This window comes from Hemiscyllium ocellatum, chromosome 16 (assembly GCF_020745735.1).
Source record: "Hemiscyllium ocellatum isolate sHemOce1 chromosome 16, sHemOce1.pat.X.cur, whole genome shotgun sequence".
Classification (NCBI taxonomy): Eukaryota; Metazoa; Chordata; class Chondrichthyes; order Orectolobiformes; family Hemiscylliidae; genus Hemiscyllium; species Hemiscyllium ocellatum.
Genome location: NC_083416.1, coordinates 61,930,873 through 62,075,051, shown reverse-complemented (window position 1 = coordinate 62,075,051; position 144,179 = coordinate 61,930,873). Strand labels below are relative to the sequence as shown.

The following is a 144,179-nucleotide window of genomic DNA, read 5'->3' as shown; positions in this document are numbered from 1 at the left end:
TTGCCCACCAGCAACCACAACTGTTTTCCTATACACCAGATATGACTCCAACTACCAAAGAGTTTTTCCCCAGATTCCTATTTACTTCAGCTTTGTTAGGGCTCCTTGATGCTACATCTGATCAAATGAGACCTTGATGTCAATGGCAGTCACTCTCTCACCTCAGCCCTGAATTCCATTCTTCTGTCCATGTTTGAATCAAGGATGTAATGCGGCCAAATGCTGATTTGGCCTTGGCAGAACCCAAACTGGGTATTGTTGAGCAGGTATTTATTGATAGCACTGTGGATGATGCCTTTCATCAATTAATCCATTGTGTACCCTGGTTTTTGTGCTTTAGAGAAGCTAATAAACAGCACGTTCGATGTCAGAAATGTTTAGAATATGGCCATTGGACCTATGAGTGCACTGGAAAACGGAAGTATCTGCACAGACCCTCAAGAACAGTGCAATTAAAGAAGACTTTGAAAGAAAAACAAAACAAACTCGCCTTGCCACCAAGGTAAGTGTGATTCCATACTAAAATCTGGTTTGAATGGCTTAGTGGACAAATAGTGTGTGGAGGCCTGAGCATGTGAACCAGAAAGATCCTACTTTGATCCCTAGTCTGCTGCATAAGAAATTCGAGTAGGGGAAGACTGTACGTCCTGTCAAGTATGCTCCGTCATTGATTGTCTCCACATCCTTAAACTGTATCCCTGCTTTCTAGACTATCTATTAAGGAGAAACAGCATCTTGACATCTGTTCTGCCCCTTGATAAGCTTCAATGTTTCTTCTAAATTTAATAGGGTATAGATCCAATCTAGTAATTCTTTACTGCACTGTGTTCAATGCAATAGCCTGCCTTCAATATGGAGACCAAAATTGCACACTTTGTCTAGGTATAATTTCATCAAACACCTATACAATTGTAGCGATACATCTTTGTTCTTGTATTCCAATTCCCCTGTAATAAAGGCTGTTATTAATTACCTTAATTTCCTCACTGTCTTTGCTTCTAAGTTACCCCCACCTTTATGGAGGTGTAACCTGTTCTTTGTATTGCAAAGGCAGTCACAAAATATTTGTTCGACCACCATGATACATGGAACAATTCAGTGGGGAGAGAAATGAGAAATATAGTCGTAATTGAGGATAGTATTGGTAAGGCTTGGACATTTGTTCTCTGTGGTTAGGATTGAGGATCTGAAGGCTATTTTGCCTAACTGGTGCCAGGGTTCAGGATATCTCATCTGGAACTTGGAGTGCGAGGGGAAAAAAAAATCTAGTTGTTGTGAACCACGTGGGTAGCAACAATATAGGTAAATGAGGAACATGTTTTGCTGAGGGAATAAAAGCAGTTAGGGGCTAAATTGTAAAGCAGAACCAAAAGGTAGTCATCTCTAAATTACTACACGAGCCATTCACTAATTGACACAGGGTCAATGAGATTTAAGAGGTGAATGCAACAGTCAAAGATTGGTGTGGGAGAAATGGGTTTGAATTTATGGGATATTGACATCACTACTGGAAGAGAGAGCTGTTCCAGTGAAACAGGTTGCATTGGAATCATCGAGTAAAAAGTGAGGTCTGCAGATGCTGGAGATCAGAGCTGAAAATGTGTTGCTGGTTAAAGCACAGCAGATTAGGCAGCATCCAAGGAACAGGAAATTCGATGTTTCGGGCCAGAGCCCTTCATCAGGAATGAGGAGAGGTTGCCAGGCAGGCTAAGATAAAAGGTAGGGAGGAGGGACTTGGGGGAGGGGCGATGGAGATGTGATAGATGGAAGGAGGTCAAGGTGAGGGTGATAGGCCGGAGTGGGGTGGGGGCGGAGAGGTCAGGAAGAGGATTGCAGGTTAGGAGGGCGGTGCTGAGTTCAAGGGAATCGACAGACAAGGTGGGGGGAGGGGAAATGAGGAAACTGGAGAAATCTGAGTTCATCCCTTGTGGCTGGAGGGTTCCCAGGCGGAAGATGAGGCGCTCTTCCTCCAACCGTCGTGTTGTTATGTTCTGGCGATGGAGAAGGGAATCGACTGAGATTCCCATCATCTCCCAGACCATCCATAACCTCATCACCTCAGATGATCTCCCATCCACCCCCTCCAACCTCATAGTCCCACAACCCCTCACCGCCCGTTTCTACCTCCTGCCCAAAATCCACAAACCTGACTGCCCCGGCCGACCCATTGTCTCAGCCTGCTCCTGCCCCACCGAACTCATCTTCGCGTACCTCGACACGGTTCTGTCCCCTTTAGTCCAAGAACTCCACACCTACGTTCGCGACACCACCCACGCCCTCCATCTCCTCCATGATTTTCGCTTCCCCGGTCCCTGACTCCTTATCTTCACGATGGACATCCAGTCCCTGTACACTTCCATCCCCCATCACAAAGGACTCAAAAGCCCTCCGCTTCTTCCTTTCCCGCTGCACCAACCAGTACCCTTCCACTGATACCCTCCTTCGACTGACTGAACTGGTCCTCACCCTGAATAACTTCTCTTTCCAATCCTCCCACTTCCTCCAAACTAAAGGAGTTGCCATGGGCACCCACATGAGCCCCAGCTATGCCTGTCTCTTTGTAGGATATGTGGAACAGTCCATCTTCCGCAACTACACTGGCACCACCCCCCCCACCTTTTCCTCCGCTACATCGATGACTGTATCGGCGCTGCCTCGTGCTCCCACGAGGAGGTTGAACAGTTCATCAACTTTACCAACACCTTCCATCCCAACCTCAAATTCACCTGGACTGTCTCAGACTCTTCCCTCCCCTTCCTAGACCTTTCCATTTCTATCTCGGGCGACCGACTCAACACAGACATCTACTATAAACCGACTGACTCCCATAGCTACCTGGACTACACCTCCTCCCACCCTGCCCTCTGTAAAAACTCCATCCCATATTCCCTATTCCTTCGTCTCCGCCGCATCTGCTCCCAGGAGGACCAGTTCCAATACCGTACAGCCCAGACGGCCTCCTTCTTCAAGGACCGCAGATTCCCCCCAGACGTGATCGACGATGCCCTCCATCGCATCTCCTCCACTTCCCGCTCCTCTGCCCTTGAGCCCCGCCCCTCCCACCACCACCAAGACAGAACCCCACTGGTTCTCACCTACCACCCCACCAACCTCCGTATACAGCATATCATCCGCCGTCATTTCCGCCAACTCCAAACGGACCCCACCACCAGGGATATATTTCCCTCCCCTCCCTATCAGCGTTCCGCAAAGACCACTCCTTTCGTGACTCCCTCGTCAGGTCCACACCCCACCAACCCAACCTCCACTCCCGACACCTTCCCCTGCAACCGCAGGAAATGCACAACTTGCGCCCACACCTCCTCCCTTACTTCTCTCCAAGGCCCCAAGGGATCCTTCCATATCCGCCACAAATTCACCTGCACCTCCATACACATCATCTATTGCACCCGCTGCACCCGATGTGGCCTCCTCTATATTGGGGAGACAGGCCGCCTACTTTGCAGAACGCTTCAGGGAACACCTCTGGGACGCCCGGACCAACCAACCCAACCACCCCGTGGCTCAACACTTTAACTTTCCCTCCCACTCCACCGAAGACATGCAGGTCCTTGGACTCCTCCATCGCCAGAACATAACAACACGACGGTTGGAGGAAGAGCGCCTCATCTTCCGCCTGGGAACCCTCCAACCACAAGGTATGAATTCAGATTTCTCCAGTTTCCTCATTTCCCCTCCCCCCACCTTGTCTCAGTCGATTCCCTTGAACTCAGCACTGCCCTCCTAACCTGCAATCCTCTTCCTGACCCCTCCGCCCCCACCCCACTCAGGCCTATCACCCTCACCTTGACCTCCTTCCACCTATCACATCTCCATCGCCCCTCCCCCAAGTCCCTCCTCCCTACCTTTTATCTTAGCCTGCCTGGCACCCTCTCCTCATTCTTGATGAAGGGCTCTGGTCCGAAACGTCGAATTTCCTGTTCCTTGGATGCTGCCTAACCTGCTGTGCTTTGACCAGCAACACATTTTCTGCATTGGAATCATGCTGAGACCAGGTTTTGGAATTACATATTGAAGTGTAATCCTCCTTTTTGTTTCAGAATGGTAAGTAGGAAGGAAAATGAGATGGTGTAGCTTTGTGGAATTAATTAAGAATCTCATGGTAAAGGACCCTCAAGTGAAGAGTGATCTTAGAATGTGAGAATTTCAAATTTAGTTTGAGGACAAGAAATTGGAGTTCAACACTAGTATTCTCTAGTTAAACAAAGGTTATGACGTAGTCATATGGACAAGTTTGGATAATCAGCATTAAAGTCAGAATAAGTGGTTCTTTTATTGATTGGGAGGATGTCATTAGTAGAATGCCATTGAGTTCAATTCTCCATCTCCAGCTGTTTACAATCTATTTAAATGGCCTGGCTGCAGGGATAGAAACTATTATAGCCAGATTTGCAGACGACACTAAAATAGGTGGGATTGTAAAAGTAAGTTGCAATAAAGAAATAATAAATTTTACAAGTGCATATGGATAGGTTATGCGAATGGGCCAAAATTTGTCAAATGGAGTTTAAAGTGGATAAGTGAGAGGTTATCAGCTGTGCAATCATGTTCAGTGGTGGAAATAGCCTCTTTATTGAGCATCCAGAGTGGCAAAGTTCAAGGCAGCAATGAAATCCAAAGTAAAGTTTTACAGTCACCTCTTTTATACACTGTTTTTATATACATTGAACTTTTAGCACTATGATGTATCTATTTTACACAGGTTTGCGTGACATCTGCCCTGGAGAAGCAAGAGATTGTTTACACACTTTCTAAATGCTGGCTGTTACTCCAAATGGGATTAGAATGTGTGACCAGTCTGAGCTTGCATAATTAAGAGGTGTTAGCCCTTTTGTCTTTTAAAGTTAGTAATCTTAGTAGAAATGAAATTAAATCAATGGTAAGAAATGCAGTAGTCAGATTGTGTAGAATGTGTGTGGATGGAATTGAGGAACTACAGTGGGTAAAAAGCCCATACTTGGAGTTATGTGCAGGCCTCAAAACAGTAGTCAGGAGCTGGGGCAAGAGATACACCAGGAGAAAGAAAAGGTGTGCAAGAGAGGCAACATTACAGTGATGATGGGGGATTTCAATATGCAGGTGGACTGGGAAAGTCAGGTTAGTAATGGATTGCAAGAGAAGGCCATTTGTGTAATGTCTATGAGATGGCTTTTTAGAGCAGCTTGTGGTGATGCCCACTAGGAAATTGACAATGTTGGATTTAGTGTTGTGCAATGGGGCAGACTTGATAAGAGAGGTGAAGGAACCCTTAGGAGGTAGTGATCATAATAAGATTGAATTTACTCTGCAATTTGAGAGGGAGAAAATAGTCAGAAATAACAATATTACAGTAGAATAAAGACAACAACAGAGACATCAGGATGGAGCTGAACAGAATTGACTGGGAGAGGAGGCTATCAGGAAAGACAGCGGAACAGCAATGGCAGGAGTTTCTGGGAGTAATTCAGGAGACATAGCAAAAATTCATCCTGAGAAAATAAGAAACATGGTGCATGGAGGATGAGACGATCATAGCTGACGAGGGAAATGAGGGACAGCATAAAAGCAAAAAGGAAAGCATATATTGTGGTGAAGGACAGTGGGAAATGAGAGGATTGGGAAGTTTACAAACACCAACAAAAAAAAGGAGGGAGAAAATAAATATGAGGGTAACCTAGCCAGTGATATAAAAGAAGACTATAAAAGTTTCTTTAGATATATAAAGAGCAAAAATGGACATTGGGCCACTGAAAAGATGGCACTTAGGGTATAGTAGTGTGGAACAAGGAAATAGCTGAGGAACTGAATAATTGCTTTGCATCAGCATTCATGGTGGAAGGCACAAATAATATTCCAAAATTTCAAGAGTGAGGGGGCCAGAACGGAGTATGGTGGCCATCACCAAGAAGGGGCAGCATGGTGGTTCAGTGGTTAGCACTGCTGCCTCTCAACACCAGGGACCTGGGTTCAGTTCCCACCTCGGGCAACTGTCTGTGTGGAATTTGCACAATCTCTGTGTGGAATTCCTCCGGGCGCTCCGGTTTCCTCCCACAGTCTAAAGATGTGCAGATTAGGTGAATTGGCCATGCTAAATTGCCCGTAGTGTTAGGTGCATTAGTCTGGGGTGAATGTAGGAGGGTGGGTTGTACTTCGGAGGGTCAGTGTGGGGTTGTTGGGCCGAAGGACCTTGTCCACATTGTAGGTAATCTAATCTAGTCTTAAAAACTGAATGACCTGAAGGTGGATAAATCATCTGAGCCGAGAGGTCGAAAGAAGATAGCTGAAACAACAGTGGAGGTGTTAGTGGTGATCTTTCAGGAATAACTAGAGGACTGGAAAATCATTAACATGACACGACTGTTTAAAAAGAGAGTAAGGCAAAAGATGAAAAATTACAGTTTAATTAGCTTAACCTCGGTCATTTCTGAATACGTGGAAGTGTATGGTAAAATAGGGCAAAGTCAGCATAGTTCCATCAAGGGAGGTCATTCCTGACAAATCTGCTAGTTTCCTTGAGGACGTAATGCACAGGTTAGACCAAGGAGAGCCACTGGTTGTTATCTACCTGGACTTGAAGAAGGCCTTTGACAAGGTACTGCACAGGAGGCTACTTCTGTGCAAGGTAAGGGCCCATGTTATTAGAGGCAAGGTGTGAGGTGGATAGAACATTGGCTGTCTAGCAGAAAGCTGAGAGTAGGGATAATAGAGTTTTTCTCAGGATGTTAGCCGGTGACTAGTGGTGTTCTGCAAGGATCAGTGTTGGGACCACGACGTTTCACTTTGTACATTAACAATCTAGATGAAGAAACTGAGGGCATTCTGGCTAGGTTTGCAGGCGGTACAAAGAGAGGGAGCAGGACAGGTCGTATTGAGGAGGCAGGAGGCTGCAGAAGGATTTGACAAGGTTGGGAGAGTGGACAAAGATGTAAAAGATAGAGTACAACATGGGATAGTGTGAGGTCATGCACTTTGATAGGAAGAATGAAAGGGTGAACTGTTTTCTACATTGGGACAAAACTCAGAAGTCTGAAATGTAAAGAGACTTAGGAATTCTAATCCAGGATTCTCTCAAGGTAAATTTGCAAATTGAGCCAGTAGTTAGGAAGGCAAATGTAAAGATGGCATTTATTTTAAGAGGATTTAAATGTAAAAGCAGGGATTTACTTCTGAGGCTCAAAGGCTCTGGTCAGACCACATTTGGAGTATTGTGTGCAGTTTTGGGCGGCACGGTAGCACAGTGGTTAGCACTGATGCCTCACAGTGCTAGAGAGCAAGATTTAATTCCTGCCTCGGGCAGCTGATGTGTGGAGTTTGCACATTCTCCTCATGTCTGCGTGGGTTTCCTCTGGGTGCTCCGGTTTCCTTCCACAGTCCAAAAATGTGCAGGTTAGGTGAATTGGCCATGCTAAATTGTCCAGTGTTAGCAGAAGGTGTAAATGTAGGGGAATGGGTCTGGTTGGGTTGCTCTTCAGGGGGTCGGTGTGGACTTGTTGGGCTGAAGGGCCTGTTTCCACACGGTAAGTAATCTAATCTAATCCAATATCTCAGGAATGATGTCCTGCCTCTGGAGTGTGTTCAGAGGAGGTTCACGAGAATGATCCCAGGAATGAATAGCTTAACATGTGAGGAACATTTGAGGATTCTGGGTCTATGCTTGGAATTTAGAAGGATGAGGGGGGAATCTAATTGAAACTTACGGAATACTGAATGAGCTGTTCAAAGTGGATGTTGGGGAAAATGTTTCCATTGACTAGAACCCGAGGGTATAGCCTTCAAGTAAAACTGAGACAAGGAGAAACTTCAGCCAGAGAGTGGTAAATCTATGGAACTCATTGCCACAGAAGGCTGTGGAGGCCAGGTCATTGAGTATATTTATGACTGAGATAGGCTCTTGATTGTCATGGGGATCAAGGGTTACTGGGAGGAAATGGGAGAACGGAGTTGAGAAACTTATCAGCCATGAGTGAATGGTGGAGCAGACTTGATGGATGGAATGGCCTAATTTGTGCATCTATGTCTTATGGTCTTTATTGTCTAAGTAGTAGACCTATATGATCTAAATTAGTGAGAAATTATATGTGTGCTAAATAAAAAATAGAGGCTATATAAACTGGTCGTAACTAGGTCATGAGATTTAATCTACTATTGCCGTTATTTGACAGTTCCCATGCAGGCAGTTTCGCGGAAGTGCTTAATATGCATTTTAAAAAGTATAAATCTGCATGTTAGTACCAGATAGTAGTCCCAAGTAAAAGTTAGATTAGATAGTACAGTGTTACAGAAATAGGTCATATTTAAGGAAATTTCAAAAAGATAAAAAGCAGCAGACTGTAGGGACATGCTGATGGAGGAAACTGTTTGATGTCCTGCAGCCTATTCAGGTCCTGAGAGATGGTTACTAAGGGCAAATTGATATTTTAATCTTTCCATAATTTCGAGTGATGGTTAGGATGGTGTTGTTCTGAGTAGGTTACAGTATTAACACTTATTAAGGAGTAGCCTTTGATACAGAAACAGGACTAAACACTGCTTGCAGCATGGGGCTAATAAAAATTGAAAGGTGTAAAGAAACAGTATAGGGCTGGCAATCTAGGAAGGAATGTTTAATTTAGTTTATCTTGAAATAGTAAAATATACTAGAAAAACATCATTTTATGAATAAATGAATAAAAATGCAGTATAGTAAACATAGAACACTTATGGAGAAACTGAGGACTGGAGATGCTGTAGATCAGAGTCTAAAGGTGTGGCGCTGGAAAAGCACAGCCAGTCAGGCAGCATCTGAGGAGCAGGAGAGTTGCTGTTTTGAGCATAGTCTCTTCATCAGGAATGTGGGGGTGTGTGTCCCAAGGGGGCTGAGAGATAAATGGGAGGGGTTTGGTGGTGGGGAGGAAGATGGCTAGGAATGTGAATGGGGGGGGGTGGGGAGATGGTGTTAGGATGAAGTGGATAGGTGGGAAGGAAGATGGACAGGGTGGACAGTTCAAGAGGACAGTGCAGAGTTGGAGGGTTGGACCTGAGATAAGCTGAGATCACCACTTTGCGCCTGCCACTCCTTTTAGCTACAGCTTCCCCCCCCCCCCACCTGCAACCTCAGTCCTGAAGAAGGATTACGGTTACACCCAAAACATCAACTTCTCCACCTTCTGATGCTGCCTGGCTTGCTGTGTTCTTCTAGCCTCCTGCCGGACTATTTTAGAGATTAGTTAAGAATCCAACAAATTACAGTGGGGTAATGGTGATAGATCAGAGTGGAAGGTGGATTGGATAGGTAGCTGAAAATGTGTTGCTGGTTAAAGCGCAGCAGGTCAGATTCCTGAAGAAGGGCTTATGCCCGACACGTCGAATGTCCTATTCCTTGGATGCTGCCTGACCTGCTGCGCTTTTCCAGCAACACATTTTCAGCTCTGATCTCCAGCATCTGCAGATCTCACTTTCTCCTCGAGGATTGGATAGGTAGGACACTTCAAGAGGGCCATGCCAGGTTGAAGGGATGGATCTGGGATAAGGTGGAGGAAGGGGAGATGAGGAAACTGGTGAAGTCAACATTGAGTCCGTGTGGTTGGAGGGTTCAAAGGTGGAAGATGAGGTGCTTCCTCTCGTTGTCGAGTGCCTAGGATTTGACGGTGGAAGAGGCCCAGAACTTGCATGTCCTTGATGGAGTGGGAGAGGGAGTTTAATGTTCGGCCACAGGGCAGAGGCGTTGTTTGGTGCATGTGCCCCAGAGATATTCTCTGAAATGTTCGACAAGTTGACATCTTGTCTCCCCAGTGTAGAGGAGACCACATCAAAAGCAACGAATACAGTGTTGGATGGTCAGGAAAATCTCTGCCAGATGTGGTAAATGCAGGGAACAGTTCGCCGAGCATTGCAGCTGGGTCCGCAGGGACTGACCGGCCCTCCCAGTCACCGCACGTTTTAATTCCCCTTCCCACTCCCTTTCCGACATGACCATCCTTGGCCTCCTCCATTGCCATAACGAACCACGCCGCAAATTGGAGGAACAACACCTCATCTTCTGCCTGGGCAGTCGACAGCTCCGAGGACTCAACATTGAGCTCTCCAGTTTCAAATAACCTCCTTTCCCATTCCCAGCCCCTCCCCATCCCTTCCATTCCTTCCTGCCACCAACTTGATTCACTCCCAGGTGTATCCCATTGACCAACCAGATCGTGCCTTCTACCTGTCTTCACCTATCCCCACTTCACCCTACCCCTGCCACCCCCTTTATCTGCAGTACCCCGTACAAGCAGCCCTTCTTGCTGTGTTCTTCCAGCCTCCTGCCAGACTATTTCGGAGAGCAATTAAGAATCCAACATATTACAGTGGTCCAAGCGTCACATGTAGGTTACATCAGGATAAGGACAATAGATGTTTTTCCCCTCTAAATAGTACTAGTGAATCAGATGAGTTTTTAATGATAGTTTCATGGTCACCATTATTGAGACCACCTTTCAATTCCAGAATTTTAATTGAAGAAAGCAGCTTATAATGTTGCAAAGAATAGTAGTCAGTCTGAAGATTGAGAGTTTTTTTTTCAGAAACCAGCAAAGACCATTCTACATTGTCCCATGAGAGAAAACATCCTCTCTCTGTCTACTTTGTCAATCCCCTTGAGCTGCAATTAAACGTTCTCTCATTCTTCTAAACTCTAGATTACATGCCTTCTAAACTCTAGATGAAACTGCTCAATCTGTTCTTCTCTAGTTGCCCAGTTATAGGAAGGATATTATTAAGCCGGACAGGGTTCAGAAGAGATTTACCAGGTTGTTGCCAGGAAGTTTGAGTTATAAAGAAGGCTGGGACTTCTTTCATTGGAGCATAGAAGAATGAGAGACCAGCTTATAGAAGTTTATAAAATAATAACAGGTATAGATAAAGTTAATGGTAGTTGTCTTTTTCCTAGGATGGGGAATTTCAAGACTTAGGGGGCACATTTTTAAGGTGAGAAGAGAGAGATTTAAAAAGGGCATAAGGGACCTTTTTTTTTTCTTTCACACAGAGGGTGATTGGCACGTGGAATGAACATCCTGAGGAAGTGGTGGATATGGGTACAATTATAACATTTAAAAGATATTTGAATAAGTACATGAATAGGAAAGGTTTGGAGGGATATGGAGCAGGCAGGAGGGACTAGTTTAGTTTGGGATTATGTTCAGCATGGACTGACTGAACTAAAGGGTCTATTTCTGTGCTGTATGACTGTATAAGACAAACCTCTTACCTTTGGAATCAATCCAGTGAATTGCACCTGAACTGCCTCCAATACAACTACGTCCCTTCAAAATGTTGTGTACTCTGGAATATTTATTTATCAACCTTGATTACTGCATGATGATTGGAACTAATTTGTTCACTTCTCAAAGATTGAGGGAAATTGATAACCAAGGGAATATTAGGCACACTATAATTGAATTTTGTAACCTCAAACTAGGGAGGGAGGCAGTCAACTAAGGTTTACACTTTTTTATTCATTAATGGGATGAGGGCATCATTGGCTCGACTAGCGTTTACTGAACATGCTTAATTGCACAGAGGGCAGTTAAGAGTCAATCACATTGCAGTGGGTCTGGGGTCACATGGAGGCCAAACCAGGTGAGGACAGTAGTTTCCTTCCTTAAGAGATATTAGTGAACGAGCTGGTTTTTTTCCAACAATCGACAGTGGGTTCATTGTCATCTTCAGGCTCTTAATTCCAGATTTTTATTGAATTCAAATTCCCACAATCGGCCATGGCAGGATTCGAACCTGGGTCCTCAGAAAATTACCTGGACCGCTGGATTAACACTCAGTGATAATTTATCCGTTGAAGAACTGTGCATGTACCAGTTTCAGCATGGCTATGAGATTGGCTGTAGGTTCTCACAAACATTGTGCACTGGAAAGTTCTGGGTTGCCAGGGAGTCATACTGCAGTAAAAGTTATTCACTTCTCAGGAGGTTTGGGGGAAGAAAATGCTATTAAGAACTCCCTACAACCCTAAATATTTTTGATGACAAAGTCCAATTTTTTAAATGTATATTTGTTTTGAACATTGTGGTCTTTCTCAACAATAGGGTACATTGTGTTTGTCTTTGCTCGTGCTCAAATAGATTGAATCTTAAAATTGGCTTTTGTGTATGTGGATTTTATAGATGCAGTTTTCAAAATAAATTTAGCTTAGCTGGTGCAGGGAGGAATTTTTGAAAAGTATAAAATTGTTATCATAAATTTTAAGATAGTAACACTGTCAGAAAAAATAAACTTTGCTTCATAGTTTGCAGAATATAAAATATCATGCTTGTATACACCATTAGGAAAGGTATCATTTATAAGTCTTGAACAATTTTAGTTAATTTATTTTTCTTTAAACAGTGGACAAGGAATTACAGAAAACAAGATGAAGAAGAAAAGGTAAGCTTTTGAGAATTGCAAACTTATTACGGTTGCTGAGTACTTTTTCCAAAATATCCCTGCTCCTGTCTATCCTATCAGGACTTCTCAGCACTCCTCTCATCTCTCCAGTACCAATAGTACTCCAGTTCCAAAATACCTCTACGTACTTTAATATTGCGAATTTACATTAGCTTTTCTCGATCCTTTCGCTACAATTATCTGCCAAATGATTGTAATACCTGGAATTTCCACTCCAAGCCAAGTTCCAACTGACTTTTTTTTTCTACAATAATGCTATTTTCTATCATCTGCTATTCTCTATAATTGAATAGAACTGCATATCCAAGGAAGAAGAGGAGTCTTGAACCATGCAGTGACCAGAACATTATCACTGAGAGGAACAGTGAAGAAAGGGAGGAACAGTCGTGCTAGCATGAAATTGTTAGAACAATACTAGGGTGAAATGAACAAGTGTGGAGTGGGGTGTTACAGGCAACTGTTGTGCCACCTTGAAATGTATACTGTATACAGAGCTATGTCAAATGTCAGGTGTTTTTTATTCCCCCAGAAGAATAAAGTGTCAACTTCTGCAGTCAGTGCAAATTTACACTCCACATTCAAAAGAAAGTTGGTTAGATTTCAAGCTAAGATTGAGATACTGTACATTGAATAGGTGAACTGTTAGGTGATCTCATTATCAGTGTGGTCATCTGGAACTTGTTTTGTTCAAGTTTCAGCTTTAAGGAAAGATATCCTTAAGTTATTTTTCCCTTGTAGTCAGTTCTGCTATAACTCGGTGGTTCTGTTCTTGTGCAAGCCCATATTTTAAGAAAATTGTGGAATAGTAGCACCATTTAAACTAATGGGGCAGGAATCATGTTATAACACATACATGCTTTAAACGTTTGCGCTTTAGCAACAGTATCTTCAATTCGTCAATTGCATTATAGCGCATACGTGTTAATGAAATGTGTTATAGTAGAATGACTTATAATTGGTTTTTGCCTTTCTTTTCTGCTCACTTTCTCTCTCAGGTGAGTGGGAGCACTGGGTTGATGATTCATTAACAATGCAAATATTTTGCAAATTGTTATGTAGAGCTGTTTGTGCATTCTGACAATGTTTGTTTCAAAAGGCTTCAAAGCCAATTTAGACACTAGCATGATCCCACAAATGACAATTAGTTTTAAAAAATGATTAGTGTTTGTTGGGTATTGGTGGTCATCACATGAGCAGTTATATGATTTCAAAGCTATGACATGCAGGTCTTAGATTGCCACCACTTGTGGTTAACTGTATAGTCAACATAATATACAGTTATCTGTTGAATTAGTAGAATTTCCCCTGTATCAAGCAACTTGATATAATTTGTGTTGTTTAAAGTTGTTTGAAGAATTTCTACCAAAATGAATGGCAAAAAAGGAACACAGACACAACAAGAACCCTGCCTCTAATGCATGTACAGTATGAAATCCACTCGAGATTTTACATGACCTGTTATATAATGAAGGAGTTAATTGTCTTGTATATTCACTCTTCATTTCAAGGCCTCAGAGTGTTAGTAGCAGCAGCAGCAGTACTTCATCCACTGATTCATCTTCAGATAGTGAAACATCATCCAATTCCTCCACATCAGAGAGCAGCAGCAGTGACGATGAAAGTTCTTCAACTGACAGCTCCTCATCATCCTCAACAACATCATCCAGTGAATCATCTTCCTCTGATTCAGATTCTGACTCTAGTTCCAGTAGTAGTATTAGCAGCTCTGAGGAAGAGCCACCAAAAAAGAGGCGGAAATCGTGACATTGTGACTTTGATTTGTGACAATTTCAAATCAATGATTTCTTTCATTCAAAACTCTAGATGTATTCATTTTAAGGCACTTAAACCAAGAAACTAATTTCTCATATTTGGAATTCACATAGACAAACTATTGACCAGATGTGCAGTACGTGGCCAACGCTTGTCTGCATATTTGATCTGTGGTCCTTTTCCTTTAAAAGTGTATATATTTTTCTCTACAGTGTACATGGTGTTTCTGTTATCTGAACTCTAGTAATTTAGGGGGAGAACATGCAGACACCAAAGTAGTCAGCTATCAAAACTGTAAGAAATAAATCTCTGGACTGCAGAATCACCACCAGACAGTAGGCTAAATGGCCTCATTTATTGGTCGATCCTTTGAAAAAGTTATTCACTTGGTTCTTTAATCTGTGCTGTTTTCTATTTGTTTTCTTTTTGGATGTTTATCTGTTTCTCTTTAAATGTAGTTATGGATTGTCCTTCTATCAGTGTTTATTGGTCTATTTGACATGTAAGCGAATGTATAGATATTAAAAGAAAAATTGCCAAAGTTTTCCAATTGTTCTTTAAGTGGTTAACTTTAAATTGTTGATTTGTCGGTTAATGGAATTAATTTTTCTTAATTACCTGATCAAAATTTTTTAAATGAATGGATTCCTGAAATCTGAGATAAAACTAAACATATCAGGGAAAAATCTCACCAGGATTGGTAGCTTCTGTGTTGCAAGAAAAATAAAGGTAATGTTTCATGTCTATGACCTTTCATCAGAACAAGGAAAAGTTACAAATGTCAATAGGTTTTAAGCAAGAGATGGGTGGGGCAAGGACAAAAGAAAGATCTGTGAAAGGGTGGAAGACAGGAGAGAGCAAATGACAAAAGAAGTAATCCTCCAGATGCTGATGGGGCACACTTTTTTGATTCTTTTCTTGCCTCATCGCTATTCCCTTTGACCCTGGAGATCTGACTTTTCTGACAATCCGTGCTGTCTATCACACACCTTCCTTTTGTCATTGTCCAACTTTCTGATTTTTTTTCTCTCTCTCAATTTTTTTTCCACCATTTCTTATTTACAATAGTATTCTCATCCCCATGATTCTTGTTTCCTTTTCTTGTTGTTTTAAACCATAAATACATCAAACAAAAATGGACATGAGGCTGTTTAATCACCATTTTGAACTAGAATCAGTGCATTTTTCCCCTCCTTATTTAGCCGTAAAGGTAACAGGTATTAGAAATATTTTCAGTTGTCCATAGTGAATCAAGCACTATACAGTAAAGAAAAATTGAATGTCTACATTCAGAGAGAAATAGAACTTCATTTATAACTAAACAATCAATTAGCTGCCTGCAGAGGTATATTGAACATAATTTTCCATAAAGTGTCAATTTTTAAAAATGATAGCATTTTAAAATTAAATAATTCCAAACATGGCCATCCTGAATTTCAATGCTGTGACTGCGCTCCTTTTAAACATAATATATTTACCTGCATTTTTAAGTATTTCACCTTGTTATTCATGCTTCCTTTGTACACTGTTAAAGATCAATGCCTTGAGTAGTGTGTTGACCAATGCTGCAGGTAAAACAAACATCTAGTATAATAGTTCATACAAAGATATCAAAACATAATTACAGCCACAAGGTATGGCTGTATATTATATGTTTGAATACTGGAACTTAGTGTTTTCATAAAAGTACTATTAGTTTTCATAATCTGAAGTATGATGTGAGCACAGAGGTTTATTTTAATCGAACGTTTTTTTTTTCAATGTTTCTTTTTTAGTAGGTTTCTCCTCCATGTCCTTATGCTCTGTCTCATTTGTATCCTCTGCATCTTGATATATTTTTGCCAAGATGGAAAATATTTATCCTGTCTCATTTCTGTGCCGCATGAAACAAACTTGGGTTTATGATTTTACTCTTAGTTGCTGTTGGCCAGCCTCCTTGAGTTAATGGCTCCCTTTAGTAATACTCCTGTGGTCAAAAACTCCGGTGAATTACTGATACTAATCTATTTTCTCCTATTCCCTGATTGTGCTAAATTAGCATCTTAATGTAATAATGCTAATTTGGCCTAGTTTTCAGGATGCTATTTGGCCTTGCAAAATGTTCTTGGATTTTATAACAAAGAGTCATAGTTTAAGTGATTTTCAATATGCATAAATTTGGGCACTTGTATGATGCATTATACATCAAATTAAGACAGAAGTCTGTTTTCATTTACATTGCTTTGTATAAAGTTGGTTTGTTATAATTTGTAAATCGCTGAAAATTTACTATTTAATCTACCTAACCAGTTTGATGAAATGATCTATTTCCTAACTCATTATTGAAACCTAAAAATGTTCAAAAGTATTAAACTTTAACTAAGATAATTGCTTCACAATTTTCCATAAATATGTGCGTATTTTACAGGACTTATTTTGAAGCTGCCCAGCTCCCTATTCTTGGGAGCAGCCTTGTCTCTGTTTTGCCATGTAGCTGATTCTTTTCTGCCAAACTGTGTTGCTGCATGCTTCGACAAGTAAGGTGTGTTTTTGCAAAATTCGTTTTCTTTATTCTGTGCAGTTTAGGCATGAGAATGTGTCACCAGCAGCGAAATTATGAAGAGGCATGAAATGTCTTGTCATTGGTGTGATTTGAATCATTACCTTCTTAAGACCTGAATACTGAAAGCTTCTGTATATAATTATTATATGAAAATATTGTATTTTTACATTTGCTTTTGTGAATTTATGCATTGAGAATTTTAAATCTCTTTCTCTAAAATATTTCCTCTTGCATGTTACAGTACCTTGGCTGCAGCAATCTTTTGTGAACTTTTGACAAAGTTAACACTATGCCCTGTTGAGCCTGAACAGAGTGTTCATAGGTTATAAAATTGGGTAAAGGGAAACAGTAGGCAACACAAGCCAAAATTATTCTATTCTTGAGCAACATTGTTCTTGGAACCATTGAGATGGCCCCACATCTTGTCTGTGTCATCCAACTCAACACACTCAAACGAACAATCACAAGATCATTTTAATTTAAACTGCTTCATTTTACAGTGTAGTGAATTTATTGACTCATTCAAGCAGTGTATGAAAGCAAATGTTTTAAAATAGTTTATACTTGCTTTAGTTTTTGGTGATGTGGGCCCTTTTTTAAAATCATTGTATATCATGTTTGTATTATCTTTAAATGGAGGGACAGCCTATAACTTATTTAAAGCACTGTGCAGTAAAATTTCATCAACATTGGCTTTTTTTTGTATGTTACACTGTTTGTCTAAATCAAATTTTCATATTTATATAAATCTTTTAAAAAGTGTTTCCAGTATTTTAGTATGATGTGGGTTAAACATTCTAAAACCAATTGTTACTTGTGACTGTATTAATTAAAATTTATTCCCTTTTCTGCTTTTAAATAAAAATATTACAATATGAATATCCTGGTATAATTCTTAAAACAGAATTATAGAAAGTACATTGGACCCTTGCTCTTCAACTGAAACTCAAAAACAAGGAATCTGCTTTTTATTCTTTCATTAAATGTTGGCAGGGCCAGCACTTCTTGCCCATCTCTAAATGTCATAAAGGTGAAGATTTTTAATTTCCTGAACCACTACAGTCCATCTACTGCAATTAGATCTACATTGCTACTGAGAAAGGAGTTGCAAGATTTTGATCCTGTGACACCAAAGTAAAGACAATATAGTTCTCAGTCAGGGTGATGTGTTGTCTAGAGTCAAACATGAGTGTTCCATGTCCCTGTTGCCTTTGTCCTAAGTGGCAGAAGTTGTAGGTCTGCAAGGTTCTGTTAAATGACCCTTAGTAAGCAGTGCATTTTTCATCGAGGTACGTTCTATTGCCATTGTGCCTTAGTGGTGAAGGGATGAGTTTTTAAAGTTTTGGGTGAGATGCTGATCAAACACTGTTCTAGATACATATAAATGCAGGAACTTCACAAATAGTTCAGTAGAAACCTAAACTGAAAGCCTGCCCAGAGATATCTCCATTTGTCTTTGAGTGTCACTCCAGCACCACTCTAATCTAAGCTGCTGATCAAGCAGTCTGCTTTATCCTGGATGTTGTTGGAGTAACACTCAAAAACAAATGGAAATTATTCTATCACACTCTTGACTTGTGTCTCTGGGCAGGCTTTCAGCTGTCAGCAGTTTAGTTTTCCACCTCCGAACACTTTGCCAATGAACTATTTGTGAAGTCCCTGCATTTGTATGTATTTCAATCAGTTTCTGGTCAGCATTCCCAAGATGTTCTTATTGGGAATTCTGCAATAGTAATGCCATTGTATTCAAGGGAAGATGTTCGATTTTCACTTGAATGGAAATGGGCATTTATGGAATGAGTTGAACAAAGGAAGTGGAAAACTTAGTAACTTGATGTTAGGTGGAGGGAGAGGATGGTACATAGTCATGGGATCGAAGTATTCACAATTGATAATGAGGCTGAAGAAGGTTGATTAGAGAACTTGTCAGACAGTGTAGGAATAAATGCAATTTTTTTCCAATGGCAGCCAGTGACTAGTGCAGTACCACAGGAACAGGATTTATACCCCAGCTATTCACATGTCGATTAATAGTTTAGAGGAAGAAACTAAATGTAATATCTCCAAATTGGCAATGAGACAACGCTAGATAGGAGGATGAGCTGCAAGGAGGTTGCAGAGATGCTTCAATATGATTTAGTCAAGTTGAGTGAGTGGGCAAATGCATAGCAGATGAAATGTGAGATTATCCAGTTTGGTAGCAAAAACTGGAAGACATTATTTGTTAAATGGTGGTAGGCTGGGGAAAAGGGGAGATGTAACAAGATTGGGTATCCTTGTATGCCAGTTCTTGGAAGTATACATACAAGTGCAGAAAATGATATATTGGCCAACATTGAGGATTAGAATACAGGAGCAGGGATGTCTTGCTGCAATTGTACAGGGCAAATGTGAGACTACATTGAAGTATTGTGTACAGTTTTGATTGTCTTATCTGAGGAAGTATGTTCTGGCATTGAAGGGAGTGCAACAAAGGTTTGCTAGATTGATTTCTGGGTTGGCACAGAAAATAGAAGCAAGAGGAGGTGGCATTTCAACTGTTCAAGCCTGTTCAACTATTCAACATGATTACAGCTAATCATTCGACTCAATACCATGTTCCCACTTTCACCTGTACCTTTTGATCCCTTTAGCCCTAGGAAATATATTTATCTCCTTGAAACCATTCAACTGCTTTCTATGAAGAGAATTCCACACGTTCACCACTCTCTATGAAGACATTTCTTCTAATTTCAGTCCTAAATGACTTACCATGTATCCTTAAATTGACTCCTGGTGCTGGACTCCCTGGTCATCGGGAATTCCTGCCTTTAACCTGTCTAATCCTGTTAGTCTTATAGGTTTTTGAGATCCCCTTCATTTTTAGAAGCTCCACAGAATATGGTCCTAACCAGTCCAGTCTCTCTTCATACGTCATTCTGGATCAGTGGTGCCGGAAGAGCACAGCAGTTCAGGCAGCATCCAACGAGCAGCTTGTTGGATGCTGCCTGAACTGCTGTGCTCTTCTAGCACCACTGATCCAGAATCTGATTGCAGCCATTGTTTTTACCTTTCTTCATACATCAAACCTGCCATCTCAGTAATTAAACTTTTGCTGGACTTCCTCCATAACCAGAACGTTCTTCCTCCGATAAGATCAAATCCACGAATTATACTCCAGGAATTATCAAAGATTTGTACAATTGCAGCAAGGCACCACTATTCCTGTACCCAAATCCTCTTGTTATGAATGCCAATATGTCCTTTGCCTTCTTCACTGTCTGACCATGACTGATTTGTGAAGACAAATTGGATTGGTTGAAGATGTTATATACTGTTCTTAGGACGAAAGGAATTAAAGAGTATTCGGAGAAAGCAGATATAGCATACTGAGTTGGATAATGAAGTACAATCATATTGAATGGCATAGCAGGCTTGAAGGGCAAATGACCTATTCATGTTCCTATTTTTCTATATTTCATGTGTATTTCAGCCACAGAATGAAGTAAATTTATGATAATTGGAATTTTAAGTTAAATGTGTTTAGAAATGAGTAAAAGTGGTTCCGAAAAGCTAAGGATGCTGTTTGGAGAATGTGTTGGTTTGAACAAGCTGGAGTTTGAGGATGACAGAAGACTTGTTTTAAGAAACACTGTTGTGGAGGAATGGAGATAGATACTTACAGAAATTGATGGAGGTATGCTTGTTCATGGATAGGATATGAAATTGACCAAAACACTCAAAATTGTCAACGGACAACTACATTCTGAGTTAATCAAGGGAATGGACATTTGGTCCCTTACAACCTGTCTGTTTTGTGTTGGAGGAAGTAATAATTTATCTAAAGCTTGATGTGGCAAGCAGTCTAACAGCAGAGAGGTAGCCAAGAAAAGTGATGGAAAGGTAATGTAGGTGCCATCAATATGTTCAGTCTCTGGTGAGGAACATGCAGTTTGAGAGGCAATTTGGAATCGTTTCTGGGAACCTGAACGTGACAGTGCTGAAAAAGGAGAAACAACCAGAGCATAAAATGTATTATATGAATTTGAATGGATGCAATGAAAAAGAAAATGAGGACTGCAGATGCTGGAGATCAGAGTCAAAAAGTGTGGCGCTGAAAAAGCATAGTAGGTTAGGCAGCATCCGAGAAGCAGGAGAATCGGGCATAAGCGCTTTATCAGGACTGTGGTAGGGGGAAAGGGCTGAGAGATAAGTAGGAGGGTGGGGGTGGGGCTGAGGGGAAGGTAGTTGGGAAGGCAATAGGTAGCTACAGGTTAAGGATGATGGTGATAGGTCAGAGAGGAGGGTAGAGCGGATTGGTGGGAAGGAAGATGGAGAGGGAGGACAGGTCAAGAGGGTGGTCGCAAGTTTAGATTAGATTAGATTACTTACAGTGTGGAAACAGGCCCTTCAGCCCAACAAGTCCACACCGACCCGCCGAAGCACAACCCACCCATACCCCTACATATACCCCTTACCTAACATTATGGGCAATTTAGCATGGCCAATTCACCTGACCCGCACATCTTTGGACTGTGGGAGGAAACCGGAGCACCCGGAGGAAAGTTGGAGGGTTGGATCTGGGATGAGGTGGAGGGAGGAGAGATGAACAAACTAGTGAAATCGACATTGATGTCATGTGGTTGGAGGGTCTCAAGGTGGAAGATAGATAAGGCATTCTTTCTCCAGGCATCGGTTGGGTTGGATTTGGTGGTGGAGGCAGTCCAGGATTTGCATGCCCTTGGTGGAGTGGGAGGGGGTGTTGAAGTGGTTGGCTACGGGGTGGTAGGGTTGTTTGGTGTGTATGACCCAGATGTGTTCCCTGAAACGTTCTGTGAGTTGGCATCCTGTCTCCCCAATATAGAGGAGACCACATCAAGAGCAATGGACACAGTAGATGAAGTGTTTGGATGTGCAGGAAATTTTCGGCCGGATGTGGAAGGATCCTTTGGGGCCTTGGATGGAGGTTGGGAGGAGGTGAGGGAGGTGTGGCGCAGGTTTTACACCTCTTATGGTGGCAAGGGAAGGTGCTGGAAGTGGAGGTTGGGTTGGTGGGAGGCCTGGGCCTAACAAGGAAGTTGTGGAGGGAATGGTCTCTGCAGAACGCAGATAGGGGTAGGGAGTGAAATATATCTCTGGTGGTGGGGTCAGATTGTAGCTGGCGGAAATTGCAAAGGATAATGTGCTGTATCTGGAGATTAATGGGGTGGAAGGTGAGGGGTTTTATCCTTGTTGCAATTGGAGGGGTGGGGTTCAAGGGCAGAGGTGTGGGAAGTGGACGAGATGTGCTGGAGAGTTTTGTTGATCACATGGGAGGGGAAATTGTGGTCCTTGAAGTAGGAGGCCATCTGGAATGTCCTGGAGTGGAATTGCTCCCCCTGGGAGCAGATACAGCAGAAGCGGAGGAGTTGGTGTGACGGATAGCGTTTTACGGGGATTGAGGGGTGGGTGGAAGGAAGTGTAGTCCAGTGAATGGACTGCAATGAAACTATACAAGACAATTCCACTCTGCTGGACAAAAGAAGAAACATTGGAGAAGGGTTGTTTCGTGTTATAAGTGTTACTGATGGCAAGATGAGATTGGATAAAATGTAATAAGCAGTCACGCAACATATCATTCAAAGCTCTGGACTGGCTGTTCTGGTGTTTTGTAAAGAATCTGAGACTGGAGATATTTACAGTGAATTTTGGTAGATGTCAGAACAAACTTGGTAACTAATGTGTTTCATAGTTAACTGATTTTATCCTTTGAAAACATTCAACTTGATACTACATACAGGAAACTACACACAGTTCTATATCTAGAAACTTGCATGCAAGTGTGTCAGAGATCATAAGCAATGCACATATTTTAAACCAATTCTGTCTTTTTCTGTTTTTTTCTTCTTTATTAACATAAAAACTTAGCCATATTCTTAACATGCATGAAGCAGTGGTGAATCCAGGAGGGAAGGAATGTTCTTCAGCATGAAGAAGAGAACATTTCTAAAGAATTTTGAGTTATAGGCAATGGCTGAATCAACTGGGGCCATTTTCCCTGGAGCATCAGAAGCTGAGGGGGGACCATTATAGAAGTTTATAAAATCATGAGGGCATAGAAAGAGTGAATAGCCAAGGTCTTTTCTTCAGGATAGGGGAGTCCAAAACTAGAGGGCATACATTTATGGTGAGAGGGGCAAGGTTTAAAAGGGACCTAAGGAGCAACATTTTCATGCAGAGGCTGGTGCATGGAATGAGCTGCCAGAGGAAGTAGTAAAGGCTATACAATAATAACATTTGAAAGGCATCTGGATGGGTATATGAATAGGAAGGGTTTAGAGGGATATAGGCCAAATGCTACCAAATGAGACTTGATCAGTTTAGAATATCTGGTCAACATGGATGAGTTGTACCGAAGGGTCTGTTTCTGTGCTGTACACCTCCATGACTCAAGCATTCCAGGCTCAAAACATTAACTCTGTTTCTCTCTCCACAGGCCTAGTGGGTTTCTCCACTGCTGTCCTTGTGTAATTGATGGATTGACAAAGAATGTTGCAGTAATGTGTGACATGATCAATCCAAAGCTGGCAATGAATGGCCAGAGTGGAGATCACAACATGCAGTTAAGTTCATACCTCATGATCTAAAGAACCAGTGTCTAATGAATATAGGATATGAAATGCAAAAACATTCAACAATTTGTTTTATGATAAGTGTGAATCATGACTTGAAGTCAGGAATGATGTTATATAAAGTAATGGTTTTGCAGGAGTTAATGGTCTTGTTAGATTGAACTCCACTCATTCTGGTTATGTCATACAGAATTGTTGGTGGAAACAATAAGTTGTACTCTAGCTTTCATAGGGAGCAAATGGATCTGTACCAGCTCTCTAATACTCTAGTAGTTATGTCTGACCAAATATAGTACTATCATGCAATAAATCCTTTTGGCATCCAAGAACAGTGCCAATTCCATACTCTGTATCACTGTACCCTGCTGTACCCTGTATCACTAAATAGGTTTAAGACAAAGTAAAGTCAAAGAAGGATTGGCAAGAGCAAGCTACTTCAATTAATCCTTACCCTGTGCCAGGTATAGGCAGAATTAGCAACTAGCTCAAAATGCCAACAATGAAAAATATCTCAGGTGAAATTCAATGATTATGGAATCAATGATGATGAAGGAAATGGGGCTTTAAACAGAAAAAAAATCAAAAACAACTTACAATAATATTAGATTTAACTTCAGATCATCCAAAGTGTGGCTGTCTGCATTCTGCCTCATAAGTACTTACTTATCCCCGACCTTCATTGACTCCCATTTTGGCAATTTCTCCATTTCAAAGTTCTCATCTTTATTTTCAAATCCCATTTTGATCTCATTGTTCACTATCTCTGTGATCTCCATTTCCACACCCCTCCAAAAGTATCAACACTCCTCTAATTCCATCTTTGGGCATCCCTCATTCTGATCATTCCACATTGTTGGTCATGCATTCAGCTGCATTAATCCAGTTAACTCTAGTATTCTTTCCCAAATCTCTCATCTTGACATTCCTTGCCTCCTTTGGAAATGCTCCTTAAAACCTACACATTACATCAAGCTTTTGTTCACTTGTTCTGATATCTCGTTATTGGCTCAATATTAAATTTGTGTTGTAACGCTTCTGTGTTGTATCTTGGAACATTTTTTACATTGAAGGTGCTATATAAATATGTGTGGGTGTTATCTACAGATGTATTTTTGTGAAAGTTAACATGTTAATCTCTCAAATGCTTCAGTTTACCATTGATATTTTCACTTAACAAAGGATGCCATTCTTTGAATGCAGCATTTGGAGTACATAGTAACTTTTGCAGAATGCACGTCCTTCTCAGGCATTCTTCCTTTATGGTTCATTTTTCCCAAAATTGTTTGGAAAGCAACTGAATGATGAATATATGCAACAAAGTTCTGATTATGTTTCATAATTGAACTATTATGAAGTCCTTAATTTTATACTTCATGGACAACTGCAGTGGAAAAGTGTAGAGTTCATGTAATGTTTGCTACAAAAACTCTGGCAATGTAAACCACGAAGTTTAAAGTTTTGACTGGAGATAAGTCTAGAAATATTTAATATTAACACAAAGTCTGGCACAGTCAGAATGTGTCAGAAGGTGCAAAAAGTGAATGTGCCAACTCAATTTGTATTACAGTTCACAGAAAGTATGTTTCTAGCTATTAGTGCTGAAAATGTGTTGCTGGAAAAGCTCAACAGGTCAGGCAGCATCCAAGCAGGAGAATCGACGTTTCAGGCATGAGCCCTTCTTCAGGAATGAGGAGGGTGTGCCAAGCAGGCTAGAATAAAAGGTAGGGAGGAGGGACTTGTGGGAGGGGAGTTGGAAATGCGATAGGTGGAAGGAGGTTAAGGTGAGGGTGCCTCCTTCCACCTATCGCATTTCCAACGCCCCTCCCCCAAGTCCCTCCTCCCTACCTTTTATCTTAGCCTGCTTGGCAGACTTTTTTCATTCCTGAAGAAGGGATCATGCCCGAAACGTCGATTCTCCTGCTCCTAGGATGCTGCCTGACCTGCTGCGCTTTTCCAGCAACACATTTTCAGCTCTGATCTCCAGCATCTGCAGTCCTCACTTTCTCCTTTTAGCTATTAGTGCAAACCTATCTGTTAGCATTGTAATTGATTTATTTTTCCAAAACAGAAAGAACACAAGTTGCATGTGAAAGTGATTAATTATGCTTCAGAAAGAAAATCTAAAAAGAAAAAAAATCTGATTAAAGAACTGACTTCTCACATATATGCACAATCACTGTTTATTGGATGGTTGTTGGTACAACTGCAGTTACTATGGAATTATTAATTTTCCAAATGTCACTGTCTAGCTCTTCCCACACACGTAACATTCAAAGGCAAGAATACTAAGGAGGCCGAGGGGAGATCTGTTTAGGGTGTATGAAGTTGAAAGGAGCTTGGATAAAATACATGGAAAGGAGATTGGAAGGAATTGATAGAAGAATTAGAGGGGAGATGAGTGTTTTTTAGGGTAGTAGGAGTCTGGAAATCATTGTCTAAAAGTATAGTAAATGCAGAAATTCTTAACTGATTTAATAGCGAACACTTGGAGTTCCATCACCACCAAGGAAACAACACGTGGTGGAAAACGTGATCAATGGCATTTTTTTTGGCCAGCATAGACAGGATGAGCAGAGTGGCATCCTGTTGTCATCCTTTTTCTACATTTTCTAGATTTTTTAAATATCTGAAGAAATCGAACTACACTTTCTAAAGCTGCAAACTTTTAAATCGTGTGTTGGCTCTAACGCGATGATAGGGCAAACACTCCAAGCGCTGTTTTTAAAAGGGTGATTTTTCTATAACAAGAAGCAACTGTATGCGTCTGTAGGGAAAGAAGCAGAACCAAATCATATAAAATCTTTCAAGAATCAGGAACATTGGTAAAAAGAAATCTGCACAATTGACAAATAAGACATACCTAGCCGACTCATCTTGCATAGTGCAAACATGTAGCAGCAACGTGTTCATGTCCGAGGGTGACTGGCTTTGCACTGCCATCATCTCCCTCTTAAGTTTTATCCCCTGAAAATGCAAGTGCAATTTAGGTTTGCACTTTAAACTAAAACAGATCAATAAGTGAGGCGCTAAAATGTATCCAGGACGTGAGCACATGATTGCAGGCGGACCACCCTGGGACAGGACTGGTTACCCCATACTGTACCTGGTGTCTTCTTTGGAAGCAGCTACTCACGTTCCAGAGCAGCTTTACACCTGGAGACAAAGTGGGCGGGGGCCAGGTTGGCTTTGGTCACGTGCTCTTAGTATCCCGCGATGCTCTGCGGCAGCAGGTAAGCCCCGCCCCAGGCGCCGAAGGTCACGTGACGCGCTCTCCCCTGGTTACCAGCTGTTCTTGCTCGGGGCCGGCACCTAAAATGGCGGATGCGTGATTCCATTTGTTATTTTTTTAAAAAGAAAAAGCCTTTTATTTATTTAATATGTATATATATCTATTTCTTGGAGCAGCAGTGGTGACGACAACGTTGCGATGAACGCGGAGGGACTGTACAGGCGGCTGTCGATCTGGAAGGAAGGTGTTGTCTGCTTTTTGAGAGCGGTCGGCAGGCAGTAGGAGCGGCCCGGCCGGTTCCGTTGGTGCTTCTCTTACTCCCTCCCTACCCCCGCCAGTATCCCCCCCACACACACCCTCCGGCGGGGTTCATCCTGGTCTTTCTCTCCTTTATTTTTCCTGAGTGCATCGCTGTGCGAGAATGGCTCAGGACCTCGGACAGGACTGAAGGTAACAAAGCCGCCGCGGTGTTTTCAGTGGGGCCCCGAGGAGTCTGTGAAACTCCCAAATTCCCTCCTCCCGCTGCCGGTGAAGGAGCTGGTCATCCAAACTGATTAGTATCCGTTTAACGTACATCCTTTCCTCTGTCACCCGCCCCACCCCGCTTCAAAAATGTAGAACTATATCAGCGGTGTTCAGTTTTTCAGATGTGTAATTTTTTTATAAACCTGTTTTCATTAATTTGCTCCATTATTGTCCCCTTCTCCTCACTCTCCACCCCTTTTACCCCCCTCCCCCGCGCAAAAAAAACAGCCGTCCTTTGGGATGTCGGGAATTGAGGTGTGTAAGGTTGAATTTTATCCCCTCCTTCTCCGAAAACAGTTTTAGTCGATGCGACGTCACTACGGCCGAACCCTTTTGTTCAAACGGGGTCTACAGGAGGTGAGGTTGCGTAGCGGCAACACTGCATCCCGGGAGTAGTTGTCCTTCCCGGCCAATAAGCTCCTCCTCATGGTATTTGATGCGCTCAGTAAGAACTACAAACCCCAGGATTGTTGGCAGCAATACGGTTAAACACGCAGTTTCTTGGAAAAGAAGCGGAAGAACTTCGGTAAAAGACTCCCACTTTCTCTCTTCTCCCCCCCCCCCCCCCTTTCCAAACTCCCATGGTACGATTAATATGCTACATGTAACTGCGATTGTTAATTTTTTGCCAGTTTTTAAAAAAAACCTGACTGCATTTACGTTCTGCTGAGGGAATGCAAATTTATGAATGTTTTGTCTCGACAAGCTATTGGGGGCTATTTGCCTGAGTTGCGTCAAGTGTTGGCTAACGCCAATATCTATTCTGTTGCCTTAGACCAGCAAGTTTGTGTAATCTGACCTATTTACAAAATTTTAATTATGCCTGATTTTATCTTAGATTTTGTAATGTGTATTTGAATTTATCATTTGAAAATAATTACTTGTATTTGCCAATGCAATATTATATTGATGGTTTGACTGTTTTTGCCCATCTTCAAACTGATTTCACCAAACTTAATGGACGGTTTGATTTCTGAATAAATTTGTCACTGATATGCAGTTTTGAGTGCAATGTGGTAGTGAAGCTGTTTTTGTGATATCACAATGGTAGTGAGCTAGTCTGTAGTGATGCACACAAAATTGGAAAGCAGAATAAGGGACACAGGAGCAAAAAGACCCTTGAGGGCAGGATTAACAAACTATGGAATTGTTCCAAATAATACTTTTTTAGCATTAGCTCATTTCCTTGCATTTGACTGTTGAATTTGTTCTTAAGCTAAACTGTCTTAACTTGTTGAATATGAACTTGTTTAAAATGGTCTGTTCCATGTATGGATCAGATTTGCATCATGTGCTTCTTTCTCTTGTTTGACTTGGGAAGCGTAGCTGTTTAATGCAATTAATAGAATCACAGCATTGTAACATTGTTTGGCAACTTTGACTTTGGATTCATTACTTGTTGATTTATTTCAAGTTATTCTGTTCGCTGAAAGTCACTGAATAGTAAAACAAAAAATGCCTGCTCTCTGGTTTGATCGTGAAAGTCTAGGATGAATTCTGAGAACCAATGCACAAGTTACACTTTTAGAACATAGAACATTACTGTACAGTACAGGCCCTTCGGCCCTCTGTGCCGCCCTGTCATACTAATCCCACCTACACTATTCCATGTACATTCATTTGCCTGTCCATGACCACTTAAATGCACTTAAACTTGGCGAATCTACTACCATTACAGGCAAAGCATTCCATACCCTTACTACTCTGAGTAAAGAAACTACTTCTGATGTCTGTCTTATACCTATCTCCTTTCATTTTACAATTGTGTCCCCTCATATTTGTCGTCCCCATACTTGGAAAAAGGCTCTCCCTGTCCACCCTATCTAACCCTCTGATTATCTTGTATGTCTCTATTAAGTCACCTCTTGACCTCCTTCTCTCTAACGAGAACAGCCTCAAGGCCCTCAGCCCTTCCTCGTAAGACATTCCTTCCATACCTGTCAATATCCCAGTAAATCTCCTCTGCACCCTTTCCAAAGCTTCCACATCCTCCTCATAATGCAGTGACCAGAACTGTACACTCCAGAGCTTTGCACAGCTGCAGCATAACCTCTTGGTTCCGGAACTCAATCCCTCTATAAATAAAGGCCAAAACACTGTATGCCTTCTTAACAACCCTGTCAATCTGGGTGGCAACTTTGAAAGATCTTTGAGGAACACCGAGATCTCTCTGCTCATCTGCACTCCCAAGAATCCTACCATTAGCCTAGTACCTTGCATTCCGATTACTCCGGCCAAAGTGTATCACCTCTCACTTGTCCACATAAAACTCCATTTGCCACCTCTCAGCCCAGCTCTGCATCCTATCTATGTCTCTCTGCAACCAACTACATCCTTTGTCACTATCCTCAACTCCACCGACCTTAGTGTCGTCCGCAAACTTACTAACCCACCCTTCTAAGCCCTCATCCAGGTCATTTATAAAAATGATGAACAGCAGGGGACTCAACACTGACCCTTGCGATACGCCGCTAGTAAATGGACACCAAGATGAACATGTTCCATCAATTACAGCACTCTGTTTTCTTTCAGCAAGCCAATTACTGATCCAAACTGCTATGTCTCCCACAGTCCCATTCCTTAATAGCCAACTATGGGGAACCTTATCGAACGCCTTGCTGAAATCCATATACACCACATCAAACGGTTTACTCTCATCTACCTGTTTGGTCACTTTGTCAAAAAACTCAATAAGATTCGTTAGGCACGACCTACTCTTCACAAAATCATGCTGACTATCCCTGATAAGATTATTCTTTTCTAGATGGTTATAAATCCTTAACCATTTCCAACACTTTGCCAACAACTGAAGTGAGACTCACTGGTCTGTAATTACCAGGGTTGTCTCCACTCCCCTTTTTGAACAAGGGAACCACATTTGCTACCCTCCAGACCTCGGGCACTATTTCTATAGACAATGATGATTTAAAGATCAATGCCAAAGGCTCGGCAATCTCTTCCCTTGCTTCCCAGAGGATCCTAGGATAGATCCCATCCGGCCCAGGGGACTTGTCTATTTTCACACTCTGCAGTATTTCTAATACCTCTTCCTTGTGAACCTCAATCTCTTCTAGTCTAGATGCATGTATCTCTGTATCTTCCTCGCCAACATTTTCATTTTCTATAGTGAACACTGTCGAAAAATATTTATGAAGTGCTTCCCCTATCTCCTCTAACTCCACACACAACTTCCCACTGTTATCCTTGATTGGCTCTAATTTAACACTCGTCATTCTTTTATTCCTGACATACCTATGGAAAGTCTTAGGGTTAACCCTGAGCCTGTCCGCCAACAACTTCTCATGTCCCCCTCCTGGCTCTTCTGAGCTTTCTTTTTAGGTCTTTCCTGACTTCGTTGTAACCCTCAAGCACCCTAACTGAGTTTTCACATTTTGTCCTAACATAAGCCGCCGCCTTCTTCTTGACCAGAGATCCCACTTCCTTAGTAAACCACGACTCTCACATTCTATATCTTCCTCCCTGCCTGACAGGTACATACTTATCTAGGACACACGGGAGCTTTTCCTTGAATAAGCTCCACATTTTTCATGTGCTCATCTCTTGCAGTTTCCTTCCCCATTCTACGTTTCCCAAATCTTTCCTAATTGCATCATAATTTTCCTCCCCCCCCCCCCCCCAAAAAGGTGTAACTCTTGCTCGGTGGAGTACACCTATCCCTTTCCATCTCTAAAGTAAACCTGACAGAATTGTGATCGCTGTCTCCAAAGTGCTCACCTACTTCCAACTCTAACACCTGGCCAGGCTCATTACCCAGCACTAAATCTAAAGTGGCTTCGCCCCTTGTAGGCTTGTCTACATACTGTGTCAGGAAGCCCTTCTGCACGCACTGGGCAAAAACTGACCCATTTATAGTAGTCGTACTGTAGTGATCCCAGTCAATATTTGGATAGTTGAAGTCCCCCATGACAACTACCCTGCGCCTCTCACTCCTATCAAGAATCATCTTTGCTATCCTTTCCTCTACATCTCTGGGATTATTCGGAGGCCTATAGAAAACTCCCAGCAAGGTGACTTCTCCCTTCCTGTTTCTAACCTCAGCCCATACCACCTCAGTTAATGAGTCCCCAATATTACAACTGTAATATTGTCATTGATCAACATTGCCCCACCCCCCCCCCCACTTTTAACCATCTTCTCTGTTCTTACTGAAACATCTGAATCCCAGAACCTGCAACAACTATTCCTGTCCCTGCTCTATCCATGTCTCCGTAATGGCCACAACATCGAAGTCCCAGGTACCAACCCACCACACCAGTTCACCCACTTTATTTCGGATGCTCCTTGTGTTGAAGTACACACACTTCAAACCAGGTTCTCGCTTGCTAGTGTCAGATACTTGATTTGGGAACTCCCTGCTCTCATCCTCTTCTGTACCTGTTCCCATCCCCCTGCTGTATTAGTTTAAATCCACCTTAATAGCTTTAGTGAATTTTCCCACCCAGGATTTTACAGCTTTCTGATCTCTGAAAATTTCAAAAGGAGATAAAAGCCCTGATAACAATGTTTCAGAAGCTGATTACAGGAAAATATAAATTTTGTAATCTATTTTGAGGATTCTGGCATGTTATGATTCATTAAACAAATTACATTTACTTACCTACCAATTGCGGTATGGTCTCACTTTAAATTATACATCACGCAGACCGAACATAGACATCTTGCTGGGATCTTACAGAATACGTTTGGAGATACCTCTGTAGTCCCAGTTAGATGTAGTTTGGAATGAGTTGAATGCTAGTCCTTGCAAATGAGAAGATTGGGGAATACTATTTTCCTTGGCTTTCATTGATTTTATTTTCAATCACGGCAGTAAAAATAACTTGCATTTATGTAAATCCATTCATAATTCTTGACAATTCGGAGCACTCTACAATCAGTGAAGCACTTTTGGTAGTCAGTACTATGGAGAGCATATCAACCACTTTGAACAGGCAAGGTAGAAAAATGGCAGTGAGAGTTGCAGAGTCTAGTTTGGTGCTGTTGGTTGAAGGATAACAATTGGCTTGGATAGTGATGCAATTTATATTTCTCTCATAGTGCCATGGAGTTTTATGTCCATTAGAGAGGATAAATTAAGCCTCAGTATAACTTCAGAAAGAGCACATTGGCAGAGTAGCACTCCCCTTTTTTGTGACCATTCAGACCCTTGAGCCCTTTCATCACTTGATTAAATGATGTCTGATCTTAATGTCATCCACACAACCCATGACATCTTCACCTAAAACAAGTCTATTTTTCTCAGTTTTATAGGTAAAAACAATGACTGCAGATGCTAGAAACCAGAGTCTAGATTAGAGTATGTTGGAAAAGCACAGCAGTTCAGGCAGCATCCGAGGAGCAGTAAAATCAATGTTTCGGGCAAAAGCCCTTCATCCTGATGAAGGGCTTTTGCCCGAAACGTCGATTTTATTGCTCCTCGGATGCTGCCTGAACTGCCCTTCTCAGTTTTATGTCAGCTCCAGATTCTTTTTCTTCTCACAGAAAATGAGAACTTCATTAGATGGATTGACAGTCATTGCCCATCTCTAATTGTCCTCTAAAGTAGTAGTGAGCTACCTACTTGAACTATTTCAGTAAATTTGGTATTGGTTGCACCCACAGTGGTGTGGGGAGCAGGTTCCAGGATTTTAACCTAACAATAGTGAATAAACGGCAATTATATTTTCAAATAAAGATTGTGAATGGACTGGAAGTGCACCTCGAGATGGTGATATTACCATGTATTTGCTGCCCTTGTCCATCTCGATGATAATGGTTGTAGGTTTAGAAGTTCTAAGGTGCCTTGGTGAATTTCTGCATTGATGTTACACACTGCTCCTACTGTGCACTAATGTTGAAGGGAGTAAATATTTGTGGCTGAGGTTATTGCCAATTAAGTGAGCTGCTTTGACCTAGATTGTGTCAAGCAGCTTGCATTTTGTTGGAGCTGTACTCCTCCGGACAGTATTCTGTAACATTCCCGACTTGCACCTTGTAGATGGATGGATAGGTTTTGGGCAGTTAGGTGAAATTCTTGCTGAAAGGCTTGGCCTGTGACCTTGTCCTATAGCTGTGGTATTTACATGGCTAGTCCAGTTTAATTTTGGCTCATGGTAACCCTCGAGATGTGACTCCTTAATGGTAATATCATTGGGCAGTGGTTACAGAGTCACAGAGATGTATAGCATGGAAGCAGACCTGTCAGTCCAACTCATCCATGCCAACCAGATCTCCTAACCTAATCTAGTCCCATTTGCCAGCATATGGCCCATATCCCTCTAAACCCTTCCTATTCATATACCATCCAGATGTCTTTTAAATGATGTAATTGTACCAACCTCCTCCGCTTCCTCTGGCAGGTCATTCCATACACCCACCACCCTCCGTGAAAAATTTGTCCCTTTTATATCTTTCCTTTCTCACCCTAAACCTATGCCCTCTAGTTCTGGACTTACACCTCCCCCCCCCCCCCCCCCCCCCCCCCCCCCCCACCCCCCCAAGGAAAAAATACCTTATCCACTTATTCTATCCATGCCCCTCATGATTTTATGAACCTCTCTACGGTCACTCCTCAACCCCCAACACTCCAAGGGAAACAGCCCCAGTCTTTGCGGCCTCTCCCTATAGCTCAAATTCTGATGAAGAGCTTTTGCCCAAAATGTCAGTTTTCCTGCTCCTCGGATGCTGCCTGAACTGCTGTGCTTTTCCAGCACCACTCTAATGGAGAATCTATAGCTCAAATCCTCCAACATCCTTGTAAATCTTTTCTGAGCCCTTTCAAGTTTCACAACATCCTTCCGATAGGAAGGAGACCAGAATTGCATGCAATTTTCCAAAAGTGGCCTAACCAATGTCCTTTACAGCTCGAATCCTATACTCCACGCTCTGACCAATAAAGGAAAGCATATCAAACACCATCTTCACTATATCCTATCTATCTATATTAAGGGACCTAACAACCTGCACTCCAAGATCCATCTTGTTCAGCAACACTCCTCAGGATATTAGCATTAAGTGTATAGGTCCTTTTCTGATTTGCTTTTTCAAAATGGAGCACCTCATATTTATCTAAATTAAACTCCAACTGCCACTCCTCAGCCCGCTAACCCATCTGATCAAGATCCTGTTGTACTCTGAGGTAACCTTTGCTGTCCACTGCATCTCCAATTTTGGTGTCATCTGCAAACTTACTAATTATACCTCCTGTGTTCACATCCAATAAGTGATGGTGGTCATTGCCTGACACTTATATGGCATGACCTTTACTTGTTATCTTGAGCTGGACATCATCTAGGTGTTAGTACATTGAGATATGGACTGCTTCTCAATTTGAAGCATTGTGCATATGACTGAACTGCTATATGACATTAGTGAATGCCTTCACTTCTCACTTTGTGAAGTGGGGAATAGGTCATTAATAAATCAGGCATAGACACTACCCTGAGGAGGTCCTGCACAGAGGTTTCAGAGCTCACCTCTGATAACCGCAGCTATATTCCTTTGCTCTGTAAGACTCAAACCAATAGAGAGTTTTCCTCCTGATTCCCATCGACTCTAGTTTTGCTGAAGCTCCTCAATGCCGTTCTCAGTCGAATGCATCCTTGAGGTCAAGAGTGGTCACTCTTGCCTCGTGTCTCAGTTTAGCTGCTTTTGTCCATGTTTGAGCAAAGGTTGTAATGAGGTCAGGAAGTGAGTAGCTTCTATGTAGGGGTAGGTATTTTTTATCCAACCTTTTCAGGGACATGAGTGAATATATTGGTCATCTTTCAAGATTCTTTAGACTCTTGGACCAGTTACTACAGAGTGGAGGGCAACTGATATTATTCCACTATTTAAAAGGGGAGGTAGGGAGAAAACGGAAATGTAGACCAGTGAATGTGATGTTGGTAGTGGTAAAGATGTTAGTCAATTATCAAGGCTTTTTACACTTAGCAAACAGAATTAGGCACAGTCCGCATGGATTTGCAGAGGGAAATAGTGTTTGACAAATCGTAACTTTCAGAAGGCTATTGACAAAGTCCCACATAGGGAATATAGTATACAGACTTGATCATCTTATCTGAGGAAGGATGTTCTTTATAAAGAGTGCAGCAAAAATTTACCAAACTGATTCTATTCTGATGAGGAATCACTGGTCTCAACTTTAACTCTGTGGGGGAAAGCAGATGCTGCCAGACTGCTCAGCTTCATTAGTAATTTCTGTTCTTATTTTACCAGATTGATTCCTGGAATGATTGATATGAGGAGCGATTGAATTGGTTAGGATTATAGTCCCTTGAGTTTAGAAACATGAGGGATATCTCACAGAAAGCTATACATTTTGATCAGGACTAGACAGGTTAGCTATATGATGATATTCCCAATCGTGGGGGAGTTCAGAACCAGGGATCATAGTTTAAGGGGTAAACCGTTTAGGACTGAAATGAGAATAAATTTCTTCACCCAGAGAGTTGTGAGCCTGTGGAATTCACTACAGAAAGTAGTTGAGTCTAAAACATTAATTATTTTCTAGAAGGATGTAGATATAGCTTTTCTGGCTAAAGTGATCAAGGGAAGAGGGGAAAAGTGGGATTAGGGTATGAATGGCAAAACAGGCTTGAGAGATTGAATAGTGTACTCCTGTTCCTATCTTGTATATTTCTGTAATGAGCGAATACCCCTTAAGTTTTGCATTAATTTGATGATTGAGAGTAGACACATTGGACTTTAATTGACCAGGTTGAATGTATCCTGCTTTTCATGTACAGAATGCAAGTAAGCAATTTTCTACATGTCTGGTAAATATCAATATTTTAGCTGTATGCAGCTCGTTCTGGAGCACATGGCCTCTTGCAGTTTCCAGACCCCTCTCGTTTCTGGTATGGCATGAATTGAGTTGTCTGAACACTGCTGTCTGTAATACAGGTGACCTCTTGAGAAGGCTGAGGTGGATCATCCGCTTGGCACTATTGGCTGCAGATTGTTGCACATGTTACCTTTCTATATTAATATACTGGGCTCACTCGTATTGAAGTTGTGGATATTTGTTGAGATGGCTCCTTCAAAGTTGTTTCATTGTCCACCACCTTTCATGACTGGATGTGGCAGGACTGTAAATCTAAGGATATGATCTCTTGGATGTAGAATAGCTTTGTCTATAGGTTGCTGCTTGTACTGTTGGCATGTGTTATTACTTCGTAACATTGACAAATAATTTTCAGTTCCATCTCGTGACGTTCCTGGCATGCCTGTGCACTTCATTAGCTTGATTGAAATGGTAGGGAGGTGGATATAGCAGGCCCATGATATTGTGGTAAAGTATTATTGCCATAGTCCTATTGAACTAAAGGCTACACACTCATTAGATAACTGATGGTTTTAATCTGATGCTCAGCCATGCCTTGGATGAGGGGAGAGGTTGAAAAGGAGGGTCCTTCATAGTAACTCAACTGATGAGTGTAAAAGTGCATTTCTGCTGATGATGGCTGTGTTTAATGGATGCAGTTAGATCCACTTGCAGCCTGTCACATTTATCATGGTTGCAGTGCTTTTGCAGTATTTTTGAGGTTCCCCTATTGGGGAGACAGTGGAGGATTGCTTTTCAGACTGGAGGCCTGTGACCTCCAGGATCAATACTGAGTCCACTATGTTTCGTCATTTGGATGTGAACATTTGTATAGTTAGTAAGTTTGCAGGTGATACCAAAATTGGAGATGTAGTGGACAGTGAAGAAGGTTACCTTGGAGTAAGTGCGATCTTGATAAGATGGACCAGTGGGCACAGGAGTGGCAGATGGAGCTCAATTTACATAACTGAGGTGCTATATTTTCGAAGGCAAATCAGGGCAGGACCTATAAATTGAATGGTAAGGTCCTGGGAATGTTGCTGAAGAAAGGGACCTTGCAGTGCAGGTTGAGTTTTTTTAAAGTCGCCGAAGATAGATAGGATAGTGAAGAAGGTGTTTGGTATGCTTTGTTTTATTGGTCAGAGCATAGGAATTGGGAGGTCTTGTTGCACCAGTACAGGACATTGATTAGGCCACTTTTGGAACATTGTGTGCAATTCTTGTTTCCCTCCTATACAAAAGGATGTTGTGAAACTTAAAGGTTCAGAAAATATTTACAATAAAGTTGCCAGTGTTAGAGTTTCAGCTGTAGGGGGAGGCTGAATAGGCTGAGGCTGATTTCCCTGGACCGTCAGAGGCTGAAGGGGTGACCTTATACAAGTTTAACCATGCTCCTTGTGATTTTATAGGGTGACTAGATAGTCTTTTTCCTGGGTGGTGAAGTCCAGAACTAGAGGGCATAGGTTTAGGGTGAGGGGGAAAGATTTGAGTCCTCATGGGCAACATTTTCAGGCCACAGGAACTGATGGATGCTGATACGATTACAATATTTAAAAGGCATCTGGATAGGTATAAGAATAGGAAGGGTTTAGAGGGATAGGAACGAAATGCTGGCAAGTGGGACTAGATTAATTTTGGATATCTGGTCAGCATGGAAGAGTTGGAATACCTCTATGATTGAGCTTTTTTCACATGGGCTGTACAGTAGTTCTCATCAATGCTGTCATGGACAGAGGATGACGGCAAGTATGTTTTTCTTCCTCATTAATTCTTTCATCACTGTTACCGACCCAGTTTTTTGTAGTTATGGTCTTGAGGGTATCATCAGTTCTGTCAGTACTGTGCTGCTGAGGCATTCCCACTACTGAACGATGAAGTTCCCCACCGGGGTGCATTTTGTGCCTTGACACCCGTGGTGCTTCTTTCAGCTTGAAGTTTAGTTCTGGGGGGTAGGAGGCTTACTCATGGTACCAAGTAATTAGGAAGTTTCGTGGTTCATGTTTAACCTGAAAGTACTTTGATATAGTACAAATGTGTTGATCTCATAAGACAAGAGGAGAAGTAGGCCGTTCAGCCCATCAAGTCAATGAGATCATGAAAAAGAGTCAGACTGTAATTGTGAAATGTTAAGTCAGTTTCTCTCTCTACAGCTGGTGCTAGACCTACTGAGTTTCTGTAGCCCTTACTATTTTTGTTTGATTTCCACCATCTGTTATTTTAATTTTAAAACTGAAGATTAATAGATTTGTTTAAAAACAGGTTTTGTCATGGGGTAGACCTCCCTATTTCTACTTGCAGTCAATTATTCTATAACGCGATGGTTGCATTCTTGTGAACCCTGTGCTTTAGAAACAGCACTTAAACTGTTGGTGCCGTAATCACATTACAGCCAACATGTTTTAAAAGTTTGCACTTTAGAAACAGCCAATTCAATGAATTTGCATTGATGAAATGTGCGTTATAACAGAATGACCTGTACTTGCTTTTCACCCACCCTCTTTCTCTTCCTCGTAAGGATGACTCAGCACAAGAAATCAGACAGATAAGTGGGGAAGAACCATCAACTTGTTTTTAATTTTGAAACACCTTATTGTAAATGACTCCTTAATCTTTACTCCATTGAAAGTAAACTTAATATACGCAAACTGTCCTGGAGTAAAGATGAAAAATAAAAAAGGTAAAATGAACTTGGAGATTAGATTCAGGGAGCAATAAAGATGCAGAGGAAGACATTTAAGAATATATTTTGCAATAATCAGGAAAAATAGGTTGCAATATGAAAGAAAACTTGAAGGAAAGACCATCTGTGACTGGCAAAGGAAGTTAAAATTTAATCAAACTGAGGGAGAAAAATAGAAAGCCAGTTAGAAACTCTTCATTTTTATATTTCTGCAGGTATTTGAAAAATACAGACTGTTGGTTGGCCCTTGTTCATGTGATCAGTGTGGTACTGGCTTCGCCAGCATTTATTGCCCATTTACAAATTGCCATAGAATCATAGAGCCTGCAGTGTGGAAAGAAACCATTCAGCACATCGAGTCTGCATTAACTCTCCAAAGAGCATCCCACTCAGAACCAGAAATCCCAGTCCCATCCTCGTCACCCTGCATTTATCACAACTGATCCTAGCAGATACACCCCTGACCACTGGAGCAATTTAGCATGGCCAATCCACCTAATTTGCATGTTTTGAACTTTGAGAAGAAACGCCCCTTAGACAGTTTCTCAGAACAGGAATCAAACCAGGTCCCTGGTGCTTAGAAGCAGCAATGCTAGCTGCTGAATTGCCACTGAGCTGAAGTCTTGACTTGTTGAAGTCCTGGAGTTTAGTGACATAGAGTCATAGAGATGGTACAGCATGGAAACAGATCCTTCAGTCCAACCCGTCCACGCCGACCAGATATCCCAACCCAATCTAGTCCCACCGGCCAGCACCCACTCCATATCCCTCCAAACTCTTCCTATTCATATATCCATCCAAATGCCTCTATGTTGCAATTGTACCAGCCTCCACCACTTCTTCTGGCAGCTCAGAGTGAAACAGTTGTCCCTTAGGTCTCTTTTTTAAATCTTTCCCCTCTCACCACAAACCTATGCCCTCCAGTTCTGGAATCCCCCACCCCAGAGAAAGACTTTGTCTATTTATCCTATCCATGCCCCTCATAATTTTGTAAACCTCTATAAGGTCACCCCTCAGCCTCTGACTCTCCAGGGAAAACAGCCCCAGCCTGTTCAGCCTCTCCTTTTGGCTCAAATCCTCCAGATTTGCTTTCCCAAAATGCAGCATCTCACATTTATCTGAATTAAACATGAGCAATGTTATTACGGAGCTAGTTTCAAGATATTGATCCAGTGACATTAGAGAAATGGTGATATAGTTCCATCAGGGTGGTGTGCGATTTGAAGGGTAACTTGCAGACAGTAGTTTTCCCAAGATTCTACCCTAGGTGTTGGAGATCACTGGTTTGAAAGGTGCTCTCAAAAGAGCCCTGCTGAGTTTCTGTATCTTGTAGATGGTACACAGTGCTGTCACAGCGCACTGAAGAGAATGAAAGTTAAAGGTTGCTGGCATTTCAGTCAAGTGAGCCATTTTGTCATGAATGCTATCAAGCTTCTTTGTGCAGTTGGAGCAGTATTCATTGTATGCTGTGAAAAATAATTTGCTGTTCATGAACATGTAGTTTGGCATATAGACAGTACCACCATTTCATACCTTTAGTGTAGAGGGGAGCATACATGAATAGCTGGTTCAAATAATTCTATCACGTCAATGTAAAATTGATTTAATAGGGATTTCCATTCTTAATTCAGTTAATTTTATGATTAGTACAAAGAGAAATACCAGAATGGTAAGTGGTATGAACTACCCACTACATTTGTGTACTACATCTGGTGTTCTGCTGGTAGTGGTAAACTCAAACAGATATTTGTAGAAACTTTCTCAGGATATGGAAGCCTGCTGTATTATGAGAATGAATAACACTTTAAAAAAAAATCTATTATTCATAATGACGTCGTCCTGAGCAGAACTTCATGATGTGTCATGTTTGAAGCTCTACACAAAATGTCACTCTTGAGATTGGTTCAAATCAGTTCTCATTTAATTGGGTTAAGAGAAACGCCAACAAGAGAACAAACCTATTTTGGAGTGGAGTTTTGTGGCACAATAGTAGTGTGGCTAAATTTGCCATTCAGTTGATGTCAGATGGTGGTCCATTCAGTTTAATTTTTGTGTGCTTTTCACTGCAGATGCAACTTTAAGCTCTACCATTTCAGAGGACAGTTAAGAGCCAATGACATAGCTGTGGATCTAGAGTAAAATCTAAGGTAAAAACTAGGTAAAGATAGAAAATTTTCCTTCCCCAAAGGACATTGTGATAAGATAGATTTTACAATGATCAGCAAGGTTTCACTGTCATCATTTAGACTTCTGATTCTAGATGTTAGCAAATTCTGTTTGCTATGGTGTGATTTAAAGCTACACTCTCAGAACATTGTCTAGATCATTAGTCCAGTGACAATACGACTACATCATTACTTTCCCTGAACTTAAAAGTTATGATTGATCATAAGTTGTCTCTGGCACAGGCACCTTTTGCTTTTAGACTTCCTTTTGTCAAATGGGGCGGGTTAGCAACCTTGTCTATGTTACCTACCAACCTTTTGTGCTGTCTTGGTTCAGCCGTGGAGCTGCAAATAGTTTGAAATAATGCCTTTTGAATGTTTCTTCCCAATCATTACTGTCAAATGTATTAACTAAAGTGAAGGTGAGGTGGACCTTGTTCAGAATGCTGTTTTGTTGGAATCAATCCAAATGAGACGATTATTGTAACAAATTAACTTTAAATGAAACAAAGCTGTTTAAAGCAGAGTCTTAGATTAGATTAGATTAGACTTAGATTAGACTTAGTGTGGAAACAGGCCCTTCGGCCCAACAAGTCCACACCGACCCGCCGAAGCGCAACCCACCCATACCCCTACATTTACCCCTTACCTAACACTACGGGCAATTTAGCTTGGCCAATTCACCTGACCCGCACATCTTTGGACTGTGGGAGGAAACCGGAGCACCCGGAGGAAACCCACGCACACACGGGGAGAACGTGCAAACTCCACACAGTCAGTCGCCTGAGTCGGGAATTGAACCCGGGTCTACAGCATGGAAACAGACCCTTCAGTCCAACTAATCCATGCCAACCATGTTCCCAAACTAATCTCCCGCCTGCCTGCATTTGGCCCATATCTTTCCAAACATTTCCTATACACTAACTTATCCAAATATCTTTTAAATGTTGTAACTGTACCCACATCTATCATTTCCTCTGAAAGTTCATTCCACATGTGACCCACTATATTAAAAAAAATTGCATCCCATGTCCTTTTTAAAACTTTCACCTGTAACAATATGCTCCCTAGTTTTGATATCCCTCACCCTACAGAAAAGACCCTTGCTATTTTTGCCCCTCATGATTTATTAACTTCTATAAGACCACCCCTCAACCTCCTACACTTAAAGTCTCAACCTCTCCAGTCTAAAACTCAAATGTTTCATTACCACAAAATCCTAAAATATTTTCTAAACCCTCTCCCATTTAATGATATCATTCCTATAACAGGGCAACTAGAACCGTGCACAGTATTCTACAAGAGACCTTACCAGCATCCATTACAACCTCCGCGTGACCTCTCAAAACCGATACTCAAAGATCTGAGCAATGAAGGCAAGTCTGCTAAGTGTCGTCTTAACTCCCCTGTCTACCCACGACACACACTTCAAAGAATTCTGTACCTGAATCCCTAGGTCTCTATTCTAACACACTATCCAGACCCCTGTTATTAACTGTATAAGTCCTGCCCTTGTTTGTTTTACCAAAATGTGATACCTCTCATCTATTCAAATTAAACTCCATCTGCTATTCCTCAATCCATTGACCCAATTGATCAAGATCTCTTTGTAATCTTAGATAACATTCTTCACAGTCTACGATACCATCAATTTCAGTGTCCTGTGCAAACTTACTAATCAAGCCTTCCATATTTTAATCCAAATCATTTATCTAAATGACAAAACAAAAGTGGACACAGCACTGGTCACAGTCCTCCAGTCTGAAAAATAGCCCTCCACCATCACTCTTTGTATGCTCCAGTAAAACCAATTTTGTATCCCATTGGCAAATTTACCCTGAATCCCTTGTGATCTAACTTTACTAATTAATGTACCATTCAGAACCTCATCAAAGGCTTTATTGAAGTCCAAGCAAACAACATCTACTGCTTTGCCCTAATCAATCTTTTTAGTTACCTCCTGGGAAAAAAAAGCTCAATCAAGTTTGAGAGACCCAATTTCTCGTGCACAAAGCCGTGCTGACTATTCCTTATCAGTCCTTGCCCCTCTAAATGCATATAAATCCTATTTTTCAGAATCACCTCCAACAACTTACCAAACAAATTTGTCACACCTGCAGTCTATAGTTCTCAGGTTTCTCCTTATAACATTTCTTGCATATTGGCACAACAATGGCCACTCTCCAGTCCTCCAACACCTCACCTGTGGTTGCAAATGATAAAGATTTCTCCTCGGGGCCCCGCAATTCTCTCCCTAACTGCCCACAACATCCAGAAATACACTTGATCAGTTCCCAGAGATTTATCCGCGGCTATTTTCTAAGACCTCCAGCACTTCCTCTTGTGATGTGAACTGTTTTCAAAACTTCAATATTTATTTCTGAGTTCTGTAGCCTTAATTTCTTTGTCCACAGTAAAAACTGATGCAAAATATTCATTTGATATCTCCCTTTTTTTTAAACAACATAAACGTAGTATAAAGTATGTAAGGCCTCACCATCAATGGACATCCGATACCTCTCCAGAGGCAAGGTTAATCACTTAAGTAATTGTTGTAGTCCAAATTAATTGATAAACGCATTTGACTTTCTAGCTTTGCATATTTTGTGGATGAGAATGTACTAGGCATGCAGTTTAAAAATGTTGTCTTTTTAAGTGAGATGAGAGGAATTTTATTTGCTACGTATGTAGTTAGCACTGTATATGACATTCTCTTGACCCCTGGCAGCAGGAAGCAACTTGTTTTCCTGATGTCTCCAGCTGAAGGAATATCTGTGTTCCCCTTGTGATAGCATATCCTATAACTGTTGCTTTCCCGTTGTTGATTGGCTGAAATACATATAGAATTAACTCCAGCAAGAAGCAACAATCAGCAGAGACAGGATTGATGAACATGTAAAGGAGGCTGCTTTCAACCAAGGCAACTGGAATGAAATATTGTAGGTTTAAAACCAGTAAGTGCAATTAGTTGTAGTTGCACTGTTTTCTTAGTCAAGCAGTGATAGAGAATTGCTCATTGGCATCATGGGTGTGTATTTAACAGCAAATTGGAAGGTAGCTGGTTATTCTCACTCATCGATTGCCTATAAGCTACTGCTTCCAACCGGTGACTGAGATACCAAGCAGTTAGTGCATGACCACCCTATTTCCTGAGTGAACAATTGAGGGAACTTGGGTCAAAGATCTGAGATCAGAAGGATTTGGAATAAGGACAGCTCATTGAATCCTGTGGTCTGGTTCTATTAAACTGTCTTCCCCTAATATTTTTCTCCATCCATGACATTTTGTTCCTGGTATTCTTTGTGCCTCCATGTGTGTTTAGAGGTTTAAGAAGGGGTAGAATCTAAGTGAGTTATAAGTTGATCTGTTTGCCTGTAGTTACAATTGTATCATTTGTATTTTTATTTTGAGATTTGATTAAACCTTTAACTTTCGTGACAATTCAGAGAGTAGTGAGGCTTGAGTATAGCCCATTTTAAAAGTGGATCATCATAGGCCTCCGAAGGCCTGAAGAGAGGAGATTCAAAGTTTGACAGACAAAATGAGTATACTAAAGGAGAATTCTATTAATTTAGGCAGAAAAGTGAGACGTTGGATTAGAAAATTGAAGAGGCAATAGCACATATTTGCATTTAGAAAGAGTTTTTAAAAATTATTAAAGGTACATCTGAGGAGAGAGTTTGTCTTGTGAGGGGGGTGCGGGGAAAGAGGTGTTTCAGCTCTGCAGATTTTCTTGCAGTTGAGTTACTTATAAGGAGAGGAAGTTATGACAAACAATCAGCATGTACAATCTTATGGGCCTATATGTGGCTGCTGTAATAGAGCAAGATTTGGTTGACGTGAGATGGCCCTGAATTTGAGAGTGGCATAAACCGCACAACATACAAAGAGGAGTGGGGTGAATACTTATGTGGAACCTTGCCTCCTTTAAAATTGTTCTATTTCCAGATATACAAAGCATAACCAACTCAGGTATAACCCTTTTTGCAGGTAACAGAGTTTCTTTTATTTCTTTCAAAACTACAGAAATGTTTATTTCCTAATTGGTGAAAAGAGATCTAAGAAGAAATGTGACCTGAGCGTGTTTCAGATTAGTGAAGCTTTTTACCTTCACACACACTTCTCCATGGCCTCTCAGACTGGGTAAGTAACATAAGCTTTGGTTATTGTATATACAAATATGTACACATCTTATTGAATTTAATATTACATATTTGAATGTGAATGATCTAGGCATTAAATGGCTTTGAATTTTGATAATTGGAGATGTTGAATGACTTTTGTAGTTTTTCATTCATGTCAATACAATTTTAGATTAGTAGAATGTATTTGAGGGTGTGTTTACAATGCAGCTACTTTTCTGATTGTTTGATAATTGCCAATTCTACCATGCCACAGAATCCCGTGTACGTTTCTTGACCTCTTTCTGGTTAGAATTTCTACTTGTATACCTGAATACGTACCTGGTCAGAGTTGTCACACCGGTTTCCAACATTGATGAGAGAAGGTTTTCTGCTCTTCCTGATTTGGTTTACCAGGTTTCTTTGGGTCAAATTTTACAAGCCAGATTTTATACTATAAAAGCTGTTAAATTAACATGGTTTTATAGCAAAGCATTATAAAACCCATCACTCCAGTACATTTTAATTTTGAATAAACTCAGAATAAGTTGCTCCTTATTGCTCCTTGGATGCTGCCTGAACTGCTGTGCTCTTCCAGCACCACTAATCCAGAATCTGGTTTCCAGCATCTGCAGTCATTGTTTTTACCTTTTAAACTCAGAATAACACAAGTATGAGGAAATAAAGTCATCTTCCAACCAATACTAAATTTGGGGGGGGCGGGGGGTTGTAAGCACACCAAAGGAAATAACGAAGTTGTACTGTTTGTTCAGTTTTAAACAAGGGTTTTTAAAAAATTGTCAGGCCGCTCACTATGATTAGGATAAAGTTGATCATAGGCAATGGAGAGTGCAGAGAAAGTCATAAGCAAGGTCTCCAAACTTTGAGTGCAGCTAGAAACATGTGACCTTTGAGTCACTATGTAATGATGCTTTAAAGTTTTTTAATGAACCCCACGAAGGTTTCATTCTCCACGAGTAATGGTTATAAACCTTGTCAACTGGAGAGCAAACCTTCTGTCCTTGTCTTAATGTCTCCAAGATGCGCTTGCTCAGCAATAACCTCAATGCTGTCCAGGTTGGGTTCTGTCAAGGTCAATCATCTTCTGACCTCATTACAGCCTTAGTTCAAAAATGAACAAAAGAACTGAATTCCAGAGGTGAGGTAAGTGTGACAGTCCTTGACATCAAGGCCTCATTCGACTGAGTGTGGCATCAAGGAGCCTGAGTATCAGGGACGAACTCTGCTAATTGGAGTCATACCTGCCATATAGGGGACAGTTGAGATTGTTGGAGGTCAGTCATGTCTGCTGCAGGCCATCTGACCATAGTTCTTTCGAGTAGTGTCCTGGCACAATCATCTTCAGCTGCTTCAACAATGACCTTCCCTCCTTTGTGCAATCAGCAAACATCTCTACTTCTGATCTTACAATGTTCAGCACCATTTGCAACTCCTTAGATACTAAAGCAGTCCATGTTCAAATGCAACAAGATCTGGAGCTTGTACTGATAAGTTTTAGACAAAGAAAAATCTGCAGGTGATGGAATCCAAGTTGGACAAGCAGGAGGGTTGGGAGAGGCAAGTAAAAAGCAAGCCAGAGGCAAGTAAAATTTGCACCCCACAAATGCCAGGAAATGACCATCTCCCATAAGAGATAATCTAACCATCACTCAGTTCCCCACTAGCAACTCCCTTGGGGGTTATCAGTGATCAGAAACTCAACTGGACTTGCCACATAAATATAGTGGCTACAAGAACAGGTCAGAGGTGAGGAATACTATGGTGAGTAACTTTCCTCCTGGCTCTGCAAAGGCTGTCTGCTATCTACAAGGCACAAGTCTGGATTGGTACAGGTTCAACAACAAACATGGATCTTGAGTCCATCCAGGACACCGCAAGCACAAACATCCATCCCCTCCATCACTGATGCTCTGTGCACACTGCTGCTACTATTCTGAAAGATGCACTGTAGAAGTTCGCTGAAGTCCACTTCAATCTAGAAGTACAAAGGCAGCAGTTACATGGAAAGACCATCACCTGCAAGATCCCCTCCAAGCTACCCACGATCCTAACTTGGAAATATCCTGCCATTTCTTCACTGTCACTGGGTCAAAATCCTGAAATCCCTCCTAAGGGCATCTTGGGTCATACTATAGATTGTGGGCAGCAGTGGTTCAAGTAGGCAGCTCACCACTGCCATGTAGGTAGGCCTGAAAGTACTGCAATTCCATGTGCTATAATATTGGCCTTATCAGCTAGGAGTGGGCAGCAAATATTCTCCAGTCAACAACTCCTATGAGTGAATTTAAAAAAAACTTCGCCCTCAGTTTTGACACAGGGCAGTCAAGTGTGTTCCTTTTCTTTCCCTTGTTGAGAAATTAGCTCAGAGTTGTCAACTTCTGTCAAGTGAATGCCAGCATTCATTGGTCAATATATGCCCCGAGATTCCTGCAGTTCCATGTGCTATAATATTGGCCTTATCCGTAATTTTGTTCGTAAGGTCGAGTCATTTTGTCCAGTGTGTAAGCTGTATCTTGAGAGAGTACATCAGTAATATACTGAGATAATGGCTACCCTGATTAGATTTTTCACTGCATATTGCGCAAGCTCATGGAGAGTTCCAAGGTTGTTTAGCAGCAAACCGTGTACTGACTGTACTGCACCAACTTGGAAAACGCACAATACTGTGTCCAGCATTCGATGTGATCCTGCAATTAGTCAGTATTTGCTAAAGAATCCTGATTGTCAAGGAATAATGCTGAAATCCAATTTGGTTTTGGGCTGTCAGGCTGGCAGAGTGACACAGCTACAGGTACTGGAAACTACATTTGTTATACACACCAAAACATCATCCTTGCAGGCAGGGAAGATTGGATATGCATACAATGCCTGTTTCAACTCAACAAAATATTCAGTTATTCGCTAGTTCACTTCAAAAGGCAATGCAGTGACCAATAGAGATGATCTGCCTGATTTCAAATTTTGAAAAGTTTGGGAATTAACTAACAAATATCAGTAACTTGTGCATTTTCCATGGCAATGCCTCCACCAAAGTCCACTTGCCCACATCTGTACTGTTCTCCCATACACTATGAAAGCTGTTTTCCCTATAACTTGGTGTTACTTGCAAATTGTCCAGATGAGTGTAACATGAAATGCTTCCTCAGTTTCTTTCCTGGCAGTTTTCCAGTTCTGTACAAGCAAGCAACAAACAACTTATTTGTTTATCTGTGAACCATCTTGTAGTACTTAATGCTGGATCTGCTTCATAAATGCAAGCTATTGCAATACTTGAAAATAGATTTTCAATGCAACTCCAGATAATCTGAGACCTAAAAATTTAAACATTGAATTTCTATGCCATTCTAATTAATATTTCATGGTTGAATTCATTTGTCATTGGAGGAGTTCCTCAAAGTTTTGGCTTTGGCTTAGCCATTTTAAATTGCTTCATCAGTGACGTTCCTTAAGGTCAGAAACGGAGATGTTTGATCTTGCAAATGGTACTGAACATCATCTGCTGAAGCAGTAAGTATCAATGTAAAGCATTACCTGGACTGCATTCAGGCTTGGGCTGATAAGTGGCATGTAACATTCTTGCCACAACAATTGCCAGTCAATTAGCATCTGCTACAAAGAGTTTAAACACCTCCCCATGAAATTCAGTGGCATTACGATGTTTTGAATCCCAGCCATCAACATCTTGGATAAGTCATAGTAGTACTGTGGCCATAAGAGCAGATCATAGGCTGGGAATTCTGTGGTGAGTGAATTGCCTTTTCGATTTTATAAAACCTGTCTATGATCTGGAAGGCAGAGGTCAGTAATGCTGTCCTCTAGTTTGAGTTCATCTACCACAATACTAAAGAAACTTGAAGTATCCAGGACAATGCAGCCTGCCCATTCACCACCTTCAACATTCATCTCCCACCATCCCCCACGCCTGTGTTTGAGCAGAATGTCCTGAAGTTAGCATTGCAATAAAACAACTGTGAGCTGTTTTACACTTGACATCGCAGTGAAGCAGTTGGGAAGCATGGCCTGCAGGTGGTTCTTGTTGAGAAAAAAAAACTAGTAATATCACAAAGTCAATAAATTCATCCATAGCAAAATGCTGTTAAGGAAATCTTAACCTGTAAATCACTAAATTAGAAAAGTCTGTAATTAAACATTAGAAATGTGAAAGTCAGGAGCAGTATAATTAAAGTAATATGAAAAAGGCAAAATAAAAACTAAGAACAGTGAATGCTGGAGATCTGGGGTAAAAATAAAGTGGTGGAGAAACTGAGCAGGTATAGCAGCATCTGTCGAGAAAAGCAGAGTTTAGAGTCCCATGACCCTTGATTAGAACTGTAGAATACTAGGAAAGGGTTATCTTTATACCAAGGATGGTGTTTGGGGGAAGTGAGGGGAAAGAAAAGAGTCCTTGGTGATGGTGCTGATAGAGAAGCCACAGTCAATTGCTGACAAGCGGGGAAGAGATAATTGCTAGGCGAGATGCTAACAAGAAATGTAAATATTTGAAAATGAGTTGGCTATGCTGGCATGAGGCTGTAAAGGATGATACCTCGGAATGTGGATGATGGAATGAACGAAGGAGAGGGTTTTATTGCAAAATTGTTAACTCCGTTTTGAGTCCTGATGGTTGAAAGAGCTTCTCTTTCCTCCTCTCGTACTGTCTCCTTATTGAACGCACTTTTTTCTCTCTTCGCCACCACCACCACCACCACCACACCCTCCCACTCCAAACAACCCAAACATCATAAATATCACCCCTCCTTTTCATAAATAAGCCAAACTAGGTAACAAAGAGAATAAAGTTAATGCAAGTGTGTACCTTTAGATTAAAACAAGGTATGACAATGGAGCTTAATCACATGTGTTGCATGACCTGCAGTATGTGGAAAATCACTGCTTCTGGTAGCCGGATGACCAAATCTGTAGGAAGTGCCACTGGCTCAATCAACTTGAGCTAAGTTTTTGGGCTTGAGCATCATTTAGAAGCACAGTAATGCATTCATGAGGCTGCCAGCTATGCGAATAGCACATTTTTGATGTAGCCATTCTTCAACTTAAGTGCATTCAGCACTAATGGGCCTCCATCAATCAGAAGTGGCAGGCACGTCATTGGGAAAGCCCCATATTATATCTCTCTCAAGAACAGATTGTTTATGTTTGGAAAATGGTGAGACCTAGGGTTCTATTTTTCTTGTGGGATGTGGAGAACAAAGTGGTAATATATATGTGTGGAACCAGATGACCTAGCTGAGGTTTTAAGTAAATACTTTGCATCTCTATTCACAAGGATAGTGGAGAGTAAAAATCAGCTAAGGGAACTTGATATACTTGAACATTTTAGCATTGAGTGGGAGGAGATGCTAGTGGTTTTGGCATACTTAAAATTGGAGAGACCCAGCTGAGATGTTACCAAGGCTGTTTTAGGAGGCAAGGGAGGAGATTGCAGGGACTCTGACATTGTGGCCAGAAAGGATTTGACAATCATAGATGCCAGCTGGCTGGAGGGAAGTTAATGTTGGTCAAGAAGTGTGGTAGGGATAAACCTGACAGGCTGAGACCAGTGAGTGTAACATCTGTGGTAGACAAACATTTGGAAAACATTGAGGGGCAGAATTGATCTCCATCTGGACAGACAAGAATGAATCAAGAATAGTCCAGGCTTTATAAGGGGGAGGAATTCTCATAAATAGTTTGAATTTTGAATGACTAGGTAGGTAGAGGAGAATAGTGTGGTTGCTGTAATCTACTTAGGCTTCACTAAGGCTTATGACAAAATCTTTCCTGGCAGACTATCAGCCCATTGGATCCAGGGCATTTTGGGTCCAATATTAGCTTGAGGGTAGGAAGCAGAGGGTGATAATTGAAAGGTGTTTGTGTGATTGAAATCCTGTGTCCAGTGGCATATGACAGCATCCTCTACTGAGTTTCTTGCTGTGTACTTTGGTTATCTAGACATAATGTCAGAGGTATAACCAAAAAGTTTGCATTTGACACTAAAAAAAGGGTTGTGTGGTAAATAGTGACAAGGCAAGTTTTAAACTACAACCCTATACAGATGGTTTGGTTAGGTGGCCTGAACGGGTAGCTGTAGGAAGTTCAACCGTAAAATGTGGGTTGATGCATTTTGGGAGGATCGCCAAACCAAGGTAGTATGTTTTGTTTGGTAAAATACTAGGAAATATATAGGATTAGAGGACCTTGGTTTGCATGTTCATATATCTTTGGTGTAGATAGACAAGGTGAAGACACATGGGATACTTATTAGTCAAAGCATTGACTACAGGAACAAGGAGGTTTTCATGAAGCTGTATATAATGTTATTTAAATCTTAGTGAGACTAATGTATGCAGTTCTGTTTGCCACATTATAGGAAGAATGTGATTGCAGCTGACGGAGTGTAGAACAGATTCTGAGGGATAGGTAGGAAGAAATATTTCTCCTTCAGAGGGATCACTAACAGGGTGCCACAATTTTAAAGTAAGGAGCAGGTGAGTTCGAGGGGGTTTGAGAACACTCTCCACACAACGTGTGAAGTATTGGTTGAAGACAGCTCTTCTCTGCCTTCTCTCCATTTGTGGATGGATGACTAGTATTATCCTGGCCAGCAATGCTCACATCCTATGAAAGAATTTTTAAAAGTGATTTTTAAGTTTGAAGTTTTTAAGGAAGAGGTTTTTAATTTTAAGAAAATTTTAAGACTGAAGAAATGGTGGCAAGTTTGCAAGTCTGTGTAATGTGAAAGGGCTTTCTCAAAGTATGATTGGTCTTTAATTGAAATTAGCTGAAGAACTTTGAGAAGAGGTGAAGTGTCTAGTAACTTCTCATGCAGGGGGAGTGAAAGGTGTTTTGATTGAATTAACAGAAGGCAGATTTAGAGGTGGTTTTGACATCAGGTGCAATAAATTTCACGTCAAAAGGGGTTAAAAATGGGCAACCTGGAAAAAGTGTTAAAGCAGTAAATATTCAGTTGGGTTTCCAAGAAGTGTCTAAAATGGTAAGCTTTGCAAATTCAAGACAATTCTGAAGACTATTTCAAATCAACAAATGGAATTCTGGGCTGTTGTGTAGCAAAATGCTCTGGTGGGCAGTCTAATAATTAGGCCAGAAGGAACTGTGTTCTGTCTGAAAGTTGTATTCAGAAGGGAGATTGTTGTTGTTCATCAGAATTTGCCATGGAAGGATTGATTACTGTGTTTTTCACTCTGTTATATGATGTGAACACTGGCAGCATTTTGTTGTCTATCCTGAATTGCCCCCTAAGATAGTGGTGAGCTGTCTTGACGTCCGAGTCCTGCTGATGCATGTATATCTATGGTGCAGTTAGGAAGCGAATTTTGTCATGTCAATCCGACAACAAAGTGGTGGAAAGTTACAAATCAGGATGATGTTGGGAACAGGGGTGTGTGTGCGCGCAAGTGGTGGTGATCTTGTGCATTGACCTACATAAGGGAGTAGGTACATTTCAAAATGGTGGCTACAGGGTGTTTATGAGATGTCCTGAATATATGAAAAGCAGTGCATAAATACAGATTTGTTCTTCATTTTAGATTCAATTCTGCATTTAACTAAAATTTTCCTTTTACTTCCCCATCTTTGTTTAGTCAAAGGAATGAATTTATTGCAGCCTGTTTTTTGCTGTTCATCGTTTATGTCCATACAGTTCCATCGGATATGAGGATAAAGTTGCACGTAACTTACCCATATAATTTGGTATCGAAATTGCTGTATTATTCAATTTTGTCGTTAAAAAAATTCATTTTGTCTTGTTTGTATTTTGCCGTGCACCATAGATTGAGATATGTTTTGAGATAAGTCGATGTCATCTTCATTCATGCATCCCTGATGTAGGACAAGTAGAAAAAAAAATACTTTTGCCAACTTAATCCTAACTTTCTTCTCCACCCCCGAACAATCTGACCATAAGCCTGGATTAGTACTATTTGCAAAACATGGCTCATCTTCTATCCATCACTGGAAGAGAGAAACCGATCTGTAATTTACTTTTCAATGATAGCGCTTGCTGACAGGATAATTGCTTTATCGGAAATATTTTTTTCAGAACTATTTCAAAATGAGAGCCATTCGTGATATGCAGGTTTCTGAATGAAGAGGCTCACTTAAAAATGAAATCTGAGAGCATCCTTTTTAAAGGATTTAAGTATTTTTATTTAGTCCTTCATTTCCAATCCCATAATTAGGAGAGAGTGGCATTATACTATGGTCATGATTAATCCAGTGCCTAAATTAATGCAGATAGGGTAATTGTTAATCCTATAGAATGTGTACATTAATTAGAACAGGAATCTGGATCCTCTTTGGTGATCCTTTTTGAAAGAAAAACCTTTATAATCCAAAAATGTCATGTCAACATAAAATCAAGCTTTCTTGATGTGGTGAAAACATTCTTGGCATAATTTGAGACTAGTTTTGTTTTAAATTAAGCCTTTTGGTCATATTCCAGTTACAAAATTTAAATTATTTAACTTGTCAATATAACTTCTCCAGTTATACAAATATTTTAGTGGACAAAAGTTCAGCAAAGTTGATCGATAAATCCCTGAAAATGTACAACTCTAATTGGTTGTATGTCTTTGTGTTCTTTATGGTATTTGGTGAGTTGTGCAGTGAGAAATTGTTAGGTATCTTTCGAAATTGCACTGCTTTACAAAGTATAATGAACTAACACAATATACCAGGATAAAGGGTCAACTATTGGATTTCTATCAAAATGCAGCTTTTTTTTTCTGACGTATTTGCATGCCTTTTGTTTTACCTTTGTCTTGCGTTGAAATCTTCAAACGAGTGCGAAGCCATTGATGGGTTAAATTACCTGAAGATCTCCACAATAATTTATCAAAAATAACCTTGAAGTTTTGACTCTTATTGTAAAAGCACAAGGATTTTCATCTTCTCAATGTTGCTCCTTTTTGAACAGATCCAAATTTCTGATTGCCCTTTGTTCCTGTGAAAAACAGGATCACAATGCATTTCAGATGCCTACACGTGTTTTTTTTTCCCTCCATTCCTATCACCACCTGTAGCTTAAATTGTCAGCCCCTATCCTTTGGAGTTGCTCGATTTTCTACAGTTAAAACCAACCTATGCATGAGTTTTTTTTTAAAAAAAAAACTTTTCTCTCAAGTTTTGTCTCACAATATGGCAACTGATGATTAATTATTGTACTTCAGATTCATGGCCCTTTTTGACCTCAAAGTCCTTGTGGATCCTTGTCAACCAGGAAGGAGTTTGGAACATCATCTGCAGCATTGAGGCATTTGGATGGGTATATGAATAGGGAGGGTTTGGAGGAAAATGGGCCAGGTGCTGGCAGGTGGGACTAGATTGGGTTGCCTGCACAAATTCATCACCATCTTCTGTCTATTGCATGCAGGCTGCAATCCTCAGCAACAGATCCTACACAGTCCTAATACATGTGTAGACTGGATTGAAGCAAGGCTGACTTATTGTCCCAGTGCTCTTTTTCATTTTCTTTATTGCAACATTCCATCCCATATAAATGAAGCTGGTATGGAGCTAATCCACAGGACCTGTGATGTTCCCAGTGCAGAACCATGACCACCCCAATGTGTGTCATTGATATTGTATGCTGTTGTCACTGACATGGGAAAGCACTCAGGTTGAGCTCCAAGCTGTCGCTGATGCTTGCACTGAGGTACATGGAAGTATGACTTTAGGCTAAACATCCAAAAAGCAAAGAGCCTCTGCCAGCCTGTACCTGCTACATAACCCTCCCCCTGGCTATCAAGGTTCATGGCAGGTCACTGAACAACGCAGGTCAATTCCAGTGTCTTGGGAGTCTTCTCTCAAAAAGGGTATGCATCCAGGATGAAGCCTTGTTCCCAAGGTGAGGAAGTAGTATGTGCACAGGTGCCCATCATTTTCATTATCTCCATCAGGCCCAAGTGAGTTCAGGTACAAACAGAAGTTGTGTAACATCCCAAGAATCCTACCCACCTGCCTCTTTTAACAAACAGCACTTGTCCCACATGCAGCTGGATTTGTGGATCCAATATTAGGAAACTATAGGAGTTGGAATGTCATTGTTGTGGCTGTAAGGAACATTGTTGCAGCTACTTTTAGAACAATGTTCAATTTAGTCTCCCTTCTATGAGGAAGATGTTAAATTTGAAAGGGTGCAGAAAGGATGTGACTGCATGCTAAACTACAAACAAATGCAAACTGTGTCTCAAACTTGGAGTTTTTTGAGCATATTATCAAGAATATAGGCAAGGGCAGTCCGTACATGGACTTTAGTAAGGTTTTTAACAAACTTACATATAGTAAAGTTAGATCACATGGGATTCAGGTGGAGCTTGCCGTTTGGATTCAAAATTAGCTTGATGGGGGGGGATTGTTTTTTGAACTGGGGGCCTGTGACCAGTTTTCTGCAGGGATTCCTGCTGGGTCCACTTTTCTGTGCCATTTATAAATTATTTGGATGAGAATATAGGAAGTGTGGTTTGTAAATTGTGTGGATGATACCAAAATTGTGGCATAGTAGCCAGTAAGGAAGTTTATCTCAGATTGCGAAGGGACCTTGATCAGTTGGGTGGAGACATGGCAGATGGAGTTTAGATGTGATGTACTGCATTTTTCGTAGTCTGAACAAGAGCAGGACTTAGTATCGATACGTCTCCGGGGGAATTGGAGAACAGTATTTAGGTGCATCTAGTATTCAGGTGCATAATTCATTGAAAATTGAATCGCAAGTCAACTGACATGTGATGGTCAGCATGGTGGCTCTGTGGTTAGTGCTGCAGCCTCACAACGCCAGGGACTTGGGTTCAATTCCAGCCTTGGGCAATTGTCTGTGGAGTTCGTACATTCTTCCCATGTCTCCGTGAGTTTTCCTCCAGGTGCTCTGGTTTTCTCCCACAGCCCAAAGTTGTGCAGGTTAAGTGAATTGGCAGAACTAAATTGCCCATAGTGTTCAGGGATGTGTAGGTTAAGTGCATTAGTCAGGGGAAATCGAGAGTAATAGGGTAGGAAAATGGGTTCAGGTAGGATACTCTTTGGAGAGTTGGTGTGGACCTGTTGGGTCAAATGGCCTGTTTCCACAGTCTAGGAATTCTGTAGGAATTTAGAAAGTGTTTGGCATGCTCATCTGCATTGCTCAGACCATTGAGTACAGGACTTGGGGTGGCACATTGCAGTTGTACATGATGTTTGCGAGGTCTCTTCTGGAGTACTCTGTGCAGTTCTGATCACCCTTCTATAGGAAAAATATTATTAAATTGGAGAGGGTGCAGAAAAGATGTTTGTGGAACTGGAGTTTAGGTGGTTGAGGGATGACCTTGTTTATAAAATCATGAAGGGACATTGATAAGGTGAATAGCAAGGGTCTTCTCCGTGGTGTTGGGGAGTTCAAAATTAAGGGGCCAAACACACCAAATGGAGCTAGTTTAGTTTGGCGAAACTTGGTTGGCATGGTGACTTGGACTGCAGAATCTGTTTCAATGATGTGTAACTCTGACAATCAGGTCAAATTTTGCACTTTGGCCATATACATTTGTTACATGGTTATAGGCTAACTGCAGGAGAAGACTCAATGTCTCCACCTTCAGTGTAAGGGAAGCCCACATGAGTGCCTGAGATAAAGCTGAAGTGTTTACAATCATCTTCAGCCAAAGATATCAAGTGTGTAATCCATCCATTAGATCCCCAAAATCTGATTCCAGACATTAGTCAATTGATCCACTCCATGTGATGACAAGACATTTCTACTGGTTGATGTAGAGTTTGAGTCCTGACAAAATCTTGGCTGTTGTACTGAAAATCTGTGCTGTAGAACAAAAGCCCCAAGACCATGTTTTCCAGGACAACATCTACCTGGTGATGTGTAAAATTGCTCAGGTATAACGTGCTAGAAATGCAGGATTAAATAAATCTGGCTAATTACTGTCCCAATCGTCTCTTTCAATCGTCAGAATGATGGCACTCTACCTGCAATGACCTGCTTGCCAGTGGTTTTTGGCAGAACAGCTCATCCTGACCTTGGCACAGTGTTAGTCCAAACTTTGTAAAAATTTCAAGAAATGAGAGAGTAGTGACTGCTTTTGATATCATGGCAACATGTGTTTGTCATCAGGGAACCTAGTGAAAATGAAGGCAGTGGCCACTGGTGAAAACTGCTGTTTGGAGTCATGCCTAGTATCAAAAGAAATTTATGGACCTCTTTCAGGGTGATTCCCTACATCTTGCTGCAGCTGTTTTATCAATAACCTTCTTTCTATCAAATGGGTGTGTTCATTGTTGTTTGCCTTGCCACTTGCACCTCCTTTGATACTGAAGTAACCCAGAGGTTGGATAGGCTAGGGCTGTTTTCCCTGGAGCGTCAGAGGCTGAGGGGTGACCTTAGAAGTTTATAAAATCATGGACAGGATAAGTTTTTTTTCGTTGGGTTGAGGAAGTCCAAAACTAGAGGGCATAGGTTTAGAGTGAGAGGGGAAAGGTATAAAAGAGCCTAAGGCGCAACTTTTTCATGCAGGGGTGGTACATGCATGTAATGAGCTGCCAGGGGAAGTGGTGGAGGCTAGTACAATTGCAACATTTAAAAGGCCTCTGGATGGATATATGAATAGGAAGGGTTTGGAGGAATATGGGCCAGGTGCTGGCAGGTGGGACTAGATCGGGTTAGAATATTGGTAGGCATGGACTGGTTGGACTGAAGGGTCTGTTTCTGTGCTGTACAGCTCTTTACCTCTGCATGTAGCAAGATATGGATGCGCTTGAGATGATTGAGTGGTAAGTAGTATCCACAACATAAATACCAAGCAGTGAATATCTCCAACAAGAGAGAATCTAACCATTGCCTTTTTGAGATACAACAGAGTTGCTATCATGGAGTGCCATACAATCAAAATCCTGAGTTTTACCATTGACTAGAATTTTTACCAAACTAACCATTTGGCGACATGACCAGGTCATAGATTAGAAGTTCTGCTGTAAGTAACTCTCTTCACTCCTTAGAACCCATCCAAAATCTGCACTCCTCTCTTGCGCCTTGCCCAGAGAAATGCTACTCTTAACATCATTGAAAACTTGCCTGCTGTCCAGCTTGCATGTAATGCCATGAAGTTTGCTGATACCATGAAGTAATGGTCCTGCACTATGACTGTAATTGTGCAGATTTTTACTGTGTGAAAACTGAGTGTGTCATGTCCTCTAGATGTGACACAAACAGCTATGGCTTTGAACAAAACTAGCGTTTCAAAAGTTTCAAGAACGTTTGGTGGTTTGGCACTATAAGGGGAATTTTTGTATTCTCTGGTATGCAGAGAATGGGGCAATCCTGAGGTTTATTGAACATTGTGTTTCCCATGATATTGGCAGTCGTTCCAGTATCAATGAAAGCTTCTTCATTCAAGCAGACACTGGCCACTGACGAGCAGTTGATTATTTTCTGAGCGAGAGCATGAAAGTATATTCAGGGTCATCCACCTCTACATTTTGGTTACATTCTCTTGTAGTTTAGTTTGTGTTACATGTACATGGCACCCTTCAGAAATATTGACCTAAATAACTAATTTGATAAATACAAGCTGAATGGTTGCTTTCTGCAAGTTTATACTGTTTACCAGAACCAGCACTGCCACACAGCAAAGACATTTTGTTTTTTGGGCACATGTGAGCACTATTTGTGAGACTGCTGAAGCTGCTGTGCCAGCAATTTGTTGGCATATGAACAATGAACAGAGTTCACAGGAGTTGAACTTGGAAGTGTAGCAGTTACAGTTGGCAGTCTCAACCTCAGTAACATTAGACTTAAAAATCCTAGTAGTGTTCAGTATCACAGTCATACATGTTTGGTTGTCTTAATCAAGTCTAATTGGTTGATTTGTTTTATTTCTTAAGGTCCCCTATAGACAATTGATTCACTTTTTTTTGGTCATTGGATTCATTGAAGTATTTTGTTGAGTTGTAGTTTAAACTTGCAGTATATGGAAATAAATTTCAAATATTTTCTATTCCTCACTTCTGAAGGAGTTTTTTTCCCTTTTGTCATGTGACTGTGGAGTTTGCCACCTATTATCATATCTTTTGAAATATCACAACCTTTTTTTAACCAATACAAGAATGCAGATTATTTGGCCAATGTCCTGTCTATGATGTGATGGTGTGAATTTGAAGCAATCTGCATTCTTGTATTGGTTTTAAAAAAAAAAGTGACCAAATAATTTTGGCCAATGAGCACTGATCATGTGTGGTCAAGGATCAATATTTGTATAACCTCTAATTATTCCAGATTTTGTTTTGATTGTAATTATTTTTGTGAGGTCAATACCTGTGATTGTCCTCCTATTGAACTCAAGCTGAAGGACCTTTTGTGTTAACCACAAGCTAAACCCTCTGTCTTCTAAATCTTCAGCTTAAGATGGTGCATAAGTTAGGCTAAGACTTTCCTGAAGTTTCATATCTGAACGCAATGTTTCCTATTTCCCTGACTATCTTTTTCACTGTTGTGAAGTTCTTGGGGGAGAAAGAACACCAAGTTTCAGTAAGAAGCATTCAAAATCCAACCTGCAGCTGCTATTAAAACATGAATTCATTTACTCTTCTTTCAGGTTACCTCTGCCTCTGCTGATAACAGGTGTATGGTAACCTTGAGCAGACAAATGCAGGGTGCACTTTCAAGGAAGCGATTGTGTTATTGCTAGACTGTTACTCCAGAAACTTAGCTAATGTTCCAGGGATCAGAGTTCAATCCTACCATGGCAAATGATGGAATTTGAGTTCAGTTTTAAAAAATCCAGAATTAAGAATCTACTGGTGACCATGAAACCATTGCCAATTTTGGAAAAACCTATCTAGCTCATTAATGTCCTTACCTGGTCTGGCTGACATGGTTCCAGACCCATGCCAATGTGGTTGACGCTCAACTGTCCTCTGAAATTGCTTAAGTCGTTCAGTTCAAGGGCAACTAGGGATGGGTGATAAATGCTGGCCACAACAATGCCTATATCCTACAACCGAATAAAAATAATTACAACCACTGCCTTCCATTCCTGCCTGAAATCAGTCCTATCTCAATGTTAATCTTGTTCCTCCAGTGTCGTCTGAGTCAGAAATCCTGGCTTCTCTTCCCTAACAGTGCTGTATATGTACTTAAACAAGATGGACTGAAGCAATTCAAGAAATGGTTTACTTTTGGCTCTTAAGGACAATAAGGGATATACAGCAAATGCTGACCTTTCCCCAGGCACTTGCATTGCACAAAAGAAAAAGACAGTAGTATTCCACAGTATCTATATTCCAGAGATGCCACTGCTTCACTCTTACCAAGTTCCCCAGTTTCCTTGTCAAATCTATTCTGGGTTTGTAACTCAGTGCCTTGCTTCCCTGTATCCAGCACACACAAGTTCACCACTTTCACCACCACTGCTGTCTCTCAGTGCCAGGGACCCAGGCTAGATTCCTGCCTCAGGTGACTGTGTGGGGTTTGCACATTCTCCTTGTGTCTGTGTGGGTTTCCTCCCACAATCCAAAGATATGCAGGTCAGATGAATTGGCCATGCTAAATTGCCCATAGTGTTAGATGTGTTAATCTAGGGTAAATTACAAGGTAGGGGAATGGGTCTGGGTGGGTTACTCTTTGGAGGGCCAGTGTGGACTTGGGCCAAATGGCCTGTTTCCATACTCTCATCTTAACAGTAACACTGAGTAATTCTGAGAAGGTTTAATGCCAAGAACATAATTTATTTTTCTTTCTTTTGCCACCTTTCCATTTCTTGAGACATTATCATGTTACAATTGATTCTTTTATATCTTTGTAAATTTGTTGACTAAATCAAACAATTATTAACTTGCACAGCAATCTTTTGACCAACACATCTGAATACGTCTGCAAGGTTGTACAATTACAAAAGTGATTTTTTTTCTTATCCCCTTAATGGATTTTCTTTCTGAAATTAATGAAGACCCCATCATTGATCAAGTGAAAATATTAGTAGGAACTGTAGGCAGTAATCAAAAATTAATAAAGCTGTATTGTACATAATCTTGAAGATTGCTTTCATATTTTGAGTACTGATTTAATAGATCTGGCAGTGCATGACTAAATTTTGTCTGCCATATTTGTTCAATCCTGCATTCGAAGAACTTGAGGGAAAGGAGATGAGGGCAGTAGTGGGAGAAATTGCCAAAGTGAGCAGCAAAGATAGAGGATCTCAGATCCACAGAAGAGTCATATTAGACTTGAAGCATTGCTTCTCTCGATAAATGCTGCCAGACCTGCTTCCTTTCTCCAACAACTTAACTTGACTTAACTCTCAACATAAAATTCTTCCTTAAAAAGATTGATCAAAATTTTGTGGTGAAAAGTCACTGTTGAGCCTTTCTTAAAGTGGAGCGATGTACTCGAGATGGATATGGCATAGTGGTAATATGGACTAATAATCCATAACTCGAGACTGAGGTCATGTGGTCGAATCACATGGTAGATGATTCCATGATGAAATTTGAGCTGGATGAAAATCTGAAATTGAACTAGTGAAATCGTTGCATTGTCAGTTGTTTTGAAAAACAATATCTGGTCCACTGATGCCCTTTAGGGACGCAACTGTTCTCCTTACCTGGTCTGGTCTACACATGACTCCAGACACAGTGATATGGTTGACAGTTAACCGTTTACATCTATCATTGCAGTGTCACATGCATAAGGCAAGTGGCACTAATAATCAGCATTGAAGGCAATAAGGAAAATGTCATTTAAACAACATTGAAGTGGGAGATGGCATGGGGCAGGGTTACACAGACATATAAAATGGCCACTGAACCATCAGTTGGCCACTTGACACAAGATGGCCGCTGAACCACTCTCTGGAGAGAGACAGCAGAGCAAATACAAACACTGTCTGGGGCCACCAGAATGCCAGCACAATGCACTTGCAGCCTAATTGATTAGATTAAGGCAGGTGGGGGAGAGGATACACGAGTAACATATGCTGCCTGCCGAAGTCCAGCCAACACCTTTGATAGAAATACTAACGGCTTGATACAGAGTCAATACCATGTGCTAATAGCCAGGACTGCAGTAATCATCCTTCTCAGGAAGAGCAATTAGCGCCCACTACTAGAGCAATGGACTTCTGTGCTGGCATTGAAACTGGCAATGTCGGTGCTGAAACTAACAACAACCATGTTGAAATTAACAACGGCTGCACTGGAATTGACCATGACTGTCGAAACTATCAATGATTCTGCAGTTATTGCCATAAACAAACCATGTTACAAAGGCAATAATCTCATCACTGAGCTATTGTATCACAAGATGTATGAAAGTATCTTGACATGTGCCCTGGTCAAGAGAAGAATCGCAGCTGACCACTGTGCTTTTGGTGCCTTTCTGTCCCCGGAGCTCCGGTATTTCCTTGTGCCATAACCTCTGTCATTGAACCCTGACTCTGACTCTGAGACTGGTGATTTTTGTTGGGTGTTGCGAGCAGGTTTCTTATTATTGGTGCCCTGGTCGAAGGCCACGATCAGGAGGCCGGGGTGAGAACTAATTTGCGCCTGCAAACGTGAAGAGTCAGACCGGGCCAAGGACACAGTTTAAAAGGTGTACCAATTGTAATGTCTGATACAGTACTGAGTCAAAAATTCTTTTTAGTGCATGTCTGTGGAGAATAAGTATTTAACCATATTAAGTCCTGCAAGAACCTGCCGCTTGTGCTGATACAGCCAGAGGACAAGGTCATGCCTGTCTCAAAACCCTTGCTCGAAACCGGTTAAGAGGGATAGTCCCCCCCTATGTGAAGTGGATTTGAAACGGGAATTGAGGTGTTGAGGGCCCTGTGGCAAACAACAGAGTCCAGTTAGAGTTGAGTTAAAACTTGGGTCCTGTTTGTACTTGTAATTTCCAATGTAGTGAGGAAGAGGAGCTGATCGCTCTGACCAAGCACCAAGCCTCAGTGGTGCGTGCATTTACCAAGGTGGGGGAGAGTGGATGTTGTGAGTAACTGTGATACCCTGTCAGCCATTGTAGAACAACAGCTGAAATAGTGGCGGTAGGTTTCTGGACCTATTGGGAGGCATTGGGTCAGTAGAGGTGTTTGGGAGGGTAAAGAAGTCCTACCAGGAGAGAACACCACCTATTGAGCCAGCATTCTCAGCAGACTAGTAGTGGTGGCTGCGAGGGTAGAGAAGTCCCATTGGTAGAGAGAGCACCTTGCTAGGAGTAAGTTTTATGGCCATACAAACAGAGCTGCAACAGTATTATTGGCTGGAGGTAGAGAAATCCCCACTGGTAAGGAGCACTTTACTGTTGGTGGTATTCCAGGGTACACATCCTGCTAAATGGCTGATCAGAGTTTTAATGGGGATACTGAAGGTTCCCTTATTGAGCAATATAAGACAGACAGATAGATAAGGGTTGAAAAATGTGGTGCTGGAAAAACACTGCAGGCCAGGCAGCATTCGAGGAGCAGGAGAATCGACGTTTTGGGCATAAGCCCTTCTAAAGAAGGGCTCTCCTGCTCCTCGAATGCTGTCTGGCCTGCTGTGTTTTTTCCAGCACCACATTTTTCACCTCTGGTCTCCAGCATCTGTAATCCTCACTTTCTCCCAGATAGATAAGGGTTGACAGAGCAAATGAAGAAAAGGAGGTGAGACCCATTCAGACTGTGGGTAGATGAACATAAACTGACTTAAACAAAAAAGAGGTAATGTTAGTATACCAGTTTAGCAAGCCTAATTGACTGAGCAAATGCCTCCATGTGTAGCTGGAGAAAGGACCAGGAACAAGTCAGAGCTGAAGAGCAGGATAAAGGATCTAGAATTCATATTAGAAAAAATAAAGGCAGAGAGAGAGAAATTGACTCTCTTCCCCTCCTACAAAACCGTCCAGCAGTGACCAACTGCTCCCTCTGTTGGACGAACTGTGCAAGAGTATAACTTTCTACCTGTTACCAGAGAAGGAACTGAATTGCCACCCAAAGCAAATTATAAACCGTTCACTCCAGGGAAGAGGCAGCAGAATATGGCCTCCTTGGACAAATTACAGTCCCAGAGCACAAACACCAAGTTCTGGGAAGAACTGCCTAGTGTACGGTTAGGGCACCAACTCCTCCTGAGGGACATACACCAGCTGGTTCAGGCAGCTCGCCTAGTAGGCGAGTGGAGGCAAGTAGCTGGTGGACCCGACATCACAGCAGCCCGAGACTTCAGCGGATGATAGTAGACAAATGTCATCGTCCTCGCAGCTGAGATAAATGTGCAGCAAGTACCCTTCACCAACTTTAAAGAAGAAATCCAGAGGGTGCTAGGAAATGCTTCCACGAACTGGAGCAAGATCACGGTCACTAAGCAACGTACAGGGGAATGAGCCTCTGAATATGGGGAATTAATTAGGTCGATGAGGATTATGATGACCTAGTCGAGTGGGATAGCGGCTTGCAAGATGCAGAAGCTCCTAAATAAAGGCAAGACCTGACAAAGCAGCCTACCAAGCTGGAGGCAAGCAAAGAATAAAATGATCCTGCCACAACTGTGGCCGGCAGAGACACTTTGTTCCCTGGTCTGGCACTTGTTCGTGAGACCCTACCCCCTCTAGCAATGTAAAGTGCTGCAGCCAATGCAAAAGAACTGGAAAACGTATAAAGTTTGCTGAGAAAAGTGTGGGGCACCACCGCAGAACCACGTGAGTCACAAGGTCAGCAGAGCTAACAACCAGCTGCACCATTGTGGGTGGCACAGTGGTTAGCACTGCTGTCTCTCAGCGCCTGAGACCCGGGTTCAATTCCCGACTCAGGCGACTGACTGTGTGGAGTTTGCACGTTCTCCCCGTGTCTGCGTGGGTTTCCTCCGGGTGCTCTGGTTTCTTCCCACAGTCCAAAGATGTGCGGGTCAGGTGAATTGGCTATGCTAAATTGCCCGTAGTGTTAGGTAAGGGGTAAATGTAGGAGTACGGGTGGGTTGCGCTTTGGTGGGTCCGTGTGGACTTGTTGAGCTGAAGGGCCTGTTTCCACACTGTAAGTAATCTTATCTAATTTGTGAGGGCAAGGGAGAGGGATGAATTTATGTGACGGCAGTAAAAGGAGGGAGGAAATTTGAAATGCTCGTAGGCCCTAGAGCGGCCGTATCTATCACAAACTTGCCCTTACTCCATACAACTAAAATAGTTCACTTATCCCTTCCTACCCCAGTTAAAACACCAGCTTACCTAAGTGAAACTACCCTTGTAGAAATAAATAACATCCCCATGAGATTCTATATATGCTAAAATAACAAGGTGCCATAATGGGCAACGATCTCATGAAAGAATATGTTCTAATTGTGCAAAAGGGAAATTGATTTGGCACAGACAGGGTGGCAGGAGACTGAGATTGGGAAACTTACAAGTCACCTCACAACTATGAGGTGACTGCAGCCACTTTAAAAGTGGGGATTTGGAGCCTTTTGCGCCTCTGTCCCCGGAGTATAGGCAGAAACAAAGTTAGATACAGGTCGAGTTAAAATAGACCTGATATGTGTTCCTGGACCAGAGCATAAGCCCCACCAGCAATACCCAATAAAACCCGAAGCAGAAAAAGCAGTTGTGGAGATATTGCAAGGACTAGTGAAACAAGGAATTCTGAAAGGAACCGCAAGTGCGACTTATTCCTCAGTGTGGCCAGTACTAAAGTCTGATGGGAGCTACAGGCTCACTGCTGATTATACAGGACTAAGTAAGGTCACCCCCAAAATGCACCCCATTGGAGCAGACCTATTCCACCATTTTAAATGGTTTGGCTCCCGAGCACAAGATCTTTACTGTTAGCCAACAGTTTCCGGTTTATCCTTGTTACACCCCAAGTCCCAGAGCAAGTTCACTTTTACAGCAAGCAACAGGCAATATATACATGGACTCGCCTGCCACAAGGTTCCACAGCAGCCCCACTATTCTTCACAGGGGAATGAGCAACATTTTGAAGAGAGTAGATTTACCACAGGGCAGCACTGCCCTCCAGTATGTAGATGATATCCTAATTGCCTCAGAGTCCAGGTCAGGGCACCAGGAACCTTTATTGCTCGTATTGCAGGAAATGGCAACCGCAGGGTTAAAAGTTCACCCCACAAAGGCACAGATTGGCAAAACGCAAGTTTTATACCTGGGACACCTTATAGCGCAGGGACTCAAAGAAATGCCCAACAACCGAAAGAAGGCAATCCAACAGATGCCACAACCTGCCCTGGTCAGGGGAGTCAAAAAGGTCTTGGAGCTATTCAACTACAGTCGGAGCTTTATACCAGAGTTTGCAAAATTGACTGAACCAATCCAGCGATTAATTAAAAGGAGGCAAGCCCCCCTAGGAACCTGTAACCTGGGGCCCAGAACAGGAATAGATGTGCAGTAAGCTTAAAATTTGACTCGTATCAGCCCCCAGGGCTAGGGCTGCCAGATCCCAGCAAGGGTTTTCACTGTAATAATGAGGGAGGGTTTTACTCTGCAGTGGTCACACAAGAGCACGCTAGCTGGAGAAGGCCCTACTCAACTACAGAAGGGCCACTAGTCACCGGATTGCCCGGGTGCATAGCAGTCTTAGACTGTACTGCTTGGGCCTTTAGGGGTCAGTGAGCCCCTAGTAGCGGCAGGGAATGTCATTCTCCAGTGAACAGCTAAAAGACACTGCAGTACTAAAAGTAAAAGCCCACTAAAAGCTGCCAGCAAAAGAGAGCCCAAATTGGCTAAAATTCAAAGGAAACCAGGCACCAGGTCCAGCAGCGCAAGAAGCCATTAACGAGGCTGAAATAGTCACTATTAAGTTAGCGAAAGATGCTATCAAAATTCAGCAGCTATAAGAGAGGAAGCAATAGAAACTGCACAAGGCATTCAAAGGGGAGGATGGTATCTGGAAGCAAGCAGACAAGGTGGTAGGACTAGCGTGTATACAGAACATATTGCTTGAACTGCACCACTGACTATCCCATACAGCTAGAGAGGCCATGATAGCAAGTCTAGGGAGAGTCCATGGTGGTGGAAGTGAATGGGAAGAGACGTAGCCAAGTACTGCTGCGCGATATAAGCCAGGGAGACCCATAAAAATTAAGATGGAACACTGGCCTAGACCTAGACGCCTCTGGGAACACCTTCAGGTGCATTCTACAGGGCGGCTGCCACCCTCCCAAGGGAAAACGTACTGTCTGGTTATTACAGACCAATTCACCTAATGGATAGAAGCACTCCTCCCCAAAAGCTGCACTGTGATTACTGTAGCCAGAATATTAGCAGAGGAGTTGATCCTTAGATGGGGGGTATCACACTCAATCACATCTGCCCAAGGAACACATTTTACAGGTAAAGTCATGAAAACTGTCTACCAATTACTTGGCATTAGACAAAACTTTCACATTCCCCATCATCCCCAGAGCTCAGGGATGGTAGAGAGAATGAATAGAATACTCAAGAATACTTTAGCTAAGGCTATGCAAACCTCAGACAAAATATGGGCTGAAGTGCTGCTAACCATACTAATGAGATTAAGAGCCACCATGACTCAGGCAATGGGGCTTGCACTATATGAATTAATGACCAGGCGAGCAATGCAATTGTTAGAGACAATATTCACAAGTAGCACAGATGTGAGTCCACTAGAAGACAAAATTCAGCGATAGGTTGTAGAATAAAACGCCCAATTGAAAGGGAGGTGGAAATCTGTAAATAATAAACAGGACAAAGGCATTGCTCTTTGATGGGGAGGGCACTGCTTGTCACTGGCCATTTGGGTGTTTCTTTTCTTCCTGGTGGTGGAAATTGAATAAAGATTTGTGCACCTTGTGTCTTTTACTGTGTCTCGCGCCCACATACATAACATGGGTACTGGGGAAAAATAAGCAATACCGCAGTAAGGTGGGAGTGTTGGGGTAAGCAAAAATAAAAAAAAACAGGACAAGGCAGGGGAACTCAACGTCTTCCCTAAGGTCCCAGCAACAGGAAGCTGTGTCCTAGTGACAAACCAGGCTTTGCCCCAAAATGGAATGGGCCATATGACATGATAGTAAGTGGGGACACCTGTGCCTGCATAGATATTAAAGAAAAAGGCATGGAAGCACTGGATCCAACTAAAACTGTTTAAAGACACCTGTGACCCAACTAATGTCATTGACCATTCCCCAGGTGCAAATAGGAACGTCAGACAAGACGGTCATCCGGGGAGGGAGGTACCGAAAACACAACAGAACAAACCACACAGAAGCACAGCTGCATCTCCTGATGAATGCAAAGACTTTGACTGCTAATTTTATTTTTAACTGCAAAATGTATATACCTGTATGTATTTCACTGTGTTAAAGTGTCACAACTGTTGGGAGCATGTCAGGGTTTGAGGATAACCACTTCTATAAAACCCACCTAAGCTTGCATGGGAACTGAACTGTTTGCTACCCACTGGCATGATCTGTGGAATCCCTGTTTGTGGCTACCCCACTATGGACCCCTTGCAACCTTTATACAGTGGGCAGATAGGGAAATACAAGCAGGGACTTCAGTGTAGATGTGTGCAGCTGGGCAGGACCACTGGCCCATAGAGGGGAAGATCTGTTTAAAACCTGGTAATTGCCCACTCAAAGGACAGAGATGGGGATGAGTTTATGCCTGGTTCACAAAAATGACACCTGTCCAGACTCGGTGCACTTATCAGCATTGTATGGTCACCAGAGGACAGTTTACCTGCAACGAAGAGACAATTCATTTGTGGTCAGTGCAATGGCACCCATGTCAGTTCTGCCATATCGACATACCCATTCGGTACTTACCAGCAAGGGGGATCGGGGGTGACCTGGGTGAACAGACAAATGGAAGGACGGGACGATGTCTGTTACCGAGCAACAAACAGATTTGTTTTTCTATTTAAGGGGACTCAGGCGACAGATACCCCAGACCTCCCAAACCTGTTTGCAGTAGTGAAAATTGCACTCCTAACTGTACCATGCCCCAGCGGGGGACATATTCGGAGAGCAGGTCACAATCTTTCTATCAGTCAGGAGTTCTGTGCTGACTGACAGGCCCCCACCACTTTGAGGCCATCATTGGGGTATGGATTCCTGGGATTTCTATTTTTGGGGCGGCACAGCAGGGATTGTCAGCGCTAAAAACCGAAATGATCTTGTATGTGACCTGACTATCCCAGGCAATAGTACCTTGAAAGCTCGAGAAGCAGTAAACACAGAGCTGACTGAACTCAAGACTCTGCACACAGCAGACATGTTATGCGGTGGACAATCAGTTAACACAGCAAGGGGAAGTTTGTACAATTATTGGTGACAATTGTATTACCCATGTTATTGATGCTCCTTATAACATTACAGAAGCCATCAAGAGTATCCAAGACCAGCTAGACAGTTTTCAACAAGGAGCCACAATTACAGACAGGTGGTTAAATTGGTTGCTGGACAACTCTTGGGGACCCTATTTGGCACCAGGGATAGTTCTCATTGCACTTATGTTGGCATGCTGTGTGGACATCAGGTGTTTAAAGCTCTGCTGTAAGGTGCGACTGACGAGAACTATACCAGCAGCGAGTGTCATCACGGAAGAGCCCCCAGTGAAATTGGCACTCCATGATACCCCCTCAGGAGGAGGGGCTCCTAGAGATGACCTAGCTCTCCATGTCAATTAGGTGGTCTGCAGGAGATCTCCAAAGTCTCATCCATAACCGCAAAGGGAGGAGTGAAGTGAGAGATGGCACGGGCAGGGTAACACTAGGCACACAGATGCACCAAAATGGCTGCTGAGCCATCAGTTGGCCACTTGATACATAAGGTGGCAGCCAGACCACAATATGGAGAGAGATAGTCAAGCAAATGCAGACACTGCCTGGGAGCACCAGAATGCCAGCACAATGCACTCACAACCTAGTTGATTAATTTGAAGCATGTGGGGGAGACAATACACATGAGTAACATACACTGCCCACCGAAGTGTCTGGGTCCAGCCAACACCTTTGATAGAAATGCTAACAGCTTGATACGGAGTCAATACAGAGTGCTAATAGCTAGGGCTGCAGTAATCGTCATTCTCATGAAGACCGATTAGCGCCCATTACTAGAGCAATGGACTTCTGAGCAGATGTTGAAACTGGCAATGTCGGTGTTGAAACTGACAACAGCTATGTTGAAAATAACAAAAGCTATGCTGGAACTGACAATGACTGTATTAAAACTATCAACGATTTTGCAATTATAACGAACCATGTTGCAAAGACAATAATCTCATCACTGACCTATTGTATCACAATGTATGAAAGGATCTTGGCATGTGCCCTGGGTTGAGAGAAGAATCACAGCTGACCACTGTGCTGTTGGCGTCTTTCTGTCCGCAGAGGTCCGGTCTTTCCTTGTGCCATAAACTCTGTCATTGAACCCCGACTCTGACTTCGAGACTGGCGATTTTCCCCGTAAGAACATGAATGACGTCAACTAATTTAGCAGTATGAAGATGGAAGCTTAATTCCTTTTAAGTGATTAGAGTTTTAATCACTTAAAACATATTATTAATCTGAATATGTCTGTATCTGAAAAAAATCTGAACGAACCAAAGGTGGTACTGTAGGGAATATCACTTTTTGTTTCACACAGATGTTTGTGCCTGGTCCCATTAATGACAACATAGCCTTTTAACTTGTAGAGACAGTACAATAAAATCAGTATGTGAATAGCAAGACCAAATGTTTGCTTCGTAAAGTTTATTGTTGATGCCTCCATCCCTTTGTCATGATTTCCATCAGCTATCATTTTATTGCAAGTTTATTTTTCTGTTGTTTCTGTTCAAATGGGAGTGTTGATTACTTTATTGTAGTGCATCCCAAACGTTTTCCTCACTGTATGCCAGTTTGAAGTGAAGTTTAAGTGAGAGGGGTGGTGTACAAGACCTGTGAAAGCAAGGTGATGGGGAACGGGGTCCTGTGAAAGTGGAACCAGTCTGTGAGGTCAGGAATTCCGTTATTATAATACTTAAGCCATTTGCAGGCTTGAGGATCACAGTCTAAAATATCACCTCATTTTTGTCTTTATTGGTAAAAGTTTACTTTAGAGAAAATGGAAAACGTTAATGATATCAGTGGTGAAAAAACAATATTGAAAATGGCTAACTCATGAATTGTTAGTATTCTTAAATGCACGTGTAAGTAACTTCCAAACAGTAACTGTTTTGCTGGCTGTGTCTAGTACACCTTTGTGTATTCAAAAAGAAAGTTGGATTTAATAGCATTTGTTGCCAAATCTGGGTTGATGGTGCAACTTCCTCATTTTAACATACTTCCTGATGTAACACTTGAAATGCGCGCAGACCTTGTCAAAAATTGCAGGTGGCTTAAAGTTATATATACGTTTGATAACTAGATGCTTCTTTTTCCAGAAACATGAACCGTGAAGATAGAAATGTACTACGAATGAAAGAACGTGAACGAAGGAATCAAGGAATTCAACAAAATGAAGAGACATTCACTGGAAATTCCCCTCTATTTGCTGAGCCGTATAAAGTACAGGTACAGTAAATATGGGTGAGCAAAGTCAATAATTATCCTTGAACACGTAATGTACTTAGGGCAGAGAGTTATCTGTCCTGCTCGTTTTCCTTATGATCCTAAAATGGGACTACTTTGATGATGTCATAAGCAGAGTTAAAACCGCATTAAATCCTTCTTTGGTCAGAAATTCTGAAATATTAATGGGGCCCTGGCATTTGAGGGGTTAGATTAGTTTAGACTTACAGTGTGGAAACAGGCCCTTCGGCCCAACAAGTCCACACCGACCCGCCGAAGTGCAACCCACCCATACCCCTACATTTACCCCTACCTAACACTATGGGCAATTTAGCATGGCCAATTCACCTGACCCGCACATCTTTGGACTGTGGGAGGAAACCAGAGGAAACCCACACAGACACTGGGAGAACGTGCAAACTCTCATTAGCTTGACTGAAAAATAAGTTTTGAATATATAAGTTGCTTCCACCTCTCAGGGTAATTTGTATTTGGTGATTTACTTAGAAATGTGTGTAACATTGTCAAATATGACAAATTTTATAGATTTCACAAGCAGCAAATAGAGAACCTTGGCTTCAAGCTTGTTCTGTGAAATTAATTTGGGTTTATGAAATACTTGTCTTTGCATAAATGTGTTTCAGAATAATAAGTTAGATTTCTTTTAAATTAGGTAATTTATACATACAATATACCCAACATATCACCAAAAGACAAAACTGACTTTTCACCCCATGTGTATCACATACTTAGTGGTTATCTGTGTTACGCCTCTAGTATGCCCTGCATACTGCTATTGTTTCGTCTCAATTTCCTGATTAATAAATAATTTTAAGGGTTGCAGACCTGAGTTTTTGAATGACTTCGTTACTATCGCAAATTATCGTAGCCCAGCATCATAGAGAAACAAATATACAATTGGCATAAAAATGCCATCCTTTAGGGTAATAGAGATGTCAGACCAGATTGATACCTTGAGTATTTTGTGTAGACCAATGCCCAACACTGAAGTTTTGGGCTGTTATGGTTGTGCTTATGCTTGGTTCTGCAGTTTTGTTAGAGCTGCACTTGAATACGTAATTCTGCATTGTTGTACAGTTAGGGACCATGTCCAACTTTTGATGTATGATGGAACAAATATAGTTTCTATTGGCCAAAAACATGACTGCATTATTTGAAACTGGTGTGCCTCCTGTTAGGGTTGCCATTTTGGGTTGCCACTTTGTGCATTGTAGTTGTCAATTCGTATATTATCAACTGAACGATTTGATTTCAAAATGAAGAATTTTCTACTTCTGACATGTGTTTTCTTTTCTTAAAACAAAGGGACGCACGGAAGATAAACTTTCTAGCAGAATCAAGAGCATGTTGGGAAATTATGATGAAATGAAAGACTTGATAGGAGATAAATCTCTTGAAAGGCTCATAAGCACACCCAAAGGGACAGTTCCATCAACTACAGATGAAAAACCTGATCAAGCTTTCTTTGGTGACCAGCGACACAGCACATCTCACCAAAATAGTAAGTGGACTCCAGTGGGTCCTGCAACTTCTGCTCCTAGTACTTCTTCACAGTCACAAAAGCGGTCAAGTTCAGGGTTGCAAAGCAGCCATGGCAGTAGCCAAAGACTTAGTGGTGGCAGCAGCAATACTAGCAGTAGCAGTAGCCAGAGACATGATCGTGATTCATACAGCAGCCGTAAGAGGAGTGGCCAGCATGGATCTGAACATTCAAAATCCCATTCAGTCAGTCCAGCTAAGCCACCTGCAGTTTCTTCTTCATTAAGTTCTGGTCATTCTAGATCTCAAGGAAGTGACCACCATAGTAAGGAGCGGCATCGGTCAAAGTCTCCTCGAGACCTAGATTCCACCTGGGACTCTCCATCTCGTGTTCATACATTTCCTGCCAGTGGACAGCATTCTTCACAATCATTCACTCCTGCCTTGATGTCCAAACCCAATTCGATGTTACAGAAACCTACTGCATATGTAAGGCCTATGGACGGACAGGACCAAGCCCCTAATGAATCATTAGAACCGAAAATTCCTCCTGAGCCCTATGGGAACCAGTCTCATAGCAGTCTGGCAGAGATGAAGTCTGGCAACAAAGTACATCTCTCAAAACTAAAAATTCCATCTCAACAAGTGGAGGTAAGCAAATCTCTGTGTTTTCCCCTACTAATTTTAAAAACTGAATTTTAAAGCACTTGAGTGACGTACCAACAAGTTGCATAATCATGTCTGAAATAAAATTTATATTTTATTAACACTACAAGTTCCACGATAGAGTTTTAAAAAGCTTAAACCTAGGCTTCATAGCCAATTCAGAACTGTGGGTGGTTCAAAACATATCTCAGGAAGAAAGTTCATTACTGAGCTGCAATGAACATGCAGACTTACAAATTAGGAGCAAGTTCCTCTAACTTGCTCCACCATTTAATACAATTATAACTGATCTGATTGTGACTCATTCACATTTCTGCTGACTTTGAGAACCTTTAACACCCATGTTGGTCAAAAATCTAAGACTTATGTCTGAAAGTATTCGCTAATCCTGCTTCCATTGCTCTCCGGGGAAGAGTTACAATGACTCGTGATCCTTTTGAGAGAAAAGAAACTTGCTCATCTTGATCTTAAAGGGAAGACCCCTTTTTACAGTGTGTCTCCTCCTTCTAGTTTCTTCCACAAAGGGAATTATTCTTGCACTATCTACTCTGTCAAGTCCTCTCAGGATCTTAGACATTTTCAAGAATACCTCTCATCCATTCAAACTCCAACTAGCCCAGCCTGTCCAGTTTTTCCTTGTAATATAACCTGCCCATCCCAGGTATCAGTTGACTGAACATTCTCTGAACAGCTTCTAATGCATTTGCATTCTTTTTACAAACAAGGCAACCAAAACTCTGCACACTATTGCAGATGTGATCCACAATATTTCATGCAATTGTTGTCATACTTTTATATTCAGTTTCCCTTGCAGTGAATGACAACCTGTTTACCTTCATAATTGCATGGTGTATCTTTGTACTAACATTGTGATCTCTCTACTCTCTACCTTGTGTTTTGCAATTTTTCAGCATTTAAATGTTTTTTATTCTGTGTGCCAAAGTGAACAAGTTCACACTTTCGTATATGATTCTCTCTGCAAAATAATTGTGAATTCAACCTATCACTCTCGCTTTGCAAATTCCTTTTCCTCTTCACAACATGACTTCCTACCTATCTTTGCAACAACAGCAAATTTAGCAATTATTCATTAATCCTTCATTCAAGTTTTTTTTATATAGGTTGTAACATTATCCTAACTCTGATCCTTGCAGCAGACTATTCATCATGTCCTGCCAGCCTGATAACTATCCTTTTATGCCCATCATTCCCATCTTCCTATTAGTCAACCAATCCTCTAATCATGCTAATATATTATACCCTACATCATCAGCTCTTATTTTGCAAAGTTACCTTTGGTATGGCACCTTGTCAGGTCTGTTTTAAAAGTCTAAATATAATACACTCACTGGTTCCCCTCATCTAAATTGTTTGTTTGTTACTCAGTCATACAGCACAAATCATGCCACCCAGCCATCCCAATCTAACCAAGTTCCATTTGCTAGAAATTGGCCCGTATTCCTCTAAACCCTTCATATACTCATCCAGATGGAATTATTCCCACTTCCTCTGGCAGCTCGTTCCATTCATGCATCGTTCTCGGATCTTGTCTAATTGTTTCCCCTCTCATCTTAAACCTATACCCTCTAGTTTTGGACTCCCCCACCCTTGGAAAAAGAACTTGGCTATTTAATCTCTTCATGCCCCTCATGATTTTATAAACCTCTACAACGTTACCCCACAGTCTTCACTCCAGGAAAAAGCCCCAACCCAATTCAGCCTCTCCCCATAACTCAAACCCTCCAGTCCCAGCAATACCCTTGTAAATCGTTTCTGAACCCTCAACTTTAACAATATGTTTCTGTATAGAAGGGCAACCAGATTTGTATGCAGTATCCCAAAAGTGGCCTTGTTGATATCCTGTACAGTCGCCATATGACATTCCAACTCCTATACTCAATGTTCTGATGAATGAATGCAAGTGTGCCAAACACCACCTTCACTATCCTGTCTATTTGCGATTCCATATTCAAGGAACTATGGACCTGCACCCCTAGATCTCTTTGTTTGGCTTCAATCCCTAGGGCCCGATCATTAATTGTATAAGTCCTGCCCTCATTTGCCTTGCCAAAATGCAACACACTTACTGGATTAAACTCCATTTGCCACTCCTCAGCCTATTGATCCATCTGATCAAGATCCCTATGTAAAAACAAGGGCTGCAGATGCTGGAAACCAGAGTCTAGATTACGTTGATTTTCTTGCACCTCGGATGCTGTCTGACCTGCTGTGCTTTTCCAGCACCACTATAATCTAGACTCTGATCAAGATCCTGTTGTATTCTGAGATGATCTTGTTCATTGTCCACTACACCACCAATTTTGGTGTCATCTGCAGACTTACTAACTATACCTTCTATATTCCCATCCATATCACTTATATAAATGACAAAAAGCAGGGAATCTAGCACTGATCTCTCGTTAATAGCTCTTAATAAATTGGTCAACTATGATTTTCCTTAAACAAAACCATATAGACTTTGATTGCATTTAAGATTTCCTAAGCACCCTCAAAATTAAATAGCAGCATTTTTCCTGTGACAGATGCTTGACTCACAGGCCCATACCTACCTGTCTTCCGTCCCTTTTGAGTCACAGAGTCATAAAGTTTCTTGAAAATATTTGGAAAAGGAAGTACTTATTAGGGATATTCTGTATTGCTTTATCCCAAAATGGAAATGTCAAATTCTAAATGGCATAGGTTTAAGGTGAGAGGGGGGAATGTTTAAATGAGATGTGCAAGGCAAATTTGTTTAGAGAGGATGGTAGCTGCCTGGAAAGTGCTGAAGCACATGTAATAGCAACGTTTAAGAGGCATTTAGGCATATATGGGAACAGGTAGGGAATAGAGAGATACGGATCAGGTGCAGTCAGATTAGTTTAGAATGGCATCATGGTTGGTATAGACATGTCAGGTACATCCTTAGATTTATATTCCTGTCATGTTTCTGATCATCGTTTTCCATACTCCTATCTTGTGTTGCCATCTCTATTTAATTTACAGAATCTTTCTAAACTTGATCCCTTTCCTCTGTACCCCCCAATATAATTAGTTTAAGGCCCTCTCTACTGCCCTAGTTTGGCAACTCCCCAGTGTTATGATTCCAGCACTGCTCAGGGGAAGTCTGTCCCAACAGCACAGTTCCCAATTTCCACAATAGTAATGCCAACGCTCCAATCCTGCACCAATCTTTGAGCCTTCCATTTCATCTCATTAATTTTAGTTATACTGTGCTGATTTGCTTGTAAACATAGGATATAGGATCAGTTAGCTCAGTTGACTCGACAGCTTGTTTGCATTACAAAGTAACCCCAATAGTGTATTTTTCAGTTCCTGCACTGACTGAAGTTATGGTAAAATACTGTCCTTCACCTCTCTCCTAGCCTAAGAGGTGATGACCGTCATTAAACCGCCACTGTCTCTCTCTGTACGTGCCCCTCTCTCTGCTGAGGAAATTGTGCAAGCTTCGGTGATCGTTCATGAATCAGTGGAGTCAGGGAGGGGGTTCTAAGGGACTGGAAAATGGCTTATGTAACATGTAATATATAAACTCTATAGTATAGAATGGACATGAAACCAGCAAATAGAATATTCTGTTGGTCAGGGGAAACTTATATTTATTTCATTTTGAACTTTACAGTCTTCAGTGTCTGGTGATGCCAGTTGCGTGGATGAGATTCTGAAGGTACGTCTGTTATATTTATACATATTAGTACTTCTTCCATCCTTATTCCAGCATTTTGTTTTTCTTCTCATTTTCCCTCATTTTTCAAAAGATGCTGATATACAGAGGAACCTCAATTATCCGAATGGCACAGGCAGGGAATATTTTATCAGATAATCATATGCCAGATAACACAGTTTATCCTTACCACAGGATCTTGCAATCTTGCCGAATAATCTGAAATTCGGATAGTCGAATGCTGGATAATAAAGGTTTCTCTGTACTCTAGACATTCTGCTGCCAGGATATAATATAGCTGCCAGGAACCATGTGGCGGCATGATCATTCTGTTTATTTGAGTTTATTGAGTCAGTGATGCCTGACAAATTCTGATTTTTATAGTGATGTTAATGGTAACCAAGATTAATCCTATGTTTACACAGTTACTTCAGTGCATGTGCATTGGGTAGTGATATGGAGCATTAATCCTAGCTGATATTTTTCCTGTCCTCAGCACTAAGTAATTACAGTTTTCCCCTGTGCCTAATTTAGAATATGGCAGGGTTCAAACATTTTTGCAGTGGCTTAAAATGCAGATAGTGTATTTCCCCACCTTAATTGAATTTGTGGGTGACCACATGACTGACTTTTACAAAGTGATGGTAAGATTATCCCCAACAGCATAGTTGGTAATATCAGCTGCATATCCTTTGTAAATAGTTTACACATGTTTCACTGGCAATAAGGAATTGTAGGGATTTCTTTCCCAAGTTGTACATCTGAATTTTATGAATTAATTGAGGAATATCAATAGTCCAGTAGCATAGCAATGCAAAAAGCTAAACCAGGGAAGCCTTGAAAGTAAGATTTTATTATCTCTAGTATTAACATTGTGCTTCTGTTATAAATGTAAGTTACCACAAAATTCATTATATATAAAGTGTGCTTTACTGTTACTGAAATGTGGATCTAAATCTGCTTGAAAGCCTATTTGCCCATCCCCTGTGGGATAATATATAGAAGTTAAAGACCAAGTGTTTCAGTTTCCAGCTAAAAGATTTTGTTGAAAAAGTAGCTTTGCTTATTAATTAAGTTCTGCCCATATTTTAAGGCAAGTTAATAATGTAACTTCTAAAACTACAATTAGAACATGACATCAGATAGTGAAAGATGGTGTCAATGTGATAATGCCAATGGTTTAGTTAGCTAGACTGCCAGTCCAATATTCTGTTAACCATAGCAGATAGTGAAATTTGAATGTAATAAAAACTCTGGAAGAAAAAACAGGCCTCATAGTTATTATGTAACCACGTTGCCATAAAATCTATCTGATTCGTTAATATCTGAACTAAGGAAGTCATGTCAATCTGCCAACCTTACCTGGTCTAGCCAACATGTAACTCCAGACTCTCAGCAATATGATTGACTTTTAATAAGCTTCTGGGCAATAAACGCTGATAATATAATGATTCCAGTATCCCATGAAGCAAATTAAGTGACAAACTAGTCACCATTAAAGTCTCAATGTGGAAATTTGTGAAAAATACTATCAAAATATCTGTGTAATTATGTGTCATTTTTAAACATATTAGATTAGGTTTGTATTGAGAAGTTTTAGTTGTTTAGGTTCTGTTTGGGTAAACGTGCATAAACCACCACTTGTTTAGGATTGAGCCATTGTTCTGATCCATTATACTCTATGCTTTAGGAAATGACTCACTCCTGGCCACCACCTCTGACAGCAATTCACACACCATGCAAGGCTGAGCCATCAAAATTTCCATTTCCAACAAAGGTGGGTATCTTTATTTAGAACATAGGATTTTTAAAACTGGGATCAAGAGAAAAGTAAATGAACAATGGAATTGGTGTGTTGCAGTAATTTAAATAATTTTAGCTGTGAAGCAATTTGGAGAAGAAATTAGAGAAAAGAAGTAGTGTCAAAGGACAAGCAACCTGCAAGAATGTGAAGAGAGCAATGCAAAGACGTTTAAGGAAGAGATCTTGAGTATCTTTATATCCTTTTAGTAGAAACATTGTACCACTTTAAACTTAACTAGAAAGTTTAACACATTACAAGTTGATGCATTTTAATGCTGATAACATTGACTATTTCTGTGAACAAATATAGATCCATAACTGAAATGAGAGGTTCAAATGCATCAGAAAATTTAATATTCTATTAACAAACAGCTAAGGTGAACTTGTGATAATGTACAGAAATTAGTTTATATTTTAAAATTATATTCATTTTACAGAAAATTTAAAGTACTCGTTTACTACTGGTTAACTTGAGGAAGATCTACTTTGCATCTTTTGAAAATCAAAATTTACTGAAGCTTGTGATTAATCTTGGTGTGTTTCTTTCTCTCTTTTTCCTCTTCCTTTTGCCTTCATGCTGCATCTGATCCTCTCGTTCTGTAGCTGCTCTTCTCCACCCCACTGATTAGGTTCTTGTCCATATCGAAGGTGTATTTTCATTCTTTTTAGAATTTTTTATTTCTTCTGGTCAAATTATAAAGTTGCATTATTCAGTTTTGGTGAGTGGAAAGTTCATTACAATGAGATCAAAAATGATCCTGATTGTGAATAAATTGAGGCTGCTTCCAGCACACATTTACAGCATATATTGTGACTAAATTCCTACAGAATATGTATATGACCTTGCAGGTAAAAAGCTCAAAGTTCCTGAATGCAAGTGGATTTTAGAGACCTATATTAAAATTTGGATAGTGAGCAGATCATCTCTGCGTAAAGGAGCATTTCCAATCCTAAAGTGACCTTTTCAACTGCAGGACATTTCACATCTTTGTTATCTTTTATTTTTTAGGAATCTCAGCATGTTAACTACAGTATACCAGGGCAGAGTAAGTATTTAAAGCTATTTAAAATAGGATGTTCTAAATGTGTCAATATTATATTAGTCAGACTCTCTGACTCTTATCTTTCCAGTGTCATGCTTCTTTTGGTAGGAAATTACATTGTCCACCTTTCTGAGCAATACATGAAAGATCCTCTTTTTATCACAATCCAGACAATATTGCATACTTCACAAACACAACAATCTCATGCACATTTCTGCCTCGTCTTTGAGAAAAGGAATGAGGAGCAAAGACTGTCATTTGAAATGTACAGACAAGCTACAGTAACAGAAAAAGCAGTAAAATACAATCATAACAGACCTCTGTATTAGTATACCAGTATTTACTTATTAACTTGATAATTTTAATCTTTGAAATGACTGTGTATGCAAAATGCATTTGTTCATCGTTTATGATAGTTTTATAAAATGGCATCTTGTTGGGCTTTGTAACACTAAAATGTTAACACTGGTTTCTGATTATTTTTGGGGGCAACATCATTCAGAAAATGCCACCATTGAATAATTAATGCACTGTAGCCCAGCAGATACAAAATTTCTACCCACATCCTCCAGGCTTTGCAATGCGTGTGTCTGTGCAGATCCACAAGTATTTAGAATGTTTATTTCTACCTATCGAGAGGAGAAATTATCATAATGGTTCACAGTTACCCACATTAATTTGCAACTTTCAGGCAACTCTTAAATTTGTAAGAACATGTCTTTAAAATCTGATGAACATTTTATTCCATGTTGAGTTGGCAGTTTTAACTCTTCGTCAAGTACAAATTTGGTTCTGGCACAGTTGGCTGGTGAGAGTCGAGGGAAGCTTAGCATTCCTTTGCAGTTTGTAGGAAAACTTTACAGGGTATGTAATTAAGATATTGTCCTTAACATCTTAACTAACCGATTAAACAATATCACTTAGTAGAAAACTGGGTCCTGATTGTATCCAAGGTAATCCAAAGTGATTTAAGCAAGCAAAGATAGATGCGAAACAATGAAGTTCCTTGGTAATATGTTTTGGTCACTAGTTAACATCTTATTGATTTTTAGAAAAATCCGTGGTCACAAATTGTCTGCCCAATAATGTCTCTATTGACTATAAAGAATGACAACATTGAAACACCCAGTAATGACAGCATAATTAGGTCAAAATAATAAGCACTTCATAATTTAATGCTTTAGTTGTCTGAAAATCAATTGCTTAATTTCACTGACTTGCTGTGTAGACCGAAGATTACTGTCATTATTTTAATCAACCTGTTAGGATATATTACAACACACATCCAGGGCAATTGGGACTTGAACTTAGGCCTGTAAATTTGTGTAGTGCCTTCAGTTTCTCAATGCAATGAATACACAACCAATTAAATACATTTGCTAGTCATAGGCATAATGTAAATAAACATAGGCAACTTCCATGCATAATATCATGAACAGCAAAGATAAATGTCAAGATAATCTAATTTAACTGATATCGATTTAAGGGACAAACTCAGTTAGTGACACTTGGAACTACTCCAACTCTTTAACGCGGATAATTTTTAATTCAGAAATGCTGTACATGCTTTGAGACCAGGTAGGACTTGAGTCCGAGCTTCCTGATTCAGTGAGGGTCACTACCACTACGCTGCAAGGGGCCCTCAACTATCCTTTGCAGATATTTTCTAATTAATTTGTTTATCTTATCAACCATTCAGAGGTATTACACACCTCTGAGCAGGTGGGATTTGATTCTGAGTCTCCTTGCTCAGTGGCAGGAATGCAACTTCTGCAGCACAAGAGCCCCTAAAGATATTTTCTAAGCAACCTGCTCAGAAATGTTATTGCACACTTCTGGAGCAGATGGGATTTGAACCCAGGCCCATCTAGCTAGCATAACAGCTGAATGACTTTGTCCAATTTTACAATGGTACCAACCTAACTTACATGTTAAAGTCTCTGAAATTGGGGGTGGAATCCTTAACCTACTTCAGAAAAGATGGTACCAATGATTTAGAGTCTACAAACGACATCCTTTTTACTGAAACTATTTTCTCTAATATCCAGCTATTAGATATCCTGTGCTTGGTTCTGCTGTTTACAGTATATAAGACCAATTCCTCCCAAAATAAAAATCTTTGGGAATACAAAGCTGTCTTCATTTTGCATCCTTGTTCCACATACTTCATTTCTAACTACTGGTCCGAGAGGAGGGTGGAGTCAATGCCTCAGGCTAAATCAAACTACACAACTCTGATGTTGTCTTCCATCTTAAACTGAGCACAAAATGTATATCCACTACCACGTATGTACTGTCTAGTTCCACCTCCAGCTCTGCAACATCTCTACCTCCACCTCCTTGCCTCAATCTTCATGCAGAATCCTCACCACCTGATCTGGCTATTCCAACGGCCATCTGCCCAGTCTCCTAGCTTTTTCCCATTAATAAACCTAAGCTTGTGAAAAAGAGAAGTGTTCATATATAGTCTCTCCTCATTAACCTCCATTGTTTTCATTTTCTTGCCTTTCGTCAAACTCCTTTTTGGCTTTAGATTACCTGCACCTCTCACCTTTGCAGATTTTCCAAGTCTATATTTCTCAGAACATTGCAATCCAACTCTAGCTTCCTACAAATCCTCCACTTCTGTCCATCCCATTTTCCTCTAAATTTACACCAAACCACATGGATCTACCTTTTTCATCCCTCCTTTCTCTTGAATAAATGACAGCTCTCTGAGTGGTGAGCATAGCAGACTGTTCAACGTGAGCACTATCGCAAATCTGATTCCATTCTCATCTAGTGGTTATGTCACAAGGGGTAGTCATAAACGTTGAGAATACCTAATGATTTTCATCCACAGCCTAGGGTGCAATTGTAAAGTCTCCAGCATTACTTCAGTTGAGATCAGGTAATTGAACACAGATCACGCATTGAACCCAAGATCTGATCTACTCGCTAGATATGCTTGTTTAAGGGATACTTTTGTCCAGTATCTCTCAAGTGGTGCAATTCGATTGCACACAAAAGAACACCTTAAAATATTTTTGCTCAGAGCTTTTTTTTTAATAATGAGATTTTAATTGCAGAGAGATACAATGCAGCATCAAAATCGACCTCCAACCATCACCAAGCAAAATGGTAAGTCATTTTCGTTCTGCTTCATTTTGGAGCAAGGTTTTCTGGACACATTCTCTGCAGCAGTCATAAAATCCTTTGTTTTAAAATTGGGTACATAATTCAGTACATCTAGAACATAGGGAAATTCTTCTCTTTGCCTTTGGCAAATGTGTGAATAGAGAAGGTTGAAGTATATGAAATATGCAAACTGCAAATTTCATATTTTTGGTTATGTGGTCACCTTAATTCCAGACCAGTTGATTTTTCTTTCACGTGCAACACTTGTCAAGTTTCAAATCACTTGTTGTCAAATTCGATCAACGCTTCTATCTTTATTGGGCACTCTTGGATAATCAGGCTTATTGCAAAACAGAACCGTTTGCAATGGAATAAACAAACCAATTAAAAAGTACTCCACTTAAAGAAATCCTGCTCATTTACTTTTGTTTTAAACTGTGAATAACAACCCCTCTGCAATCATCACTAAAATGCAAGTTCCAAACAGATAAGTCATCTGTCATTTTAAATATTGGTTTCAACTTCTCTTGTTTTTCCCCACATCTCTGTCTATATTAATCAGGGGCTTTGGATCATTGAAAATTGAAGTTGTTCTTATTGAATGTATATATTAAAGAAGAAATGGTATTTAAGACTGAACACCTATTAACAGTTGGGGAAATAGGAACAGACATAATTTGCCTATCAGTGATTATTCTGCAGATAACTGAAGGCAAACCAACTGATTTCCAATGTATCAATATTAGATCAGGAGAAACATTCCATTGGCCGTTAAGTGTGCAGTATGATATTGGACTGTACAAAGGTGACCTTCAGTGAGAAGATTATACTGACAATGGTTGTGGAGGTTTGCATTATTTCAGATTATGTCGAGTACAAGCCATGGGGGTCATGATGCACTTCCTGACATTCAGAGCCAAATCAGTGCTGCATTTATTAGTGTCTATTGCAGAATAAATCTGCTAAGATTGCTGTACAAAGAGGCAGCATGGACTTGACAGGCCAAGTAACATCAAGAGTCTGGTGCTGGAAAAACACAGCAGATGAAGCAGCATTGGAGGAGCAGGAAAATCAATGTTTTGAGCAAAAGCCAAACATCGATTTTCCTGCTCCTCAGATGCTGCCTGACCTGCTGTGCTTTTCCAGCACCACAGTCTTGACTCTAATCTCCAGCATCTGCAGTATTCACTTTCGCCAAGGTCAAGTAATGTCCTTTGCCAAAATGACTCTGACTCTTGAGTTACAGCAGTGAGGACATTACGAAGTATCTTTAAATTAAGATGTCACTGTGGTTGAATAGATTTACAAAAGAACACCAAAATTGTTGGAGAGCTGCATGTTGAAATTATCTATGCTTAAAACTACTGGTTTACATTAAATCTAATCATCATTTAAGTGCCATTTTTCTCTTGAAACAGTTGATCTCTCGAACATCAATTCCAAATATTTCATCTGTGCAGCCTTGTGATACACTCATTGGATTAGGAAGATGTTGCTCTTGCTTATAACTCACTAGTAGAAGCCTCAATCATTTTAGTTGCCTTACGTTTACAGTCCAAAAATCAGTTTTTATTAAGTATTGATTACATTAGTAACATCATGCTAAAGGCATTACCAGTATAGCACCGAAAACCAAGGACTTTCAACATCATAACTGACACATTGTTGATTTAATTTTCTTGTTTTAAGTATTGTAGCTCAACAAGGTTAGCAGTGTTTGTAGGTAAAATATGTTCTTGGCAGAGTAGAGCTTTCCCTTTACAACTGAAGGGAACATAAATAGAGAGGTGTTGTTTAATGTTTTACTTTTTAAAAAAATTAATCTGCATTCCAAGACATTAAACAAAATCATGAAATGGTGCTTAGAAGGCAGTCGTAATAGTTTACAAGCAGTGTGATTTAACACCTTCTTTCTTTCTTAAATAGCTCTGAAACTGACCAAATTGCTTCAAGGTAAGTCTACCTGCATTGACTTTTAATTCTAACATAGAAAATAGAGTGGTGCGTTCAGCAATGTGTGTGTTGCAAAGTTTAATTTCAGTGCTTGAACTTGAGTTGCAAATCATGATGCTGTGTAACAGGTTCCATACTACTTGCTATTCACTCCATTGCAGAAAATCCGTGGTTACTTGCCCAACTTCTGGAGTGGATTATCTAGTACCTCATGTAATATCTGCCTGCAGTAGCATTGACTAGTTCAGATCATGTGATAATGACAGCAATTTATAGCTAATTGTTACAGCTGTTTAGTCCATGCCCTTTTGAGAAAAAGGCTTATTTTAGTTCCGTTCTGAGAAAGGGACACCGGACTCAAAACATTAACTCTGAGTTTTCTTCAGATGACGCCAGACCTGCTAAACTTTTCCAGCAACTTTAGTTTTTGTTCTGATTGTCAGCATTCTCAGTTCTTTTGGTTTTTATTTGCTTATTCAAATTGTTATATTTGCCAGATAAATGTACCTGCAATGGTATTGCATTGGGCTGAGGGAATCATACTGCATTCTTCAACTGATGCAATGTGACAGTGCAGAGCTCCCAAAATGTTTCTTTCTTTCCCTCTCCCTTGTTCTCTCCCCCTCCCCGCTTGGTGTCTCTTTCACTGTCCTCCTTGCTCTTGCTGCTGTATGACATGCAGTGTTATTGAAAAGTGCATACTTGTATGGCTTGTTCGATGGAAGCATTATCTGTACAAGTGTACAAGGAATTGAAATTTTTTTTAAAGAAACATACATAAGGTTCTGTTGGCTGACATTTAAATAAATAAATATTATGTTTGCTGTTTGTGACACTTGTATTGCATACACATTTTGTTTGTCACAGAACAACAGTGCATTGCCCAAAAGTAATTTTGGCTTTTAATGCTTTGAGACTTTCTGAGAATATGACGGATGCAATATAGGTTTTTTTCCACTTCTGGCCAAGGTGAAACGTGGTTTTTGAAATGAAGATCTTTTTTTAATCTGTTGCATCACTAAAGTTATTGCTTAATTTCCCCTTAAGTTATTAGTGAGTTGTCCATTTGAAAAATTGCAATTCATGTGGTTATCAGTGCATTCAGAGTGTGATTACAGAGGGAGTTCTAGGTTTTGATCCAGTATCTCTTGAAAGTTTTCCCAATGAACTTGAGGAAACCTCTTAGTTGTAGCTGACAGAGCTTTACACTACAGTGTTCTTTTTCTCAAAATTGTTCACAAGCTCCTCTTTAACATTTGGAGAAGGAAAGAGTTGAAGATGCAGAACGTTCTGAGCTTTGGACTTCATCTTTCAGTTTTTTACAGTGATATTTTGCTGTGCCTGCTCCTTTACTATTCTCTCCTACCATGCCTTTTTCCCCATTTTTTCCTCCTGTCCTCCTACCTGAATATCTTCGCCTTTCATTTAGTTCCCATCTAACAAACATAGAAAACATCATTCTCAAAATTCCACTCAAGTTGAGTGTGAATGAATAGTAAGAGAGGATATACGCAGATTATTTGGCAATGCACATTTCTAAGTCATCTACAATCACTAAACAACTTAATGTTATATGACAAGCAGTCAGAAGTATGATGATTGTCATGGAATCTGATAAGTAGAAATGAATGCTTTCAGCATATGAAAAGTAACCTCACACCTATCGCTGAAATAAGAGGTGAAGCCTGTGGCACTTTTCAAACATACTGTGGCAGATTGTACTTGAACAGCAGTAGAGTATGTCAGAATAGCAGTTATATTACTATATTAGTAATCCGGATGTTTGGGTTGTTAATCCAGAAAATGTGTGTTCATGTGCAATCTTAATGGTTGATAATTTGAACATAAATAGTAATCTGGAAATAAGATGGGGTATGTTTATTGTTTTAAAAAACAAAATGAGCACATGACTATCAAGACTTTTGTACACTTTTTAAAATCACCCCTAACCTCAATCAGGGAAGAAAACTAGCTTTCGTTACCTGGTCTGACTTATAGAATTCCAGCCCATACCAATTTGGTTAACTCTTTCTTGAACTTTGAATTGGTCAGCAATTTGCATTTGTCTCAGACCACTACGAAAAGAACAGGATGCAGCATTTCAAGGAGTTGGCTCATCACAATCTTCTCAGGATACATAGAACAAATGATAAGTATGGCCCATACCCAGATTCCAAAATGTTTATTTTAAAGTGGGACCAAGTGTATGGTGAGATGCCTTGATGTAAGCTGTATCATGTTTGTACTAAATGCTTGAGAGATTATGGCGATTAAGACAAAATGGAGGATGTTGTAGACTTTACCACATTGCTGATGATACTGTAAGAAAAGTAAAAATTAGACTGAAAGGCTCAACAAAGAACACTGGGAAAGGTGAATGCAAACCTTGATATGTTCAGTGATCTTCAAAGAAACAGAAGTCTCAAATCATTCATCCAAACGATAGAATTGACCCCATCAAGACAGTCTAAACCCACTGAAGCTGACTGTTTCTTGTTTTCAAAATTGAAATTATTCGAATATTACTTTCGGAGAAGTTTGAAATGTCGTACAGTGAGTCAAGATGTCACGAGAATATGACTTTGTTTGCAAAATCGATGCATGTCATGGGGAGGGGTGTGGGGCACAAAGATTAAATACTCTTCCCTTTGATTTTTTTTTTGTGTTTCACAAGTTATTAACAAGCTCAAAACCAAAAGCAGTCTTTTCAAAACTTTCTACAAAATCCTTTCAATTTGCCAACTCAAAAATTCAGCTTGAACTTTTGTAAGGGTTGAATTTCAGTACTTGTGTGTGTACTTGGACTTGCAGATTGAGCACCCTTGGAGTAGATAATCGTATGTGACTGTTTCTGCAGTGATGTATTTACTTCCGTCAATGTTAAATACTAATACTAGTCCCATTAAACTGAAATGTCTTAAAACAGTACCACTTGAGAGCAAGAGCATACTGTATATGCAGCGTATTAATCAACTACTGGTCATCTGATAATTTTAAAAAAAACTTCAAGGTTCAGATGACTTAAATTGCAAGAGACTAATTGATTCAATTGCCTAGATTTTGTCAGATTTCCACTTATCAACAATCACTTATTTGGAGCATAGCAAATGTTTAATGATCTGATACTTAGGCCACAACTTTAACTTCATACTTATTTCATTGAGATGGATTTTTAAATACAATATTTTGCCTACTTGTATTGTCAATGAAATGCAGCCATAAGCATGGCTTTTAGTGATTTTGTATGCTTGACTTAAAAATTTTACCCCATTTTTAAAATGTTGCCATTACATCAATTTTGACTTCTCTTGCATTTTACTCCCATTACATGTTTGGAAAGGGTTCCAGTGTAAATGGAACTTCTTGACTCATTACAGCTGGAGATTTCATTATCTGTTGATGCAGATCTCTTTCTAAAATTAAGACTGACTTCTCTCCATGGTGATGGTGGTTTTTTTCTCATTTTGTGTAGAATGTTGGAAGATGACCTCAAACTTAGCAGCAGTGAAGACAGCGATGCTGACCAGGTTTGCCTTCACTCCAGCATTTGTTCTGTGTGTATGAAAAATGAATATATTTCATTAATGAAACTAACTTGCAGTTTGCATTAGCGCATGAATGTGCTGGAGGAAAATGCATAAGTTGCTCACTTCTTGAAGAGTAGACCAAGTGTTTTTGTGTTAAGCTTCCCTGGATGATCTTTTCACTCACCAAAACTTGAGATATTTGATTGGCAACAAAAGTTTACATTTATCACTGGTCAATCAAGTTAATGGAATTAAGAACAAAGCCATTTATAATGGATCACATGCAGCAGACAGCAAAAGTGAAACAAAGGAATGGACATGGAAGGAGAAATGCTTTACTACTATGGGATCCGTAGGTTCACAGGTTGACTTTGCAGCTTGCTAAAGCAAGAAAGAAACTGTTGTGTGTATATAAATGGAATATTTCATTCATCTCCCTCCTGTAATGTCAAATCAGATGCCTGGGGGCAATAATGGAGGAAAGAAGTCCAAAGCTGCACTAATCCTGAGATTTTGCATTTAGATCTAAGCCTACAGAACTAGAAATGGATTTTTCCTGCTATCAAACAAAATTCTGCTTTCTCATTCAGGTTTTGCAATTTTGTCTATTTCAATACATCAGCCGCAATCAGTGTGCTCATGGTTTGTTACATGTTTAGTAACATTTTTAAGAATATTTACTGGTTCTATCACTTGTACTAAAGTTGCATGTTGTTTAGATGGAAAACTTTAGCTTTTATTGGATTTACATTCTAAATATGCAAATTTTCTGATTATATGTAAAGAGTTGGCATAACACATCTTCCAAGTTAACTTTTTGGAAAGAAATGGTATATCCTAAATTTAATTATTAACATACCTTAATTTTATGAGTATCTTTTTTTTTCCCTAGGATTTGGGGAAAGCAACATCAAGGGCTAATCTTGATGGGTAGGTAGCACTTGTCTCTAATGCGGAAAGATCATCATAATTGTGTCCCTTTTGTATCTTTCTTTATGCCCCCTATTGTCTTTTTGTTTGGTAAATTTTTAAGTCATGTACTCATTGACTTAACACTGAGTGTATCAGAATCTTGAGAACATTGGCCTGCATCTAGCAAATTGTAATCCTTGAAGTGTTTGCCATGATCTGATTTATCCTGCAATTAAGTTCAACAACATATTCATATGTTATGTGACTGGCAGTTGTATGGAATTTCGCATTGGAAAATTTTATTTAATATATAGTTTCAGAATATTATAAATAATTATAATGAAATGCATGAATTTCATGAATAACCTGTTTAAAAAGTGCATAATTCACTTGCTGGGTCTTCATCTCAAAATATTAATAATAACTTGAGAAATAACTTGTTCTTTTGAAAGTTATAGGTTTCTTGAAGCTCTTCTTCTTATGGTTTAGATTATGAAACAAAATAAATTACTTGTAACTATAACTAGAGACCTGGTGATATGTTTAATGGGCTGATATCGCATATTTGGTTAAGACGAGATGGTGTTTAGTGAAGTAAGAAAATTGCTGACTTATTAACTATATAATGCCTATAGATAAGTGACTACTTACACTTGACATTTTTAAATTAAAAACTTACTTTTCTCATTGACTTAACAAATAATCTTCTCTCTTTCTCAAGCAGTTCTGAACTTTCCCAGCAAAACAGTGAGGGTGTGGAACCTCCAAGGGCTGATTCCAGTAGCCACAGTGGGTCTGAAAGTAGTTCTGGGTCAGACTCTGAAAGTGAGAGTAGCTCTAGTGACAGTGAGGCGAATGAACCATCGTGTATATCTCCTGAGGTATGTTAGGGGTTTGATCTTCATGAACCTCTCTATGTAATGCATTGGTATACTAGTGACTGATACTATTTATTTTGCAACATTTTTAAAGCATGTAATTGGACATTAGAATGCTTTTGTATTCTATTGGCAGTAATGCATATCATGAACACTTATACAATTGAATGAAGTTCCACCACAATACTGTAAACTCTAGCTTTCCCATTGGAACAGTCATGTTTTTTGCCTTTTTTTAAACTGTTACCAATTCTTCATGTTCCAAAGTTCAACAACCCCATTATTGTTACCCCCCATTTTCCTGCAAACGCAAATGTCTCATTCAACTGGGGAGAAGATTTTTTTTTGCTGTCGTCACTTGTCATTTTGAGAGGTTTTTATTTGTTTACCAGAAAATGCCTTGAGTCTTCGTGTATACCTGTCAGATATGGATTAATTTCTACATGTTATCTAGAACTACCTGGAACCATCTTCTATTGTTTCAAGGCTGTTGCACACTTAAATCATGTTGTCTACCAATGTGGGCACTATTCCCCCAATAAAACAAAAACTTGCATTCCTATACTGCATATTGTGACTTTAAAATGTACCAAAACAGAAAGTATAGACATCAAGCTCTGAAAAATAACTTGTAATGACCAACTTATTTGTTTTTGTGAGAGAATTTTGTTTGTGTTTTTCTCAACTACCGGAATCTCAAAGCACTTTACAGCTAATAAGGAATTTTGAAGTGTAGTCATTGTTATGTAAAACTGCCCAGAGCAAAATCCCACAAACAGTACTTTGATACTGCTAGAAAGCCTGCTTTCATGATCTTGATTAAGGAATGAACATTTGTTAGTTTTTTTGTAACTTGATGTGCAGAAATCCAGAAGTTGCTGTAATTGTTTTAATTATCTAGGGCCTTGGCATTGGTTTCAGTTAATGCCAGAATCAATATGTGTTAATTTATCAAACAGTCAGCAACCTCTTCTGTCGTACGAATTGTTATAGTTATTCGAAATTTGGCATTCTTGCACTTATCCTAATGAGTGCAAGACAAAAATCTTTACAAAAACATGTCTCTTCCTTCAGCATTGTTCAAGTTTTGTCAGTGATTCTGGGCTTTCCAGAACAGATGAGGTTTTTTCAGAACGTCCGTACATCCAGACTGGTTGTAAAAATCCTTTTTTAAACCAGTTCCATTTCTGAATTATATGAGGTTTATAATCATTAAATTTGGTTTTATATTTAAACATCAAATTTCTTCTTTGGGATAAATTCCATTTTTAAAAATTTTCTGCTTTAACCTTATGTCTATCCCAGTGATCAGTTCACAATTAAAAACTAAATTGAAAAAGGTTCAGTAGTTTTTACTTCCTAATTTATTTCCTGAGAAAATATTTGTCGCAACAGGTTGTTTTACTCTGAGGCATAGCTATTCTAGGTGTCTGCAAATTTACTTTACTTGACACCAAAAACAAATCCATGTCGAGAAAGGGAAAATCTACAGTACAGTTATCATTATATCTCTGGGCAGTTTACTTCAAGGTCAACAGAAAAATTGCTGATTTACTACCTACTGAAAAATCTAGCACCACTACCAGTTTATAAATCAAGTATGCCATCTTTCCTAGGTTCTGTCTTTTTTTTAACTTCGGTCTTGGGAATTGGGTGCTGCGGACTCACCAACATTTAATGTCTGTCCCTAGTTGCCCTTGAAGATGGTGTTGAGCTGCCTCCTTGAATTGCATCAGTCCATTTGCTGTAGGTGGACCCACAATGCCGTGAGAGAGGAATTCCAGAATTTTGAGCCAGTGAAGGAGCTGTGATATGTTTCCAAGTCAAGATGTTGAGAGGCTTAAAGGGGAATTTGTGGTTGATGGTGTTCCCATGTATTTGTTGCCCTTGGCCTTCTACATGGAAGTGGTCATGTGTTTGGAAGATACCTTGAAACCTTGGTGAATTTCTACAGTGCATCTTCTAGGTGCTGCACACTGCTGCTACAGAATGTCAGTGGTGGTGGGAGTGGCTATCACGCCAATCAAGCAGGCTGCTTTGTCCTACATAGTGTAAAGTTTTTTGTGTTGTTGGAGCTACACTTATCCAGGCAAGTAGAATATTCCATCACCATCCTGACTCAAGCCTGATAGCTAAGGATGCAGAATAGTTACTTAGTATCTTGAATTTGAGAACTTGCCCTCAGTCTGCCATGTTTAATCCTTCATTGACCAAAGATAATTGACAGTGATACTCTGATATTTAACATGGTGGAAAGAAGCAGGCCATTCAACTAGCTGAAATGCTTTGTCCTTCAGTGAGATCATGGTTGTTCTAATGATCCTCAACTCCACTTTGCTGACTTTATTCCACATAAAGGTTGATTCTCTTAATGATTAAAAATCTATCCCCCTCAGCCTGAATGACCCAACCAAACAGCCCCTCTGCTATTAAAGAATTCCAAAGATTCAGTACCCACAGAAGAAATTCCTCCTCGTCTCTTACTAAGTGTGCAACTATGTATTCTGATATTATGCCTGCTGGCCCTAGACTCTTCCACAAGAGGAGACACCCTTTCCACATTTACCCTGTCCAGTCCCCTAAGAATCTTGTATGTTGCAATAAATTTGTCTCTCATTTTTCTATATTCCAGTGTGTACTGTCACAACCTACTCAACCTCCCCTCACAAGATAGTTCCAACACCTGGGGTCAGCCTTCTCTGTACTACCTTTCGATATATCTTACAATAGATAAAGGGCCCAAAACCATTCACAGTACTTGTTCTGATTATGCCTTATATAGTTTTAGCAAGACTTCCTTATTTTTATGCTCCATTCCCTTTGACTTAAAGGCCAGCATTCCACTTGCCTTCCATATTCTGCTGTATTCACATGCTAATTTTTTGGAATTTATGCAGAAGGGCTTCCAAATCCATCTGTAGCTTTCTGCAGTCTTTCTCCAATTAAATAATATTTAGTTCCTCCACCTGCCAACATTTTCAACATTTTAACCACACATTTTCTCACCTTGTATTCTATATGTCAAGTTTTTGTCCATTTGACCCTGTCTATACCTCTGGATCAACTGATTTCGTCACCATGTGTCTTCCCATCTATTTTTATCATCTGCAACCTTGCGTATAGTGCAATTACTTTCCTCTTTCAAATCATTATTATAGTACTGTAAGTAACTGTGGTGCCAATACTGATCCCCCTACTTTTTCACTAATTGAGTTGCCATCCTGAAAAGGCCTCTCTCATCGCAACCTACTGCTTTCTATTCATTAGCCAATCCCCTATCCATGCTAATGTACAACCTCTAAAACAATGCGCTTTTATGTATGTAAGTTAGCTCGCTGAGCTGGAAGGTTTGTTTTCAGATGTTTCGTCACCATGACTAGGTAACATCAGTGAGAGTCTCTGGTGAAGCGCTGGTGGTATGTCCCACCTCTCTATTTATAGACCTTGGTTTCTTAAGGTGGATGATGTTATTTCCAGTTCTTTCAAGGGAAGGTAGATGGGATGTAAGGTGGTTGGGATTTAAGTCGATATGTTTATTGATGGAGTTCTGGTTAGAATGTCATGCCTATAAGAATTCTTGTGTGTCTTTATTTTGCCTGTCATAGAATGTGTGTGTTGTCACAGTCAAAGTGAGGTCCTTCTTTGTCTGTACGTATAGAAACTAGTGGTAGTGGGTCATGTCTTCTCATGGCTAGTTGGTGTTCATATATCCTGGTGGCAAGTTTCCGACTTGTTTGTCCAGTGTAGTGTTTTTTTAATCACAGTTTTTGTATGGTGTTTTGTAAACCACATTAGATTTGCTGGTAGTATCTAATGGATCCTTTAGGTTCATTAGTCACTGTTTAAGTATGTTGGTAGGTTTGTCGGCTACCATGATGCCAAGGGGTCTGAGTAGTTGGGAAGTCATTTCTCATATGTCTTTGATGTAAGGTAATGTGGCTATAGTTTTTGGTTGAATTGTGTCTGCTTCTTTGGATTTGTTTCTGAGGAATTGGGGATTGTTGTTGTGGTTCTGTTCGCTGAGCTGGGAGTTTTTGTTGCAAACGTTTTGTCCCCTTTCTAGGTGACATCCTCAGTGCTTGGGAGGCTCCTGTGAAGCGCTTCTGTGATGTTTCCTCCGGCATTTATAGTGGCTTGTCTCTGCCGCTTCCAGTTGTCAGTTGCTGTCCGCTGCAGTGGCCGGTATATTGGTTCCAAGTCGATGTGTTTGTTGATTGTGTTTATTGGGTACTCATTTTTCTTGAAAACATTGTATCGATATTTTTCTTCTGCTGTTTGTAGTTCTTGGGTGCTGCAGTGTGATGTTGCTCATTGAAATAATGTCTTGATGCAGCTCCATTTATGGCTTTTATCTTAAATGGCATAATATGTTGTGCCTTATCAAATGCCTCTGAAAATCCAAATATATTGCATACACCTGGTTGAAAAAGAATAAAAGGTGATTTATTCCCTTTGGATGCAAAAAATGTTTAGGAAATAACAAGCAAAGGAATATTAGTCAACCAAGTTGATGTATTGTTTGGGTTCAGAAGAATTCTTTTTGAGTCTGCTTTTCTGCTTGAATATGTTTTTAATCAATGATTATCAGTTCAACTTTTTTTCTCTCTATCTTTTAGCCGGAGCCACCACCTTCAAGTAAGTGGCAATTAGACAACTGGCTGAACAAGGTGAATTCTCATAAAGTTTCACCAGCTTCATCTGTAGACAGTCACATTCAGTCATCACAGAGTCACAGTTATAAGAAGGAGAACAGAGACCAGAGTACATATGAGGATCCAGGTGGATCCAAGGATGGAAACACAGCCACTCCTGGAAGAGATTCGAGGAGTGCACAGAAAGGGTCCGAAACTAGAAGTCGTCAAAAGTCACCAGCGCAAAGTGATGGTAGTGCACAGAGGAAGACAGTTGGTAAAAAACAGCCCAAGAAAACAGAGCGGCCAACTGTAACTGAGGAACAAAGAGGAGGACTAAAAGTTGAAAGTGAGCCTACTTCAGACAGAGCAACTCCTATTCCTGCAAATCGTCATAAAGCTGCTACAAAGGGTTATAGAAAACCTAGCACAAAGAGAGAATCCAAGTCTTCAACTCGAGTGACTGTTGAAAAAAGAAAACACAAGAGTGCCAATAAAACACCTCAGAAATCAAGGGAGTATGTTGAAACAGACTCGTCTTCCTCAGATTCTGAACAAAGCGAAACTCTCGCTCCTGCTTCTCAGACTCCAAAGTACTCTGAGAATAATAGGACTCCTGCCCATAAATCCTCTGTTGATGGGGAAGACAACTTTTTTCGGCAAAGGCTTTTCTCTCCTATGGAAGAGAAGGAACTCCTTTCGCCACTGAGTGATGTTGATGACAAATACCGTAATATTACTTCACTCATTGTTAGAATTGACTTAAGTCTATTATCTAGGAAACCTGAATCACCTCGTAAAGAAATGGAGCAAAGTAAAGTGGATAAGGAGATCTCTTTGGATAGGCACATGCGAGACACTCCAAAGCAGTCCACTGAAAAAAAATCAAATAAAGGCAAGCGAAAACACAAGGTGAGAGGCAAAACAGCTTTACTGATTTATTGTATGTTCTGTTCTTTCACAATAATGGAAGCAATTTAGAACTGTAACAAATGACCAGTTCAGGAGTATAAATAATTGCTTTTCTTCATCGAGACTCTTTTTCAGCTGTAATATTAACTCCCACAATTTGTGAAAAGTATGTATTTAGCACATCTTTTATCTGGCACCTGATGCTCAGTTGATAACACTTGGCTGAAAATCAGAATGTTGAGTCCCAGTCCAAGAGTTGAACCACAAAATTCAAGACAAATTCCGGTGGTGTGCTGAACTGTCAAAGGTGCAGATGAGATTTTAAACTGCAATCATATCTGCCTGCTCAACAGGGCAACACAGATTCCCAGCACTGTATTGAAGAACAGGGAAATCGTCCCCAGTATTCTATTCCAATCCGTCAATCAACATCACTTTAAAAACAAAACATTGTGCTGTTTCTGGAAGTTTGCTGTTTTACAGATTAATTCCTACACACAGTCTTATGCATACAATTGTCTTTTTAAGAAATGAAAATACTGTTAACCTTGCACTTTCTGAGCACTGCAAGGAAACAAAATCTAGACTTCTCACCAGCGGAAAAACAAGGTTATTTACGGCAGATTCGAAGCAGCAATTAATATAAACTTGGAGTAAATTTAATGGTGCAGTCAAACTCTGTTCAAAGAGAAGATATGTTTGAGTTGGAGTCTTGTTATTTAATAAATAGCATGTTAGCCTGTTTAACATTGCTTCCATGGTCATATTTGAAACTCCTTTCTTGTCTCTGCTTCATTCAGCTGATTGCAGTTATTAAAAGTTCTGTAATAATTTGCTGAGATGGGTTTAGTTTTGGATTATAAATTAAAATGCTGAAAGAAATACAACAAAATCTTCCCTTCCCATATTGTCACATCCTGTGATGTAGTAGAATCAAGTTTTGAAGTGTGAAAAGAAGCTGAGACCCATTTTGCTGATGCCAGCTGGCAAATAGCCATCAGCTCTTAGCTCATGACCTTACCCCTTAACAGTACTTCAAGTGTATATCCAATAACTTACAAATGTCACGAGGACATCTGCCGTATTTGATAGTTTCAGCTCCTTTCCACTTTGTGTTGGCATTGTCCCTTGCTATTCTTTTCTGTTTTTTATCTCTCCCTCCCCAACCACCAACACATTCACACCTCCCCCATCTCTCCCCCCCGCCCCCACCTTGCTCACCTTGCTCCCTCCTACACTCACTCACACTCATTTAATTATTACACCCCTCAGTTACAAAGAAACAACCCAGCTCCTAGTTTTTTTTTTCAGTTCAGCATAAATCCTTGTAAATCTTCTCTGTCGTGCAAACCCAGCTTCCTTGGAGAATGTTGACTTTTGGCAGTGGCCTAACTAGCATTTATTGAGTTCCAACATGGCCTACCAGTTCTTTTTAATCTGTGATTCAGCTAATGCAGGCACATATCATATTTACCTAATTGGTCACCTTTTCTGCCTGTCCATACAGCTTATCTAATTTGTGAATGTAGACTGCAAAGTTGCTCTGTTCTTCTGCATTACTGTGTCCTACCATTTATATTCTATATCCTTAAATTCTTCACCTTCCCCAAATGCTTTATCCCTCATTTCTCTGCCTTGAAGGCCATTTACCACAGTTCCACACATTTGACTAGTGCATTAATATCTGCCCAAATGTATGTAACTTACAGCTTTCTTGTTTGTCAACCTCATAGCCGGTGTTTGTATAATCTATAAACTACACACTCATACCCGTTATATTCAAGTTCAAATTGTTGATATTTCTTTCAAAGGTCAAAGCACCTTGTACTGAGTCCCGTTGAAAAAGTGGACTCAGTAATGAAACGGACTAGTCCGTTTCAAAAAGTACCCATTAACCATGACGCCCTGTTTTCTACTTTTATAAGAATTTAGATCCAATATAACGCTTTACCTTGGATCCTATGAATGTGAGTACATGTTTATTACGTTCAATTCCTCCACGATTGGAAAGTGTTATTGGAGGAGTTACTTGTGGTTGTAATCAGAGAAGAAGTGCAATCTTTGGAAATTTTGGAGATGTTGATAGCAATTATTTTGCATGTTTGTTCAGAACGATGGGGAAAATGAGAGTTGTGAAATCAAAAGGCCTAAAGCTGAAGAAAGGAGTAGTTCTAATCACAAGCCTTCCAGCAGTAAAGAGTGAGTATGTTTGAATAGATTAATTGGGTTTATTTTTAATAGTCATAAATTAATCCTTTCTACAATTGCAATTTGTAAAGCTCTTTTCCAATTTTCACTAATTTGTCCTCAATTGAACAGAGCAGCTAATGATGTGACATAGCTCCATGGCCATAGTTCTTTACTACCTCATTCAACAGACTAATCTTTGGCAAAATTTAGATGTCACATTTGATTATAGAGACTACTGTAACCGATCATGATCCTGTTTTTGTTCCACCATTTTACGGCGCACAATAAAGTTTAGGGATGTCATTCAACAGCAGGAACCTTTTTATCTCCATCTTTTTCCTTTTTCTTTTCCCCAATCATTCCATTTGCATGTTTGGATGTTGAGGTGCCCTATATAGGACCCTCACCAATCTTGAATGGGATTGATAAACTCAGTGAGCTCCAAAGTCAAATGTGTATCACTGGAATTGTTAATATTGTACTTTCTATTGAAACAGTCTGTCAGATTTTATGTCCAAGTATTCTGAATTTTTTGAACTGTGTGTAATTGATATTTCCATAGATTGACCAGTATCTAAAGTATATTACAGGTTTTCTGTATTGACCTGTTCAGAGAAATGTTATGACACACCTCTAGAGCAAATGGTACTTCAGCCTGGGCCTCCTGGCTCAGATGTAAGGGTGGTGCCATTGCACCACCTGACTCCCAATCCTGTATTATACTATTGGTGGCGAAAATCCAATCACCTGCACCAGCATTCCATCCCACTAAACTTTTTGGGACTGAAATCTAAAGTTATCTAATCAGTGCCCATCTATCTTAAATTCTGATCTTCCTGAAAGTTTGCCAGTGTTTCAATTCACTTTTCATTTCAGTTAATCATAAGTTTTAGGCATCTGATGCTGTCTTTCAATATTGACTTGATCATGAAGAAAATGATCAATTTGAATAATTTTTCAGTCCACTTACTATCTGTTTATTATTGAATTAAATTAAGCTATAGTAAGCATAAGTGTTTACTGTAAGATTAGATATTAACTGTGCCAATATTGACTTCAGTTAAGCAGGTAAATAGAGACATTGCATAACCCAACTTTCAGATGTGGAAAGTTTTAAATGTAGGCTCTGATGAGGCAACTGATAGAAACTGAGTCAGGCAGATAGATAGTTGACCATAGAGGAGATAGGAATTTCCAGAATTTTCATACTCCAATGTTGGTAGGGGTTTTAATCCTGCAATTTAAGATATATCCTGAAGGAGTAAAACTAGTTCTGTACAATTTTATGAACTGCAAGATTAGGAACATGCTGGCAGTTCTTTTTGTGGGTGGGAGAAACTGAGATTTTGTTCCTTATTCCACAGCTCTTTAAAACCAACTGCTGAAAGAGAAAAAGTGCCACTGCCTTCTCCATCTGCGAGTGCTGCACAAAAGACACCCAAGACCGAGCATAAGCATCAGAGTCGCAGGAGAGCTGCCAATCAAAACTCCACCTCAAAGAGTAGCACTGGTAACGCAAAGCAGAACAGTAGCAGCAATAATAGCAGCAAAAGCAATTCTTCTTCTTCGAAACATAAAAAAGCAGACGAGAAAACATCAATACGCCCTAAGGAGAATAAAGTAAGATATTGTCTTTTGAGTGTTCAATCACATTTAGCCACTGCTCCTAAGTGCCGTGTCACTATGATGCAGTTCACAGTATCAGATATTTTCCGCATGTTTTTTATTTCAAGGGAGATGAAATGCTCCCCTTACAGTAAATGAGAAGTATTGGCAATCACGTGGTACACACTCATACCTGCCTTGAGCTAATGTTATTTGGAAAAATTCACACCGAAATGTGCTTATTGTGATGTAAGGATTGTTGATTCTTAATTTTTATTTAACTACTCACTTCCTTATAGCAACAGAGCTTAATTTCTTATGCATTGGATTATCATGAACATGAGCCCATATCTTAAGATTCCATGACAAGAAATATATAAAATTAAACCTTCTGAAAGCTTTAAGATCGAAAATCTACTTTTTACCCTCATTATTGGACACACCATTGAAATTTGGTTAGTAGGCATACTCGTTTTCTAAAACTGGTCATTTTCCTATTAAGTCTTTTGTGTGAGGAATGGCAGATATTCAACTGAATAATGTACGTATATACATTCAAATATTCCAGCAAAGAATCACAGGATTTTATTCAGACTCAGAAGTATGACAGACTTAAACTTCTGGTGTACCACTTAATTGCCAGATGAAGACCATCCATTAGATGCCCAACTATCTCTTCCTGGCTTTAAACTGTAGCCGGTTCTGAATCCGCAATTATGAATACCCTGAGGATCACCAAAGATCATCAATAAAACGCTCCAGCCCAGGTGACATCCCAGTGAATCTTCTCTGCACCCTTTCTAGTGAAAGTACATCCTTCCTACAGTGTGGCAACCAGAACTGTACACACTACTCTGACTGTGGCCTCACTCTTATTTAGCTTCATCATATATGCAATACCTCAACTAATAAAGGCATGTATCACCTTAACCAGTTTATGCACCTGTCGTATTGATCTATGAATATGCACACCAACATCTCTTCCTCTGTATGGTGTTACAGTTCATCATATACTCCTCGTACCTTGTTAATTCTCCGACAGTGCAAAGCCCCTCTTTCATTGAAAGTAAAACCAAAATCATCAATACTTTCTCTAATATTTGTTGGAACAAAACTTCCTGCTTCCTATCTCTCTCTCTCTGCTGTAAGAAAGCACCTTCAGAATTTGGAAATATGCAAGCTGAAATTGTAGACAATGAATTGATTTACACTGTTAGCATATCTAATACATTTGTGGCATTACCTTCTGCTCGCAGTTTGAGTTTAGACTCCGGCAGTACGTCCAGGATGTCTGGAGTCTCAGCAGGTAGATGTTTACTGCCATACCCAGTTTAGAGCTAAATATTCGGCTGCATAATGTTGTGGAAATTTGTTACTGCTCGCAGCCTCCTGTTGATTCACGTTTTGTGTGAGAGATTGCTGCCTTGAGAATCCATGCCCAGCTGTGAAATGTATTTGTTTAACCTATTTTGTTCCCTGTTTCAAAGGCTCATTTAAAGTAGAATGCATGTAAAGGTCAATTCTTGCCCACGTTCCTTACTAACAATCATGCCCACGTTCCTTACTAACAAACAATGTGACCATAAAAATGTTTCAGAGTTTTAGTTTAAATATGATGCAGCATATCAATTTGCTAACTAATTAATAGACAAATATAAATCCCACACATCGCAAAATTTGAGGTGAGAACTTTCGATTAAAGTGAGTGGCACATTCCAGATGTCAGTTGGAACCTAAACTGGGACAGGACATGGCCAGTCAATCTTTCAACAAAACCATTCCCCATTCAACAAGATTGTGGCTGATCCACTTTAGTGGCATTTTCCTGCACTATCTCCATATCTTTCTGTTTTTAATACATAGAAATCTATTGGTCATAGTCTTGAACGTGTTGAACAACTGAGCCTGCATAACCCTCTGGAAAGAGCAATCCAAAGATAAACCAAACTTTGAAGAAATTCCTCCTCCTGCTTGGTCCTAAGCAGCCTGCCCTTTATTTTGAAAGTGTTTCCTGTTCCCTGATTCTAAACCCCCAGCCATTCCCTTCCTAATGCCGTTCCTGGATCTATCCTGTTTATTCCTGTAAGAATTGTGTATGCTTGAATCAATTGTTTTTCATTCTTCTGAACTCCTTATGCAAACCTTATGTTCTGCATTCCTTTAGTCCAAAAATGGAAGGTTAAGAGTGTGGAGGACTGTAATGCTGGGGCTACTCAGGGTCTATGCAACTTTACCAAGGCTTTGGTCTTAAAGTGGGCCCTTCAGTTTTGCTGCAGAGCATTAGTGCAGTAGAGACTGCCATGTCCAAGTGGAGCTTCTTAATGCAACTGTTAATGCTTAAAATGAAGTTGAATGCCAAGGTATAAAGCTGTCATCTCAGGAAACTGAAGGCTTCAAGAGAAAATAGTTCAGGTGACATCACATAAAAGGAGGCTAGGTATATGAATGAGTACAAAAGTAAGGTCTAGTGCCTACCTCAATCATGCTGTCAGAAGATCAGTTGAGCTGAAATTCTGTATGTCCAACTGGTTGACAGAATTACTGTTAGATAAGACTTGATATGTCCATGCTATGGTCAGAGTGCCTGATTCTTGATATGATGTTCATTGAAGTATCTACAGTTCTTTTTTTTTTCCCTTTATAGTTACAAGAGAAAACCCCAGTTAGCTCCTTGAACCCATTACAATCGTCAACACCATCAGGAGATGGATTAAAGTCAAGAAGGCCCAAACTCAGCTTTGATGACCGGTAAGTATAATAGCAATCTTCCTTGATAATCTCATGATCTTTAATTGCTTAAATAAAAGTGCAACACTGTAGGAAAGGGATGACATTATAAATATAGAATTTTAATTTGAATTGAAGATACTTGTCAGTAAGAAATTAGCTTTGGATCTGCAATTAAGTTACATTTAGTGCGTGACGTTAGCTGTAATTGTTTATATTTCTATTTAACTAAATATCTCCATGTCAACCCATTTAAATTCTTCACACTATCTCTACTTTTCTTTATTCTTACCCAGGGTCCTAACCTGTGAAAGATATTATCATCGTCAATTGTTGTTACCTTCTCTTTCAACATTTAAAATCCAAACTTGAATCACCTGACTTATTATTTCCTGATTTCGACTTCACCTTTCAATATTTGGTGTAACGCTATTACATGGGCTTTTCATCTTGGTCTCCTATTTCAAACAAATCCCAGATGAAGGAAAGAGAGGAAACTGAAGGAACATGTCTTCAAATAAAGCAACTAGGTTTTATTGAGTCTTTAGTCTGCATTCCGCAATTAATAGGATTTGTGCTCATTGCATTTAATTAAAGGGTGGTTGTTCAGTTGCGCAATGACAGATCATTTGACCAACTTTTGTTTTTGACTTGCAACAGCAACAAGCAGAGTAATTATTATTAAATTTCCATTTCACTAAAATTTACAGAAAGTGGGATAACATTAAATGCTCAGGCTGCTACAATCTTTTGTTCTTGTCAACATGATTCCCAAGGTCTTCACATCTTAGAGTCCCTTTAGCATGATCTGTCATTTAGTATGATCATGGCTGGTCTTGGAATTCAATTCTACTTTCCTGCTTACTTGCCATACTGTTGGTTCCCTGAGACAATAAAAATATGTCCTTCTCAACTTTAAATATATTCAATGATGGTGTATCTATATCCCTTAAGTCTACAGATTCACAAACCTTTCAAGTGAAGGAATTTCTCCTCATCTCAACTCTAAATGATTGCCTGTTTAATCTGAAACTGTGTCCTTGTTCCCCAGTCAGACAGAATGGCATCTTCTCTATCCTCTAAAATCCCGCCACGATCTTAAATGTTTCAAGGAAACTGCTTCTCTCCAGAGAAGACAGTCAATTTACTCAAATTCTTAGCATAGAAAAATCGAAGGACCAACTTTGTGAACCTTTTTCTATACAGTCTCCAGTGTAAACAGTCCCTTTTTTTAAAATCTGCATTCTAAATTGGACATAGTATTCTATGTGCGGTCTCACTAAAGCTCTGTATGATTATAATAAAGTTTTTTTACTCTTGTAATCCAGCGTACTTGCAATAAAATCCAACACGCCATTTTCTTTTACAATCATGTGATGTACCGGAATATTAACTTGTTGTGTTCTTTGTACAAGTCTGAGTGTAAACATAGAATTTTCATTTTATCTTGCAGGAAAATAAAGTGACTCTTCTATTTTTATGAGCAAAATAACTAACATCCCATTTCCCAATATTGTACTCCATCTACCCCATTTACCCACTTATTCAACCTTTGCAAGCCCTCTTTGACTCCACCCCCCCCCTCACATCTTGCATTCCCACCCTATAAACAAAAGTAGATATTTTACTCGTCTTGTCTAAGCTCTAAATGTGGATTAAGTTGCTGAAGCTCTGGCACTGATCCTTGTGGCAGTCCATGAGTCATTTAAAAATGCCCCATTTATTCCCTATCTCTTTCCAGTCTGTTAAATCAATCTTCTATCCTTTGTACCATGATCATCCCAACTCAATAAACCCTTTTATTAGTTATAGAGTCATAGTCAGAAGGTAAGGAAACAGATCCAAGCTTCCAAAAAGAAAGTAGTTCCTTTTGCCTGTGTTTGGCCCAAAACCCTCTAAACCTTATCTCCTTCATTGGTCACAGCGTCAAGTATAGGAGTTGGAACTTCATATAGCATCTGTGCAGGACATTTGAGGCCACTATTGGAATACTGCGTACAATTCTGTTTGTCCTATAGAAAGGATGTTGTTGAACTTAAGGTGCAGAAAAGGTTTACAAGGATGTTGCTGTGGCTGGCATGTTTGAGCTATAGGGAGAGGCTGAATAGGCTGGGGCTTTCTCCCTGAAGAATCAGAGGCTGAGGGGTGACCTTCGAGAGGCTTATAAAATCATGAGCATGGATAGCGTGATAGCAAGAGCTTTTTCATAGGATGGGGTCTTCCAAAACTAGAGAGCATAGGTTTCAGGTGAGAAGGGAAAGATTTAGAAAGGGCCTGAGGGCTAAATTCATGTAGAGGATGGTGTGAGTGGAACAAACTGCCAGAGGAACTCGTGAATGTGGATACAATAACATTTAAAAGACATCCGGATGCTTATAATGAATAGGAAGGGTTTAAAGGGATATGGACCAAATGCTGACAAATGGGACTAAGTCGGATTAGGATGTCTGGTCAGCATGGACAAATTGGACCAGAGGGTCTGTTTCCTTGCTATATAACTGAATGACTGTCTTCATGTACCTGTCCAAATGTCTTTTAAATGTTGTATTAGCTGTTAGGTCTTTGTTCCTAGTCTTCATTTTTAAATCTTTCTCTCTTTAACTGTACTTGGGAACTTTTTTTGATTCTTGAATTTCTATTCTTGATCTAAACTAGTCATTAATCATATTAACTTTTAATGCCATACTATCCTGAGCCATCTCAATAAGCTACAGATGGGAATTAGTCACTCAAACTTGTATTTTTTGAATATTTTTAATTTTTTTTTTAAATAGCCCCCACTGTTTATTTGCTGCCATACCTTTTGTCTATTCACTGGTTCTTTATAAAGTATCTGAACAAATTAATCACTGTAAAACAGCTCATTGGGCTTGAAAAAATACATTTTACATTTTAAAAAACTGACAACTTATAAATTTTATTTTTTTTCAATTTTTTAAACATTTTGTCATTTTTGTACCTTCATCCCATTTGTTGTACAAATTTTATTTTTGATTTCAAAATTTTTAATGCAAGAAAATTCGGCATATTCAATACAATTGATTGCTTAACCCTGCTTGATAACATCTCTATTATTGGACACATGGAAATCTTCCTTCAATCTGACTTCAGGAAATGGGCAGTCCATGCCACAGAGATCACAATCATTACAGACATCAGTCTTTGAGGTCAGGATTAAGTGCTGTTATTCTACAGTTGATCACAAAATCTAGGTCAAATCTAGGTCTATTTCAAAAGTTGAATTTTAAACAAAGTTTATTAATGCTAAGGGACAGCAAAAAAAATGATAAAGCTTGCAAGGTTTGATCTTAGGATGGCTGTGAAGTTTGGTTAATGAAGCAAATCAGCTCTTGCAATTTTGAACTGTGGAGAACACTAAATATCAAAAGTTTGTTTTACATTTTTCAATCTTAGGTTGCATTCAGCAGATCATTATCTACAGGAAGCAAAAAAGCTTAAGCACAATGCAGATGCTCTGGTAAGTACTTAGCTACAATGTTTGTTCTTTTCAGTTTGGTGGCAAGGTAATGTGTGAAGAGTATATGCAAGTTATTTGTGTCCTTAATCTAATGATGAAATAGCTATTGTGTTACTTGTTACAAGTGCACAATTTATGCAAGATAAGAGTGATTACATTACTAGACTTTTAAAACAGATGTCTAAGGGTCCAAAGATGAGCTACAGCAGGGGTGTTTACATTCTGTTAAATAACTAAGTCTGGAATGAAGAGCTAATATCAGTAAGATTTAGGGATGTGAGCTGACAAGACCATTAGAACTGCACAATAGACTTATTGTAATGAAGAACTTGATAGTATACATGCTAATGTAGACCAGTGTAAACTGATGCAATTTGAGGATAAAGTAATGTGAGAAAAATTTCAAATGTGTAAAGAATAGTTTTAGTCATATTCTATCCCAGTGAGAAATAAGGTATACCAAGTTCTGTTTCTAGGGAATGAAGTAGTGAAATGGATCTTGTGTTAGTCTGGGGAGCAGTGATCATAAAGTTTAGGTTAGTATAGAAAAGATACAATCAGAGTGAAACTTGGAGGAAGACCAGTTTCAGTGGGCTCCTGTCAGATCTGCTGACATAAGTTGGAAGCAGAACTAACAGACAAAACTGTAAATAAACAATAGGTTTTCTCTGAAGAGAAATTTCACTTCTTTAAACGTGAGGGGAATAACTAGGATAATCAAAACCAGAGCTGTCTGGATGCCAAATGATAAATATAAAGCAGAAAGAATTTAAAAAATACAACTTGGTTCTGAAAAGGCTGCAAAGATAAATTCAGCAGTGACAGTTAATGTAACCTTTTGGGGATGGGAATAAGAGGCAGAATTTGCAGTTACTTTGATTAGTGTGGATCAATCATGGAAAGCCAATATGAATTTGACACAAATCATCTTTAATAACTTAACTAAGGTTTTCTTTTTTGAGATAACGCGGCAATTGGTGATGATCATGCAGTTGGTGGGGTATGTGGAAGCATTTAAAAGATGTTTGTCAAAGTGTCACAAAACAAGATTGACCACAAAGTTGAAGGTGATGGATAAAAGCATAAGTGCAACATGGATATGAAAATGGCCAAGTGAAAGAAAGCAGCATTTTTTTTTCACCCATGGAAGGTTGGTGTCATCACTAGCTGTGCTAGGACATTGGCTTTCCTAGTTGCCTTTGAGAAAGTGGTGATGAGTTGCCTTCTTGAATTGCGGATGGCCATTTATTGTAGGTAGACCCACAGTGCCATTACGGAGAGAGTTCCATGATTTGACCCAACACTATTGAAGGAACAGTGTTATGTTTCTGTGTCAGGATGGTGAGTGACCTGGAGGGGAGCTGCCAGTGTAATAATTGTCTCATGTATCTACTGCCCCTTTTGTTGAAACTGCACTCATCCAGCAAGTGTTGGGTATTCCTTCAAACTCCTGACTTGTGCCTTATATGTGATGGACCAGCTTTGAGGAGTCAGGAGGTGAATTCCTGCTCTTTCAGGCACTCTCTTTGTATGGCTAGTTCAGTTCAGCTTTTGGTCAATGGTAATAGATTAATTGATGGCAATACCTTTGAATGTCATGGGACAATGATTAAATTCTGTCTTGCCTGACATTTACGTGGTGTGAACTTTACTTGAGGGTGGAAGATGCACAGTGGTGTTCCATAGATAAGGACTTGAAGTCCTGTTTTTCTTGATCTATATTAATGAGTTAAATTGGGTGAACAAGATAATTTTAAAACTTCCTGATCTCACAGTTTATAAGTATAATGAATGCGTTCAAGACAAATTAATTTTTTTAGATATTAAGGACATTGAGGAATGTGGGAATAGTGTGGGAAAGTAACAATGAGGTAGAAAAACATCCATATTCTAATTGAATTGCAGAGTAAGCTTGAGTTGAATTGCCTGTTGTTCCTCTTATGTTTCTATGTGATGAGAGTATAGTGATGGACTTCAAGAAAACGCAGACTGGTGGAATTGTTGAAGATTGCAAATAAGATTTTATGCAGGAAAGTGGGATTTTAGACAGAACGCAGGGAGAGACGATATAAAGTGAATTGGTGGAGTAGCAGAAAGCATAAGGGACTGTCAGAGAATACAGGAGGATGTAGATAGACTGGAGGGTTGGGTGGAAAGGTAGCAGATGGTTTTTAATCCAGACAAATACGAGGTGATGCATTTAGGCAAGACTAATTAGAGTCATAGAGATGTACAGCATGGAAATAGACCCTTCGGTCCAACCCATCCATGCCGACCAGATATCCCAACCCAATCTAGTCCCACCTGCCAGCATCTGGCCCATATCCCTTCAAACCCTTCCTATTCATATACCCATCCAAATTCCTCTTAAATGTTGCAATTGTACCAGCCTCCACCACATCCTCTGGCAGCTCATTCCATACACGTACCACCCTCTGCATGAAAAAGTTGCCCCTTAGGTCTCTTTTATATCTATTTTACATCCTGTCCCTCAGGATTCCCTCCAACAACTTGCCCACCACTGAGGTCAGGCTCACCGCTCTATAGTTCCCTGGCTTGTCTTTACCACCCTTCTTAAACAGTGGCACCACGTTTGCCACCCTCCAGTCTTCCGGCACCTCACCAGTGACAATCGATAATACAAATATCCCAGCAATCACTTTTCTAGCTTCCCACAGAGTTCTCAGGTACACCTGGGGATTTATCCAGGTCCTGGGGATTTATCCACTTTTAACCGTTTCAAGACATCCAGCACTTTCTCCTCTGTAATCTGTATATTTTGCAAGATGTCACCATCTATTTCCCTACAGTCTATATCTTCCATTTCCTTTTTGCACAGTAAATACTGATGCAAAATATTCACTTAGTATCTCCCCCATTTTCTGTGGCTCCTCACAAAGGCCACCTTGCTAATCTTTGAGGGTCCCCATTCTCTCCTGAGTTACCCTTTTGTCCTTAATGTATTTGTAAAAACCCTTTGGATTCTCCTTAATTCTATTTGCCAAAGCTATCTCATGTCCTCATTTTGCCCTCCTGATTTCCCTCTTAAGTATACTCCTACTTTCTTTATACTCTTCTAAGGATTCACTCGATTAATCCTGTCTATACCTGACATATGCTTCCTTCTTTTTCTTAACCGAACCCTCAATTTCGCAGGTAAAGGGACGGCTGGAAAATGGGAAGCCTTCAGAAATGAGATAACAATAATCCAGAGAAAGTATATTCTTGTCAGGGTGAAAGGGAAGGCTGATAGGTATAGGGAATGCTGGATGACTAAAGAAATTGAGGGTTTGGTTAAGGAAAAGAAGGAAGCATATGTCAGGTATAGACAGGACAGATCAAGTGAATCCTTAGAAGAGTATATTTTAGAGCTTATTAATACAATGAACGGAAGGGCCTTGGGAGAAGTTGATGGGCAGCGAGATCTGGGAGTGCAGATCCATTGTACCCTGAAGGTTGCTGCACAGGTGGATAGAGTGGTCAAGAAGGCATATGGAATGCTTGCCTTCATTGGACGGGGTATTGAGTATAAGAGCTGGCAAGTCATGTTAAAATTGTACAAGACATTGGTTTGGCCACATTTAGAACACTGTGTAGAGTTCTAATTGCCACATTACCAAAAGGATGTGGATGCTTTGGAGAGGGTGCAGAGAAGGTTTACGAGGATGTTGCCTGGTATGGAAGGTGCTAGCTATGAAGAAAGGTTGAGTAGGTTAGGTTTATTTTCATTAGAAAAAAGGAGATTGAAGGGGGCCTGATTGATGTTTACAAAATCATGAATGGTATAGACAGGGTGGATAGAGAAAAGCTTTTTCAATAACGCGAGGTCACACTTTCAAGGTGAGAGGTGGAAAGTTTAAGGGGGATACATGTGGCAAATACTTCTCACAGAGGGTGGTGGGCGTTTGGAACACGTTGCCAACAGAGGTGTAGAGGGAGGCACGGTAGATTCATTTAAGATGCGTCTGGATAAATGCATGAGTAGGTGGGGAGTAGAGGGATGCAGATGCTTAGGAATTGACTGACAGGTTTAGACATTACATTTTGATCAGCTCAGGCTTGGAGGGCCGAAGGGCCTGTTCCTGGGCTGTAAATTTTCTTTGTTCTTTTCTTCTTTCTTCCAGTTTAAAAGCAAGCAAGAGCAAACCGCTAGAGCTATATGTGTACTCCATCTTGGAGGTGACAGGGCAAGTTTAAAAAGTGGCTAAAAATACAAAAGATATCTTGGACTTTAAAATGAGAATTGTAGAATTCAAACTGAGAAAGCTATGTTGAACTTTTATAAAACACTGGTTTGGCCTTACCTGGAGTATTGTGTCCAGTCCTGGGCAGTATGCATCAAGAGTGCTTTGGGATGGTGTGGAAATGATTTACAAGATTGTTTCCTGGGATGAGGGGTTTCATTTGGGTGAGTAGCTTGAAAAAGCTGGGATTACTTTCCTTAGTGAAGAGAGATTGAGAGGAGATTTGATAGAAATATTCCAAATTGTGAAGGGTCTTCAGAGAGGGTAGAGGGAAACTGTTGTCAATGGTCAAGTACCAGTGCTAATCGATTTAAATTGAAACAAAGATGACATGAGAAAAAACTTGTTTATGCAGGCATTGGTTCCAACTTCCTGAGAGTGGTGGTGGAGACAGATTCCGTTGTAGTTTTCAAAAGAGAATGAAAGGCAAAAGAAAAATGCAGGGGTGTAGAATGGGCTAAATTGCTCTTACAGTTCAATAACTTAAGCTCAATAGACTTGACTGTCACCTTTTTAGGCTGCAACCTAGATAAGCTCAGTTTGTTGATCTTATCAATTTATCTCATCCAAATGAATGACTTGTGTCGCATACCCTTAACAGATGTAAAAATTATTTCAGATGTAATTGATAGACTTGCTCATCCACTTTCAGCATTTTCCTTCAACATTCAGAAGCATCTTTTGGTTAGTATTTGATTGTAAAGTTGAGATTCTGATAACAGGTTTAGTGAACTAGCTACTATTGAACAATGACATATAACTTGCTTGGCTGGAATATTAAGTTTGAAATTACATTTGTAAATTTCACCAAATGTGGTCATTTAATCACAAGGTACTTGAATTGTGTAAAATCTGTTGTAAGGAAGCATTTTTACAAGGTAGCATATTCTGAAGTATTCAGTGGTAGATATTTTTAATCGAGCTTTTCAGACGTTATCACATCTCTGGGACAGGTGGGGCTTGAACCCTGACTCAGGTAGGATCATTACCACTATATCAGAAGAGCCCCTTTTGTATGGTGATTTTTAGTAGAGCTAAATTATTTATCATGTTCCCTGTTAAAATTAAGTTATTTGAGAAAATAGTGTACAGTCTCCAATGCTAAAATGACCTCATGACAGTCACCTTAATATTAACCAATAACAAATGAACACTACCCAATTGTTTACCATCAGTTTCAAAGTTGCCAGTTACAGCACCTCAAGTGCTCTAATTATTTGGGGCAGAAACTTCTATGTTTTATTCTTTATTTCCCTTCTTAAATGCTGGTTAAAAATGTCTAACTTGTTTCCTTTCAACGTGTATTAATTTCTGTGATCTTACAGGAGTGTAGAAACTTGCTTGATAGACTGCTGAGGTATCCGTATAATCCCACTTCTGTAACTTTTCTTTCCTGTGCTTTCTTAATTTTTATTTTTTTTTGTTTTGCTGCCTTTTTCGAATCTTTTGTAGATTTGATTCCATCACTATTTCTCTTGAGTAGTACACGTTAAATTTATGCTCTTTCATTGTCTCTCAATTTATCAAAAATCCTTTATAATTTGGAAGATTTCTTTAAAAAGCACACATGATTTTCAAGGTTCTAAGGGAAAGAGTCTGCGTTTTCTAGTTTCTCATAACCAAAGCAGCTCTTCCCTGATACATCTTGGTGAAGCTTCTCTCCAATATCTCGATGGTTTTTTTCTTACTTTCCAAAGTTGAGCTTTGAAATTAGGTGAATTTTTCTGATCTAACCAATATTTTAAATAAGGTTTTACATTATCTCTTTGTTTTGTGTTATGTGCTACGTTTTATGAAATCTTGAATTTTTTTTTAAAATGGTTATTTTTACTTAATGGAACTCTGCACTGACTCCTTCCTGTTTTGCTACATGTAGTCAGACAGGTTTGAAAAGGCGGTATATTACCTTGATGCCGTTGTGTCTTTCATCGAGTGTGGTAATGCATTGGAACGAAGTTCTCAAGAAGCTAAATCACCTTTCCCCATGTATGCTGAAACTGTAGAACTGATCAAGTAAGTATAACTTCTAGATATCAGAATACCATTTTGTTTTGCTTCATAACTGTAAAGGACTAACTTATTTAATAAAATGTTTGCTTGCTGTTTCAAGTTTTGTCTTTTTGTTTCTAGATACACTATGAAGCTAAAGAATCATATGGCACCTGATGCTACTGCAGCCGATAAAAAACTGGCTGTCTTGTGGTATGTTTAGCCTTGCATCATCTGAGCCTTACCACAAACATTTTTGTCAATGTTGTAATCTGAATGAATCTCGTAAGCATTAACTAATCTGATGCTGAAACCAACAATAAAGGTGTTGTCTGTGTAGGTGGTTTGTATTAACTATACATGTTTTAAAAATAAAACAAAACATGCTGGAAAAAACCAGCAGGTCCAGAGACATCTATGGAGAGAGAAGCAGGGTGGTTGATGTTTCAAGTCCAACGTGACTCTTCTTCAAAGTGCTAAAGAGTTCTTTATTCTTTCTCTCTCCACAGATGCTGCCAGACTTGCTGGATTACTCCAGAATTTTCTGTTTATCTTTCATATTTCCACCATTGTTGGAGTTTTGCTTTTTTTTTTAAGAACATCTGTCTAACCATTTTGGTTTTATAGTTATTTTCAACTGTGAAGTTAATTTTGTTTGGTTTTATGCCTTGAAATATTACCTCTGGTTTGCACTGAAGATTAACAGCATCAAAATATTATCAATAACAAGGTTTGTGAGACCATATTGTACTTCCAACCTGATGCACAGTGGCAGGGTACAGGTTGTGTCTGAAATTTCTTAGAGGATTCCTCCAGCTGTAACTGGTAAAAGATGCAATCTGTTTTGACCAAAACTGAGAACATTTATTGAAATTAGCTTTGTTGTCACACATAGAGTGAGTACAGTGAAAAGTTTGTACATCCCTACTTACAGCACATCACTGTCTGGGTGACATGAGACTCTCTTCTAGAAGAAAGAAGACAAAGGGGAGCCTTGATAGAGGCTGTTCTGATTGTGAAACAGTTCAGTAGGGTAGACATAGAGAAGATGTTTTCAGAATGGACAAATCCAAAGGGAGAGGCTGGAACATAGGATTGTCAGCATTGGGGTTAGAAAATTGAAGAGAAATGTCCTTGCTCATGAAATTACCACAGGAGTAATTGAGACAAACAGATTATGTAAATGTAAGAGGGAATGGAAGAGCACATGAATACTTAATTCTAAGATATTAATTAATATCTCAGCATAATTTTTTGAAAAATATTTAAACTTGGTCGAGTTGATACTTATATATTCAGTTTTCAGCCTTGACTAATCAGAGAGGGAGCATATGCTATTAGAGGGAGTAATTTTCTCTGTTCCAAAATCTAAAATTATCTTTTTTTCCCAGTCTCCGGTGTCAGTCACTTTTGTACATGAGATTGTTTAAACTGAAGAAAGACAGTGCATTAAAATACTCCAAAACACTGACTGAGCATCTCAAGGTAAATTAATACAGTACTTTTAAAATATGTTTAATCTACTTGGCTGCTAACCACTAGACACTTCATTGCTTTGTATTAATATTAAACAATTTTATTTTCTAGAATTCATATAATAGTGCTCAAGCTCAATCACCTGGCGTAGGAAGGTAATTTATTTTTCCTGTATGTAAAACATGCAAAATTTGGATTGATTTGTAACAGTCAGCATAGATTTAAGGGAGAATTGTCTAACTTTCTAGAGTTTTTTTTAAGTAACAGAGATGATGTTTGAGGGGGAAAGCTCTTAATCTGTGCACATGAACTTACAAAAGGTATTTGATACTGCACACAGTTGTCTTGCACAAAATTAAAAATTATGGAATAAATATGTGGAGGACAGTACAGAACATCAAAACGATTTGACACAGTGGAGTGTGCAGGTAGCTGACAGATGAAGTTCAATATGGGAAAAATGTGAAGTGACACGCTTTGGTACAAAACAGCATAAGATAAAGGACACTATTCTAAATAATGTGCAGGAGCAGAGAGACCAGCATAAATCATTACAAGCGACAGAGGAGGTAACTTGAATTGTTAATAGAGCACAGAGTGCCCTATGGTTCATAAATAGGGGCATTGAGTACAAGAGCAGGAGGTTATGATGAACTTGTATAAGACACTGGTTAGATCTCAGCTGGAGTGTTGTGGACAGGTCTGGTTATCGGACTATGGGACAGAAGGGAATATATTGGAGAGAGTGCTGAAGAGGTTTTATCTAGGGATACGCACTTCAATTAAGAAGACAAATTGAGACTGTTTTCCTTGGAGAAGAACGGGCGAAGAGGAGATTTGATTGAAGTTTTCAAATACGTGAGTGGATAGGGAGAAACTGTTCCTGCAAATGAATCAAACCAGAGGGCATAATTTTGAAGTGTTTTGCCAAAGGAGCAAATAAGTGGTGAGAAAAACTTATCCACACCCTGAGTAATTAGAGTATGCACTGCTGAAAGTATCGATGGGGCAGGTTCAATTATGGTAATCACTTAAGTCAACTTTCTAAGTTGTTCAAACAAAATCTTTGAGACTTTTAAAACCGTACATAGAGGTGAATTGACTTGCAATCTCCCCAGCAAGCGATTCTCCCAGCAGGACCCTGGGAATAGTTAAGAATCTGGCTCTTGCATAATACTGCCACTTTTTCATTTTTGAATAATAAACTGCTGAAGCACAAAACCAATGAATGTATAGATCCTTAAGTGACAATTTTAATCTTCCTATGCATCACTGTCTTCTGTGTGCATCGGTTGAAATTATTTTTATACTTGTCAAATACATTGCTTGCACTTAAAGGACTGATTTAGAGATAGTCAGCATTGCTTTGTGGGTGGGAAATCATGTCTCGAACTTGATTAATTTTTTGAAGAAGCAACAAAGAGGATTGATGAGGGCAGAGCGGTGGAAGTGATCTGTATGGACTTCAATACGGCATATGCTAAGATTCCCACGGGATTCTGGTTAGCAAGGTTAGATCTCATGGAATACAGGGAGAGCTAGCCAGTTGGATACAGAACTGGCTCCAAGGTAGAAGACAGAGGGTGGTGGTGGAGGCCTGCTTTTCAGACTGGAGGCCTGTGACCAGTGGAGTGCCACAAGGATTGGTGCTGGGTACACTACCTTCTGTTATTTATATAAATGATTTGGATGTGAACATAAGAGATATAGTTAGTACGTTTGCCGATGACATCAAAATTGGGGATGTGGTGGACAGTGAAGAATGTTACCTTCGAGTAAAACAGGATCTTGATCAGATAAAATCTGGTCTCCTTGCTACTGGAAGGATGATCTGAAATCTGAAATGGTTCAGAAAAGATTTGCATGGATGTTGCCAAGCATGGAGGATTTGAGCTACAGGGAGAGGCTGAATCGGCTAGGGCTGTTTTCCCTGGAGCATCAGAAGCTGATCTTTATAGAGGTTTATAAAGTCATGAAGGGCAAGAATAGAATAAAAGGAGAAGGTCTTTTCCCTGGGGTGGGGGAATCCAGAACTAGAGGGCATTAGAGTGAGGGAAAGGCTATAAAAGAGACCTAACGGGCAACCTTTTTCACACAGAGGGTGGTGCAAGCACGGAATGAGCTGCCAGAGGAAGTGGTGGAGGCTGACACAATTGCATCATTTAGAAGTCATCTGGATGGGTATATGAATAGGAAGGGTTTAGAGGGATATGTGCCAAAGTGCTGGCAATTGGGACAAGGATATCTGGTCAGCATGGACAAGTTGGACCGAAGGGTCTGTTTCCATGCTGTACTTCTCGATGATTCTAATTTCTGAATATTTCATGCCACGTGGATGAGGAGTAAGCAACTGATATCTATAGAGCCATTCCTCAAAATGAACATCTGTGCTCAAGAGAATGAGAAAGGAGAAAATTAGAAATTAAACTTGTGCATGCAAAATGCTTTAAGGCAGGTGAATCTGAAAATTTGTTGTATTTTACCATTCTGGAAACTGAATTTTTTAAAGTCCTTTTTCTCTCTTCACTTAGCAAAGCTGCTGGTACACCATCTCCAGTTTCTCCGAAGCTCTCCCCAGGTAATACTGGGAGCTATTCCTCTGGAAGTAGTACTTCCTCCAGTAGTTCTTCAGCCTCAGTCACAATACCACAGAGAATCCACCAGATGGCAGCTAGTTATGTTCAAGTTACATCTAATTTCCTGTTTGCCACGGAAGTGTGGGACCAAGCTGACCAGCTGGGTAAAGAAAACAAAGGTAGGTTATAAAAAAGATCTTTCTTTTTATGACATAATTAGTATGCTAATTTGTTTGATCCTCAAGACTTTCCTAGATTCTAGAATTGTTTCCTATGTATTAGAAGTTAACAGCTTTAACCCCACCATTCAAGGAAGGATTGGGAGAGAAGCTAGGCAAATATAAACCTGTTTATCTAGGAGATGCTGGGACACATTATTAAGGCAATAAGGAAATTGAGATGTTTAGGCAGAGTTACTAAAGGTTTGGGAAAATGGCAGTTGTAATGTATTGAATTTTCAAAAGGTATTATATTCCATGTTCTTGCCCAAACAATAAGACCCTAAGTAGTTTTTAAGTTTGGCATTTGTTAAGTTGCTGCAAAAGGGCTATTGCACTAAATGATGGTTTATTTGGAGTGATATATCAGCAAGGATTGAAGATTAATCAGTCAGCAGAAAACTATAAGGATGAATGCATTGGTCAGTTTTAGATTGGTGGATTATTACTAATTGAGTACCACAAGAATCTTTGCTTTGTCTCCACAATTTACATTTTATGTCAATGAGTTAGTGAGGGAACCAAGTGTAATACATCCAAGTTTGTCGCTGTTGCAAAATTTTGTAAATAAATAGACTTTTGGAAGATCTAAACCAAATTAAAAAGGATTTAGATTGCTATTGAATGGGCCAAAATGTGGAATTTCCAATAGGGAAAAGCAGAATGTGTTTAAATAATGAAAGCCTAAGAAATATTGGTATTCGGAGACATCTAGGTATGTTTGTGCATCATGGCAATTTGAAATTCCAGACAGCTGTCATTGAGTATATTGAAGTCTGAGAGTAATCAAACCTTTGCACACTTCAGGGATCTGGAGATGGTGTGGGAAGGTGTAGCTGAGTTGGGGAATCAATCATTATGTTATTGAATGGCAGAGCAAGCTCAAAGGTCTGAATGACTTCCTTCTCCGCTTATTTATTTCTTTTGTTTTGTTACCTTGTGATCATTAATACCACATGGATGAATTGGAAAACAAGTTAAAATGATGCATTTGAACAGATGAACAATTAAATATACTTGGATTTGTTTTACTAACTTGCCTCGATATTTTTCAGACATATATCAGTCTCAATTGTGCTGGTGAAATAATGTTAAAGAGCTCACTAAAAATTGCTTTCTTGATTATAGATTTTTTTGCGGAGCTGGATAAGGTGATGCATCCTTTGGTGTTCAGCAGCAGCAGTATGACTGATCTTGTGCGCTACACTCGTCAGGGTTTACATTGGCTCCGACTGGATGCTAATCTTTTACCGTGAGCTTGGAGAAGTTGGACAGAAGACCTGAAAATCAATCGTTTACTTACTTTCTCAACTCTTTCATGTCACTGTTTCGACTTTTCTAATTGTAAATAGGCTTCTGACCTTTTACAGAACAAAAAATTATGACGAGTTACATGCTGATTAAACTATTTTTAAACCCAGTACACAGAACTATTTTTAACTCAAATGTTACATTTTTTCACAGATACCTTTAGAAAGAGCTTCAGAAGCTTTTCCCAATTATGAAGGATCCTTTTTTCTTTGCATCAGTCTCCTAATCATGTAAACACTGTGACTAGCATCTTTTACATTACACTAATCAAGCAATCAGAGCTAAGATATAAAAACCAGTCACCTTGCATGAATCTCTAATGTGTGCTTTTATGTTTTATTTTATGTTCTATTTAATAGTTCCATAGAAGTTCATAAATATTCTAAGAATAGCTAAATTTTGTCTACCTTTTGAAAACTGTTTAATTTCTAGACTGAATCAGGAACTATCACAGGGTATATTAAAAAAAGGTCTTACTAATTGTGAGAGACAATAGCATGTTCAGGCCAGGTTTTGTTTCCAGGTTGAATGCTGTGACCTACTTTGGAAATTTATTTAATCCTTGAAAGTAGAAAACTGTGCTATAACTTTGGTGAACAGTTCTTTCTGAACAGCATTGACTTCCTAGCCTAGTTGATTTAATTGTGAACAGATTTATTATCAGTTGACCATTTTGAGACATTGCTTATGTAGTACTTTACATTCATTTTTGAATGTTATGTACTAAATAATTGAATTGTCTGAAATGGTTTAGTGTAACATTTGTACAGAATGCATGTACCCTTGTACAGGAGATATATAACATTCATATGGTTATAGAAACCTATCTGCGCTGCTGGAAAATGAATAGCAGCTTCTTGCATCCCTACTCACTCTGATGTGCTTCCAACAATCTGCTGGTCTGCTTCACTGGGTAAGGGTCATGTACAATCTACAGTGTACATTGAGAGGTGCACAGCTAGACTCATGAACTGGTAACTTTTACATTAAAGGCTGTATTCATCTGAAATGTTTTTAATTTAACTTTTTTTAAGTGAGAATGAGATGTGCCACAGCTTAGAAAGTACTTTTAAATAATTGAGTTTCTATGTAGTCTGTCTAAGATCTGGAAACTAAGATCACCAATGCAATGATAATTATGCATCACAGTTACACTGCTGCTTGAAATGTCATTGGTTAACATAAATGCATTTCTTTAAAACAAGCAGTATAACAAAGTTATTGGTTTTCATTTTACATATGTTTTTGTTTCATACTCTTTGAGAATTTGAATCTGCCACGTCAAACATTCTTGGATGTGCCTTATGCATCTCTTGTATTTCTCTCCTGGTTTGTTTTATATTTACAGTAGCTTACAAGGTGCTAGATCAAACTGGCTGTAATGATGTAATTTTGCAGAAAGCTAATTAGAGTTATGTTCTCCATCTTGAGTTATGTCATTTTGTTGAATGTTGGTATAGTTTGTAACTACATCTGCCAGATATTTATGCCACTCTGACATTTTGTAAATGATTACACTACTGTTGGAAGTGGATTTTAAGAATAAGCAACTAAATGTTGGGGTGGGGGAGGTGTGGATGCAAATTTTCTGGTAATCTGCAGTCAGATGAACTGAAGAAATATGGCAGCCTAAAGTAGAGTCTATTTTACTGTAACTTTGTTTTAAGTCTAACTAACCTCAGTCTAGAAATATTTACCATGTTGAAAGTTGTTATTTTAAAAAGTTATTTTCCTGCCAACTAAAAAGGAAATCGTATACTTGACATATTCTAGATGATTAGACTGCAGTCAGCAAATATGTAAGTAGTTTAAAAGAAAAAATGCAATTTATTTGGAGGGGTTATTAATCTAAATCAGGCCAATTTATTTATGTATTTATTTTTTTTTATTTTTGGGGCACATTCTAAAGATGTTTCTTTTTGCTGCTGTAAAATATTGTGAAATGGATTTCCTGCTGAAAATCCACCAATGTGCTTTGAAGTGAGAAGTGGCATCAGTATTGAGAGTAAGTACATGGATGTGATAGAAAGTAAATGAATTGCGTAAGTGGGAGAGTTCAACCTTTTCAGAAAAAGATTTAAATTATTGAACATTTCCAATATGCATGATGTGGAAAGACCAGCCTGAGAGTTAAGAACAGGGATTTTATAACCCGGGGGTAGACAGGAATATGTTTTTAAAAAAAACAATAAAATGGCAACAGTTCATGTCCTTAAGAATTTTACAATGGAGCTGCATGGGACAGCTCGACAACTGTGCTTTTTCTTGCATCTGTTACTGCCGAAATGCCTTTGTGTTGGTGGCAAACTTTGAAGAAGTCAAGCTTATAAATTTAATCAAAAAATGAGGGCACCACTTGTTATAGCCTAACACTTGCAAATTAGTCTACAATGTATTATCCAGTGTCCGTTCTGTAGAAACTGCTAATGTTTTGAAACACAAGGAATGTCCATTGAACCACTAGCTAGCAGTCTTCCTGTACAGTGGTATCTGGAAAAATCCTCAAATGTTGTCAGACAGCCGAATTCCAAAATAGTTTCAACCTTTACTGTTGTCGTCTTGCTCTATGTGTATGTGGTGTTAATTCTGAAGGTGTGTAATAGGTTTGTGTTTGATACGATGTCTGCCCATAAAGTATCAAAAGTTTTTAAATGTAATGTGCATTTCTAATTATAAATGTTTATTTGATAGAAATAACTGACCTTATAATATTTTATAGTATTTATTGCTGTAGGTGTCTAGGTCATCTAGACCTTTTAACATGCTGTTTGCATTTAATGCCTCCCTTTGGTTTATACTTTCATTTTAAGAATCCAAAGATGAACAAAATTTACTGGAAACTATCTCATTTAGTTCCTACAGAGTATTTTTGTTTAATTCCAGTCTAGCGCTGCAAATGAACTTTTAAAAACATATTGAGCATTCAAATATAGTAAAATATGACAGAAACCATTTACAGTAAATGGAAAGGGAAGTGATAACTATGAACATTTGAGAATACAGCTGACTTTTGTATGTTCCTGTAATTACGTTATTAAAGCATGTTGTAATCAGTGTTTATACCTCATCAAATCATTGTTCTCAATTTACCAGTGGCTTTTGAATTTTAATTTGGGGGATTTCCTGAAATCAAATGTTTTGTTTATTTACACTTACGCAAAGTTCAATTGGTTGTTAGATTGGTTCTTAATATTCATTCTGTTCTCCAGCCCCAACCCTTCAATAAACAGATTTTGTTTGTTTGTACCAATAATGGAAAGAAATAAAGTAACTTAAATACAAGTATTTTACATAGTTTTGGAGGTCCTCAAAATAACTGCCTGTACTTTATTTCTGCTACGAGTTTATGCAGTGTTATCCCCATCTAATAAATGTGTTGCTGAATGCAATTAGTTAATATAATTTAGTATATGTAACTGGCAAAGTGTAACTCTTTAGAACTTATGGGAAATTGACTACACTTGATTCTAATTTTCTTTTAATTTTGTTTCAAATAACTCTTTGCTTATGATTTATAACACATATGACATTGACTTGGAGGTGAATAGTGAACTCAGTGAGCAAAAGCTTTATATCTATGGGTGAGGTTTCTCTAACATAGTGCCATCTCTTGCAGTATATACAGTATTTGGCTCTACAAAGTACTGCAGAATGAAGATTGTCTCAGATATGATACGTTTGCATTGGGAAGTATTTGTAAAATAATTTGTTTATGGCAATTAAAGCACTGTATAACCTAAACTTTTGGCTTCTGTAAAGAATATTATATATTTCCATCATAATGGAAAAGGGTTTTTAGCAAATCTAGATTGTTGCAGCCCCACTCTGTATTTTTCAATTTCAGCCACAAGTTGCATATTTTTAACAAAAATGAGATTCACGTATTTACTGTGTATAAAAAAATTCTCGGACTCTTGTTAATTATTCTGTCAGAAAAGTAGGTCTGCTTTGTATAATGCAAAATTGTTAAATTTAGTGAACTTCCAGTGAGCTTTTTCTTTAATAAACTTTTCAAATGCTGACGAGTCCTTGCTGTTATTGCATTAGACCATGAACATGAATGTCAAGTCTTTCCATCAAGTTAAACATCTTAATTTTTTTCTTCTACAGTCCTCAAAGGGAAATGATTGAAAACAATTATCTTCACTGTTCTCTTCAGACATTTTAAATCTTATTTTCGTCTCAGTTTGCTTTAGGATCACTCCAAGATAGATCTTAAGAAGGCGACTCTTGATTTCATAATTCAAGAATGTAGATTCCATTGTTTTACTTTTACTACATCTGACTATATGTGAGTCTTGTATCATGCCTCATTTGTCCTAAATTTAGCTTTCTCAACCTTGTTTTGTACTGCATTATTAATGTTTTTGAAAATGTTGTGTTTCCAAGTTAGTTATAATGCATTTCTAAATATCGTGTCCTTTGAGACAGCACTCCAAAAGAGGTCTAACTCACTGCTAAAACATATTAAGAATTCCTCTCCTGTGTGTACACTTGGTTTCTCTAACATGGGGGCAGGGTCAGGATTAATTTAACACCATCTCCGTTTTGTGTTTTGTTAAAACAAAATCTTAAAAACTGCTTGAATATTGAATTTTCTTTTTACTTTGTTCTCTATTATATGCCAGTAGTCATACTTTTCCAAGTGTTCAGTCACAGTCTCTAAAGGTAGACTTGGCATTGCCACAGCTGATAAATCTCTAATTTAACAGTTTATCTAACCATTTAAATGGTGTAATTACTCAATCCAAAGGCGCTGTTTCAAAGTTTAGATAGCTGTGAAAATTGACACAAATCCACTAGTAATCTTATCATCATTTATCTTTTACTCTAGGATGGAGATAATCTGGTCCTGAAGATTTTCTATCTTTAGCCCCACAGCTGCATATTTTTAATTTCTGGCTGCCAATAAATGTGCCTCTTACTGTAACTGTTTATGCTGAAATTTCCAGAATGAGGCATCAATCCATAAACTTCCCACTCAGGCATGAATACTCCCCAATGAGTCACAACTAACACAGCAGGAGAATTCAACATCTAACATTCATAATGTGTAGTGTAAAGATACTATAGCTTTTGCTATATCTACCTATAATGGGCATATATGTAGCTCAGTCAGTACAGAGAATAATTTTCAATCATCACAGTTACTTGAGATTTCCAGAGGAATTCTTAACAGTGCACAGGAGACCTGATTGTTAAAGACTTTCATTTCATACCACTTTTCAGAGCAACGGATTGCCCCAAAGCTCTCTTTATAACTAATTGTGGCAGCCAATTTGCAGACAGCAAACTGTCACTAGCAGCCATATGATGATGTCTCGAAAGTCCTATTTTTTGTGATGTTGATTGAGTGATAATTATTGTCCACAGACCTGCTGATAACACCCCTCATCTTTGAAGTGAAGCCATGGGATCTTTTACATTCACGATAGAAAGAAAAATGGGGATTTGAGTTAATGTCTCATCTGAAAGATGGCACCTCCAACTGTGCAGCACTCCTCAGCAGTGGCGTGGGTGTCAGTAGACTTGGTGTCAAATCCTGGAGTGGAACTTGAACTCAAACTCATGAGTGGTGTACTGTGCCAAGACTAACACTTGCAATTCTGTATTCCAAGGGAAAAAAAAATAAATGAATGGAACACTGTTGTAAATGAGTGCAAAACAGCACTTTTGAATTTTGAATCTTCCATTTAAAGCAATATGTTTAACAACTGTCAATCATGTCATCAGCAACCCTCAAGCTTTCCCCAGAATATTAGAAAATTAGAAACCAAGCCAAGTTTGGTGGAAAGGAAGGATTTAAGGAGGGAATTCCTGGTTTAAACCTAGGTAGTTGAAAACATGGCTACAAATAAAGGAGACGGTCAAAATGCTAGACTTAAATGAGTACCTAGGGACTCTTCCCATGTGGTTAAAGATGTACTCCAACGCATCTCGTCCACATCCCACATCTCTGCCCTCAGACCCTACCCCTCCAACCGTAACAAGGACAGAATGCCCCTGGTGCTCACCTTCCACCCTACAAACCTTCGCATAAACCAAATCATCTGCCGACATTTCCACCACCTCCAAAAAGACCCCACCACCCCAGGGATATATTTCCCTCCCCATCCCTTTCCGCCGTATTCAAAGACCGTTCCCTCCGTGACTACCTGGTCAGGTCCACGCCCCCCTACAATCCACCCTCCCATCCTGGCACTTTCCTCTGTCACTGCAGGAACTGTAAAGCCTGCGCCCATACCCCCTCCCTCACCTCTATCCAAGGCCCTAAAGGAGCCTTCCACATCCATCAAAGTTTTACCTGCACATCCACTAATATCATTTATTGTATCCGTTGCTCCCGATGTGGTCTCCTCTACATTGGGGAGACTGGGCGCCTCCTAGCAGGGCGCTTTAGGGAACATCTCCGAGACACCCGCACCAATCAACCACACCGCCCAATGGCCCAACATTTCAACTCCCACTCTGCCGAGGACATTGAGGTCCTGGGCCTCCTTCACTGCCGCTCCCTCACCACCAGACACCTGGAGGAAGAACGCTTCATCTTCTGCCTCGGGACACTTCAACCCCAGGGCATCAATGTGGACTTGCAACAGTTTCCTCATTTCCCTTTCCCCCCCCTCACCCTCGTTCCAAACTTCCAGCTCAGCACTGTCCCCATGACTTGTCCGGACTTGTCCTACCTGCCTATCTCCTTTTCCACCTATCCACTCCACCCTCTCCTCCCTGACCTATCACTTTCATCCCCTCCCCCACTCACCTATTGTACTCTATGCTACTTTCTCCCCACCAACACCCTCCTCTAGCTTTTCTCTCCACGCTTCAGGCTCTCTGCCTTGATTCCTGATGAAGGGCTTTTGCCCAAAACGTAGATTTCGCTACTCCTTGGATGCTGCCTGAACTGCTGTGCTCTTCCAGCACCACTAATCCAGAATCTGGTTTCCAGCATCTGCAGTCATTGTTTTTACCTTAGATGAGTACCTAGATCGTGAAATCATATGGTTATGGTACAGAATGAGATAATTTGGCCTATCATCTCCACACCAGTTCACTGCAAGAACAATTCAATTACTTTAACATCTGTCCTTTTTCTGCAACTGTTTTTGCCAATATTTATCACTGACCAATGTAATTTAGCACTGAATATTTGATCTTGGCCACGTTGCTGTTTGTACATCCTGGCCACTCTGACAACAGTGACTGGACTTTACAGCAGTAATGTACCTTTTTATAATCAAATGTTTTGGGATACAGTTGTGAAAAGTGTTCTGAATGCCAATATTTTCTCCATGCAGTTACAAATGCTTAGACAAAATAAACCTGACCAGTATTGTGGAGTTTTGAGCAAATTCTTAAGTCAACTTGAGGTATCGTTCCAATTTAATCATGTTACTGAGTCACCAAGCAAAACAATATATAACTAGGCTTTGGAGTAGGAGCCGACTAATTGTGTAAAAGAATGCGTTGCAACTGAATTTTAGACAAGTGTGCTCAAGTGGTTACAAAGATAATAGTTGAAATTATAGAATTTCAATACCTTAGTGGGGAAAATTCTCTTCCGTGCAAGTTTCTTCGTGTATGCACTGATGGCAATGGGCTCTTGTGGCATGGTGGCAGTGTCCCTATCTCTGAGCTAGGAGGCCTGGGGACAAGTCATACCTTCATCAGATGTGTGTCACAATATCCTTGAGCAGGTTAAATAAATTCACAGATCACAACATGCAGTTTCATTTTTCACCAGAGTTTAACGTATCTGGAAACGTTTCCGCTTTCTTCCTGCTTCAGAAAACTAATGACTCTACATCAAAAATATTTCTGTTGTATGTTTTTTATTCAAAAAACCCAAAGCATAAGGAGAAAAGGAAATTACAAAAGGCTGTGTAGGACATTGGCGCCACTTCTAGAATGCTGTGTACAATCTGGTTGTCCTTCTATCGGAAGGATGTTGTTAAACATGAGAGGTTGCAGAAAAGATTTACAAGGATGTTGCCCGGGTTGCATGGTTTGAGCTATAGGGAGAGGTTGAGTAGGCTGGGGCTTCTTTCTCCGGGGTGTCAGAGGCTGAGGGATAACGTTATAAACGTTTATAAAATCATGAGCATAGATAGGGTAAGTAGCCAAAGTTTTCCAAGGTGTGGAGTCCAAAGTGAGAGGGTATAGGTTTAAGGTGAGAGAGGAAAGTACCTGAGGGTAATTTTTTTCAAGCACAGTGTGATACGTGTATGAAACAAGCTGCCAGAGAAAGTGGCGGAGGCGGGTATAGTTGCAACGTTTAAAAAGTCATCTAGATGGGTTATATGAAAGGAAAGGTTTAGAGGGACATGGCCCAAATGCTGGCAAATGGGACTAGATTACATTAGGATATCTGGTTGGCATGGATGAGTTGGTCTAAAGGATCTGCTTCCATGCTGTATGATTCCATGACTCTATGTTGTAGGCTGTTGAATAACTGAGTTCTCAGCACTTGGGAATTAAGTTTGCACCTCTGTTATTTGATGATACAGAAGTTGACTACTGTTTTTTTTTTAAAAAAGGCACATGCATTGAAGCTTTTGTCATGCACTCGACAATTCACAAGAATACCTGAAAGAAAAGAACTGAAAAAACACTTATGCTGCATGAGAAGAAAGTTGCTTGGCAAGTGGACTCTGGTACCAGTGTTGACACAATCCCACGATTGTAATCTTGGATAAATCAGATTGCCAGGGCAAAACCTGGCATTATAGAGCATTACTATTATTTTCTCTTTTTGTTTACCATGGTAGTATGTCACTGAACATGCTTACCAAAGGCTGTCAATATACTTTTTTAACAAAAGAGCAAATGTTTATTGCGCAAATCAACTATGCAAAAACTAGTTGAAATAGTCATTACAAATATCAAGATAAAAACTTCAACCCCACTACCTCCTGGTGAAGAATTATCCTCTGTTCCCTACAGCCAGTTGTTGAATCCACTTGTTTTCCCAGGAAATAATTCTTCCTAAGATGCTTAAATAATCTGATAGCTCACTTGCTCCTTAATCGTGTTACTTAACTTTGTCTTTAACAACCCTATGGGATGTTTCCCCTCTGACACATCTGTCTTCTGTTTCTTTTACTTGTTTTTCTCTCTTACTGATCTCTAAGCCATTCAAGATTTAAGCCTAGATCGCTTGGAGGCTGTTGCTAACAGTATCCTTGCTTATAGCAGCTTTCTGAATTAAGTTGTGTACTGTCTGACCTCTGAATTTCTTTACTAAGCCTGAGTTGCTGGACCACAGCATTTTGTCTTCTTTCCCCAATGCACTGAGCTGTTTATAGACCTCGTTTAAATGCATGTAAGCAAAGCAAGTCTCTGGATATCCTACACCCACTCTGAATATCTTACACCCCACTCTGAATAACACAAATGAAATCAAAGATTATGTTTTCTGTTTAATACAAACTAACAATACAAAACTGCCACTTTAAAACCCCTGTCTTCAGACCATAATGTATTGTGAATCATCTTAACAACTCCCCACTGAGAAAATTAATTGAAAAGATATTTTAAAAGGGATTTTAATATTTTCTCATCACTATTTCTATTAGTTATACAGATCAAATGTTAGTAACAAAATACTTGTAGTGCGTACAATTCTGCTCAATGTTATAGGGAGGGTGATAATACACTGGAAATGGTGCAAAGACTTTATACAAGGATGTTACTGAGACTGGAAGGTTTGTTATAAGGAGAGGCTGGATAGACTAAGACTTAGCATAGGAGGCTCAGGGGTGGCTTTAGAGATTTATAAAATCATGAGAGTCATAGAGATGTACGACACGGAAACAGACCCTTCGGTCCAACCTGTCCAGGCCAACTAGCTATCCCAAACCAATCTAGCCTCAACTGCCAGCACCCAGCCCATATCCCTCCAAACCCTTCCTATTCATTTACCCATCCAAATGCCTCTTAAATGTTGCAATTGTACCAGCCTCCACCACTTCCTCTGGCAGCTGATTCCATACTCATAACACCCTCTGTGAAAAAGTTGCCCTTTTAGGTCTCTTTTATATTTTTCCCCTCTCAGCCTAAACCTATGCCTTCTAGTTCTGGACTCCCCCACCCCAGGGAAAAGACTTTGTCTATTTACCTTATGCATGGCCCTCATAATTTTGTAAACCTCTATAAGGTCACCCCTCAGCCTCCGACGCTCCAGGGAAAACAGCCCCAGCCTGTTCAGCATCTCTTTATAGCACCATTCCTCCAACCCTGGCAACATCCTTGTAAATCTTTTCTGAACCCTTTCAAGTTTCACAACATCTTTCCGATAGGAAGGAGACCAGAATTGCGCGCAATTTTCCAACAGTAGCCTAACAAATGACCTGTACAGCTGCAACGTGACCTCCCGACGCCTGTACTCAATACTCTGGAAATAAAAGAAAGCATACCAAACACCTTCACTATCCTATCTATCTGCAACTCCACTTTCAAGGAGCTAGGAACCTGCACTCCAAGGTCTCTTTGTTCAGCAACACTCCCTAGGACCTTACCATTAAGTGTATAAGTCCTGCTAAGATTTGCTTTTCCAAAATACAGCACCTCGTTTATCTAAATTAAGCTCCATCTTCCACTTCTCAGCCCATTGGCCCATCTGGTCAAGATCCTTTTGTAATCTGAGGTAACCCTCTTCGCTGTCCATTACACTTTCAATTTTGGTGTCATCTGCAAACTTATTAACTGTATCTCTTATGCTCGCATCCAAATCATTTATGTAAATGATAAAAAGTAGAGGACCCAGCACCGATCCTTGTGGCACTCCACTGGTCACGGGCCTCCAGTCTGAAAAACAACCCTCCACCACCACCCTCTGTCTTTGAGAGAGAGTTCTGTATCCAAATGGCTGGTTCTCCCTGTATTCCGTGAGATCTAACCTTGCTAACCAGTCTTTCATGGGGAACCTTGTCGAATGCCTTATAGATCCATATAGATCACATCTACTGCTCTGCCCTCATCAATCTTCTTTGTTACTTCAAAACATTCAATCAAATTTGTGAGATATGATTTCCCACAGACAAAGCCATGTTGACTATCCATAATCTGTCCATGCCTTTCCAAATACACATACATTCTGTCCCTCAAGATTCCCTCCAACAACTTGCCCACCACCAACGTCAGGTTCACTGGTCTATAGTTCCTGGCTTGTCCTTACCACCCTTTTTTTTAATAGATATTTTTATTGAAAAATTAATATATTTTTACAGGTTTACAAAATATAAAAAAACCCAAGTATCAACATTGATATACAACTAAATCTTAAATAAATAATATCCATAATTTAACAAAAGAAAAAAACCAAGAAAAAAAAACAAAACTTAACTAACTACTAATCTAACCTACAACTAACCAGAGTGTATAACTAAGTCTCTTACATTATTCAAATAAAATTTTTAAAAACCCCAAAGGATAACACAGAAATTGGGGAGTGAGATATATGCTCGGAATCTATTAACATCAATTCGTAACAAAACCCATATTCGTGCGGGATTCCTCTCCCAAGGGGCCCCGGACCAGCCAGGTTCGCCATCTCAATTAAATAAAACCCCTTGTTAGGATGGTCGAAATATTTGTATGTATATAATTCAAGAAGGGCTGCCATATTTTATGGAATAATGCAGTCTTTTGGTGCACCATATTTGTAAGGAAGTCAAGGGGACTACATTCCATAATTAATCTGTGACAGTTTGAAAGTCCAGGGGGGCCTTTAGCCACCCAGTTTACCAAAATATTTTTCCCTGCACAGAAAGAGAGAATAGAAAATAATCTCTTGCCGTGCATATCCAGGAAGGGTAAGTTCGAAAAGCCCAAAAGGAGAGATACAGGGTCCACTCTAATTTCCATTCCTAAGATTTCTGTCAGAGCACTTGCTACTTTAGCCCAAAATCTACGGATCTTATGACAGGTCCATAAGCAATGTACAAGAGTGCCCACCTCTATTTTACATTTGGGACACATTGGAGATGCTCCTGCCTTAAATTTTGCCAATCGATCCGGTGCTATATGTGCCATATGAAGTATCTTCAGCTGAATGGCTTGAGTTCTGTTGCAGATGGTGATTCTTCTGGCATTTTCCCAAATGTCATTCCACATTTCTATAGAGATTTCTAGCCCCAAATCCTGATCCCATGTTTTAAGCAGATTGTCCATATCTCCTGATACTTCTTCATGTAATAAATGATAAATAGTACTGACGGAAGATATCCCCATTGGCCATAGCACTCTAAGTTCTCTATCTGATTTATAAAGACTATCTAATAACGTAGTCTTCTGTATGTAATCTCGAATTTGGAAGTATCGAAAGAGGCCTCCATTAGGTAATCCAAATTTCTGACGCAGCTGTTCAAAATACATCAGGACCCCTTCTTTAAACAGATCCCCTAAACATGGGATACCCCTGGATCTCCAGAGTTTGAAAGTGGCATCTGTAAGCACCAGTTGAAATGCTCCCAGTACCGGGGCATAGGAGGATGTTTTATGTGTGTTGCCCTCATTTTGCCGCATTATATTCCAAGCTTTAATTGTATTTAGCATTATAGGGTTTTTACAGTGGTCTGTAATGATTTTCCTTTTGTCTGAAAATAAAAGGTTAATAAGTGGGCATTTTACTTGAGAAGGCTCGATGTCCAGCCAGATTGATTGTGGGTCAGACAAGACCCAATCAGCTATGTTACCTAATAGGTAACTTAACTGATATTTCCGAAAATCTGGGAAATCCAATCCTCCCCTTGCCTGTGGAGGCTGTAGCTTCTTCAGCTTAATGAGGGGTTGTCTATGTTTCCAGATAAAGGAACCCAACCAGCCATATAATTTACGTAGTGCCAGCCTCAGCAGCATCACCGGAAGCATTCTCATAGGGTATAGGAGACAGGGCAGGACATTCATTTTAATTAGTGCTGTTCTACCTAGCCAGGACATTGAAAGGTCTCCCCATTGCTGGAGGTCCTGCCTTATCCTTTCCAGTAAATACACAAAGTTAGCCTTGTATAACTGACCAAATACTGGGGTAATAAAAATGCCTAAATATAAAAACCCTCCAGGGACCACCGAAAGGGATAGTGGGATCCGTCCAATATGTGGGATATACTAACAAGGACACCCATTGGCATAGCCTCTGATTTTGAGAAATTAATTTTGTAGCCTGAAAATACACTAAATGTATTAATAACTTGGATTAAGTGAGGCATGGACATCAGGGGATTACTGAGAAATAGAAGAACATCATCTGCATAAAGGGTAATTTTATGTTTACCTGTACCAATCCTCGGGGCCGTTATATTAGGGTCAGCCCGTATAGCTTCTGCTAGTGGCTCAATTATTAACGTAAATAGCAATGGCGAAAGAGGACATCCCTGACGGCAGCCCCTATCCCTACTGAAGTTTTCCGAGCCTAATCCATTGGTAATCACAACTGCCTTGGGATCACTATAAAGTGTTGAGACCCATTTGGTAAACACCTTTCCAACGCCAAATCTTTCCAATGTGTAAAACAAATATGATCATTCTACCCTGTCGAATGCCTTTTCCACGTCTAATGAGATGACTACTCCTGGTATCTTTCCCTGATGGCAGGCTTGAATCACATTCAACACCGGCACGGGCGGCACGGTGGCACAGTGGTTAGCACTGCTGCCTCACAGCACCAGGGACCTGAGTTCAATTCCCGCCTCAGGCGACTGTCTGTGTGGAGTTTGCACGTTCTCCTCGTGTCTGCGTGGGTTTCCTCCGGGTGCTCCGGTTTCCTCCCACAATCCAAAGATGTGCAGGTCAGGTGAATTGGCCATGCTAAATTGCCCGTAGTGTTAGGTAAGGGGTAAATGTAGGGGTATGGGTGGGTTGCGCTTCGGCGGGTCGGTGTGGACTTGTTGGGCCGAAGGGCCTGTTTCCACATTGTAAGTAATCTAAACCCTTCTAACATTATTGGATGATCTACGGCCCTTAATAAACCCCGTCAGATCCTCCTTTATGATGTGTGGCAGTACCCTTTCTAGCCTCAATGCTAACGTTTTAGAGAGGATTTAAAAATCTACATTTAGCAAGGATATTGGTCTGTGTGACGCGCAATCTTCTGGGTCCTTTCCTTTTTTAAGGATAAGAGAGATATTCGCCTCTTTCACCGAAGGCGGGAGACAGCCCTGACTGTATGAATAGTTATACATATCCACAAGTGGACCAGCCAATATTCCTGTAAATTCTTTATAGAATTCAGCTTGAAAGCCAGCTGGGCCATGTGTCTTACCGCTCTGAAGTTGCCTGATTGTGTCAAGTATTTGTTGGATTGTTAGGGGAACATTCAAGACCGATACCTGTTCTGGAGTTAGTCAGGTTTTTAAAAAATGACTGCATCCTCCTAGTCCTGTCTTCACAATCCTGTGATTTATATAAATCAGAATAAAATTTTCTTAAGATTGCGTTAATCCTTTTATGATCATAAGTCAAAATACCCGCACTCTCCTTGATAGACGTGATAGTTTGAGGGGCCTTCTTTTTCTTTACAAGAAATGCTAAGTATCTACTGGGTTTATCACCAAATTCATATAACCTTTGTTTTGCAAACAATATTTCTCTCTTAGCCGTTTGGGTAAGCGTAGTGTTTAGAGCTGTCCTAAGGGCCATAATCCTTTGCAATTTGATAATAGAAAGTCTGTCAGCGTATGCTGTTTCAGCCGCTTTTAAGTAAACTTCGAGCAGACGTTGTTGTTCTCCCTTTAATTTTTTCTGGGTCGCTGAGTATGAGATGATCAAACCTCACACGTAAGCTTTGATGGTCTCTCACATCATTGATGGGTTGGTAGCCGTACCTAAATTAATTTCTAAAAAAGTTTTAAATTCTTGAGAGAAGTACTTTACAAATTTACAATCTTTCATCAGGAAGGGGTCCATAAGCCAATGCTGGGGGGATGTCTCATTGTTCCTCGCCTTGATTTCCATATATACAGCAGCATGAACGGAAATTGCTATACTGCCTATTTTACAGAATGATAGGGAATTTTTAAAAATCGAGGGGGCAAAAAACATATCGATTCTGGTATGACATTTATGTGAATTGGAGTAAAAAGAAAAATCTCTGCCCTGTGGATGAAGGTATCTCCATACATATACTAGTCCTAATTCTTTGTTCAAATCCATCAATTGTCTAGATCTGGGAGATACTCCTGCAGTATTGTTGGGAATCCTATCTATTTCTGGATCCATAATACAATTAAAGTCTCCCCTTATAATTGTATGATGGGCACCGAGAGCCATCAATTTTGAGAAGGCTTCCATTATAAATTTAAAAGGATGTGCCGGGGGCAATACAAATTTAAAATCCCATATTCCTCTCCATTTATAAGGGCTTTAATCAGAATATATCATCCAAATTTGTCTTTTATCTGATTTAAGATTTTGAAAGGGAAATCCTTCCGAATAAGAATAACAACTCCCCTGCTTTTTGAGCAAAAAGAAAAAAAAAGACCTGATCAAATCCACCCGGTAATTTCAAGTGTTCTTTATCCAATAAGTGTGTCTCCTGTAGGAGAGCTATTTCAACCCTTTCTTTCTTGAGGTTTGATAATATTTTCTTCCCTTTGACTGGTGAATTACTCCCCTTGACATTCCAGGTGCACCACTTAACCGACTGATCAACCATAATCGTCCGGGCAGATCCAAGACTCCTCAGGAGGGGAAACCCTATCCAAAACATCCCGAGCATAGAGCATATAAAATTCACAAAAATAAAGGCTCTCTGATACACTCAAAACAGTATAATAAAATGCTATTTCTACATAAACAAATATAAAATGTATTTAAATGGAAATTTTCCCCCTTGTTCCCAGGGGGTATCATTTCCTTTCCAACAGTCCATTGTATCCTCTCCCAACCAGTGCCCACCCTTGACCCAGGCGCTCCTTAATAGGATGAAGAAAATTCAAATATACTACAGAGTTAGAGTTGACAGTGAGCACCCTAACCCCCATCCACACCAACACCTGGATATTTTTGGTAATGTTACTACCATGTATAAATATATATAACTATAAAATTACAGCCTCAACAAGTAATAATTAGATATAATAATACAATATAACAAGGGACAAACAACTCCGCTCCTAGAGACAGAGATACAATAGGATAAGGTAAATACCTTCCCCCCGCCCCAACCAATATTAACTAAACACCCCCGACCCATATATATATATCTATAAAATTTAAAAAAGGGGGGGAGAAAATCATTAAGTAGAGAACAAATAAACAAATCCCTCTCCCCACCCCCCAAGATAATATTAAACAGTAAGGTTTAAAAAAAAGGGGATTAATATATAAAAAAAGGGGGGGGATGTAAACCGGAGTGGGGGGAAAGCAAACCAACATCAATTAACTCTTATAATTTACCTAAGAGAGTCCAAAAATTCCTTGGCCTTTTCCGGCGATCCAAAGTTGTATGTGGATCCTTTATGGTTAAAGCATAGCGTCTCTGGGTAACGCAAGGAGTACTGAATATTTAAGTCCCTTAAACACTTCTTTCCTTCATCAAACACCTTCCTCTTTCGGACCAGAGCTGGGGAAAACTCCTGGAATAACATGATCTTGGATCCTTTATAGATCAAGGCTTGGGGATCTTTTTCCAAGATTTCTGGAGGTTTCTAAGAGTATCTGCCTCTCCTTAAAGCTCTGCAGCCGGGCGGGGGCACTGGTTCGAGCCGGGCCCACGTATTGCAACCCAGTAGGCCCATTCCACCCTTACCTGGCCTGATCCAGCCTCCAGATTTAAAAGCTGTGGAAGCCACTGTTCAAGGAACACTGTAAGCTGGCCTTCCTCTTCCTGTTCAGGAAGGCCCAGCAAACGAATATTTTTTTGACAACCTCGAGAATCGAGGTCATCAATGTGATTCTCTAAGGTCCGGACTCGCTGTTTGAGAGTCCAGACCTGATCCACGGCCGATTGTGCTGTAGTTTCGGAGGCCGCAGCATTTAGCCTCGCCCCTCTGACTCGGCACTCGATTTCCTTGATGTCTCAGTCGTGCTTTTGCAGCATGACCAAAAGTGAGTCACATCGGCTTTGGGATTTTTCAATAAAAGTGTGGACCTTCACATCGAGTTTGGAGATTATTTCCATGAGGCTTGCCACCGTAGGTAAGTCCTCTGGGGCGGCTGCGGGCGCCTCTGCTGCAGCTGGAGAAGGTGGGGGAGGGGTTCCTGCTTGCTGAGATCTGCGGGCTCTCTTCCCTTTAGTCATTTTTACTGGAGATTAAATTGCTTAAATTCAATACTAAACAACTAATTACATTAAGTAAAAACTTTTTTAAATGATTTGGTGAGTGTGGTGGGGGTGGGTGACCCCCTTTGCCCAAGTTTTCGGAGGAGCACTATAGACTCAGACTTGCTGGGTCGCTGCCATCTTGGATCCCCACCACCATTTTTAGACAGTGGCACAACGTCAGCCAACCTCCAGTCTTCCGGCACCTCACCTGTGACTATCAATAATATAAATATCTCAGCAAGAGGCCCAACAATCACTTCTCTAGCTTCCCACAGAGGTCTAGGGTATACCTGGGCCATGGGATTTTATCCACCTTTATGCATTTCAAGACATCCAGCACTTCCTCCTCTAATATGGACATTTTGTAAGGTGTCACCATCTATTTCCCTACAGTCTATATCTTCCATATCCTTTTCCACAGTAAACACTGATGCAAAATGTTCATTTAGTATCTCCCCCATTTTCTGTGGCTCCACAGTGGGCGGCACTGTGGCACAGTGGTTAGCACTGCTGCCTCACAGCGCCTGAGATCCGGGTTCATTTCCCGACTCAGGCGACTGACTGTGTGGAGTTTGCACGTTCTCCCCGTGTCTGCGTGGGTTTCTTCCGGGTGCTCCGGTTTCCTCCCACAGTCCAAAGATGTGCGGGTCAGGTGAATTGGCCATGCTAAATTGCCCGTAGTGTTAGGTAAGGGGTATGGGTGGGTTGCACTTCGGCGGGTTGGTGTGGACTTGTTGGGCCGAAGGGCCTGTTTCCACACTGTAAGTCTAATCTAATCTAATCACACAAAGGCCGCCTTGCTGATCTTTGAGGGGCCCTATTCTCTCCCTAGTTACCCTTTTGTCCTTAAAGTATTTGTAAAAACCCTTTGGATTCTCCTTAATTCCATTTGCCAAAGCTATCTCATGTCCCCTTTTTGCCCTCCTGATTTCACACTTAAGTATACTCCTGCTGCCTTTATACTCTTCTAAGGATTCACTCGATCTATCCTGTCTAGATCTTACCTTACTAGTTTAAATCCTCCTGAGCAGCTCTAGCAAATTTCCCTGCAAGTATATTAGTCCCCTTCCAATTTAAGTGCAATCCCTCCTTCGTGTACAGGTCATTTCTACCCCAAAAGAGATTCCGAAGATCCAAAAAATTTAATCTTCCCATACACCAGCTCCTCAGCCATGCATTCATCTGCTCTATCCTCCTGTTCCTGCCCTCACTAGCTCGTAGCACCGAGAGTAACCAGATGTTACTACTCTTGAGGACCTCCTTTTTACATTCCTGCCTAACTCTGTAATCTCCTTTCAGAATCTCAACCTTTTCCCTTCCTATGTGGGACATAGATAAAGTGAATAACCATGGTTTCTACAGGGTTAGAGGGTCCAGAATTCAAGGACATAGGTTTAAGGTGAGAGGAGAAAGATTTGAAGAAGGACCTGAGGGGCAATTTTAACACAGATGGTGATGCATATATGGAACAAGCTGCCAGAGGAAGTGGTAGAGGCAGAGGCAACTACAACATTTACAAGCATTTAGCCAGGCACATGAATAGGAAAGAATTAGAGGAATATGGGTCAAATGCAGGCCAATGGCACTAGTTCAGTTTAGAGAACTTAATTGGCATGGATGAATTGGGCCTGTTTACATGCTGTATACCTCTGTAATTCTGATTTATCTTTTGAGTATATTGGTGCATTTTCTTTCCATGGGATGTCCAGAATGCAATGCAAAATGTAAGTTGTTGAGCTTCCATTCTTGATAGCTGCGAGTCATCTAAGTCCACAGCCTAAGGTGTGAAATAAACAGGGCTTAATATTTAGCTTGACATTATACCTGACATTATTGCATGCGCATTTCATGAATCAGTTCAAAATAATGTTTGTTTTCTCATGTGTGCATTGTGTTCTGCATCAAGGGAAACTTCGTCTTTTGCCATGTACCCAAGGTAGTCGCATCTGGTAATCACTTGCACTGGGTAGTTTTAGTATTTCAAGGGCCAAGATGTTGACATCCTATCCTATAATCACAGTTTCCTTTTCCCTTATTGGAAAGGTAAACATGTTATAGGTTGGGGAATGCTTCACACCTTTGAGTTTCCAGATGAACAACCAGCAAATTATCAGGGCTGAGTTAAAATGGGTTGTATTTTGTCTTTCCTTTTCCATCTGATGTTGCTGTCCATCCTATTTGGCAGGTTAGCTCCTTCCATTTATGGAGCAAAGACAAATGTTTGGTCAGTTCAGGTTGAGAGCAGAGTTAATGTAGGCAATAAAACTCTGAGAAATCTGGATAGAGCAGATGAACATTGAAAGGATTCAGACTGAGGACTGAGTTTTAAAGTAACTGGCAAAAAAAAACAATAGAAACCTGAGAAACATTTCCATGCAGTAAAGTGGTTTGAAGGCAGGTTCAGTCAAAATACTCTTTCCAAAAAAAAATAGTTAAAAAATTGAAAAGCAAGAATGGTTGCAGGGTGTTTGGGAGAAGGCAGGGAGTAACACTAGATGAATTTCTCTTTCTGGAGTGCCAACACAGACATACAGAATAGCTGTCTCCTGTGCTGTAGTAATTCTGTGATTCAGACTGGCCACATCCAAAATTTAACAGCCTGGATTGACTGGTCAAAACTATTTAAAACAAATAATAATCTTTTAAATGATTTAAAAGATTAAGAAACCTGTTTAGGATGACAGGGCTAAAGATAAACTTGAGAAAGTAAACATTTCATGATTCCTGACTTAAATTTGAAGACTTAATAATCCACATCTTTCAACACTGATAAACTTGGATTTCACCTTGAAATAACTCCACAGAGGTTGGTATCCTGTCACCAAGTCACTCTCTCTTTACGCGTGGTAAGTCCTTGATACTGATCCAACTCCCTTAGAGCCAGCTCGGAGTGTCAGAACGTCTGACACGTATTTCTAATCTATCAGCCAGGGCTCCCCAATTGAACCAGATTAATATCCCCAGTCAGGGACTCCCATTCTGACCTCATTACAATCACTAAATCCATCTCCCTCAGAGTCCAAAGACATAGGCCGGTCCTTTTTTTTTGTAGTGCCTTCTGGGCATTTTAGCACTGGGTCAGGTTTGTCTGCCTCTATGTTAGATACAGGTAACATTTAACCCACAGGAGCTCACCTCTTGCACCCAGAGCATCTCATGACAAATTCATTCTCTCCTTCCAGCAGCAAAGTCATTGATGTGGTGATCTCTGATTCAGAGGTTTCTTTTACATTTTATGGAGAGGGAGGACACTGGTTCTGATAACTTTTCCCATTGTTCTGAGGAGCAGGGCACATTTTGCTCCTGTGCCATTTGAGGCTGAGGCTTTCATATGGTCCATGTGCCTGTTCCTCATACCCAAATTTTATACATCAAATGGTCCTGATCTTTTATGTAGGGCTGTTTCTGTGATTCCTGCAGCAGACTGGCTCCCTGAGTTGATCTCATTCTGCAGAGATTGACATCTGGCACTGGTGTTCCTAATGCTGTTTCACCCTTCTTCCACACACAGAGAGGCGTAAGCGCGCACAGATCTGATTTAACCTGGTGCAGTCTTCTCCTTCTCAACTCTGCTGGAGCCATCCCTGTAGTTGCGTAAGGAGTGGTCCAATAATCAAATAGGAACCAGGACAGTCTAGTAGTTGGCAAAGCTGTAGGCTATTCCTTTAAGCCAATTTTTAAAGTCTGGCAGGTTATTGGATGATGGATCATAAGGAGCTGTCCTTATATGTTGAATTCCATGTTGTTATCTGTGACCAACACTTACAGAAGTCCATGTATTGCAAAACATGCGTGCAGTTTTGCTATCATTCCTGTGTTTGACGAATGAACTCTCTGCACATCCAACTACCTTGAGTGAGTGTGTATAATTACTAAGAACATTGAACCTATGAAAGGACCTGTGTAGTCAACTTGTAACTAAGTCTTTGGTTTACCTAGCCTTCTCCATGAATGTGAGGGAGATGCTGCGTGTAATTTTTGTCCTTGTTAGCAGTCAGGGTACTGCCTTACAAAACAGCTATGTCTGCATCCAATCTTGGCCGCCAGACATAACTTCTTGCCAACATCTCCATTTTGGTAACTCCTGAATGACAATGGTGGAGTTCAGCCAGAATCTGGTGGCGATCTTTGCTTGGGACAATCACTCTTGCTCTATAATAATATACCATCCTCTGCTGTGATCTGGTCTCTCCAGGTCCAAAAAGATTTCAATTCTGGTTATGACGACCCTTTGGCTTCCCTCATCACCATCAGCCGTTTCAGTTTTGCCAGGTCTGGATCTTTCTGCGTCCAAAGTCTGATATTGTCAGCTGTGACTGGAAGTATATCCAGAAAATTTTAAACCATTACAGACCCTTCTAGAGGTAGTACCACCGGTAGCATATCTGCCAGTGGGAGGCAGCTCAATGCATGCACGTTCGCTATTTGACCTCCTAGATGGTGTTCCAATTTGTAATTATATGCACTTAGTATTAGGGCCCACTGCTGAATTTGACCTGAAGTTCTGTGTGGCACTACTTTATCCTTTTAGTAGACTGAAAAGTTTACATCCATAAAGGTATTGGTGGGACTCCAAAAATGACCGCCAAACCTTCTTTATCTTGGTGTATTTGTGCCCTGCATTGGCCAAAGTCCTGGATGCATACACTCTTGGGCATTCCTCTCCATTTGGCCACCAATGAGTTAATACTACCCCAACACCATATGGGGAGGCATCTCATGTCAATACCAGTTCTCACTTGGAATCATAATGCACCAATACATCACAGGATAATAGCTGTTCCTTCACTTCCCTGAAAACTATGGTTTGGCTATATGATCATTTCCAAGGCTGACCCTTTTTTTAAAGAGTTGATGCAAAGGCGCCAGGTTGAAGACCAGGTTATGCATGAACTTTCCATAATAGTTCACCAACCCAACAAAAGACCGAAGCTCCAGTACAGACACGAGTGCTGGTGCACCTTTGATCACCCTCACTTTATCTTCCAAAGGATATAATCCAGGTCAACTCTGTAGCCCAAGTAGATAACGTGGGGTCCTGGGACATGCATTTCTGCCCCCTTCGACTTATGCCTGCCTGGGAGAAATGCCTCAACACTATGTGCAAATTCTCTAAATGCTCCTTATTGGTCTTCCCTACAGTTAGTATGTCATCTAGATAAATGGCAACCTGGGGTAGACCTTGCATAATGTTCTCCATCATCTACTGAGAATTTGCACAGGCAGATGATATCCCAAATGGTAGATTCTTATATTGGTACAAGTCCTTATGGATATTAATTGTAGTGTACTTCTGGGAATCCTTGTCTAACCGCCAATGCAAGCATTCATGTGCAGATTCATGAAGGATATCTCCCTTCACCTTGGCATGTTTTGTATATAAGTTCTCTGTGCAAGGGGTTGAGTATTTATCCAGCTGTGAAAAGCAGTTTACTGTTTGTTTAAAATCCCCATAAAGGCAAATCCACTGATTGGGTTTTAAAATCATTTTGAGTGGTACTGCCCATTCCATAAATTGTTAGATGGATGATTCCTTCACTTTCCAGGCTTCTGATTTCAGTCTCTACTTTTTCCCTTAAAGTAAATGGCACTGGGTGGGTCTTGCAGAATCTTGGACTTGCTTCCTGGCCTACTTCCTGAAAATTTCCAGATATTTAAATAGAACCTCATTCTAATCAAAAAATATTGAGCCAATCTGGGTGAATCTCTCTCAACCAATATTGCCCCATCAAGTTTGCTCCTGACCCTTTTACTACAATCAAAAGTAACTGAACCAGCTGCTTCTCGTAAGAGACCAGAACCAAAGTTGTACCCTTAATCTGTAAAGGTTCCCCAGTATAGGTTTTCAGTCAAGCCAAGGTCTTGCATAAACTTAAAGGTTGATGTCAAGAGTGAATGTTGTTAAAGACTGGTTTTGCAATCACCAAATTGGCTGTCCTGGTGTTGACCACCATTAGAACCAAGTGACTATTTCACCAGATCTTTATTTTAATTGGCTCTGATTTGAATGTTGCTAACCAATTTGATTGTTCTAAACTGGGTGTAGGTGAACTTCCCAGTTTCAGTATTCTCCTGAATACTGTCCCATGAGTTCTCTTACTCAATTTAGGTCCGTTAGGACCACTAAGCTGTCCAGAGTCCGTACACCAGTAGCAACTGCAATGGCTTACCGGTCCAGATCCTGAAGATAATCATAACTGTTTGGCCGAGGCTTGGCTTAATTTTGGGTTTTTGCCAAGAGTCCCTCTTCAGGATATATTCTGAGCGTAGCTGTGCAATTGCCTTCACTCAAGTGCTGTTCCCCAAGCTCAGTCAGACTGGCAAGGGTCTCCCCGTCCATCAGAATACCCTGCAACACATTCTCCACTTGCCACATTTTTCAATAATAAAGCCAGTTGTAGTCACTCTTTGAGGTTCAGTTAGGCTTCGTCTAGTTGGTGGTTTTACATGGTGACATTATTAATTCCAAATATCATCTGGTCACTCAGCATCTCATTAAGGGTTCAACTAAAGTCACATGCTTCTACCAGTCATCTTAACCTAGTCAACAATCCCAGTATGAATTCTCCTGGTTCTCAAATTGCCAAGTAAAAATGATAGTGTCTCAGAATTACAGGAACCTTAGGGTCATAATATTCCGAACTAAATCCATCAAATCTCGAAAGATTTAGTATTCAGTGCCTTGGCAAAGTTAGGCTCCTAATAACTGAAAAAGCTACAGGTTCCACAAGCTGACAGGAGAATCACTCATTGCTTTTCATCTCCCAATGTCATATGCACGGAAAAAATAACACATTCTTTCCACATACTGGGCCCATTCTTTGGCGGCAAGGTCAAACAAGTCAAGCTTCCATAATGCTTACCACAACACAAAGAAGGCTGTTGTGAGTGAGTTTCTTCAGGGACATTACTCTTGTTGCTATTGAAGTAGCTCCACCAAGGTTGATATCCCATTACCAAGTCACCCTTTATTTACACATGGAAAGTCCTCGATGCTGGTCCAGCTCTGAGTATTCCCCCTCCCTTATCACAAAATGGAGAGTCCTTCACACACTGATCCAGCTCCCTCAGAGCCAGACCTCAGGGTGAACGGAACCTCTGACACTCCTGTCTATTTTTTGCATTTCCTCACACTGTAGTAATGCTTATTTTTCCCCAGCACCCATGAAGTGTGTGTCCAGGTGTAAGACACAGTGAAGAATAACAAGTGTGTAAATCCTTTTTGATATTCCACCACCAGGAAGAAAGGAGACGCCCAAGTGGCCAGTGACAAGCTGTGCCCTTCACACCAAAGGGCAATGCTGCGTGATCAAACTGTGAAAGGGGATACTTTTTAATTTCTTTTTAAATATCTCCACCAACGCTGGTATCCCCATCACCAAGTCACCCTTTATTTACACTGGTCCGGCTCGCTCAGAGCCAGCTCTCAGAGTGAGCAGAACCTCTGACACTCCTGGATTTTTCTGTTTGTTTTATTTTTTTTTCTGTGTGCATGCAGTGTGAGACATGGTGAAAGACATAAGATGTATGAATCTTTACTCAATTTCCACCACCACAAAGAAAAAGAAACGCCCAAGTGGCCAGTGACAAGCAGTGCCCTTCACAGCAAAGGGCAATGCTGTGTGATCAAACAGTGAAAGGGGACACTTTTTTAAAATCTTTTTTTTTCTGGGTTAGCCAAACACCGGCACCACTCCCCACCTCTTCCTCCGCTACACTGATGACTGCATTGACACCACCTCGTGCTCCTGCGAGGAGGTTGAGCTATTCATCAACTTCACCAACACATTCCACCCTGACCTTAAATTTACCTGGACCATCTCTGACACCTCCCTCCCCTTCCTGGGCCTCTCCATCTCCATTAATGATGACCGACTTGACACTGACATTTTTTACAAACCCACCAACTCCCACAGCTACCTGGATTACACCTCTTCCCACCCTACCTCTTGCAAAAATGCCATCCTGTATTCCCAATTCCTCCGCCTCCGCCATATCTGCTCCCAGGAGGACCAGTTCCACCACAGAACACATCACGTGGCCTCCTTCTTTCGAGACGCAATTTCCCTTCCCACGTGGTTAAAGATGCCCTCCAACGCATCTTGTCCACATTCTGCACCTCTGCCCTCAGACCCCACCCCTCCAACCGTAACAAGGACAGAACGCCCCTGGTGCTCACCTTCCACCCTACAAACCTTCACATGAACCAAATCATCTGATGACATTTCCGCTACCTCCAAAAAGATCCCACCACCAGGGATATATTTCCCTCCCCATCCCTTTCCGTCTTCAGCAAAGTCTGTTCCCTCCGTGATTACCTGGTCAGGTCCACGCCCCCCTACAACCCACCCTCCCATCCTGGCACCTTCCCCTGCCACCACAGGAATTGCAAAACCTGCGTCCACACCTCCTCCCTCACCTCCATCCAAGGCCCTAAAGGAGTCTTCCACATTCATCTAAGTTTTACCTGCACATCCACCAATATCATTTATTGTATTCGTTGCTCCCGATGCAGTCTCCTCTACATTGGGGAGACTGGACACCTCCTAGCAGAGCGCTTTAGGGAACATCTCCGGGACACCCACACCAATCAACCACACCGCCCTGTGGCCCAACATTTCAACTCCCCCTCCCAGTCTGCCGAGGACATGGAGGTCTTGGGCCTCCTTCACCGCCGCTCCCTCACCACCAGACGCCGGAGGAAGAACGCCACATCTTCTGCCTCGGAACACTTCAACCCCAGGGCATCAATGTGGACTTCAACAGTTTCCTCATTTCCCCTTCCCCCACCTCACCCTCGTTCCAAACTTCCAGCTTAGCACTGTCCCCATGACTTGCCCTACCTGCCTATCTTCTTTTCCACCTATCCACTCCACCCTACTCCCTGACCTATCACCTTCATCCCCTCCCCCACTCACCCATTGTACTCTATGCTACTTTCTCCCCACCCCCAACCTCCTCTAGCTTATCTCTCCACCCTTCAGGCTCTATGCCTTTATTCTTGATGAAGGGTTTTTGCCCGAAATGTCGATTTTACTGCTCCTCAGATGCTGCCTGAGTGCTGTGCTCTTCCAGCATCACTAATCTAGAATCTGGTTTCCAGCATCTGCAGTCATTGTT

At 40.2% G+C, this 144,179-nt stretch overlaps 2 protein-coding genes across 5 annotated transcripts in view; both read left to right on the top strand.

The window, feature by feature from the left end:
• zcchc10 (zinc finger, CCHC domain containing 10) overlaps positions 1 to 17,489 on the top strand; it is a 20,615-nt gene extending 3,126 nt beyond the window's left edge. Inside the window, exons 2-4 of the mRNA XM_060836882.1 lie at positions 341 to 502; positions 12,355 to 12,393; positions 13,923 to 17,489. Of these exons, the coding sequence (XP_060692865.1) occupies positions 341 to 502; positions 12,355 to 12,393; positions 13,923 to 14,178 (457 nt within the window). The 3' untranslated portion in view covers positions 14,179 to 17,489. The remainder of the gene's footprint in view (positions 1 to 340; positions 503 to 12,354; positions 12,394 to 13,922) is intronic.
• Positions 17,490 to 26,598: 9,109 nt separating this feature from the next.
• On the top strand, positions 26,599 to 121,782 carry aff4 (AF4/FMR2 family, member 4). 4 transcript variants are annotated; one of them, XM_060837323.1, is made up of 24 exons: positions 26,599 to 26,998; positions 40,647 to 40,724; positions 44,769 to 44,885; positions 71,232 to 71,361; positions 72,685 to 73,509; positions 77,165 to 77,209; positions 78,897 to 78,983; positions 80,019 to 80,055; positions 83,121 to 83,172; positions 85,096 to 85,122; positions 88,595 to 88,649; positions 89,542 to 89,579; positions 90,283 to 90,442; positions 95,056 to 95,982; positions 98,093 to 98,181; positions 99,537 to 99,792; positions 102,422 to 102,525; positions 105,919 to 105,982; positions 112,103 to 112,239; positions 112,357 to 112,428; positions 113,607 to 113,700; positions 113,803 to 113,846; positions 116,223 to 116,446; positions 117,614 to 121,782. In XM_060837323.1, the coding sequence occupies exons 3-24, from the start codon at positions 44,869 to 44,871 to the stop codon at positions 117,739 to 117,741; spliced, it is 3,612 nt and encodes a 1,203-aa protein (XP_060693306.1). In that variant the 5' UTR covers positions 26,599 to 26,998; positions 40,647 to 40,724; positions 44,769 to 44,868; the 3' UTR covers positions 117,742 to 121,782. The 4 variants fall into 4 exon arrangements, with proteins under 4 accessions (XP_060693306.1, XP_060693308.1, XP_060693305.1 ...); XM_060837325.1 differs by lacking the exon at positions 40,647 to 40,724 and having other exon boundaries at positions 90,286 to 90,442; XM_060837322.1 differs by lacking the exon at positions 40,647 to 40,724.
• The last annotated feature ends 22,397 nt before the right edge of the window (positions 121,783 to 144,179 follow it).

Bases quoted from the DNA above. Each gene is read 5' to 3' on its own strand.
- aff4 (XM_060837322.1), top strand. The intron at 73,510-77,164 runs GTAAGCAAATCT...TGAACTTTACAG, and splicing joins TTCCATCTCAACAAGTGGAG to TCTTCAGTGTCTGGTGATGC. The intron at 77,210-78,896 runs GTACGTCTGTTA...TCTATGCTTTAG, and splicing joins GCGTGGATGAGATTCTGAAG to GAAATGACTCACTCCTGGCC.